Below are 144,179 nucleotides of genomic sequence, written 5' to 3' on the forward strand. Positions count from 1 at the left end.
CCCTCTTACCCCCTAAAACTCTCAGCCTGACTCCACGCTGAGTTTCCACACAGGAACGAGCTCATTTTCTTCCCTGGATGAAGCTCTCATTTCACTCCACAGGCAATTGGGAAGAACCATGACGGAGCCCTTTTTTTTTTCCTAAGCACTGGCATGCCAGTGTTTAGACAAGATAACTATACTTCTGGTCATGGTTTTCATTTCCTGGATTAAGACAGGCAAAAAAAAATGTGGTTGGCCAGTATAAATGAGTTTTGTCCTTGTTCTGTGTTAAAAGGTAAGCAAATTCAAAACATCAGCCAACCTTCTGTGCTAGAATTTAACGAATCAGCACCAGCTCCTTGCCATTCCATCCAGCCCTCGCTCCAACCCCAGGAAAACCTAATCCTTCTCCCATTGGCTAGGCTGGTCTTGAGGGCCATTGACCCAACAGAGCATCATTTGTGCTGTAAGGCCCTTGGGGTTATGAATTGCCTGAATTTACTTTCCCATGAGCCTCCATACCCCCAGGAGTGGCAGCTGAGACCAGAAACAGCAGCTACAGGAAAGCCACGTAAAAAGCCAGGGAGGCACTTCAGCTGTGAGCACAGCTGTGCGAGGTCTTCCCATGTCCCTTGCTGCTGCCTCAGGCCATGTGGTGTCTTCTCCATGGCACAAGGTCTTCTCATGTCCCTTGCTGCTGCCTCAGGCCATGTGGTGGCTTCTCCATGGCATTTAAGACTTCTGTACTCAGGTTATATATGATGCAGGTTCCGCAGCAGGGCCATAACCGTCAACAAGCAAGAAGAGGAGGCAGAGCATGTCAACAAAAGCTGTTGGAAAATAAGTTGGTGAGGAGCTATAAGAATAAACTCTGGAAAGACCCTGGGGCCTGGCTGTGGACCCTTTTTTGGTAATTCCTCTGAGCCCTACAAAATGTTCATTGTGTTTCCAAAAAAATCACTCTAACTGTAGTACTTTAAAAAACTGGCTGTAATGTGGCCCTTGAACTACGCAAAGAGCATAGCAGAAGAGTTTTATATTGAGAGAATCATAGCATGGATTTTTGCAAGCAAGGCTGTTGAAAAATCTATTGGTTCTCAAATCTGGAAACGCACCTTCTGCTTCTAGCTTTTCTACCTGCTGTCTGCTCCCTGCAAGGAGCTTGCAGATTAAGCTGAATGCTCTGGGTGCTTTGCTTGATACCATGCTCTGAATTGCACACTCATGAATCTTCATCTTCTGAACTGCAAAATGCGTCCTATATTTTAAAGTTAATAAAGCAAATATCTGTTGACAGGGAACGAGAGTTTCGTGTCAGGTGGAGCCAGTAAGAGAGACAAATGTAGAGATGTGCAGACAGAAAACATTCAGGCAGTCACCAAGCACTGCTCCATTGACTCTGGTGATGGGTTTGCTCATGGCATTCAGCAACACTAGTACCCAGCCCAGCTCTCCCCGCCAAAGAGCTCCCAGTCGTCTGGGCTGGACTTGCTGTCTGGGCTGGACTTGCCAAATATCAGGCTCTTCTCAGTATCTTCCTCCTGGCAGAGGGGCCATGATTAATAGCCTGACCAGGCTGGACTGGGGGCCTCTTGATGAATTCAGTGCTTTAGAACAAAGCCATCATTCTCCAGAGCAGCTGAATGTGCCATAATGAACTGAAATAAGGCAGAATGTAAAGGCAGGGAGATAAGGCACTCTGCTGGAAAGCAAAGTCATTAAAAATAATGAGCAGTCTTTCACTTCCTTCTTTTTATTAACTTTCTGTGGAGGTTAACCTGGCACTTTATTTTTAACACAGCCTCTACTAATATCCGCTGGACAGATGGCTAAAATTTTTCCACAACATGTCCCATAATATTTCAAAAAACAGTAAAAAAACCCAAAACTGAGCTCCCCCTGTCCCCAATTCTTCTTTTCTATATTCCTCAGCCAATTATTTTGTAATAACCTCTCTAAAATCAGCAACTCCTGCCACACTGTGGTGATCACATGAGAAGCAGCACACAAAGGTGCCATGCCCAGCAGAGTTAGAAACGTGCATATTAACTATCAGCAACAATTAGTGAAAATTTGAATAATTGCAGTTTCGCAAGCTCTTCCTTGGGATGGAAGCATGTCTGAAGCCACTCATAGAGCCTCAATATCTCAATTCGGGCTGGATAAATTAGTTCTGCCCTGTGGAACAGGGCAACAAGGGTGACAGGACCCACCGGGCACTGCACAGCTTGGGCTGCTTTTGAAATGGCTGTTCAGGCATGTCTCCCCAGCCTGCTCACCAGAAACCAGGCTGCTAATTGCTCTAGCAGCTCTGTCTTCCCCTATAACCACAGAAACCTTCAGCCCATGCTCAGAACCAGAAGACCTGATCCTGCTCCCGTTCCCTGGACCAATGCTGCCTCAGGCTCCTCTGCACACACCAGCTGCCCGCGCTCATAATGCAGAGATTGCTCTCTGTAGACTATGAGGTACTGAGTACAGTGGAGATTAAGCTTAGTTACAAGCAGTGTTAAAATATGTCATTACTATAATCAGACATGTGGCTCAAATCATTGCCCTAGATCTTAAGAGCTGTCAAGTCGGATTTAGGCTTCTAATTTACACTCATAACTTGTCTTCATTGCAGATTTAAACAGAATTTTTTATTTATTACTGGGATTCTACCACCTGGGTTGAGACCTCCAGGACTCCTAAAACCCAAAGCAGCTCCTCAGCCCGCCTTGTGTGAGATGGGTCCCTGCTGTCCCCCAAGCCAGGCTCTCAATTTCTGCCACTGCCTTCCCTGTACCTACACACAGCACCTCTGCACTTGGACTGCAAAAATCTGCAACAAAACCAGTAACGAAAATTTGAAAAAAAGTATGAGATAAAACAAATGTAACATCAAAATAAATAAGAGATGCATTTGCATCAGGCTTGAGAAAGGGGTGGATGGGGAGGGGGAGGGAACTGTCTGGAGATGGAGAGCAATATTGGACAGCCCTGCCCTACCTGCTGGCTGCAGCCTGAAGTGCCAGCAAAGCCCGGGAGGTATGGGTATGGTGGGCAAATGGAACTATGAGTGGCACAGTAGTGCTCTCCTGGTCTGCTTAGTCATGTACAGCCCCAGCTGAATTTAGCATCAGCAGATTGCACCAGACCTGCAGCCATAGGGGGTCCAAAGACACCCAAAGAGCATCTTTTAAAAGCAGCTTCTTAGTGGTTTCTGGGTGATTTGGGGACTATGGTAAAATGGTCTAAAAAGTCTGTATCACTTGCAGTCTCTGTGATTTCTCTGGTGCAAGCGTTCAGAGAAGTTATTGAAATACTGCTCTGCCCTCTGATTTTGACCCAAAAGCTGAAGCACAGTAATTGATGGTAGCACTTACCCAGAGGATTTAAGCTACTTTTTATGTCGTTTTGACGTGTCAGTTCCTCTGTACCTTACAAACCCTGGGCTGTGTCTCACATCAGTTAAGCCATGGCAAATCACTGGTTATGTTTAGTCTCCCTCTTCTGACACATTTGTGAGCAGGCTGTGATTTCTGCTCACTCAAAGCTCTTGCTGGAGCATAGCAGAAGCAGTAAGCCATAACACAGGAGGAAACTATTTTAAAACTGTGGAGGCTGAGGATGCATCTGCCATGCGCCTTTCTCTGAGGTGTGTTTGCAACTGGGGCTGCTTGGATGTCCCTGTCGGTGGCAGATCTGGTCTAAGCATCTCCCTGCCTAGGTCACATCCATGATCCTCCTGGATCCTCCTCCCCTCACACGCCTCCACTGAAACCACTAAGAGGTGATGCCAGCCGGGACCACGTGCTGCTGCCTCCCAGTAGGGCAGCACACAAGGGATGCTGAGACACACATGCCCCCTAACCAGACCTCATAGCACTTCTCAGCCTGCCCCTGTGGACCTGGGGCCTCTATTAAGTATTTGTAGTCCTTTTGATCTGTCCTTGCCAGAGGAGGCTTTGGAGCCTGCTGGGAGCCTGAGGAATGGGGCTTTTATAGTCATGGCTTAGCTCTTAACAAACCCAAAGCCTGTGCCAGATGAGAACAGCTCTCAAGTCATTGCTTTTCAGCTCAGCTTATTTTCAATCCTTCTCCAACATTAAAAGTGTGTATTCCTGCAGAAAAAAAAAAAAAAAAGAAAAAAGAAAAAAGAAATCTGAGAAATCCCACTACTTGTCCCAGGTTTTGTATAGCTAAATCAAGTCAACACAGCATTTTCCTACACAACCACAGCACAGTTCCCCGCTGCTCACGTTATCCATGTTAGTCTGGATTTACATGCCTGTCACTATGATCCCCTGATAACAGAACAAATATTTAAGTCTGGGTTGGTTACAAATATTTGCACTTGAGCAGTGTTTCCCTGTTGTGACTGATAAAATTAATGTTGTTTCTTTCAAGGAAGGCCTGGTGACTTTTCTAGCTTGCCTTCCAGTGGGATTTCTCTCTGAGTTTACTATCCATGCTCTGTCTACATTTAACGCCACTTCCAACAGTAGCAGAATTGACAAGACCATACACTATCAGTAGGGTTGCATTTTGTATTGGAGATTCAATTTTCCAAGTTAAATAATTTTAGAATTTCCTATTTGCATCTGCATTTATGCACACAACTGTGGCTAAGGATTAGGTCTGTCCTGGTTGGGACTGAGTCAAATTCCAAAAATTCATGAACAGCATGAAACAGCAGAGCCTTTGTTTCAGTCAGTTCGCTACAGAAAGCCAGAGGAAATTCAATTAAGAGAAAAATATTCATTGTGCTTACGTATCACCATATATAAGTCTTCTTCCTCCTGTTCTACAAATTGCTCTGAGCTATACTGGTATACAAGGTACACAGCAGCTGAGGATTTGGTTTTGTAAATCCCTTTTGGGGTTGCACTCCAGCAGGGCCCGTGCCAGTGACTATCTCTGACAGCCCAGAACAGATAGGAACTGTAATTGATTGTGCCCCTGAGAGCTTTTCTTCCTGTTTGTCTATGTGTGCATGTATGAGGGAGAGAGAGAGACTGTCTTTTATCTCTTGCCAAAAGTGGCTTTAATCCAGCAACTGAGCTTTTCTTCTTCACGCATGTTTCCAAATGCTGCAACATTTTGTGTTTTCAGGGTGGGATCAGCAAAAGGCAGCTTTCAGACAACAACTTGCTTCAGAAATTCCAGGAAGCAGCCTTTTTTCTTCAGAAGAGAGGTGAGGGAGGCGGCAGAAGTGATGACAGAGCTTGGTTTTGAAGACAAGGAGGGAATGGCCGTGCCACATCTCATCAGGCCCTCTGCCCTGCTGAAGGGCTACGGCAGCAGAGCTCTGCCACATCCTGCTGAGGCATTTCGAGGGGTCACAGCTTCCCCCCTCTCTGTCCTCGAACGTCCCTTCCCCTGCCAGCAGTCCCCATTCCTGTATATGGGATACTGCAAAGCGCAGCGGGCCGCATTTCACACCCTGCCTGCCAGCCGGTGAGGAGGAGTCTGGTCTTTTCACCAGCTGCGAAGCACAGTGGAGGGATGTGAACCACTTTCCCCACTGACACATCTCCCCAAGAGGCCATGGTGTCTGGAGAGATGTGCTGATCCTCAGCCCATGCCGGCTCCCCTCACTGTCACTCCCCAGGGCTTGGGGACTGCAGTTACCTGTTGGCTTGCAAAAGTGGCTCATACCCACCTCAGACTCTAGTTGTCCTCTGCTTCTGCTATAACGAGCTATTTCCAGCCCGAGCAGACCTGTGCTGACAGAAACTGTTACCAGGAATAACATCCACTGGAAATGAGCAGGCTTTGTGTCATGTTGTTCAAAGGCAAAACAGAGTAAGTCCCAAAAAATATTTGGCCACATTTTTAGATGAAGTGGTGACACAGAACACAGGACATTTGTGTCTTTTCCACATTCTGGTCTAGTTTTACTCTGTAGTTATCTTAAAAATCTTATAAATTGAATAATCACGAATCACATGCTCTCTTAGTGCCTGTAGATAAGAATCACAGAATCTAGGACAGTCCAGGTTGGAAGGGACCTTGAAAGATCACCTATTCTGGCCTTTTGTGGGAAAGGGAGATTAAATGAGATTATCTGGCACCCTGACCGATTGCATCTTGAAAATCTCCAGTGATCAGGACTCTACCACAGCCCTGAGGAAGCTGTTCCAGTGAATTATTCTTACCATAAAAAATGTCTTCCTTATATCAAGATGAAACCTCTGCTGGTGCAACTTGTACCTGTTGTCACTTGTCTTCTCTGTCTGGCTCCTTGTGAAGACAGAGCCTCCCTCCTCTTTGTAGCTGCCCTTTAAGTACTGGAATGCTGTGATGAGGTGCCCTGGAGCCTCCTCTTCTCCAGAGAGAAGAGACCTAACTCCTTCAGTCTTTCCTGATAGCACAGGTTCTCCAGTGCTTTGGTCATCTTCATGGTCCTCCTTCGAGTCCTCTTCAGTCTATCTGCATGTCCGGACAAGGGGAGGGCAGGACATACTATTTACTTTGACTTTAGCAAGGCTTTCTATAATATACTTATAGCCAATCTGTTGAGACATGAGCAAGAGGCTTGGACTACAGGATAGGTGGAAACTGGCTAGATGGATGGTGACCAGCAAGACTAAGGCTGGTGAGCAGTAGAGCAAAGGCCATCTGGTGTCTGGTTAATAGTGGCATCCTCAGGAATGAACACTGATGACAATACATTTCAACAACTTTATGAAAAAGCTGGACAACAGGATGAGGCACACTCTCGGTGGTTTTACAGATAGATACCAAGTTTGAGTAAACAGTTGCTTTGCTAGAGGTCAGAGCTGGTATTCAGAGGAATCAGGTAGGCTGGAGGAACAGGTTGCCAGGAGGTGTCCTAGCTCAACAAAGGCAAGTGTGAAGTCCTGCATAGGAGATAACCCTGTGTACCAGCACAGTCTGGGAGGGGGTCAACTGACTGAAGAGCAGCTTTGCAGAAAGAGCCTGACGTCCCAGGGGACCACAAGCAGGAGATGGGTCAGTGGTGTGTCCTCAGTGGCCAGCCTCATACTGAGTTGTATCAGCAACAGTTCAGGCAGAAAGTCAAGGGAAGTGATTTGATCCTTTATATTTAGCACTTGTGAAACGAGGTTTGGAGTACTTTGGCCAGTTTTGGTCCTCTGCAGCACAAGAAAGACACAGATAAAGTGGAGCAAGTGCAGCAGTGGGCCACCAAGCTCATCAGGGACTGAAGCACAAGGCATATGAGGAGAGGCTGGGAAACCTGAGCTTTTTCAGTGCAGAGAAGAGATGGCTTTGGAGGGACCGTATTACTGTCTACAAAAATTTAATGAGTGTACAGAGAAGAAGAAAACATACTCTTTTTGGAAGTGCTGGGCAGCAGACACAAATTGCAACACAGAAAGTTCCAATTGAATAGTAGGATACAATTTTTTCCCATGATGAGGGTAATCAAACACTGAGAGAACATGCCCAGAGACTGTGGGATCTCCATTGCTGGAAATGTTCAAAAGCCAACTATACAAGGAGATCCTGAGAAACCTGATCTAGTTGGCCTTCTAGCTGGAAAACCAAGTAAGAAGAGAGAATCTGTGCTCTGCTTTTGTTGTGGCATTTTTCATTCTCAGCTTAATGTTTTTTGTCCCTCACTCCTGTATAGAGCCAAGAACTGCTCTTTGGAGGGGCTGAATAGAAAAAGAGTCATCTGAGGATTTTTTTTTTTCCTACAGTTGCATTTTGGTTGTTTCCACTAATGAAAAAATCACAATGATTGTGTTAAATGCCCTGCAGAAGTCTAAATAAATTTTGTCAGTGTTAAAACCTTTATCAACCAACCTTATTTCATTAAAACATCTGGGAAACAGCTTGAAAAAATGAAACTAGGTGAATCTGATGAGCTGTTTTCCATAAAACCATAACAACTGGAATGGCTGAGAGCATTCTGCTGCAAAGAGAACTCTTTATCAGTAATTCTGATGTTTTGCCCTGGACTGATAGAACTCTTTATCAGTAATTTTGATGTTTTGCCCAGGACTGATGGTAAGCCCAGAAGCCTGCTCTCATATCACTGTATTTATGCCTTTAAAATAATGGCACAGAAATGAGCTTTCTTGGAGGCCTCTGGAAACACAAGACAAAACTTTCCCAGTTGGGTACCAAAGACTGCACATTTAAATAATGTCTGCAAAGGCCATGGGAATGGCAGATGCTTAAAATTAGCTCATGTTTATTCATATGTTGAACACGGGTTTAGGCACTGAGCTTCTTATTTGAAACTTATGACAGTGTGAATAGTCTGTTTCTAGACAAGCATGGTTATGCTTGTGATAGTTCGCTTTGCATATATGTAAAAACCTGCTGAAAGTGGGTGTAGGCAGCAGGAACTCCTTCAGCGTGGCTGTGCCAGCAGGGATGGGCAGGGTTTCCTCCACTGCCAGGTGCGAGATGCAGCATCAGACAGTAGCGGAGGTGTGGAACAGTGAACAACATGAAGACGCATTTGCATGGGAATTTGTCATGGAACAAATCTGGGAAGAAGATTACATGACGTTTGAGAAGAGAGAGAGAGGGAGGGAGAATAACCCTTAGAATTAAAGTGAGAAAATGATGAGTCCTGACAAATCCTCCTGACCTACTGTGCCGAGGACAGGACTGTCCCCGAGTCCAAACCATCTTTCTGCTGCTGCTTACGCTGCCATCAAAGTGTGCTTTTCTAACTGGGTGCATCCTGTCTCCCAGGGTAGGAACTAAATGATACCACAATAAATCCAACTGAATCTCACACGTAGTATTTTAAATTAAAATTGCATCACCATCGGCCTGTGTTAGTCCTGACCAAAATCTATAGGAGAGAAATTCACAGCAAATGCCTTTGCAGTGCGCAGGGTGGGCGGTGAGATTTGGAAGATGATCTAAGTACATGCCTCGGCAGGGATGATTTTCTTGGGCAGGCTGTCGTGCTCACGTGGGTGCAACACGTCTGATAGCCAAACAACTTGTTCAGAACAAGCTGGGTGTCTCTGCACAGCCTTGCTTTATCATACAAGCTTTGTGTTTAACATGGCTCTTGAATGCATAAATCATTTTAAAGTGATACTTCTGGCCAGAAATGGCATATATTTAGACTCCAAATTCATATTTAAATGACTGGGAATTAGATGTTTAAACACCTTTGAAAATCTGGTCCTATGGCTTTCAAGTCACTTGAATGCATCTGTAACTCCTAGCTAGAGGGCTAGTCTGATCTTGCCATCTATTGATAGAAACCTACGGCTACAGCTGGGAATGTATTTTCTTTACCATCTTTTCCAGGTACCTGAAGGGTCAGAGCCATTCAGTCTGTGAAAATCAGATACTGCCTTCACCGAAATGAAGAACTAGCATTTACAGAGCTTGACAGACTAAAAAAAGTGCTTTGCTTCATTTATAATTTCTAAATCAATACGACCCATGGAGGCAACTGTTTCTAATATTAGATAATATACATTTACCCCCAAGAGACAAGCAGTTTGAAATGCAGGATACCTGCTCCGTCTCCAGAGCCCAGTTGGAGGGCATCATTTCCAAGAGTTGTGCAGCTCTGGCCCCTTTCAAGTTTCTCAGCTTGGTTGCCCAATAAAGTAAATAGCCAGAACTGATCATAGTTTAAATAAATTTAAAAAAAAGAAAATCTAATAAACTATTTGGGGGCTAAGGGTAGGGGCGATTAATTTCAAACATCCTGTGCTTCTGGAACCCCAGTTCTTCCCCACAGAGTTTGTTTCCCCTCCCCTTACCTCTGGAGAGTACGTACCTGTTCTGCAGTGGCCACCTTTCTTAAGCCTCATTTACCAAGCTGTTTTTTTCATGCTTAATTCATAAAGGAAAGAGTTTATGGACCATAAGACCTCACAGAAAAAGTATCACAGGGTGAGGGAGGGAGGGGAAACAGTTTGGCAAAGGGGTGAATCAAAAGCAATAAAAGTGCTTTTCCTTCTCCGCTTTCTAGGGAACTTGTGACTCCTAGTGTTAGAAGACTAGAACTTGTTAGGTAGTCCTGAAGTTAATTTAAAATAAAATCAACAAAGTACTTAAAAGAACAAACCTCTGCCAAATGAATAAGCCATTAAAATATGCCCGAAGTATGTTATATAAGCAGAGTTCAATGCCACTGCATGCTATGTACCACAAATCAAATTCTTGTGTAATTAGAATTATTTTGTCACCATCTTGTGGGGCGTTAGAGTAACATCTGGTGTGCTCCTGATTTCAGCTTGTGGGTTCAATATGTGCTGAAGAAAACGATGAGGAAGTATATAGTTTTAACTATCATACTGGTGTCAGTGCACACGATACTGTAAAATGAGCATTTTAGAGCTCCTGTAGTTTTACTGTGCTGCTGAGCAAACTTTCCTGTTTGCAGGCCAATTATTTCTCCCGAAGGCTGTAGGCAGATTCTTACAAAAATTGGCACAATAAAGGGTGAAGAGAAGTCAGATTGCTAGCATAATGTCTTCTCAGATAATGTCTCTGCTTCAGCCATCAGATTTCAAATGTCTTCCTTAAGCCCTAATTTATTACTTCAACTTCAGGAACTGTGCCTAGTCTGAAGATGCTTGAGAAATACACCCCCTCTCCCCATCAGCCTGAGCAGTTGCTGTCTGATGCAAACTCTTCTGGGTAAATGTGAACCAGATGTTCCCTAGTCCTGACTCGTGAACTTCTGTCCCGAGTTTCTGCCCTGAGCCAGCGCGAGTCAGTCGGAGATCTGCAAAGCTGCGAGGGGCTGTCTTGGTCAGTGCGCTGCTCCACAGCCCTGTTTGCAGAACAAACCTCGCTGCCGCTGCCCATGCCCACCAAAATACAACACACGCTCTCTGCAGGGCCATGGTACAGCACCCAGCACAGCAGAACATTCGTAGCGAAAAAACACTGCACAGTGCGTTTCTAAGGAGATGCCAGTCCTGCATGGGCTCATTGCAGCAATCCCTCTGTGCCAGCTCTGCCCATGGAGGGCGTGCAGCCAGCTCGCCCGCTGCTGCTGCCTTAGGCAAGGACGTCCTATCGGAGTGGTCTGTGACAGAGAAATCTGGAGTCAGATTGTATTTCCAAACTGTTAATAAAATTTCCCCTGGAATAAAAGTAGAGGAGCTGGCGCCGCTTCATGTTATTCAAAACCACAAATTTCCTCTCCTTCACAATCTGCCAGAGTTACAGACTCTGTTGCAACTTCTTAAAAATTCAAGATGTTTTGCTAAAGTGAGCATCCTCCTCCTCCGAAACGCACCCAGGGAAAATTAGTGATCCAATTTAGCATTGCTGTTAATCAGCAGAGGGAAGGGTGACAGTAAATCAGCACGACAGCCCCATGCACGGGAATACATTAGCCAGTGTTGCATCCCTGTCTCTCCCCGACCTGGGGATGTTAAAGGTTTTTACAGCAAACATTGATAGGAAAGATGCTCTGCAGCTGAGGTCAAATGTGTAAGCTCAGTGCAAAGGTGACGAGGAGCATGTCTTCACTCAGCTTCAGGGTTGCTCTAGGATCAGTACATTAACCAGGTCTTGGTCGTGGGATGACCTCTGCCTCGCTGGGTGTGGCATTAAATTGTCACCACGTTTCTTGATGCTGTTTTGGACTGTGTGACTTTTCAGATGGTGTGCGGGCATGTTTTGGAGCAGCACACACCAGAGGATCCCTGCAGCAATACCCCTTGCCTCGGAGGGGGGATTTCTACCTATAGACATATGGAGATGAACCGTTTTGTGTCATTACTTAGTAGGCTAAATGTAGCCATGAAGACAAGATTTAATTCGAGGCCTGGCAATACCTGTTTAATATTTCTTGTCTGGATTGATAGTCACATTTTCTTGTTAAGAGGGACCTTTGACTCTGATGCAGATATGTAGGGAGCTGGATGGGAAATCATCAAACAGATTATTTCCCAAATTTTAATAGCATTGGCCACCCTATAATTTTCATTGTTCGCCATGTTACAGTTCTCCTACCCTGAGGCCTCTGGTTATATAGAACATTATAAAATAAACAACTGATGCCACCTGAAGCCTCTTGTTATTATGATAATGAATTTGTGAAATCTGTTGCAGCTAATAAATGATAAGAACAGTCAAGAACCCTAAACCAGTCAACTGGAGATTTGAAGAAGTCATCTTTCATACTTTATTTGTCTTACTGTTTCTGATAGGCTGAAAGATAGGTGGCTCCTGAACTGCAGCAGGGCAGAAGGAGCTCTGTCCTGAGCAGGACACAGCAGACACCCCAGTGCCGAGCCTCAGAGGTGCCTTGCAATGTCATGTGAGCCACAGGACACCCAGGCTCCTTAATGGTGCCTGTGGAAAAAATGAGATTGACAGAAGGCACTTCTAGGAAACCAGCTGCCCACACTGCCTCCAGGAGATGCTGAGGCATAAGCTCTACACTGACTGTTGAAATCCATCCTGGAGGGAAGCAGCTCCCTCCTTCCTGGCTCAAAAACGAGCCCATTCCTGACGACAATGGATGAGTGTGCTATTACTGGAGCAAGGACTGGGTCAGCCAGGTGAGTGAAGAAAACTAAACTTCCCAGGCAAACAAGCAGGGGTTTTATGTATTCTTTGATATGCTCTATAATTCATCAATTCATCAGTCTTTTTAGGAAGACGATCTAGGTTTAAGACTATCATCTGCGAGTTGCATTTATGTAAGGATGACAGCCCATCTCCTGCATGCCAAGAGATCATTTTAATGTCCTCATATCTAATATTCTGATATGTTTTAGCTCACACTTGGTGTGGCACTGATGAAATCATCTAGCTTTGGCTCATATGGAAAGGCAGTGTGAATTAGCAGCACAGTATACAACTCCATAGACCTTTAAAGCAAAATATGCCCTCAGAAGTGCATGAAATTTTTGCTTTCAGAGTAAGTGATTCTTGTGTAGCTATGAGGAATTTAACTGGCAACATTTCTGATAAGACAGAAATTTTGATAGCAACTCCTCATTAAAAAAAAAAAAAAAAAAAAAACCACAAAAAAACCCCCACCAAAAAACAAAAAACAAACCACAAGATTTACTGTGTTAAACTATTTATCCTGTATTTCTATTAGTGATAGTGTATTTTGAGAAATAACTGCATGCCTTGTCCCGGATAAAATGCCAGAGGAAGACACATGGCCAGGAACAAACATCTCGAAAACCCCACAGCGTGATGTCTCAAGCATGGGGAAGTGAACCCCCACACGAGATGCATGCACCAGCACAGAATTACATGCTTATTACTGGGATTTGGTGAAGGGCAAGAAATACACCCTGGTAGGGTGACTGGTGGGATCAGACCCAGAAGTCTTTTATTGTACTGAACAGTGATTTTTTTCACAATGTATGTTACAAAAACAAACAACAAAACAACAAACCACAACAATAATTAAACCCCCAAACAAACAACAAATCCCACAACTTTGCCAAGTTGCTTCTTATGCTTGTGCCAGCTTGTGACTTCTGACATGGAAAACACCATTGGCTTGATGAGAAGTGTGTATGTAAGGGGCGGGTAGACATATTTAAATACACAGCTGTTTGAGTGTGTGTTTCTAGGGCAATAATGTTAGTGAGTAACGCAGAAAGAAAATAATTTGAAGAACTAATTTCTCCAGAAGAAGGCTGGTTTTGGTTAGAAAAGTCAGGCTTATCCCAAAGGTATGAAACAATGTTTGTGGTGCAAGGGACAAAAACACAGAGAGAGAAAATGACACTGCACAGCACGGAATTGCCTGTGGATATATTTTTTATGAAAATTGTACTATTCTTACAGCTTATATATAATTTATTACGGCAGTAACAGTATTCTGCTGATAACAATGGTGGGGGTTTTGCTTGATTATGGGCTGGGTAAGCTTTTCAGGTAGCCAGAAGCCTGTTTCCATTTTAGAGATAAAGCCTTCCCTGTCCCTCTGCTTAGACAGGGGTGTGAGTTACTGTTGCGAACAGTGCTCCAGAGTTCACTTCCTCTGCTGCTTTGCAAATATTCTGAATGTCGAATTTCATATGAAGCAATGCTGTCGACAGCTGGCCAGGCAAACACATTGCAAGAGGGTGTACTTCCAACCCAAAGAAAATCTCCCTCTCTGTTTGTCTGCGTTTGCCGTAGATCTACCTCAAAATAATCCCTCTGAGTAAATATTTGGCAGCATAACACCAAAAATATACGCAGCCACATAAGAGCGAGCAGCGATGAATCTCTAATCCTAGCACTGAAGAAAGGACTCTAGAAGTAAAATAATCTTTATTTACTGTGCACTTTCTATTATAGTACTGCCTTTATGTTAGCACACAGGTTGTGTGTTTTCTCTTTGAGGTAACAACTACAAATTTACTCCTGTTTTTCCCTCCTCTCTCAAAAGTCACTAGCTGGAATTTAGTTGAGGAAATGGAGACCGTGTTACTTTTCCAGCAGAAGTAACGATAAACTTAAGGCAGAAAACAATAATTGCAGAGCAAAGGATTCTTAGCTAAATAACCTCATAAGGCCTGATGAAAGGGGCCACTGGTGGCAGCTTTCCTCGCCCTGAGTTCAGACCTAGGTACACAAACCATAGCAGGGCTGCTGGCTTTTTTTACTGTGGTGTTAAATAAATGTTTTTACAACAAGCCCTTTCCGCAAGACGTTTTAAATACAAATCACTAAAAAGAAACTTTCTGCTCCCCGATTTTACAGGAGCAACTTTCAATTTGTTTTCTGTGCAACTACATTTTTAATTAATCCAGCTTCCAGAGGAACATCAAAAAACTCATGGAGAATGATAAACTGACCCTGAATGTCATTACTATGATCAACGAATAGCTGCCAGAGACAACTGAAATGCAAAAAAGGATTTCATCCCACCAGGCATAAATACATGCTGCTGCTATGAATCACTCTAGCCTTTTGCACATAGAAAATTCATGAGCTCTCCTTGAATGTTCCTTGCTTCTGCAAATTGGACTGTAAAATAAGACCATACAGTGATTTCAAAAAGAGTCTTTCAGTATTCATAAATGCAGGGTTTTGCTTTCCAAAACAAAATAGTAATGGTGTGTAAGACAGAAATAGCTTGTTTTATTTCAGCTGCTTGGAGAGAGAGTAGTTCTCTACCATTTACAATGTGGGCTCTCCCTGTTGCATGCTTTGTTTAATTATACAAATGAGATTTGAAAAACATATGTGGACAAGAAAATTGTGTTGCAGCAACAGAGATAAAACACACACACACAGATTAAAGAAGGAAACATTTGTTTATTAAAAGGAAAAGGTTCTGGATGGCAGCACAGAGTCAGACATGAGACAGATGAATGTATGCACAGCTGTTCATGTTTAAAGACAGAATATAGACATAAATACGGTTAGATCTTTGCTCTGCTGCTATAGTATTTTTGTACAGTCGATTCAAAGGAGTATCTGTCATAACTGAACACAAAGAGAAATTTATCAGAAACAAAGCACAGATTGCTTCTCTAAAGCCAGGATAAACAAAGCCCAGAAAAGCCTCTCAAGCTATGGTATTGCAAAATAAACTTAATTGTGTAAAACAAAACCACCTTCTATGGATAAGAAGATTACATGTCAGATTCAACTCCAACCCAGACAGCTTGTTCTTCTCTTTGGATAAAATGGAGGTGATTTTCCCCTTCTGTCATCACAGTTACTGTGCTATCTGAAGAAGAGCCAGTATTGTGAAGAAAGAATGCATTTTAAAAGCAATACCTTATTTTTTCTGTGATCTACTCAGCCTGTTTCCAAAGTACACCAGAGAGAGGCTGATGAGACCCCCCACAAAGGTTTTTTTAATGCATAGATATACTGTGACCATCTTGAAAAATCATAAAGGCTCAGGAAAAGAAGGCCAAGTACTACAGGAGAGCATAGCAGGCCTTACAAGAGAGACCATGAACTGGTCCATAGGGTACAAACACTTCTCCAGGGTTGCATCTCTCTGGCCTGGAGGACATGATATCATACGTGGATATATGTCATATTGTGGACAGATGATGGCAAAGCAGTGGATGTGGTCTGTCTTGATTTCAGTAAAGCATTTGACACAGTCTCCCACAGCTAAACTGAGGGAGTGTGGTTTGGACGATTGAGTAGTGAAGTGGACTATGAACTGGCTGTAGGAAAGAAGCCAGAGAGTTGTGGTCAATGGGGCGGAGTCCAGTTGGAGGCCTGTATCTACTGGAGCCCCTCAAGGGTCGGTGCTGGGATGAGTACTATTCAATATCTTCATCAGCGACTTGGATGAGGGAATAGAGTGCACTGTCAGCAAGTTTGCCAATGACACCAAGCTGGGAGGAGTGGCTGACGCCAGAAGGCTGTGCTGACATCCAGAGAGACCTGGACAGGCTGGAGAGCTGGGCAGGGAAAAATTTAACTGCTTGAGAGAGTTCAGTGCAGAGCAACAAAGATGATTAAGGGAGTGGAGAATCTCCCTTATGAGGAAAGACTGAGGGAGCTGGGTCTCTTTAGCTTGGAGAAGAGAAGACTGAGGGGTGACCTCATTAGTGTTTATCAATATGTTAAGGGTGACCGTCAAAAGGATGGAGCCAGGCTCTTCTTGGTGACAACCAATGATAGGACAAGGGGCAATGGGTACAAATTGGAACATAGGAGGTTCCACTTAAATATGAGAAGAAACTTCTCAGTGAGGGTGACAAAGCACTGGAACAGGCTGCCCAGGGGGGTTGTGGAGTCTCCTTCTCTGGAGACATTCAAAACCCGCCTGGACACATTCCTGTGTAACCTCATCTAGGTGTTCCTGCTCCAGCAGGGAGATTGGACAAGATGATCTTTTGAGGTCCCTTCCAATCCCTGACATTCTGTGATTCTGTAATATGGATTCTGCTATGCTGGCCTCCAGTCCTACTTTTACCTGCACTGAGTGAGATACCATGTAACTGTTCAACATACGAGTAAGTATGAAGGCAGTCAAGTGTAGTCTTTGGCAATTTCATAGTTCAAAGTAGAAATATGGAAGTCTACTGTATCATGAAAGTTAATTTTTGGAAAAGGTTCCGATGGGCTTCTTTGGAAGGCAGTTGGAAATTTTTTCAATTTACAAATTAAGCCAACATGGATTACTATGAAATCTCAACTGGAATGTTCATATTTGATGCTCATTTTAATATTCCTTCCCTATTTAAGTATTCAGTTACCATGCTTCAAAGTAATTTTTGTATATAGTTTTCCCTGTTATCTATATTTTAATTAAGAATAAAATATTACAGCACATTTCCATTGCATGTCTAATTTAAGTTCAGTTTTGATAGCCACAGAACATCAATTCTAACAAATCTGTTTCTTTATGGAAACAATAAAAATCAACCCCCTCCCATTCCTCACTAATCTTATTGAAAGCCCTGCAAGATACAGAAAGCACTTGCAAGATAGTAATATTTTATTCAGATACTGAATATCTCAGGGATCTCATGTGTTACCATAATAAAACTGCAAAGACATAAACCCCCGGTAGATGTATGTAATTTTTATTTCAAATAGTGAACAAAACTAAGGATTTATGCTAAACATATTCCAAGTCATAGGATTGGAAGAAAAACCCAAATGCTTTCCTTTCACCTTTTCAAGTATGTCTCAGGTATTATAGCCTTTCAGCTAGGTAAGAAATATACCTGACCATCCTTGAAAAACCTGCATAGACATATACATGTGCTGAAATCACAACTCTTCCCTTGGCTGATGGAACAACACTTATATGTGCATCCTGGATCAAATATTCTGGTTCTCTCTGTGGGTAGAAATGCACAACAGTCCCAGCAAGGGTGAATTCAGCTGGGATGGAAACCTGTTCATGGACCCAGAGCCAGGGTTTCCAGCTCCTCTGCTATCTCCCTGGTGTCACATTAGGGGAAATACAGGTAAAAGACATCTAGGCAATGTCTTCATCAAGGGATGCCACAGGTACTGACACATGGCAGCACACCATTTCATAGCACATTGAGTAACATTTGGTTAGATAAATGTAAGAAATAAGGCTTTTTACATCTAGTCAATCTTCGGCATTCAGTGCTCAGATAACTATGTGTATGTGTGTGGGGGTGCATATATATAAACAAGTAAGTGCTGTTGTGTCACCTAATATTTGATGCTATTGTTGATGGGATTGAAAATGTCCTAGAAAACATCTAACGGAAAGTATTGATACAATCATCTTTAACTATTAGCATTCCTTAATTCTTTTCTTCTGTAAAGAACAGTGACAGGACAGTTGAGAGCTTCATTTCCTAAGCATCAACCAAAGCTGGAGAGCTATGTGACTGTGACCAGTCATGGGCAGTTTGGCACACACAGACCCACGAGTTGGAACTCACAGCACTCTGATGGAACAGCCCGCTACCCTAGTACGTGTCAGCTGCCCGGTGCAACAGAATTCCATAACAATGACAATTAAGGGAGATGGAAACATCATACTGCAAGTACAACCCATGATTCTCACTTCATTGCATGATCTTTCTAATACGTCAGCATCATCACATTTCCAAATTCATTAGAGCTTATTATCAGGCTCACGTTTGCCTTAAATTGCCCTCAGGATGAAAAGTTAGTAAGTTGAAATAGGGTAATTGATTAAGCCCTTTTTCTCAAAAAAATCAAAATCCTAACACAAGGAAATCACAAGATGCCAGAACAAACAAGTACTTTCTCACTACACCGGAGCTGAAACTCCAAAGGATAAAAGAAAGAAAAGATGTAAAAAACTACAATTCAATACAGTGGTGTTTCATGCAGAAGTTGACTTTGGGCCACAGGGTTTACTCTAATTATAGAAAACATACATTTTTACTCAAAAATCACTACTATTACCCAACAAAAACATACTGTGTTGAATATTGGGTTAAAAATCACATTGGTAGTGGATTTACAGAGTGAGTTTGTGGCAGCAGAGCTGAGAGCACTTCCTCGCCCTTAAGTGGAGTTTCAGGGCTGACAAAAAATGGTTCTCCTGGGTATGGAGACAGACCGCAGTTCCCCTTCTGCCAAAGCAGGTGTCAAGGGATCACGGTCTAAATGAACTGATCGGTGTTTAGCACAGAGAGAAGGAAGATTATTTCAGATTTCTACGTTATTTCAGTGAACAATTTACAGGGCAACATGCCAAGAAAGGTAGAGGTGAACATGGGAGGATGACGGGAAGGAGGATGCAGACATGGAGTGTGTACCTCCAAAGCAGGATTTGCTTCCATGGGTGACATCTGTATGACTATAACCTCCTTGTGCAGCAGTTATTCCAGTATAAGTCTATGTATATTACTGTGAAGAGCTATTAACAATGTAGTTATACTGTGCATACACTAATTTTTTTTGGTAATGTTTTGTACTAAGCATTTGATTAAAAAAAAAAGTACATACTCTGATACCATTCAGACAAGCATATTTATTATATAAATATTTTATAAATTACAAGATTTTAATTATAAATGTAAACATTTCTAGGAAAATAATGCTTTGTATTCTTATTAATGTTTACAACTAATGTAAGGCACATAGTGCAAAAATACATTTCTGATGCAGAGATCACAAAATGATTACCTACATGTGTTATCTAAAAAGTAGCTGCTTACATTTCTGTGGTACAGTATTGTTTTTAATTAATACATATTGCTAATTCATGGATAACTCTTTGTGGGTAATAATGTGATATAGCTGCCATTTGATCTACGAATTTCAGTGGCATGCAAAACAGATATTTGGTTTACAGAACACATATTGTCAGAAAAAGTATGTATAGCTATCTGGTATGTAACGTATGCTATTCTGCATGTAGAAAAATTTATTCTGAATACCTGAGAGTTGGCCCTGAAATGCATTATCTTTATATGCATGTATTTCTACAGTTGTGGACTATAAAGTAATACAAAACAACAAATCAAAGAGCTAGATTGTTTTAAACCTTGTAACTCTTCCATACATTTACTCCTCTTGAATAAATAATTTTAAGTAGAAGATGTTAGAAATGTATTTACAACCACTGAAAAATTCAATTGAATCAAAGATGGACACCAAATACGCTGTAGGGCTTGATGCTGCCTCTGCCCCGAGTTTTCCCTAAGGTTACTGAAAATTAGGCTGAATTGGAATATAAGAGGAACAAACACTACAACCTTTACTAATATGCCATTGGCCAATATAAGGAGTAAGGTGTATATGGAAAGTGTTTAAGTAAATACATATTCATACAATCACATACAAGATGCTACAGTAAACAAAATGCACTGCTTTTACAGTATACTTGGATGAGAATCAGGGATTTAAAAATCAGATTTCCAAGCAAATTGTTTCCTTATTTTCTTTTCCTGTAACCACGACAAAACTAAACCTAGATGTTTAATGTACTACAGAGACTACAGGGGTTAAACCACACTTCACAGGATTACTGCTAGTATTTGAGCACCACAAAGAATATAATGAAAGGGATGGGGAAAAATGCTTTTACTGACAGAGACACACAGCTCTATAGAAACTATCTGAAGTGTGTTGGTTATACACTCTTCTTCTGGAAATTATTGTCAGATAATTCCTAAGAGGTTTCAGAAAATTAGAAGCATTTTCATATATTACCTGTCTTCTCTATAAAGGAATAACTCCTTTTTATGGTTTACTGCAGTTGATCAAAAAAATCAGTAGAGTACCATTTTACCGAATTCTGAGTAAAGAATTGCACTGATCAGTTGCAGGTAAAGTGTTACAATCATGAAACAATTTAGGCTGTTACCCATAGTAGAAACCTCAGTGCAAGTTACTTGCTAATATATACTGTACATTGAATGAATGCCTCTCCATTAAAACCTGAAGGTTTATGATTGTGATTTAGGCACTTATAAGCCCACAAATAGATAATACATCCCTGAACAAACACTGAAGAAAACAGGAATTCTTAGTAGTGAGCAGTACAGTAATGAGCATTACAGAGATGAAAGAATTAATGTATATATATATATGTATTCACAGCACCTACAATTTGCACCTAAAAGGCAGATGTCCCTGCTTTGATGTTCTTACCACATCAGAGTTCTCACTGTATTTGAAGTTGGAGACCAATAATTGTGTTAGGAATACATTTTCCACAAAATCCTCCACATCTTCCATATATTTTAGTACCATCCTGGGAAAGAGACAAAGAGAACAGTCAATCAAGAAAAGCGACTGAAATCACAGTTGTACAAAAATCTCCTTGAGGTTTGCACACAATAGACTCTTTGACAAATCATACTGACAAATACTAAATCAAGAGAGAGCATCAAATTAGCAAAATGGGCACAAAGATAATTTATCGGTATCGCCCTGTACCTTCTTTCCTGTCTCACTGTACAATGTTGTCTTAAACTGGGCATGTTTGCAGTTCTTCTTTAACTGGTCTTTTGGTTTCCCATACAAATCAAGTTGGAGGTCAGCAATCTGTAAAGATCCTCTGTAGTAGGGCTTCTTTAATAAAAATGGGGTTTTTGGTGTTGTTTTTTTTTTTAAGCATTATAAAGTATTTTAGTAAACCTGATTAATATACGAATAGGCTCTTAAAACTAGCAAGAGGAGGATAGGCAGGCGGTGTTGATCTGGATTATATTCTATGTGATTAAACATGCTATGAGATATTTAAGAGTAAATTATCAGGCCTAGTTTTCACATTACATCTGGAAGAAGATTTAGAAGGGTCAGATACCTTGTGCACTATTTTTGATTTCCAACTAGCTTTCAGCAAATAGTCATCAGTTGCACCCCTGGAGGTGTAATATTCCAAGTCATAAGAGCAGGTAAAGGAAAAAAACATCAACTTACGTGGGATTTGTGTATGTCAGCAGTTGCATAGTTGCCCTGAGTAATCCACCTAACTGTACTGGATAATCTCAGACCTGTACCAGCCAAATTAATGCTGAACTGTCCCTAACAACAAAAGAAAAAAAAAAAAAAAAGGCAAAATGTAAAATACAGAGCTGATAAACAGAGTTTAAAACACTAAAACACTTTGTATGTCTGCACATTTCACTTAGGGAATATCTAGACAGTAAGGACTCAAAGGTGTGTAATTAACCTGTACTTAACTGTACACCGCATTGTACCCTGATTTTTTGGACACTTAGGACACAGAAACATGAACAGGTTATTCTGCAGTAAGCAGCACCCGTCTGCAGAGTCTGAATACAGAACTAACAGACAATTCACATTATTTTAGCTTCCTGGCTACATACTAAATTTTAATTTATTAAAAGTAGAGACTTTCAACATGCAAGAATAAGGCTGGATTTCTTGAAAGACTTTGTTATTTAAAGCGCCTGAATTTCTTTTAAGTAATGTGGTTAGAACCTACTGCTATCATGAAATTACAGACATATCACTTCCTAGCCATCTAACTCTCAATTTTTTGCAAGCATGCTGTTCAAGTGTCATTATCTTATAATCTTCCATTTCTTTTTCAGTATACCAAATAACACAATTGAACGTGAACATAAGTGGAGGTTAAGATATATAAATTTATTGCTAAATGAAATGTTTTGCAATACAAACCATTCACAACAGTTCATTGATTCTAAAATATTTGCCTACACAAAAACATACTCTGAAAACTAGTTTTAAAACAGATCGAGTCCATAGGAGAATAAGAAATATATTAGAAGATACAAACTGCACTTGATAAAGAAACTGTGGTAGAGAAACATATTAAATTGCATTCACAGAGTAGTACAATATGTTGGAAAGAAGTATTAACTCTATAGGGAGCCTAATGGTCAGTTCGGGCAGCACTATAATCACAAAACTCCTCCACATCTCCATATAATTCACTGAAGGCCTGAATTTCTGTATTCAAATCTAGTTAAAATTGCCTAAATCCTGAAAACAAAGCTTTAGCAAATACTACATTTTTATTAGATGTTAGCTTCTGTATTTTATTGCTTAATATCATCATAGTCAAATATCATGTGATTCTGTGATCATAGTCAGATTTATATTTTTCTATATATAGAAATATCTGTGTTGGTATATGCATGCATGTATGTATAAAAATACATCAGTCTTTATTCTTGTGATTCACTGAAATTCCTTTATAAAAACTCAGTCTTATATTGTCCAGTAGGGCAGATTTGTTTTGAGAGCCCTTCTGTGTCAAGTTGCTGTGCTTATAGCACTGATACACTCAGAATGAGCTAACATAAGCTCATATGGATAGGGTAGGTTGTTCTTCAAGTACCCAAAAAGTGGAAGATTTCCATTTAATAAATAGAGCATCTGGAGGAAATTCACACAAACAGACTGGAATGCTTTCCACAATTAACCGGCCCAAAGTAACTTCATTCACAGTGATACCATTTTGCAAAAATAAATGAGAAGTGCTATGTACAATTATAACGACAGCTTAACAGCTGTCTGACGCCATGCTCAAGGTCAGGAACAGATTTCAAGGGCTCAGAGTGCAGAAATTGAGGCCTTTTTACTGTATTTAAATTGTCTCAGCTGCCCTTGAATGTGTCCACCCACACAGCCTGTCATAAGTTTAAGCTCCTTGGATGGATGGCCAACAGGGGTTCGCCTCAGAGCAAGTCTGAGCTGGTCTGTCTTAACTTCATAATCAGTGAAAAGAAATGTGCGCTTCCAGAGGACGGTTGACATCAGCCTAAGGTGTCTCACAGAGTAATATTAGCTGAACTGTTTTCTAGGGAATACCACATCTGCCAGTGGACTCCAAAAGCAGCCTAGATGGACTATTTCAGACTAGGGCTCTATCTGCATCAGCAAGGAGGACATTGTGATATGAGCAGATCCATGGAGTGAAAATGTTGGGCCAGAGAGCTCAATGTCCGTATACAGTACACAGATCAGGGTTTTGTTTTGGACTAACTCTCATCTAGTCCCAGAAACTGAATCCTCATCAGCAGTTGGAGTGCATTAAGGCCCATCTGGAGCTCATTATTTTCATCCAGAAGGCATCCATTTCATGTCTTTCAAGACTGCTCCATGATGCGAACCATCACACAGTAAAGTGGGACAATTCAGAGATTCACTTAAAAAGCACCATCCAATCCAATCTAACACACTAATGTAGACACATCAATGATTGTATAAATTCTAAATTATGCTGCTAAATGGGATTGATTTCCTCTGGTAGTCTTTAAAAATATGAAGAATCAGGAGAGAAACAGACAAAAGATAAGAAAAAATCCGCAGGATTATAGAGAAGGAAAGTCACTGGAGGAGAACAAAGACTGAGACTGGAATAGGGGAAAAGAAAGGGTACATCACATCCAGGGGAACGATATATGAAATACATAGAAAGCTGATTATACATACATGGAGCCTAGAGGGAAAGTGTGGAATAAATAGATTAAAAAAAAAAAAAAAAGGCAGAATGGGAGAGAAAGGAGAAAGAAAAACTCTGTATTAATGTAGTCCACAGAGTAGACAGCGTAGGATATTGGTTTAGAGACTTAGAGTTCTAAAGCAGATTTTTTACTTTTTTCCTCTTAAGTGCACATTTCAAGGTCATAAGGAATCGTAAATACCTGTGGACATCTGGCAGCACTGTAGCAATCTCCAGCTGTAGCAAAAGGAACTGGTCTCCCAAGTATAGTCTGAGCAAAAAGAAAATCTGTGGCTAGAAAAGAGAAAATTACTCAACACTGAAACTGCTACGTGAGGAGGTCAGGTGAAAACTGACCTGCTAACTGACCTTTTTCTTTTTTTGGTTGGTTGGTTGATTGTGGGCTGGCTTGTTTGGTTTTCCTCCAAACCATTTTAAATAGTCCATTTCAGTTAATGCAAAATCAGTCCAACCTACAAGCCCAGTTTCCTTTATGAGAGAGGAAGGGGTTGGGAGACCATGGATGTGCACTTGGGTGCAGCTCCCAGTGAGCTGGTTGTGGGCCACCTTGTCATCTTCAGGCAGAGGCCTGAAAGTGCTGCAAGATTTCCTGTCCATTTAGTATGTCTGCCAACTAACTACAGTATAGGAAGGCTTTCCCAAGAAAAATATGCCAGGAGCTAAAGGAAAATGGAATAATGGGAACAAAACCTTAGAAACTGAAGCTAGTTCACACATAAAATATGAATCGGCAAGACACATGCCACTTGACCACTTGGAACAAACTAATACGGGAAGTAGTGTTGGTTTCTCCATTTTTTTTTAAATTTGAAATTCTCACTGAATTCCTAAAGGAATTGCCCCAAAATGGTACAATTGAGTCCATAAGTGGGGTCAGAAATTGTAATTTGGTAATCACAACCATGTGCAATTTCAATAGAATACTCACATAGGCTAAAACTGCCAAAATGCTTACTTTTGATTTGCATGGAGGCTACATCAAATCTTATTTTGCTAAAAACCGTGAAGCCAGCTGCGAGGTAATCATTTTGACAGGCACAGTCTTGCCTTCTGCTTCCATTGAAAGGACATTCATATGGATTCTTCAGCCTGGAGAATAGTAAAGGTTTAGATTTCCTTTTGATATTTTCCATAACATTGTAGTGAAAATTAATTGCATTGCATCATGCTGCATAAAAAATATTAAACAGCAGTTAGTGAACAAGAAACTCAGCTGTTAATCTTGGCTCAGTGAAACACTATTTTCTACACCATTTCTACTAAGGTCAAGATTAAAAAAAATTATAATAATTTAGTGTAATTAACACAATTTCATCCCTGAAGTATCCACATTTCTGTCTGTGTTCTTATGTCTGGATCTTCAAAACAGAAAACCAAGGAGAAAAAATTCTACTCATCTGTCCTCACAAAAGCTAAGTATTATTTTATTTTGGAAGAAATATATACACTTCATAAAGTTACAAACCCACTTTTGTACCTGAATCCATATACTTCAGAAAAGTTGTCTGCTTCACCTTTTACCAAAGTCAGATATTCTTTGGGATTCTCTAAGTGCATGCCTGAACAATAAATCTGCAAGAGGAAATACAACCCTTCAGCAAAATCTTTATTAGAAAAGTATTATTACATAAAAATATGTGCTCATAAAAGCTCAAATATTGAAAGTACCTTTATCATCCTTCCCTTAACGTTTAGTAGGTATTCACCATCATTTCTAATCCCCTTTTTAATCTGGATATCTCTGCAGGTCGTAAGAATTTCACCTTCAAAATGAATTATTAAATCATATTAATATTTCATGAATAGAGCCTAGCTTTAGGACTTACTTTTGCAAGATTGTACTCCAAATAGATATATAAATTTTATATAAATAACCTGGAATATTAACTTCAGCTGAAAATTACAGCTGTTACTTACATTCTTCCTCACGGCAGATCTTTCTGGCGTCTGGTTTTAAACGTGGCAGGCACAAGTCACTGGATAAGCCGTTTTCAGTCATACATTCTACAGTTCTCTCCTTTACCCCCACTCCACAAGACACTGAGCACTAGACATGGATAGCCATCCAGAGTTAGTTCAGAAGGCAGCAAATCATTAACAAAGTTACATCAGCAAATTAGTCTTGGCAATCATTTGTGTTTGAGGCAGCTATGAAAAAAAACCAGCTTGCACATCTATACTCACCTTGGTCCACTTCCCCACTCTCCAGGTAGCTGCTTGTGAACATCCTTTGATATTGCATTTATAAATGTATGGGGATGGCTCTACTGGGCATTCTCGGTACGCTACAGTTTGAAGGCCGTGGGCATGCAGATCTTGAACAGAATGGATTCCAACACAGTACGTGATCCTCTGCTGGTAACCAAACCCACAGCTGGTTGGGCACTGAAATAAAATCCCCGACACGGGCGTTATTTCTAAGAAACAACCTTTGGGCAGCATTGCAATTACAGAAAAGTCAGCTGTGACCCTCACGTTGGTAAAGCCTGTAATTCCACATGTGCCACATTAGCGTGCAGAAGTGAAGGTCTGCGGTAGTTGTGCATGCAAGGAAGGGGGATGTCCCACGCTGCCTTTTTCTCAGATGTGCAAGGGGAGCAAGCACTGATCTACCACTTCTCTGAAATCAATCAAAAGATTTTTGTTTACTTCAGTGAGATCAGCTCGCAAGAGAGTTTCCTGCGAAGCAGCAAAGGAATCCTGTGGTGGGGGCAGCTGTCCTCTAGCTGCTGTTGAGGGGACTAACAGAAGACTGATAACACAGTCACTAGAACAAAACATGGCTGATTTGAAGGTGTAATGTGCAGAAAGTTTAGGCACCCTTATTCAGATGATAATACACATTTTTTGCTCTGCAGGCATAATGCACGTTACGGCAATATAACACTCTTTAGTGCAAAGCTATATCAAAAAAGCACAAGCAGTATAATTAGTCTACCTGTGACAGTTCTCGTGTCAGCACCACATATTCAGAGGGAGCTGCCCCGCAGTTTTTGGTTGATGTAGGCTTTGTAGCAGGATCACAGAAGCTTTCATCCACTTGGAGCTGGTTTTCACCTACACACTTCACTTTTCGATATATTTCCTTTCCTCTTCTATATGTTGTCGAGCACTAAAAGTGAGAAAAACAGCTATAGGCTTTGTACTTAAAACTAGCCCATTACAGAACAAAGTTATTTGCCAACTGCTACACACACCAGTAAAACCCAGACAGCAACAACTTCTATGACATCTGTTATTAGTGTTGGACTGAATTACTCACTGGATCAAAACCCTTTACTTTGTTTCCAAAGTTCAGGTACCTCCAATCAGCTGAGAATACAATTGTGTATAATGACATGACACTAACTGTGGGGTGAGATGGAGGAGAAAATTAAAATGTCAGGCCAGAATGACAGGCTGAGTGAAAAAGCTCTTCTGTGTGAAAAGAGCCAAAAAAGGATTTCAGTGTAATAAGAAAGGAATAAGTTGGTCAAGAAGAGAAAAGAGGGAAAAAAGGGGAGAAAAGGAAACAAAACTGCCTGTTAATGAAGACAGTGGCAGCCTTGGGCAGCCGTATCCCTTGAGCCTGTGCCTTTGCTCTCTCTGTGTCCTCAGATCTCTCCCATGGCAAGTTGGTGGGATGAAGAATTGTTGCAGTTCTATCAGGACAGATGAGAACCCTGCTGCCACCAGAATCCAGAAAAGTGGAGGTGCAGGCTGAGTAATACATGTCAACAGCACATCCCCAGCTATGGGTGCCTCAACTTACATGCTTGAACTTGCTGTGATAAAGGAAGGCTCAAATACACAAACTCCAGTCTCTGCAAAGGCAATAATCAATAACACCACCTAATACAGTCAGACCCAAACCTAACTTAGTATTATTTTGGACCCAACAACAGTCAATTAGAAAACTCATCAAATCTGACACATAATAAAGCCTATTGTTCAAATTTTATTATTATTGACTCAAAGAGGCATTTTGAAGTACTAAAACAAGACACCATAGAGTAAAACAGCTCTGACTTAGGAAACCTACAACTTTAACACGTTAGGTCTTGAAAACCTTGAAGGATGTATACTGCACAAATTCCCTGCGCAGCCCATTAAACTGCCTGGGTTTTCTTCATGAAGAAGATGCTTTTCGTAACGTCCAGTTTGAACCCCTCTGGCTTCACCTTACTCCTGTTGCCTCTTGCCCTCCCACCGTGAGACACTGTGCAGAGCCGGGCTCCCTCCTCTTGGTAACTTGGTTGCTTTGGACTTGTAGAGGGCATGGAGCGTGGAGACAGTTGGCTGGTTTATCTTACAGAAACACCTGATCTTTTAACGGCATGGGGCAGTTCAGAATATCAGGCACATAGGGAATAGCTCAGTCATGAGGTAATGGGGACAGGCAGAAGAATCCTTTTCATTATGCTCTATACATTAGTCTTGTAGCTATTCTTTTCTTTAGTATGAAAATGCCTATTTGGTAGGAGAAAGGTGGCTGCTGCTCTCGGCCTCCCAGCTGCAAGCTGGAGAAACGCTACATCAGGAAATGTTCCTGTGACGCTGTGACTGGTGAGGCAAGGAGATGACACAGGAGCACTAAGAGCTGAGACAGCTGGGCAAAATACCACCAGTTGGGTGGAGGACGTACTGCACCGGGAGCAGAATACAGGTGGATAAACACTTGAACTTGTAGCTTAATACTAGATGTACAGGGCTATATATGAGGCTGGTAAGAGAAGGGAATTGAACACAGGAATTTCAAGGAAACAGCAATATCCACGTGGAAGAAGTTACAAACCAGCCAGAAGAGGTAGTGAAATACAATGCATTTGTGGTGGAGAGCTTGAACACCCAGCTGGAATATTGCAGATGTTTGACAGGAAAGGAAATTTCACCTTCATTGTCTGAAAGCGTATATGGTAAGTACATATGCTAAAAGCACATTCTGAGACACTTCCATTAATTCCTCATTTTAACAGTTCTACGTGAAAAGAGAAAACATGGAAGAAACATATAGTGCCATCTTTCCCTCAGTGTAGCTTAACAGAGAATATATATGTCCAAACTGGAGGAGTATTGCCCAGGTTTTACAGAGCATCAATAAATGATGTATATATTAGCAGTATTCACTTCTACAGCATTGTGTTCCTGAGAGTTTTGAGCCTTCATATTCAAAGTTTCAGGGGCTTTGCCCTAGAAAACTTAATAATGCATATTATTAAGATGCCACAACTGCATAAACTGAGTTTTTATTTAATCTTATGGTAAAAGACAGACCCTTCTGTATACTATTTTAAGTATTATACATAATTTCTGGGTTTCCATCTCTTTGTATATGTTTGTATACATGGATACAAAAGTTATTATATTTTTAGCATGTAGAAAACAGTTATCACACCTTTAAAAATGACAGTTCTCTCCTGAGGGTATCTTTATATTTTCTTCAATATGAAAATGCATATTTGGTAGGAAAATCATAGAATCATAGAATAATTGCAGTTGGAAGACACCCTTAGGATCATAGAGTCCAACCATAACCTAACTCTAGCACTAAACCGTGTTCCTACAAACCTTGTCTAAATGCCTTCTAAGCACCTCCAGGGATGGTGAGTCCACTACCTCCCTGGGCAGCCTGTTCTAACGCTTTCTGTGAATAATTTTTTCCTAATATCTAATCTGAACCCTATCTGGCGCAACTTGAGCCTAATTCCTAATGCTGATCTTTATTTTGCCTATGTTTCCTGATTAAGAAAAAAAAAAAAAGGAAAAAGATGTCATGACATGACTCAGTCAGTTACTTCATACAAGTTGGAAGCTTTACTTACGTCTTCCCACTCATCTGCCAGCCACCGGTACTGCACGCAGGCAGGCAGCCAGCAATGCCTCTTGCCAGCGGGCCGGGCACCATGGGGACACATCGCTTCACTCACTTGGCCCAGGCCCTTCAGCTGGCAGTAGACGTCCCTTTGCTGAATCCCCACTCCACAGGTTACAGAACACTAAAAAGAGATCAAAACCAGCCATTGCCAGTGTGAAATGAGACTGTCCCCTGAAGGTGGTACAGTTGCCATTATTACATGCTCTTAGTATATACTATATTATTTAAAATATACCTCACAGCTCCTACCATACTAATATTTCATTGTATCAGAAAAAAAAAATTATGACAAAAACATAAAACTGCAATTAAAATCAAATTTTTTAAGAAATACAGAAAATAAATGCATCTGAGGTACGTAGACCAATCTTTCTCCTTATCTTAATTTACAGTAGGAACAATCGCTATAGGAATATGCAAAGCAAAAGTCTACATTTTTGCAAGGTTAAACAGTTTACTTTCTGAGTTTAAATAATTCCTTTATTCAATACTGACAGTCTTGACTTGTTTTAAAATGGAAATATTAAAATTAAAGAAAAAAAAAATCAGTATTTCAGGTTAGAGAAATCTTGAATACGGGGCAGTATGTTGAGGATACTTCTTTCTTTTGCAGGTACTACTAAGGATTTTGAATTCTGAGCAGCTTAAAAAGTTTCAAATCCTTCCTGTCATGTGCCTCCTTTCCCCCTTCTTGGCTGAATGTATTTCACTACAACACCAGGGCTTGCTGTGACAGACAGCCCCCTTTCACCCCAGTCAGCAGCCCGATTACAGGTCCCAAAGTCTACCAAAAGACTCAAGCCCAACCATAGAGCAGATATTACTCTAACAAGTGTGGCCAAATTATGGAGAGTGGTAACATGTCTTTGTCAATGTGGGGAATTACATTTTGAAAGAGTGAGTGAAATGCAAAATATTGCCACGTGCTCAGTTATGCATAATTTCACAACAAGATGAGAGATCTTTCATAAGATGAAACCAGGGAAAAGGCTCACAACTCCTTTTCATTGTTCTTTCCCAACAAACCTGGCTTTGCTTCAATATTCAGACTATGACAGAAATTACAGTGGTACTACTGAATTCATTGCTGAGGGTAAGTAAAGTATAAAAATGTACAGTTACCTTGAATTTACAAGGTACCTACCCAATACAAGTTTCAGATTACCAAGTAGTTTCAGTTTTCACAGATATTTGCTCTTAATTACTTTTAAAAGAAAGAAAAAGAAAACATAATGAACTGCTTACTATTTTGTAGATTTACTTGTGATGTGCATACAAAAAAATCTTCCTGAGAACTGCTGCCATTGAAGCTGTGTGTCACCAATACGATCTTGTCTTGTATTCTCACAGAGAACATCATTATAGCAGATTTTACATACCTCTTTCCATCTGCTGGCCTTCCAAACAGGACATCTTCCAGCTCTACATATTTTGTATGTCCGTGGTTTTTTCAAATGTCTGCAGTTTCCTTCCTCTATTTTAGCTTGGAAGCTATTAAAACAATGTACATCACGAAACTTCAAACCTTTTCCACAGGAAACAGAACACTGAAAAGAGAAATGTATTTCATTACTTTATTAAAAATCTCAAACTATAAGAAAACCAGAAGAAGCTGTGGCCTTTGTGATTATAGGAATAAATTTCTATGTTACGACATAACATTTACACATCTAAAATTTCTTCGTAAGCTCTTTCATACTGAGCATTACCAATCAGATGTCAAACATCTTGTGTCTTGTCCATTCATTCATGTTGTCATTGACAACTACCCAAGCTCAGCCATCTACATCATGCAGGAGACAGCTTGATATACTGATCTCATAAGAAGATGCTCTATCAGCCTTCTGTTTCCAGTACATTCATTGCTATTTTTGTGTAAGCATTATGCTTATCATCAGCATTAAAGGAAGAAAAATGGAAAATTGTGGGTATGCATGTTTCCAGCTATTGGGCTATGAAAGCACGTTTGTCCTGGCACCTCCCTTCTGTCAGCTTTGTATATCTTGCTGTATGTGACACAGGGGCAAGAGAAGAGGTATAGATGCTATAGGTCATGGTGCAGTCCCTGGAGGCATGGCCTTGCCCTGCCACCCCAGGATTTGTTACTTATACACACCACTGGCTCCAGGACCTCCCTCCCTCTGGTGTAAAACCAATGGAGCTGCAGATACACTTTGAGAAACCCACCGTGGCAGGAGCACTGGCCATGACTGTGGCACACCTGACAGATCAGTCTCTTCTGGAGAAAGGGCCGTTCTTCCGCTATATTTTCACCCTGCCACAAGACTTTAGTGAGGTTTGAATTTAATTCTTCAAACCAGGGCCGTCCTATTCCCCCCGCAGAGCAGAGCTGCAGGTCCCAGGGAACTTTTGGTCAGACAAGGAACATCTGAAGCACTTCCACATTGGGTGGCTGCTCAGCTGACTTCTCTTGGATCGTGAGAATTCTGAATGTCAGCACTAAAGTGTCATTATTATTTTTATGCTTTCATTAATCTTTTTTATGCCATCCTATGAAGAAATTTTGATCAATTGAATTAATTCCTTTTCTGTCTGGAAAGCAAACATTCTTAATTTGTTCTAGGATTTCCTCTGTACTTTATTTTACACTTAGACAAGGATTTCTTACACAATCAAGTACAGAATTAATACTCAAAGAAAAATTTCATTTCTAAGTGGGTGTGAAAAGGAGCTAAACATAAACTTTCTTCCAAAGTACCTAAGATATTTCTGTTCCTTTTATCTTACATTGTCATCTATGTCACTAGAATTACATATAAACTTAATCAAGCACTTTTTTTTAAAGTAAATTTTCTGTCTTCAAGAAAAGAAGTTGTCCTGGTTTTGTTAAAAAACAAGTTTCTCTTTTAGTGAATTTTGCCTGTCAGTTAAAGCCTTCATATTAGCCACATTTTCCTGGAGAACCAGATACATGTTTTGGTAAACCTAGCAATGGAATGTTAACTTATTGATAAGCACGGATGGACATCTCGCAAGAGGGGCGACGAGAAACTGATGACCATGAAACTGACCAACTGTGTATAACATTCCATTCACGTGAATACTTCATATAAAAGTGAGAGATCACGAGGATCTTGTCCTTTTTTCCTTATGGCCGACATTAGGAGAGGACTTTTCTAGTTGTCCCTGTGAACTGAGGCCTAGTGACGGACTGAATCCAGCTCCGGTTGGCTGCAGAGTCCAGTCCAGGACTTCGGGTGCCGGCTCTGCAGTTGCTGGGACTTTCAAGATTGGTTTTGTATATTTTGTATTATTTTCTCTATTCTTATTAGTAGCATTAGTAAAACATTTTTGATTTTTTCCCACTCTCTTCTCTCCGTCCTTCTTTCCCTCCCAGTCATCTGTCCTGAGTGGGAAGGGGGGAGAGGGAGGGGCAAATGGGGCAAGTGGGGGGGAAAGGAGGTTAACAATACACCTGCCAGGGTTTTATTGTCACTCCGCAATCTAAACCCTTGACAGAAGTTCAGATCATTCAGCCTTCAATACCAAGCCTGGCAAACGTTTGTCTGAGAACAACACCTGGAGAAAAGTTCTTAAAATATATAACAAGCAACTATATTAAATTAACCTGCTAGGAAAGAAACATTTTTCACAATAACTGTACTTCGTTGAGCAGAATCTCAGCTGACTCATTTGTCTTCAAATACAACCAGGATTCCTATGTGTCCTTAAACATTAATATGTGTCACCTTAAAGGTTTAACTGAAACTGTCAATATATTTTAAATTAAATATTTGCAAAATAAAGGAATAAATTTAATTTATCACAATACAATGAACAGCATGTTTCTCTTAAGCAACTGTGTTTGCAAAAAGATAAGAGTACTCATTTAGTCACAACTTCCTTTTTATATGTCTGCTGTACTATTCCAGCAAAAAAGTGTATTTTTTTCTAAATTAAATCTTGCTCTCAGAAAAATCTTTCAGTTTATCATTTTTAAATACTGTTAATGTAGTTTTGCAATTTATGTTCAATTAATTTAGAGACTACTTCAAGACAGGAAAATACTTCCCAGAACAGAAATTACCTGAAACTAAATTCTTTCATTCTTTTTATCTATGACTAATGTAGGTCAGAAAACTTAAAACTTTGCAAATCATATAATTATAAAGGGCTTTCAGAGAACTCAGCTCTGAATTCAGAGGGTTTAATTATCAAAGCAGACAAGATAACGTGTATGCATGAAAACTAAGCTACTGATGTGATCTTGATAATTGATTTTACTCTCCCCTGAAGCTTTTTTCTCCCCAGGAATTTCAATCATAAAATGTAGACCTAAAAGACCCTTAAATTCTGAAGATTCTTCCTTTTCATTCTTCAATCGTATGTAAGTGAAGTGCAGCACAGAGTTACTTAACCTTCTCCTACGATGTGTTAGGAAAATAGGGCATGTCCCTCCTTCCTCAATGGCTCCCAAGAAGCCTCCACGTCAGGAGATGAGGCTGCCACAGCACAGAATTATCTCGCTCTTTAATTTCTCATTGCCCTCAACATTAATATTAAGGCAACACTTTCCAGTATATATACATATTTGTCTATACAGCCTGTGCAGGTATCTTTTATCCAACAAAAATGAAATTTATTGTACAGGGCTAATGGCTGCTATTAGCAATAGAATATGCAAAGAAGTCTCGTAGCTGTATCTCAGTCTTCCTCACACCTTCAATAACATCTCTGCCCACTAGTTATGACATTACATATTTCCTTCTACATGGGTTAGAATTGGATCTGTTTTGGTGGTTTGGGTTTTTTTCCTTTCTGTTTTGGGTTCTTTTCTTTCTGTTTTGGGTTTTTTTTGCTTGGTTTTTTTAATTCATGAGTCCAAACTCAACTGTACATCTCTCATATATTTAAATACTGTAATATTTATAATTTGTGCTATTCTTTCTTCTGAAGAAAAAAAGAAATCAAAGATTTGTGTGTTAAATTAGCTTATTATAAGATATTTTTAGTAGTTACAGAACAACATCTGTATAAAGAGATTCTTTTCAGTCCTCTTTCATAAGGATGTTCTACTGAATTTTCTAACTACAGTACAATTATACAAGAATTAAGAAAATCCACATTTGTTTTCTGTCATATTAGATGGGAAGCTGAGTTCAGAAAGGAAAATACCAGTCTGGATATTAAGGATAACAGAGGCTTTACAAACAGTTATTTCAAATGGTACTTAAAATTTCTTTCACTCAAATACTGTTTAGCTTGGACGACTCGAGATACCTGGAACCCATTCTGTTCTTAATGTTACATGCAGAAACACAAATGAAAGATAATTAAAATCTGTAGGTAGATATTATTTTCAATTATTTTGAAAACATTTTTGTATTTGCAAACAATTAATTTAATTATAAGAAATATAATTGAACATTCAAGTAATGTAACTTTTGATAAGTAATCTGTTTTGCTTTGTTTTTCTTGCTGAGACAATAAGTTACAGAATGTTGCCAACTCATGTGAAGAAAATATCCACATTTAAATAACTTTTTTCCAGGGAGTTTTTTTACTCTGTGTTAATCTAATGTTATCTTAAACAACTTTAAAAAACATGTTCAACAGCTCGTGATTATGTTGGAAAATCTTAAATGCATTAAATCCTTACAAAGTGTAAGCTTTACGAAAATAGAGAGATAGCATTTCTGTATATAGATTTGCTATCTTACTCTTTCACGTAATCATCAAGTCACAGATCTCATCCTGTGTTTCCGTGTGTCCAAAGCTCTGTTGAATAGATCTTACACTGAAAAATAAACTTAATTGTGCAAAAGGTAATTTGCCAGTGTCCTAACACTGCAGGTTTCAACTGATGAGCTTTCAAAGTTGTTGGGTTTTTTGTGTGTTTTTTGTTTTGCTTTTGTTTAATTTAAGGCATGAAAAAACACTGAAGTGTAGTTCATTAGGTTAATGTGTGCTTGTTGTTTCACTGAAGGAAAGATCCTGGTATTTTTAAAAACTAACCCCCCCTAGACATTAAGCTGCTGTAAACTTCTGCTTAAATATGATTGCTCAAATTGAAAACCAAGTAAATCGCCAGACTAAGAAATGCCTCCAAGCAGCTTTGCTTGAATGAGGTTCTTGGCGTACTGGATGTCCCCGAATTCCATGGAGCAGCTCCTGCCCAGTTCAGCGCAGTTCCATGGGCTGGATTCCCCTTCCCACCAACATCAGCACATTGCCTAAATACCTCTAAGGATCAGACCCTTTGCAATTTCAATGGGATCTTGATATAATTAGGGCAACTAATTCCAGGATTGTTATTCTTGAAGTCTCACATGTACATCAGCTACAGAAGCCCCTAGGCTGCCCTGAGCCACAGTTGCACTTCAGAAAGTTCCATTGGTGCTGAACAGTCCAATTCTACAAACACGCACAATCCTTTCAACAGACTGACCAGCTCAGCACTTTGTATCCCATAAGGACAATCAGCATCCTGAAAACAGGTTTTCCTCTGTTTCCACTGACAAGTTAATAAAAATAAAGCAATTTCTCTAAGAGTGCACTGAGTGCACAGGAGGTGAATGAGGCACGTTACAAAGTACAATGATAGATATTTAGTACAAGAAAAGAGAAATGCTCTTAAGTTTTTATTCTTTAACATATGAAAAAGCTAATGCACTCATCCTGGATGTAGATGATCCAGGATCAGAAATGGAAAGTTCAAGAGGGTGTATTACTCTGTATGTACAGTATCCTCCTGGAACTGGACATATTCTGGATTAATTCCTTAGATAATACATAAAAATAGTTCTTAAAGGGACTGTTTCCTCCCAGAATGCCTTGGCATCAGATGCAAGCAGCTCAACTGTGTTCTTTACTGGATGGTGACACACCTTTAGCAAGAAAAATGAAGACTACTTCTGTCCAGCTTCTTATTGGAGACTCCTGACAAGCAGATAAGGGTTCTCTGTCCTTCAGCACAGAGAATGAATACCAAGAAAGGAAAGCCAGTCTCCCAAATGCTGAATTAAAAGCTTTAATCAATATAAAGTGGGCATGCATCTTAACTTTTCTGTAAGGGCAGAACACAGCTCCTGCTCGGTTCTTGGGATGAAAAATAGAGATTCCAAAGAAGATACCTGAGTGGGACTCCCAGCTGGCTAACGACATCTAAATACAGCTTACAGAGAGGTGTCTTGCATTGAGCTACATCCCCACCAGTGTTTTCCTTAGAGAGCTGCATATTGCACACATGGACCTAAGATACCTGTCTAACAAGTTTCCTTTCATTAAGAAGCATCAAATTCTCACTTGCACGGGAGTGAGCCCTTGTTCTGTACTCTGGTAGGCACTTGCGTCTTTTTGGAGCCTCTAGCCTGTAGTCCATTTCTTACAAGACTGAATTTTGCCCTTCATAAGCCTGTGTTCCTTCTTGGAGTTTCTCATGCATTATCACACACTATCTCTGAAATATGGTCCTCTCACTGCTTGGTGCCTACTCTGTTCTGTGAGATGCTCTGGTGGTGATCTCCCCAAGGCTTAATTCCCCTGAGCAAGGGAAGTACAGCTGCACATAACTCTCCTGCTGCTTGACCTCCTTCCATTTAAACTTGAACATGGTCAAGAACAATGCAGTCCTCATGGCACAACACTTCCCTGATGTGGCTTCACTTGTACGACATTCCACGCAATTGGAGGCTTATGCAGAGTACATTTTCCACACATTTTCTGCAGATTGAATGTGTAGAAAAAAAACCAAAAAACATAAGAACTTTAAAGTTCAAAAGAAACATGAACATTTATTTTTAAAAAAAGGTAAGTTGAAAAAAAATCCTGTAACCACTTTACACAGAAATTCTAGCACTTGTCTCAACATTGGCTAAAGTAATATTTCCCATATGTCAGCTTCTTTCAAAAACATAAAACTACAGTAAGAAGCTGGACTTGATTACTATTGTTCAAAGTCATTCCATAATGCTAGCAACTAGGACTCATTTGCTTGGGTTTTTTCATAGTAATGAAGTTCTGTGAGGATCAGTCTGTCAGAACTCCTGGTGCTCTCTGTGGCACAGGCAGCCCCTCAGACAGGCGTGCCAGCATCACTTCCTACCAAATTAAGGCTCTTTCTGCAGCTGACACGCAGAGTTTCACTGAAAGCTTTTTGATTCTTTCGCTATTATTATTTCATTGAAAAGATGAAGACCTTGGATTATTTAGTGGATTTTGTTCTAAATTTTCTTAACCTTTTCTTTCAAGGGAGTGTTTTGTATAGCTTAGCTGGTAGGTCAGTGGGCTTCTAGATACTGAAAAACAGACCAGTAAATGCAAAGCACCGAGCAATTTCTTGTTGCATTCATATTCGCTATAAAGGGACCTAAAGTGACTGTCACTAGTAGTACTGTAACTGTACTAGTTTTAGCTGGGATAAAGTTAATTAGTATGGTGCAGGGTTTTGCATTTGTGACTAAAATGTTGCTGATAGCATATGGACATTTTATTTATTTTTGAAAAGTGATTATACAGCATCAAGGCCCTTTCTGCCCCCCATGCTGCCCCACCAGCCAGTAGGCTGGGGCTGCACAAGAGGTTTGGAGGTGACACAGCCAGGACAGCTGACCCCAAATGACCAAAGGGATATTCCACACCATATGACAACATGCTCAGCAATAAAAGCTGCAGGGAAGGAGGAGGAAGGGGGTTGTTGTTTGTCTTCCCAGGCAACTGTTACACGTGACGGAGCTCTGCTTTCCTGGAGATGGATAAACAGCTGCCTGTTGATGGGGAATAATGAATAAATTCCTTAGTTGGCTTTCCTTGTTGGCACAGCTTTTGCTTTACCTGTTAAAATGACTTTATCTTAACTCACAATTCTTCTCACTTGTATCCTCTCAATTCTTTGTCCCATCCCACACCAGGGTGGGCAGGAGAGTGAGAGAGCAGCTGTGTGGGGATTAACTGCCTACCAGGGTTAAGCCGCAACAGCACTGAAAAAGGATAAAACATATTACAAAAGGTATTTTCTTCCTCTTTTTGTCAGGCACTTCTGTGACTGGGCAGAAAGATTAAAAAGATATGACATTTATATAATGAGTCAGAATAATTACAAACCTACAGGGTTAAACACAGTAGTTACTTGACTTGTCTGACAAACTGCATTTTGATGATCTCTGGTTGGCCCAAAAGTCTGTTTGGGCTATTTAACAACTTAGCTAGAAGTAAACTGGGACCACTACTGCACAGAAGATACTAGTAAAATGTTACTTTGAGCATTACTTAGTTGAGAGTTACTTCAAATTTTTGTTTGCCATATTAGAACTAGCTCCTCTTCTGCCTCCTTCCTCCCTGTTCGCTGCATCTCCCCAGGGCTCCTTGCAGGGCTCGAACATGAAATAGGTATTTTCAGCTAAAAGTATTCCAAAAGTTGTTTTTTTCCTTTAAATACATAGACTGCTGTCCAGAAGCAACACAGACTCTGTAATTAGGTTCTACTGAATTATTTGATTCAGAATCAGTAATTCTTCACTAAAACAAGCATAAACACTTGTGCCATTAGCTCTATCACTCAGAAAGAACCATGGTTATAAAAGACCAACCATTCCATCACTCCTGAGAAAGAGCAAATTGAACTCTGGGAGGTATGTACGTGATTTACTGTTACATCTAAGTTACACCTATTTTAACTACAGAAGTTAAACTGAAGATATTTTTGAGTCACTTCATTGAGTATGGCTTCATTTCAAAAGTTCAGTGATATATCACATTGCTCTGGTGGTCAAAAAATGTCTTGATTTGATTTGGTCCTCCTTGCAGCTGCAATCTGCAAATCTTTGCCATATTTCTAAACGTGCTCTTGCAACTTTACCAATGGAAGGGAGGAAGACCAGGCTAAGAAGGACCCAAAGACTTCATCCAATCTATCATGCTGCTCAAAGCTACACCTGGACCATTTCTAACAGTAGTTTGTCACTCTTGTCTCCAATGACACGGATGCTACAGCCTCCTTTGCATGCCTTTTTCCACTGTCTAGCCATCCTTACAGTTAAAAAAAAATGTCTTAGGATTTAACAATAGTCTCTCTTACTGTTAGATTAGATGGTTACTTCTCATTCTATGCTTAGCAGACTGAGAAACACTCACCTCTTTGTAAACACTGATTACAGGTTGAAAGAATATCTCATTCAGTCTACTCTTCTGTAGACTTGGTCTTGAAAAATGCAGCTACCTCAGCCTTTCCTTATTCATCACTTAGTCCAAGTCTCTTACCATTCACGCTGCTGTCCTATGAACACACCCGGCTGTCTGCATGTTTTTTACAAGGATGTATCCAAGACTGTATGCTGTGTATCAGCTGAAGCTTCAGAGTTAAAATGTACCATGACAAGAAGCCCATACCCAACAAGCATATACCAAATATTACTTTTTTTTTTGTTCAAGTTCTTTGTGGCCTTCCCACTTCACAGAGTTCTATATGACATTTGAAAGATAAGATCTAGAGTGAAAACTACTTCCTGCATTAATATTTGCAATCATACTTCAAACCTCATGTGATCTTTGATGTAAATTAGTAATAAATTCACTTCCTTCCTGTAAGTGCTGCCCTCTGATCCAAACACTACGTAGATGGCATTCCTACCACACAAATTGACTGGGTCTCCAAGTTCAATAACTTCTTTTTTTTTTAATTCAAACAAGACTGTATTTCTAATGACCAAATGCACAGCCAACTGAGCTCAGTGAATTCCAACAGGTCCCTTTCTCTCAAGCTGGTGAACTACTGCTGAGTGATGTCTATTTGTAGAATGCTCCAAATGGCCTCCACAGCTACTGCAAATTCTTCCCTGTCCATTGCCTCTGCATGTGGAAACAGAGCACCCCGGAATATGTTTGACTCTCGTATATCAAAATGTGAAAGATGAGAAGCTAGCACTGCCCATGTTTCAGTGAGCTGCAACACAAGCATCATCTCAAAAACACTTTGCAAAGTTCAGTCCCCAGCACAGCTTCGGCTTGCATGACACTGACAGATGATCCCCTGAGGTCAGTGACACAGGGCAAGTCTCCACGTTCCTCCTGTTGGACTTGTCAAAACCATTTGCAAAGTGTATCATGAGGTACTGTAGCCCATCTGGAAACAAAAACAAGCATAGACAATCCAGCAATGAATGTTCGAATCACACCTCTCTGAGCCAAACAGGTAATCATGATGTTTAATTGTTCTTTTCCAGGTTTTTGGCAGAGAGAGGTCAATAATATGGATATTCTTCTGTTCAGACTGTACAGTGAGATTTCACAGTACTGGTTTTCAGTTCTATGCCCTGAAAAAACCCACAATTTTTAGTAGTTGCAACTACTACCACCTACAAAAATACAAATTTGGATTAGCTATCCAAGACTGAATCTTTCACGACAATGTTAGAGCTGCCTGAAGTCCTTCCTGATTCCTTGCTAAGCCAGGATGGCCCACAGTTCCACAACCACCTTCCCTCACCTAAATTAAAGAGAAAATTTATCACAGCCTCTGAAATGAAGTATTATCTCAAAATCCTTCTCCATCCAATGTAAGCAACAGTACTGCTGTGACTTGTGGAGTATTTTTATGACTAGACAAGTATGTAGGCTCACGAGTCTGAGTCTCTTCATTCTAACTCATGAAGAAAGCCATCCTCCTTCCTCTGTGACAGGATCCTCCAAAAATACCTGAGTATTGCGATTGCTACACTTAACACCCGAGTTATTTATAGCTAGATTCTGCAAATAACAAGCATGTTTTTTCTAGTTAACATTGAGCTCAACTTCATCCAGAAAGTACTTATCAGATCATCTCTTTTGTGTTCAGACAGCTTTGAAGTGAAAGTACTGTTCTGACTGAAACCTATTTAGTGTTATTTCAAAATCTTAAATTTGAAGATCAGTTTTCCTCCCCAACAATTTCACATTCATTCCTTGAAATTAATAAAAACCCTGGAAAATTTGGAGTAGAATACATCTTAGATTTTTATAAACAAATGTAGTGTTAAAGGTCAGTTCTCTTATTATTCTCATGAGGGAAATTTACGAATTTCCCTCTCAGAAGACATTCTCTTCAGCATGGAAGCTAAGGAAGGACGGCCCTCACACAAAGTGACTGCCATTACTTGTAGCTCTCATGGCATGAAAACCAGAGAACAATTTGCTCCAAGTATCATCACCTGCAGCCACTATCACAATCTAATATGGAAGCTTCATAACTTCACCCCTCTCAAGAACAAAAGGGAGCAATGATAATTTTCTCTGAGGTCTGCCTAAGAAGCACTTCCACATTTTTGGTCTGGCTACATACTCTGGCTGCATAACAGGGTGAGAAATAATACACATGCCAAGTTTCCACCATCCATATGTTGGTTTCCAGGGCTTTCAGATACATATCATGGATATGAAGACCAGTGAGTTCCAAACCAAAGCCAGTGTGGGTGTGCTGGAGCGTGCTGTGGTACAAGCTCACAGCCAGTGTGCCTGTGGCAGCTGAGACCAGCGAGAGACAGCAGACTCTTTTGAGGTCATCTAACCTGTCCACTGCCCATAGCCAGTCCTCTTCTGACAGGATTGAGCACTGTGTGCTCCATAAAAAGGCAGCATTTGTCTGATTCTTTTTGAGAGAATAATTTTGTTTCAACTTCCATCTGAAGGATAACAGAAAACTCCTGAATAGTTATTTTCCAAGCACGCTGAAGCACATCTACTGAATAGGTGGACAGAAATGAGAAACTACCTACATATACATACATAGAAAAAGCAGGAATAAAAAAAAGAACAAAGAGGATTAAAGACAGATTTTAGGATTGATGTGGGTAACAGGAAGGTAAAACTGCTAGGAGAGGATATATATGGCATCTAATAGGAAAGTGTTAATATATTCCTCTTGAAGATAAAGGCATCCTAATTCAAACAAGCACACCCCAAACAAACCCTTCCACTGTATTAAAGTCAGAACCATCAGTACAGATCTTGAAAGTAAGATGATTTCATGTCTGCAGAAGCCCAACTCTACTGATGATACTACAGAGGAATTTTAGACAATATTTAAAGTTGTCACCACATGGTCTGATTTTGTTTGTCCTGCCAGCTGGTGGTGGCCTTAATGAGACAGATCCCTCAGCAAAACAGCAGTCTGCCTGGATGGCAGATCAACAACCAAACACACTCTTTGCAGCTGTTGGAAAAATAAAAATCAGAACTCTTGAACTCCCACTTCATGATCATTCACAGAATTTCTTCATTCTACTCAGAATTGTGAATAAGTCTTTTAATTTGGCCTGTCTTTCTGATATCTCAAAGCGCTATCTATTAACTCAAGTTTAGCACAACTACAGCAGATGACCACATCCTCCTTTGAAAGCCCTTTCATGTCTTTCCCTCTCATGATGAACACCACCATTCTGCTCATCACTGCCTTAGGCCCAGCATCCTTTTTGATGCCAGCTACGGATCACTTGAAAAACAGGCTGTTACCATGCACAGCTGCCCACCTACCATGATAGTCAGCCAGGCTTCTCTGTGCCATGTATTGCCATTGCATCTGCATACATCTCATAATAATACATAATCTGTAAGCTTTTCCAGTCAGCAAACTTCTCTTTGTTTTACCTACACAGCATAATTAGATCTTCAAACAAACTTTTAGCTATTGCAGTAACACAAGAACAACAGAACTGCCAAAAAAGCTGCAACATTATTTTAGCAATTGTAGGATTTGGCTTTTACACTACCTATATCTTTAGATACTGGTGGATACTCAGTGATATCCAAGTCCTTTCCAAGGGCATGCTCATATAATAATCCACTGCCCAAAGAACTGTATTTCACAGGTGCTACTTCAGGTGTCATCATTAAAGAAATTTTCAGAAACATTTTTTCTGTAAATGGCTGACCCTGCTTTCTGTATTATATAACTACTCTTCCTGTATTTTCTGTTTTTTTCCCTAAAAATGTAACAATCTAAATTCTCTTCATTTTAAGAAATAAATTAATTTACAACTTACAAGAGATAAGATTTTATTTTTAGACAAAGTTCTATCACTTTTCTTTCAAAAGAGAAGAGTTGTCTTCCTTGTTTGGAGGTGATTCCACTACTCTGCTGCTATAAAGAGTGCAAATTCCTGATGCCAGGTAAAAATCTCAAGCTTTAGTGGGACTGAGAACTGGTAAGTAAAACAAAAGCCTTTTATGAGAGTTCACTGTAAAGCCTAAAATTACCATCACACAATTCAGAAAGGAAAATTTGGGCTCAAGCAATATTCAAGTCTAAGTTTCACAACAAGGAACCAAATTTGACTCAAATTTTTGACAAGTTAATAAGTCAATATGGCATACAGGAAGGAGACTACCAGCTTCCCATTTTCTGTAAGAGAGTAATCCAAGGCATCAGAGAACCCAAATTATGGAGATATTAGTGTGAGTGTAGATGGAAGTTTGTATGGCACAGAGGAAGAGGAGAAAAATAAAGCAAGATGAACAGTTCGGCGTCAAAAATACAGGAAACGCTAGAAAGAGAGGGAAATTCTTCACGGAAATTGAATATCATACTTTATTGGACTCAAACATGAATAGTTGAGTCAAAGTCCAAAATCAGACTCAGTTGTCGTGACCCATCCCCACAATATTATTTTCCTTCAGGCTTCAGCTTCCCTGGCAGAAGAGCTCACTAGTACATGCAACAGTAACCTAACAGAGAAGTGGCAGAGATGCTAACACTGCTGATGTGATGGCATCAGTGAGATGCAAAAACAAGCCTTGTGCTAATTAAAGGTATTTTATGTTTCTGTTAATGTTTACTTGATAATTTTGAAAATTTAAAAATAATCACAGCTTCATGAGTTGATGATCAATATGTTCTCCGTCAACAGTAATGATATATCACATGTGCTACCTCATTTAACACTCCTTTATAGGTTCCATTTAATCTATCAATTACAGTAAAAATTTAATTGCATAGTTAGCTTTCCTGCCTTACTTGCTCTTGATTTGAATCTGCTGCATCGGATTACCACCTGAGAATCAGAAAAACAATAGGTATTTCTGCCTCCTTTCAGCACCCATTTGGCAGGCTCTGCTACCTCATGTGCAGGTCTTAAGTGTCACTACGGAGTCTGCACGTACCACTGCTAAGAACTGCACCATCAGCCCTCAAGCAACATCATCACTGTAATTAATGACAGTATATATTACAATGATGAGAAGTAAGATCAGCTTATTAATTGCTGGGAGGGAACAGATAAACTACATTGCTCAGCTGGTATGTGTACCAAACTTGTATCATCTTTCAGTTGAATGACTTAAACAACAGATGGCTGAGGCAAATCACAATTAAAAATACAGGAACAATGGTAAGTTGTTAAAAACAAAACATAAAAACTCACAACACTACCACAAAGAAAACCCACAAACAAACAAAAAAACCCACAAAACCAAAACCAATGCAAACAGCAGCACCACCACAAAAATCCAGAAAATTCTGCCTTACCTCTCCTTGTAAAATCAGTGGCAAAGACGAACAGAGGTAGACCCTCACTAACTCTTTCTGAAAATCTTAATCCACAGGTATAAATTTGTGTCGAATTTACAAGACTGAATAGTAATCCTGCTCTTTGCCTTTAGTACCTCCTAGAAAGTATTCGGTACAGACACCTTTACCATTACACCATTGGAGATGTGAAATTGCTGACTTGTCCAGACTTCAGCAAGTCTCATCTTTCTTTATTCCACAGTTATGCAACACTAATAATACCTTTAAGCAAATACATGAAGGCAGCAGCATTGGAGACAAACAGTGAAGTGCAAGCATTGATAAAAAAGGGTGGCAAAAAAGGAGATAGTGTAAACAAAAGAAATGGCAGAGATTTTTTTTTTCCTGTTTCAAATAAATGGATAAATTCCCAGACACATTTTCCAAATGGAGAACAACGGATGTATCCACATCCATCCAGCAGGTGTGTTCACAGACCTCCATGAAAAACAAACAGCAAACCAAAGTGAATCCATTTTTGCTTTCACTGACCAGACAATTTCACAGACTGCACCACAGGGAGGATCTTGTTATGCTTGGGAAAACTGAACAAATGCATGGGAATGACATAATCTGCATTCTCACTGGAAAGTAATGTTCACCTCTTGAGAGCGACATTTTAGTCATAGGTGTTCACAATAAAAGTTGGACCATGATGGAGCATCTCTGGTGTGGAAGCTATGTTTGCATGATCAAAAGTGTTGCACAGAAAAAACCCATTTGTTTATATACTTTTCACAATTTAAAACTTCATTTTATGGATTCTTCTTTTTTATCTTCAGAGATATGGTACTTTCAATAAACCAATTACTAAATTAGTCAGAGATGATACAGTCTTACAATGCTAGACCTATTAGTTTTAGCTAAGTTTGCAAAAACCTAAAGATGAGCAGAAGAAACACTGGATGCCAGCAACTGCAATCTCTGATTTATCATTTTTAATCATCTTAGCAGCAGCAAAACAGTAGCTCAGAAATAAAAGGAATAACAAATACATGAGCTCTGTATGTCTGTCTGCTCTATAAAAAGTATCGCTTCACTTCTTCATTTGATTAAAAACTAATGTTTTGTATTTGAACTTTAAAGACAACAGAAAATACAAAGCAATATATACTGAAATAGTACAGTACTGTCAGAAATTTTTCAAACGTTTTAGAACCATGCAAAAGTATAACTCTATAGTACTTAACGCGATATCAGGTAAAGAATTAAGAAAAATAACTCAAATTACTTTAAACATTAATTGGACATGAATATATGCTTATATTTCAGCCAATAAGAAATACAACATTTTACCTACCTTCACATGTTGAATTCCAGTTTGTTTCCAACCTAAGCCACTCTCCTGTGTATTTTCAATTTCCTTACAGATCAGTCTTTCCAGCATTGCAGTCATGTGCATAAATGTGAGCACACATGCAAGCTTCTGAAAGACTGATTCTGCAAGAAACCTGTGTGCCTGAGCCTGCTCTCAAAGGGAAAGGGCCACAGATACATTAATACATATGTTAATATATGTACTGACCAACAGAACTGTCTGTCTTGTGGAGTCACCAGTCTCCTAGTTACCAGTTTTCAAAGAAAGAACTGGGAACTCCTGTAACAGAGAACTACGGAACATTTTGTTCATTTCCTAACCCATGCCTGGAAACCAAAATATTTATGTATTAACCCTCATAAATGTCAGAAAATGCTAATACTTTAAAATAAGCTTAATAACTTTTAGACTTGGGTCTCCAAAACACTTTGAACCAACATTTGTGACTGGGGTTTTGGTGTTCAAAACTGCCACATATATACAGGCAGCTCAGAGATCTGACCACCGAGAACCCTTAAGCTTTTCTTAAAGTTGTAACTCTGCAAAAAATACATGAATACATCAGTAGCTTCACATTCCTTTCATTTCTATTAAATGCCTGTATATATATTTATCAATGGTACTAAGGACCACCTGCTTTTTTCCCCCTTCCATGATATTGTTTTGTTTGTTCTTCTTTGACTATGTTCCCTGCTTACTTGTCCTCTTTCTAAATGGAGGGTCTGAAAGTTCTGCAAACCTTCTCATGCAAAAGTGTTCTAGGAATGTAAAAAATTACGTTATGCCTTCAAGATTAAGACTTGAGCATTATGTTATGATCCTCACTATTCTATGCCTTTTGTCACTAAGTGGGAGCAGAACTGGGCCATTAAATCATAACTCCAGAAAAAGGTTCAACAGCTGGTATCTTTAAGCTTATCTTCAAAGATCATGTGCCAACTACCTATTCCAGTCCGGTTGTTCAACGGCATCAATTGCTGCTTTGATCAGTAACACTGTTTGGGGTTTTTTTTTCTGTTCACAGTATCACAGTATCACAGTATGTTCTGGATTGGAAGGGACCTTAAAAGATCATCTAGTCCAATCCCCCTGCTGGAGCAGGAACGCCTAAGTGAGGTTGCACAGGAACATGTCCAGGTGGCACAGGAACATGTCCAGGTTCAAGTATATATGAGCTTCCCCCACGAAAACAATGTCACTACAATATCATACGAAGTTCATTGCAACACAAAGATTACTCAATTGTAAAAAAGCCTCAGTTTTAGTAAAAGTGATTAGTTGCCATTTCCCACCCTCCGCCCCCTTTTTTTAATATATATACATGTATTCTTTTTAGGACCTTAAACATTAGCGTTTCTTAATAAAGGACACGTTAAATATAAACACAAAGCCACACAACATGCGTAAAAAAGAAGGGTTAAAATGCAATTGTATTTCACAGACACAAGTCACAATCATTAAATTAAATTATCACACATACATTATAACTTATTTATTATTTAAGCTATACAGGCAACATAGCACCAAAATGGAGAAATTTCCTCTAAACTTGATGAACAGTACACAAATAATTGCTTTTGAATTTTGGAAACAAGTATTTTCTTCCATTTTTATAAGAATTAGCCTAAATGAAATCCACTATCTCAAGTCTGTTTTATTACACGATTTGGGTAGTGACATATGTTATCAGTTATCTCTGAAAAGGCACCCCCATTTCCAAAGTTTAAAAAAATGAATAGCATATGTTAACATTAAGACTTCAGCCAGTGGGATATTAAATAAACGTGCCGCATTGGTAATGAGGTATTCTGAAGTTTGACATTAGGCAGCAGCAGTAGAGGTAAAAGCCTGAAGCTGGTTTTGAAAACCAGGTTCACTGATTCTGAATTCCCTTTTAATATAAAAGATTATCTTCGAAAATATAAATACTTTTTACACATTAGAGTGAATGAAGGTATTTATCATACATAGCAAGATTTTTTTTTTTTTTGCATTAAAATGAAAAGAAATATTTCACTTGGGCAATTCTGGGCTCCTTCTGCTCCTGCAGAAGTCAATGGCATGCCTGGGAGTAACAACACTGGAAGAAGACTGAAATGTCAACGTCTAAAAACATGAATTTATATTCATTGAAAGCAATAATAGATTTCTTCCACTAGTGCAAAGACAGAATTACACTGAAATTGCTCTGGAGCAACTAAAAAGAAAACTGAAGAACTAGAAAAACAGCCACATTAAAGACCACATGATGTGTCCGAAGGGCAGTAAGTAATAACAGCAATATATTTCTGACACTTAAATGTAACTTAGAAGATGAGCTGATCCAATCTTTTTATGCTTATTTTCTAGGAAATCACAAGGAATACTTAAGAAATTACATGAAAATCCTAAGAGTGAGAAAAGAAAAAAAAAAAACAACACTTCATCAACATTTACAGAATCACAGAATGGCTGGGCTTGGAAGGGACCTCTGCAGATCATCTAATCCAACACACCTGCTAAAGCAGGTTCACCTAGAACAGATCACACAGGAATGTGTCCAGGCTGGTCTTGAATGTCTTCAGAGAAGGAGACTCCACAGCCTCTCAAACAAAATATGATTATCTTCTGTAAGACTAAAATCTTGCCTGTATCACTGACATAAAGACACCTCAGCACAATTGGATTTAGACTGTTCCCAGTGAATTCTGAAAAACTAACGTTCTTAAACTGCAGATTTGTGAGGTTTTTTTTTTTCAGTATAATTTGAACAGGTAGTGAAACACTCATTTGTGATACTCAATTTATTGACTAACAAAGTACAACTGACATGACTAGTTTGTTGCCAGTGTTTGATTCTTTTAATAGTCTCAGAACAATGTAAAAACACTTTGCACATGTACTTGTTCTTGAGAAAGTTTTGCTTGTCAACTTTTAATCTTAGGTCGCTTTAATTCCATTATGTTTTAAAACTTCAAAGTAATTAAGAATTCCACACTTATCATCTGACTTCACAATCAGTATATGGTTAAATTTTATGACAAACTCTTAATAAGTCTTGAATTTGAAAATAATTGGATGTATCACAGCTCAACTCACTATATAAATGTGAAGTAAAAGAACATGAATCCAAACATGTTAAGAAAACAAATAGAAGAAAATGTGCTAATGACTACATTAAAATTAACTCACACTAGAGAGTATAAATCCTCTTCCGTTAGTATTCAAATAAAATTCCAAATATAGATGTTTTTATGAGAATCTAACAGAAAACAATAACCTCAAGATGGACCTTAACTTTGCTGTACTCTGTACTGTAACTGGTAGTGCTTGGCAACCAAGCTGCATAAAGACCCTACGTGAAACTGTTCAGATGAGGAAACTGGAACACCTCAAAAAGACTGATTGAGGTAAAACTGAGGATGGTACAGAGCAAAGGCATAACTGTCTTATTTTAAGGCAAGACTTGTTACCTTCAAGTTACAGCAGCTTCCCATGACACATCTGCTAAGAAAAGCACACAGTAAGGTATCTGCTTTCAAATGTGCTGTGAAGATTTACTGATAATGGAGTACCAAAGCGACCTTTAGGTAACACACAGTTACAATCTGGTTTCAGTAATCCAGCTGTATTCTTTCTAAAGAATGAGAAAGGATGAGAAGCAAACATATATTTCAAGTTGTGACATACCTGGTAAAAACTCCTCTGATAAAATTTAGGTTGCTATCCACACTCATCCAAGAACGAAAGCCCAAATGAAATATAAAGTGTCTAAAGTAACATCAACTGCAGGAACCTTGCTGTTTGGCTACCTAGCTCTACAAGGGTTTTGGTAAGCACTGAAAAACTATGCGGGAACCAAACCCATATTTTAACTCCTAAATATATCAAAATTCCTGTCATCCAAAAATGTGAACACACTTTCCTCACTATGAGAAGCTGGAAGGTATTGTCTTCCCGTATGAATAGCCTATTTTATTCCTTCAGGGTAATGCCTACTCACACTTCATAAAACTTTAAAGAAAATATATAAAACAAAAGGTACACAGCACAGTAAAACGTATACGTATCAGGAATCTTGAGAAGCCTACAATTGTTTTCTATTGTGCAACAACAACCCAGAAGGCAGAGAAAAAGACTAGAATGGAAGATATGACCATTTAAGAAAGGGAGGCTTCCCTTAGTAGTCAGGTACAATCCTTGAAGTGAAGGAAACCTCCATTAAGAAAAGCAGACTAGATGATTAGATGAGTTGAACAGCAGAAGGAAGAGTAACACAAGAACTATGTTCACGTTACATGCTTTGCCCAGGTACCAGGCCAGGGCTTTGGCACTGGAAATCTCCTAACTTGCTACTGTGTGTCAAATTAATTCCCAGGCAAGTACTGCCAAAAATAATATTTTATTCTCTAGTTCAGGTACTTTACTTTGGTGCTACACATGAAAGCTTTGCCAGATTGTATAGGTATCTGCATGATATATCTGAAGATTTGTTGTACCTAAACATAACCACTGATGCAACCAGAAGTTGATTTGATTATATGCCCATGTAACTTTTTGGCAGGTAACAGATAATTGTTTGGCTATGAATACTAAAGCATGTGGATATGAGAAATGCTGTTCAAAGGAAAAAACAAAAATACAGTATTGAGAGTACTAAAACAGCATTCTTGAACTGAATTAAGATGGATTATTCTAGAACTCTTCTAGCACAAAATTGTTAATTCTAGTCATTATGGTTCAGTTTTAAAATCTTATGGTATCTTTGCAAATTTGTAATATTCTCTCTTTTTATGCTTTAAATAAAAAACAACTTCTTGTCAAGAGGGTCAGAAAACCTGAATCTCTCTGAAAATTAATACAATACACCAGAAGTCTTACTGTATGAACTAAACACAATAACACAATAATGCACTGAGGCAAAAAGGGATACAATAAAAATCTATACTAGAACAAAGTACTCTCAGCCAGCTGTCAGAATGCTATGGAATTTTTCTAGACATTATTTAATGTGACATATGGTTTCCATATTTTTTTAGCTTGTAATTTATTCATTCTTTCACGAAATTTTGGATCATTGCCTAATCTCTTCACCAATGAAACTAGAGTAGTCTAAAAGAAAAATCTCCAAGATATATAGGCCAAATTTACTGGTGGTGCAACTCCATTAAAATAAGCAGCTATATTTACTTCAAGTATTAACTTATAAAATATAAATATGTATATATCAAAATATATACATCTGTATTGTAATTTTTGTATATCAAAGAAGAGGTAGTGTACCTAGACACATGCCAATTAGGCAATTAAATCTTGAAATCAAATGTTTCAAATTTTGAAACACTTTAATTTAGGAATGCTTGTATAATATTTATCAACCTCAGTTACTTTAAAATTGACACCAATATTATCTGAAAACAAGGCAGAGTCCCTCAAGATGCATGGACTGGGTGTAAACCCACTCTATTTCCTTTGGCTTTTGTTAAAAAGGCAGAAAAAAAAAATATTAGCCTCATTCAGTTCTTACTACAGAAAATTCCTTTAGAAACTTGTACAAAACTAAGAGGGCAGAAGATCATTGTCAGAGTCTCTCAATGACCTTCAGATCAAATGAATTCACATTACAGGCAAAAGGATGTGTTTCCAGTCATCCTCCCTGTAAAACTTCAGATATCCATGATATCCTTCTGGAGTGGATATCATGATATGAAAATTTTGGACTGAATTAAAGTTTCAAAGAATCGAAGTTTCTGAATATGCATGTTATTTCCAAGAATATGTCCTAAAGTGGTAAGAGCCTTTAGAATTTGAGATTTACTTGCCTCACAACCCTTTGGACGACTGCAGAACATGGCAGGAGAGGAGCACACAGTGTTGGCGCTTTGTGCTGGTCAGCTCTGGCAGCCACAGACAGACACTACAAAATGTAACAGCCCATAGCTGCTGAACTGCAGTAACATTAACAGAATTCTGGCTTCAAATCACAAGCAGAGCTTTCCGTGCAACCACCCTACTGTGCTTTTCCAAAATATGTTTTATTTTAATTACATTATGGAAAATGAATCCAAACCTGAAAGAAATGTACTTACAAGACATATTGCCAAGTGTCTTCTGTCCTCAAATATATAGTGATAGCTAGTGGAAGAAGTCAGAATGCCCCCATATGGAAGAGAACATAAAAAACGCTGACAACTGATAAACTAGAACAATCCTTCTACATGTTGGATCAGGTTCTTGACTCAGGATTCTGAATTAACCTTAAATAATTTGACTTTTTTTGAACCTATTTCTGCTGGGATCTAAAATCCAAGAGGAAACTATCCAGCTATGTAAAAGCTGCAATAATCTGTGAGTGAAGCTTTTAGTTCAGACATGGTTTAGACAAAGCTACACCAGAATAAGGAAAAGGTTTTTTAAGCAGTTTTGATACCTGTCTCTCACTGGGTCAGAGACAGGGTAAATATTCAAGGATGTCAAGTAGTTGTTCCAGGTAAAGCAATTGCTCAGAAACTCCCTTCTGTCTACTTAACCCCTCCACATATCACATTAATCCCATGCATGGCAGAAGTAAAAGATGGCAGAATCTATTATGGCAAATAACACTACATGTGGGAAATCTTGCATTTCAGTTGCTACTTAATTTTTGACATTGGAATCTCACTAATAGATAGAAAAGTGTAATCCATTGCTGCCCAGACACAAATATTACTGCATACTTTTATCAAAAATGCAAACTATTTTATCTGTCTCTTGCAGTCTTTATAGAAAAGGGAATGTGTCAATGTGACATACTTGATGACTCCAGCCTCCAGAGAGTGTCCAGTCCTTAACAGTCCCCTGTATTAGAGGATATTGTATGCCAGAAAGGCATAAGATTGGCAGAGCCGTGACCTATTGCCAAACTACCACATCACTCGCCAACCACCTATAGGTAAAGGCTAAACAAAGCCATTTCTTTTAGGCTACAGTGTTTCTGTGACTAACAGCTTTTACTGCTCATTCATAATAGACATCCTCAATTAATTATTTTTGCTCTGTTTAAACAGCAACAAAAATTAAATGAAGTTTGTGTGTTGGCAGCATTCAAACTAGCTAAATTACTAAAAAGTTACAGCATATTTAATATGTGAGTCTGCTTTTATTTCTTGAGTACATTTTTTTCTGCACAACACCACATGACAGTGTGATGAAATTAAAACTGAATAACCATAGAGCTTGCAATCCAATAACGCATTAAACAGAGGCCGCAAACTCTCTCTCTGATAACTAGATTCCATTCCATTTTGAAGGATTAAAATGGCTTTTTATGTCAATTGAAACATAAACCAATACGAAAATCTTTGCAAAACTAAGCCACGTTTAACATCTCCATTAGCCTGGAGAAGACAAGCTTGAGAGGGGATCTTATTTACAAGTATCTCAAGGGTGGGTGTCAAGAGGATGGGACCAGACTCTTTTCAGTAGTGCCTAATGATAGGATGAGGGGCAATGGGCACAGACTGAAGCATGGGAGGTTCCATCTGAATATGAGGAGAAACTTCTTTACAGAACACGCTGCCCAGGGAGGCTGTGGAGTCTCCTTCTCTGGAGACATTCAAGACCAGCCTGGACATATTCCTGTATGATCTGTTCTAGGTGAACCTGATCTAGCAGGTGTGTTGGACTAGATGATCTCCAGAGGTCAATTCCAACCCCAGCCATTCTGTGATTCTGTGATTTATAATATATTACAATAGCTTACAGGTAACTTATTTAGGCAGAACAAACAACATCACTCAGGGAAGAAACAGGCCATGAATAACTCTCAATCTAAAAAGAAAACAAACATTGAGTCCAAAGGCAACGGTGTGCTGAATGCCCTGCTCTTCTTATCAGCATCCAAAGTACCTACATTAATTAAGCAATAGCAAGTCACCACTGATTATTTGGCTAACAGCTAAATAAGATACTCTGGTGTCTGTTAAGCACAAACCTAAAGTCTGTTTTGCACAGTGGAAGAAAGAGATAACTGTGGTAAATTATTAATTCGAACTTCCATTTTGAAGTCTATTTGCAATAAATTAGAATAGATTATATAAACAGTAATAAACTATTTACAGCTGAAACTGGATAAGATTTTTTAAAAGGTTTCCATTTTAAAAATGTATCCATGTTAATTAAAAAAACAAATTACAAAATTTTATTAACTAAAAAAAGAAAGAAAAATAGAACTGTTGTCCTAGCCCATCTTCCAGGGATGTCAATGAGAGGTTTTTAGCAGATTTGTGTGGAACCAGAACTGGATCCAACCTCCTTTGATTGCCATTACTCTCCTTAGAAATGAGCATAATAATAAATATTGTTGCCGAATTCACAGTTTGGGAAATATGACGTACTCTATATTGTAGAGCTTGCTCCAATTGGCTTCAGTATGTTAATAATCTGCTAGTGGCAATTTTAGAGATTAATAGTGATTACTGTAGGCAGTTTTACACATTAATAGACAGTGACATGTAGACAATAACATATTATAGTTACATACATAATTATACATAGACAGCTTTAATTAGTCACTGTTTTAAAACCACAAATATAAACTTTTATACACAAATGTACACATAATAGGAAGTAAAATGCTTGATGACAGAGCATAATATAAACGTGTGAGTTGTACTTAAATATAGTATTAGAAAAAATTATGCACTAAAAAGCTTTTTTTTTTTTTACAAATATAAATATGTAGATAATACTACAGTATAAATTACAGCATACACTTTTAAATACTTTAAACACAGATCAAATCATAACCCTTCGAAACATAACAACCTATTAGGTATTACTATTGGCTATGATGATTTCTGGTAATTTTCAAAATATTGTCTATGATGTTTTACCGAGCATAACACTGTTCCCACTGAAGTAAATGGCTGCTTCCCATTTAATTCAATGACTGCAGGAATGATCGCTTAATAAAACTACATAGACTATATTTCACATGCATTATTATTTCACTGTTACCAAATAAAGTAATATAATTTCTAACAAGCAAGGGGAAATAGAGTGATAGAAAGAATAAGAAAGCAAAAGATATTAGTGAATGCTATCGTACCGATTTCCATGGTCCCCGATGCCATGAAACATCACCAGGGCAAGAATGCACATTACATTGTGCCATATTAGGCGGCTTGTCTAGAATTTCACAGTTTTGATCACCCAACATTTGGCCAGTAGGAAGCTGACAAATCACGAGTCTTGTCTTTATTCCATCTCCACAGGTTTGAGTACACTGAAATACAGAATTTTATATGCAATGTTTTTGTTGAGACAGTCATTACGTGCCATTCAAATAAAGAGATACAGCAATCATCAGTACATGTTATTATTTACTATGTCTGTTTTCCTATTCCCTGGACACTTAATTCAAGAATAAGGACTTACAGTCTAACTTCATATAATGAAAAAACAATTCTGTCATCAGAATGTTTACCAAATTAGACTTCTATAGTTTATCAAGTGATTTTCTACAATAAGTCTCAGTTACAGAGAATCTACTTTGTCAAGGAGCAGTAACCATTTGTGAGAATGTGCATATATACATACTTCTTTAGCAGGCAGAAAAGATGGAAATTGGTCCTACAAATATGCCTCACTGCCAGAAAAACCTCAAACAATGGGCACACTTTCTCATAGTCTAATTTATACAAAGTGTAAAGTACATATAGGATGTGTTTTCTGGGTTTTCGTTTTCCTGTAATTCTTTGATTCCAGGCAAAATTACTAATTTTCATTTCTAATGAGCTATTAAAAACAGTCTGATCAAAAGTGAGCACGTTCCAATAGCTTGTAGCTTTTTACTGTGTTTCAGAGGATTTTAAATGAGACAAAAACTGCAGCATCTGCATTAACTGGATGCCAAGTCTGCAGCTATGGACAAAAGAACAAGACACTCAGGCCTTGAGAACTAAATGGCCAAAATAAGGGGAAAAAAAGAAATTAAAAAGTCACTAGATTTTTCTTCTTTTCCCAGCTCTAGAGATTGATTTACCAAGAACAAGAGGACAGGAATCAGAAGGGGCTGAATTAGAATGAATGCCAAACCAGGTTTAACTCTTTTTGTTGTGTTTGAGCAAGAATGCGTGGTCAGGATAAGACATCACACTGCATGGAGAAACTGTTCTTCGCAATAATGTATAGTGTTTCATCAAAATATTGTAACACAGGAACACCTTTTAAATGAATGATCCTATCTTTATACTTCTAATTTGTAACTTCAGCCTAGCAGATACTACTACTACTTGCAGTTATGCTAATGAGTACCTTTGAAATTTGATGCAAAAAAGTGTCTTTACAGCTTCTTGTACTCATTTTTTTTTCTTAGACTAGCTACTACACTGAGGTTTTTCTGCATGCAATTAAGGTTTTTGTAACAGAAAGTAATTTTGTATGTCTCATAATTGAGTGTTGCAGTGGTGACTTATGTTGTACATCCTTAGCCTCACACAGTACTTACTTCTTTTGGATGTATATTTACTCATAATTACAGTACAATTCTGGATTTGATTAAAGAACAGGTTTAGGTAAACAGGCTGAAACTCATTCTTTTTAAATAAGTAAAAAAAAAAAAAATGGTGTTCAGTTCCATTCACAGTCAAACAATTATGTTACGATTCCTAAGTGTATGTGGTAAATCATGTTTCCCTTTGAAAGTGAAATGATCTTACTTCTCCCCAGTTCCCATAGTTCCATCGTGGGCAGGGTCCAGAATCACAGTGTCTTGACTCTGGGGGTTTTGTTGCCTCATCACAATAACTGGCACTTCTTCCTTCTTCATCTTGACATACTACAACTCGACGGTGAAATCCACCTGCACAAGTACTAGAGCACTACCAAAACATGTGAACATATGTATTACCATTGCATAATCAGAAAAATGTAAAATATGTTGGTTAAAACAACCTAAAACTAGTGGTTTTAATGTTAACTTTCAAAACTGAAATTTGCAAATAAAAATTACTACTATGCAGAAGTATTTTAAAGTTGAAATAACAGAAAAGTTACATGTTGAATTTAATATAATAACAACAATAATAATAATTTTTTAAATATATGTGCTTCTCTTGTGACCAAATCAGTACTGCAATAGTATGTCTAAAAATGTTAACAGACACAAAAAGAACAAATTAATATATTAAAAAAAAAATTTCTTACTGCTCCCCAGGGTCCAGTTCTCCATTGATATCCTCCCACAGAGGGACGGTTCCACTGGTTTATGTTGTCTTGTGGATGGTGTACTGGAAGATAACCCATTTCTGGAAAATAGCTTGGATGGTCATGTATTTTCGGAATATGATGATAAACTGGTGGACATGGTGGCATGTTACATTCTTGTTCTTTGGAAGGTCGGCCTTCAGGATCACAGTAATTCTCGTTGATTTCTTGATGACGGTTGACACAGATAACTTGTCTTGTTACTATTCCACTATCACACGTAACTGTGCACTGACCAAAAATTAACCCAACATTTGTGACAGAACATTGATAATTAATAACCAAAGATATTTATATTTACTTTTGACAGTAAGAAATATATACTTTGTTTTTTTCAAGGAATGCAGTTTCAATCACACTTGTGCAGATTATGAAATCTCAATTTCTAACCAGAGACTTTGGCCAATAATCTAAATAGACATATTAAAAAAAATAAATTACAATTAATACTTACAGGGGACCAATTTCCAACTTGCCACTCTCCACATGGGCTGAAGCAGCTTGAAATTTCAGCTGGTCGTGGTAAATGAGCACAGAGAGATTCATCTGCTATTCCTCCATGAGCATCTCTACAACTTACATAGCGAGCACGATCACCTTTCCCACAGGATGCAGAACACTGTCAGAGAACAATCCAAGCTCATCGCAATTTGGGAGACCAAAACAAGATCATGCAAGCATCTCAAATACTAAAATAGCTTAGTATCAGCTTGACTTCAGAATTAAACACTAAGAGCCAGATTTCCATTTCACACTGATAGAGCCATGAGTTCAGGAAGGAAAGTGAAATATTGCTGAATGGTTTAGGCCTTCAGAATTCCCTTTGGCTTGGAACTGAATTGCATGACCTTGATTCTTAGGAAGCAATTCAGTATATCTGGACAGGCAGTACTCCAACTATAACATGGAATCATTATACAATTGCAAAACCAACTTTTTCATTTATTCATAATAAAAATATTAGAGAATAACTTCCTGAACATTTTAGTTATTACACAGTGATGCAATATTTACATCAACTGATTTAATAAAAACTGATATTTACAATCTATTTGCCATCGCAGTTCACATCAGAATACTGCATTGAGCCCCTTGTGATGCCTTTACAGATGAGAAGTTCAAGGTGTATTTAGTTAATGTAGTTGTGCAAAGATATAATTGTGTTATATGCTCTGTTAAGAACCTCAAGGGATTAACAGACACACCTACATTTTCATAGATAATTTTAAATTTTCACATGGCTGTCAAATAAAACAATTTTCAACACTATCAACGTCAAAAACTCTTCCACTTAAAGTTTGTGTAGAAACCATATTTATAATATTTATTTTACAAATTATGTAAAATTAGATCTTTAAATCGCAAAACTGTTTAATATTGCTATTCACACAAAATATTTAAATCATACCTTAGAATGAAAGATGTTCTTCATACTCAGAAACTGATTATTAAAAACCAAAACAAAACAACAAAAACAAATAACAACAAAACAAAACCAAAAACAAAAAAAATCCCAAACCAATAAAACAAACAAAACCCCACAACACTTCTTTGCACACTCTGAGTCATAGGAAAGCTATTTTGCTCAGAACCCAGCCCCTAGCATCATTTTGCTCCCCACCACCCCCAGCAAGATTCGAAGCATACAGAATTTGCTGGGAACATCTATCTCCTCCTTAAGAAACAAGTTCTTAAAAATTTTTTTTAAAAATTGAATTCCTTTAGAATTTATCACCAGCAGATTTCAGTCTGAAAAATATATGAGAGCTTTACAGAAAAATAGGTGAAGGAATGGAGGACTGCTCTGTAAGATGTGACCAATATTACTTTACATACTGGGGTCCATGATCCATATCTCCATTGGGTCACCTTCCCTACAGGAACCAGAGGAAGCACTGTAGTCCATAAATTTATATTTTCTGGACAAGAGGGCAATTCACATTCCTGTGGGGGCAAGCAAAAAAAGCTTTCAAAATATGCATTTTGGAAAAGCCAAAGATAAAGCAAATGGCTGCCACAGAGACAGATCCTACCATTATGATAAGCCAGCATTAACAAGTAAATACTTTCTTCTAAATTTCCCTGGCCTTAAACAAAGGCTTTTCATTGAATTGTTTTGTTTCAAACTGCAAGTCAAAGAAAATTTATTTGATGTTAAAACTGTATTTGTAACAACTAATAATGTTTGCACTGTGAACAAGAGCTGTATTGGGCAACTTTCTGGAGAGAAGGGGCAGAGCCGTTACTGTGTCCTGGTTAACAGCCACATGCAGCACAGAAGAACCGAGTGAGGGCAGTGGCTGTGCTGTGCTGTCTTTTATATGTTCAGCTACTGAGAACACAAAATTGCCCAGTTTCAGCCAACAGCTGAACAGATACCACAATCCAAAATACAAAGCATACCCAAACCAAACATTTTCGCATGGAAAAGGAAATTAGTATCAGTTACTCAGCTTTTATATTTTGAAATCTTATTCAAGAAGCCATCAGAGTGCTGGTAACTTGTGTCTGGTTTACTCTGGACCATAGAATCCTTTTCCCCACCCCGACTTTTCTCCTTGAGACAAGAAACACAGTATATGTTTACAAGCTTAGCTGGATATAAATGAGATGTATCAACATCTTGGCCAAATCAATGTATTAATACATAGCACTTAAGACACCAATTGCTGTTTATCTGACTCTATTAAAAACATTTCTTCTGAGAAATGATAGATTTATATTAAGGGAAGTGATGAAGGAAGTAAACTGAGACAAGAAGAAAGGGTAGAGAACCATATGAATACCATATTGAATCATAATTCGTGTCTACACAGTTTTGAAATAATATTACTCCAACAACTGAAGCTTTCTTCAAGTAACCATAGTATTCCTTTAAGAAGTATATACAAGCAGAATTTTAGAGAATACCAAGCCAGTTAGGTACTGTTATTAAGCATCATGGCAAGCAGTCTCCTTGTAATATTCTACATGTTGGAGCTTCGCCCCCCACCCCCCCTTCAAATAATCAAAGGTCTTTGCACCACTTCAATCATGTACCGTATTTTCAGGTCTCTGATCTCCAAATTACTCTTCTTTTACCTAATTCCCTAGGCCAAATTTAATGTTCAGGAAAGAAGCAGATAGTTTCAGTCTTTTTTTCTCATTTTAGAACTTGTTTCTGCAAGTTCCTTCAAAGAGTCAGTAGACAACAATTGTATTTAGATGTTTTTAACTAAAAAGTGCAATCAGCAGAAAAGGTATATTTTTTAACTTACTTGGTTATCTCTAGGACGAGTAGCAGCATTACATTCCCTGTCATCATCCAAAATAACTCTGTAAGTCCCAGTAACACATTTGACTGCACGCATCTGGTATCCGCGTCCACACGTCACACTACACTGTCAAAGTCAATAATTTCACACACTTGAAATGACACTATTTATAATCAAATTTAATTTTGAATTACAGATTCTATTTTAAATCTCTGAAATGACTATGGTGTTAACTTTCTTCATGGCAGACCATATGGTGCTTAAATAGTGACCACAACATGCCAATATTTTGTGTTCATGCAGGAAAACGGCTGTCTCTTTTTTTCTCCCATCTAGCCCCTACAGTCATTCGGCTGGAGACTGGGAGGGAACACAGCCAGGACAGCTGATCCAAACCGATCCAAGGGACAATCCATGCCACAGAATGTCATACTTAGCAACAAAACTGAGGTAGAGGAAGTGGGGAGGGAAGGGAGCAAGAGGTGGCTACCAAATGAGTCACTGGCTGCAGCTGTTAAATATCTTTCCCTTCACTATAGGGTTTGACAAGAGCATATTCAAAGGCGGCACCTAAAATGTTAGATGTCTGAAAACAATGTGACATAAATCCCATCCTACAAATATTGTGGTTCAAGCACAAGTACTAGTAAAAACCCAGGTCCTGAATAGCTATTACCAGATGGTAGGATGGAAAAACCACAATCAAAAGGTCTGGTCCAGTGACATGGATTGGCAAATTGCTTGTACAAGCTATTCCAGCAAGGCCATACACAGTGATTTTCCATTCAGAAGAATTATATCATAGGACTGAAGTAGTTTATTATTTATTTTGGCATTTACTTTGTAGAAATAGAAAGCCATCAACTTCTGATAAAAAATTACTCACAAGGAACTCAGTATTATGTTAGACAACCATGTGGTTATCTCTAACATGAAAAAATATTGCATGAGAAAAGTTCTACACAAAATAAAGGTTTAAGTTAAAAAAATACTTAATTTCCAAAGGCATATTTATTCTGTATTTTACTAACAGGCTATATGTAAAAAAAAAATAAAAAATATCAGCTACATCTTTTATATCAAGGCTTGGGGTCAATGACTATTTTAGGCATTTAACTTATATGTGGATGTTCCTAAATTACATGTTAGATAGCTGCTAGGAGAAAAACAAACAAACAAACAAAAACATGTAAATCAATTCAACCAAAGTAACTTTTTAAGATCCAATTAAAATGTTTAAAAGGTATTGATTTGTGATCCCTCATAATCTGAACAAGAAACCAAGAAGCCAGGAATCGTTATGTACTCACTGATCCCCAAGGCCCTGCTTGCCAAGATGCACACTCATGAAGCTCACACGCTGTTACTGATTCTGGTCTCTCATTTGGATTACAGAAATCGTCTCTCAGTTGTTCATCATTAAGTTGGCACCATACTTGACGATGCTTCATTCCTTTTCCACATGTCACGGGACACTGTAAAATTATTAGAGTCATCGGTTTGTAAAGACATAAATCTGCATTAGCGCCTTCACTTTATTTTACAGTAATCTGTTGGATTTTAAAGATAACAAATAACGGAAGTATTCCATGAATATTAGTCCAACAAAAGTATTTCTTTTATGAACTCTCCATTTCCTGTAAACATCAAGCCAATAACACAAAGGAATCAGTATTAAGTTTCTAAAGCTACAAAAATATGAGAACAATGTACACATCACTTATTTCCATTAGAATAAAGAATACTTGCTTAAAATATGAGTGCACATATCACAGCTTTTACATGAAAAATGTTTAAGCCATCCACACTTCTTTCATACTCATTTCCTCTATAATAAAATGGATATAATTCTGTGCTTCGGTTGGCTGGATGGTTGCTATTGCTACACAAGAAAGGAAGGTACATATATTACTCTACATAGGCTTAAGTAGCTTCACTATCTCATTTTAATGTAACAAAATTTCAGAGAAAAATAAATTCTAGGTGTGTTTTTCAGAAATTCTCATGCCATCTGTACATCCGGGACATATATCAGCCAAGTCCTAGGACTTCAGAATTTTTACTTTCATGTGCCCCAAAATAGCCAGAACAAGAAAAACAAACACTTAAAGCAGCTTATTTTAATATAGATGACCAGGATCAAAGGTGTGTTAAGTTTTACATCATTCATTACCTCACTCCACTCACTAGCAGACCAGCTTGGACATAAGAATTCATTGCAACTCTGTGTTACAACTCTGGGAAGTTCCCGGCATTCTCTGTCAGGAAGATGACGACCCAAATTGTTCATACAAAAAGCCTCTCTAGTTCTGACACCTCTTTCGCAGCTCCTGGAACACTGCAGTGTACAGAAAACATTATGAAACATGAAACACAACATGGTAAAACCACATCAAAATACATTATCAGCTCTATAGGTGAAAGACATTAATGATTGCATTAGACAAATGTATAATACATTTAATCCACAGATTGCTAATACGTTTGTGTAAGTTAAATTTGGCACCTTGTTCAGGAGTTCCAACATAAAAGTCTTCAATTAAGATTAAAACTGAAATAGTTCTTAGTCCTTTTCTCCAAAATACCTGCAGAATTATTAAGACTGTAAACAAAATATACACCTTTAACCACCAGTCTCTGCTTACTTCCAAAACCAAGCTGCAAACAATTTGACTACAGCGTCTTACAAAAATATGAGGAAGTTGCTGAAATATAAAGGTTGGTATTAGCTACTCCTACAACTCTGCATTTGTCAAACATTATTTTCCTTAACTTACTTAAACTAAAAAATCAACTACATAGAAATAAAAATTTGATATGAATGCTAACCAGAACTATAATGGTACAATTATAAGGTTTTGAATTTGTACCTCTGACCATTCTGTGTAGTGCCAACTTGTTAACATACAGTCACCATGGCAGGGCTCTCTGGTTGGTGGTTTCTGCTGATCAGCACAGTACTTATCATCCACTGGAGCAATGAGTCCTTTTGAAACCGAGTACTTCATGCAGTGGATCTCTACAGACCGATACCCTGGGCCACACTTCGATGTGCAGTCACTTTTGCCAACACTGTGCCACCTACAAGGACAGACTGTTATAGAAACCTAACTATGTTTTAAAAAATAAGACCATGGTAAATAAAGGACTCCAAGAACATACCAGGAATTGTCATGTAAATATAGATAGGCATTTTAGGGAACAGATAAAACTGTAAAATGTATCTCATGACTAGAATTTTCAAAGCAATATAAAAGAATTTGACTCATAGGCTTAAAAACATCTTTTTAAATTTAAAGGATCTTTTGTTTTAATCTCCTAGGTGACTTTGAAAAAAAGTAAGCTATAATTCTAGCTGTTCATCCTTTGAACACTTCAGCGTGATCTTTCTTGGAGTGCAAAAACACAAGTCTGTTTCAAATTAGTTCCAGTTGTGGGTACAGTTCTGGTGAAAAATGTATGCTACCCAGCAATTCAAGTTTTTGCACCACGATAGATAGAGTAGATTCACAATCATAACAAAAGACTTTGCACTTCACCAATACAAGTCATAAAAGTACACTAGTTCTACTCATAATCAGAAGTGCAAACATAATATATAAACCCATTATAACAGTAGATTTGAGGAAAGGAGAGAGAGATGGGAGCAATGAGGCGGGTAGAGAGGGGTGAAGAGGATAAAGCAATCTGAATTATTTTGTTTCAATCTCTATCAACAAAAATATGTAAGACCACAATAATTCCTCTTTTTACCTTAATTCACACTCCGTATTACACTCCTCAAAGACATCTGGTACAGTGGGTATAAGTTCACATCTTTGATCAGACACTACCACATGATCACTTTTACGTATGCATGTCATTCTTCTTCTTCGAATACCTTGCAAAGGAAACAAAAAAAGTGAGTAGAAGGCTGAAAACAGGGGTGCCTTTTTACACCAATGGATTCCATTAATCTTTTAGGAATTTAACTGTGATACCCCATTAACACTAATCATTGTATAGAGCAGGCTCTGCACGAACATTCTGCTTTGTGCAGCTGACTACATGCCAGGTGGAGAACAACCTTGTTGCAGGCATCCCTGCCACCTCCCAGCGATAGTACAGGGGTCTCATGAGGATATCAGCTTCCAGAAAACAGCGAAACTGCAACAGTCCATTCACCCATAAGGCTAGGTATTCCAAATGCATCACGTCTGTCCTTCGCTAAATTGCTAAATTTTCAACCCATCATGGTAACTTAGAGTTTGTGATCTTCCTCTTTAAGGAAGCAGAAAATTTGATCACAGAATACCTCAAGATCTGGAGTGTCAGAAAAACTACCACAGCTGACAGACACTCTGCTTCTCTCACACGAGTGTATACAGCCTGATTCAAAACCAGAAGAAACTCACCATCACATAACTACAGGCATTTCTAGCACCTGTTAATAGGAGTATCTATCAAAAAACTCTGTAGGTACACTTTATGTATACCCTTCATACATATTGCAGTTTTATTTTTACACTGGAATGGCCTATAAAGTAACAGTTAAAAATTGTAAAATATAGCTTTACTCCACCTAGCAGATAACCAAAAAAGACAAATAAATATGACAAATCAGTGACCATCTGGAAAAAGGATAAGAGAGGCCTGGTACACATTAGTACATAGACAATACCACTTTCTAAGGATACATTAGATTTGATTTGATGATTTTTTTTTTTTTAATAAACCGCCCCTATGGTTACAAAATAAAAGAACACAAATGTAGTTGTGAATATAGCATTGCATTCCATAAGTACTGAAAACAGCAAAACAAAATCCGAAGCCATTCTGCCCTTAAAGGCTCTGTGCACCTAAAGTTTACTGAGAGTGCTGAGTCTCTTCCTTAGGACCAGGGGCAAAAAATTTGAGTATTTAAGACCAGTCCCTTCCTAAATGCCATCAGGTCTTTGGTTCTGGTGACAAAAGGACTCACAGTACCTTGGCACATCCTGCTGCAGTCTTGCCAGGGTCCATAAGGATCCCATGCAAACGCATCACTTCTGTCTTCTATTGGGATATTGAATGAGTAGCGCACATCAGGGTTGTATAAATTCCCTACACACAAAACCTTAATTGAGATAAAATGATATCTGGTTTTCAGTGAATTTGAAAATAAAATTATGAAAATAATGATTATGTAGCAAATTTTCAAGCTTAAGAAAAAAGAAAACATGCACCTGTAAGGTTAGCTCTTCTTCGACTCTATCAGTGCTGTTAATTCGTTCTATCGTATTGTTTGAACCACTGTACTCAAAAATGGCTCCTTGTATATTGATTTCTCTTTTTGACATGCTTACAACAAAATTTCCATTCAAGATAAAATTTCCATGAATATCAGATAAAGCTAAAAATAAAATAAAATATTGGAAATAAAGCATCTATTTAATTAAAAGGTTGTATCAATAACAACTCCTAATATTATATCTTCCCACCAACACAGCTTTATTTTAGTCCATCTGTAATACTTTAAAGTTGTATCAAACAGTTTCTCAAGCATGAATTCAGTCCTAACCATCAGCAACTCTCACCAAGCAGTTGTCATGGATTTTCTCTGTGTTAGTAAGACAACACTAAAAATATTTGTTCAGCTGAAGGGTTCACTGCAGTCATCACTTTTAAATTCAGTTAGGTTCTGCTACTATAGAAAGAAACAATTATCTGTATTTCTGGCTTATTCTACAGCCCACATTCTCGTATTTGCTAGCGTGCTTTTAAAAGTAAATTTCAAAGTAAAAATAAATTATTAAGCACTTACAAAAATAATTAAATATCACAACCAATTTATAATAATAAAGATTAAAACCAAGTTAAAAATTAAATTTTAAAAGAAAGTAAAATTTTTAGTAGAGGTGTGCTATTCAGGCATTACTACATTTGAAATGGTAGCTAGTGTCAAGAGGGTGAAGGTTGTTTCTGTGTCCTCTGAGATGTAACAACAGGGCAACAGGTGACAAGGAAAACATTTTGAAGATTCTGAAGTTTGTTGAGTAAGATGGTAACGGAAGAAGGGACAGAAGGAAATTTTGCAGCAATATTCTCTCAGGCACTTCAGATATAACTATAAGTACTGTGAAATAGAACAACCAAGATTTTTGCTAAAACATGCTTATGAATTCTTTGTTCCTCTCACACACTTTTACAAATGATCAACACATGATCTTTAGATAGATATGATAGAAAAAGAGAAGTGTGAGACAACTGGCGTTTGCTGAAGGTCAGAATGCTTCATTCATAAACAAAGTGTATGTTTCCAACATTTAAAACCACACGTACCTGCATTATTCCTGAGTTTACTTGTGGAGTTTTAATTAACATTGCCACAAAAAAGTAAAAAAATTGACTAATTGATGCAATGTGCTATAATCCCTGTTCTCTGACAAATGAACACATGCGTTTAAGAAGTAGAAACCTAACAATATCTCACTCATTTTTCTGAAAACTAAGATCTACTGAGAGACTCAGGCAAATGATGATACAATGTAATTAGATATTTGGTCTAAAGACTTTTTCAGACTCCTGATAATGTGCATCTAGAGCAGACCTCTGGTAAGAGCACAAAAACTAGCTTTTACCAAGGTAGTTGTCATCTTCTGGCTTCCCTGAGTAGCTGTACTGCCGAATATCAATGTTTGTTGCTCCTTTGGGAATATTTACCACAATATTGTAACCTGCAATGTAATTATTCACAAATTAATTGTATATTAAAGCAGTCAAATGCTAGTAAATATGTATATACATTTAACTAGTTTTATTCACAAAACCCTACAGTGTACCGGAGACAACCACTGCTGATTCTGTGATTCTGTGAATGCCTTCATGTTTTAGGAAGGAAATGTGAATATCTTCATAGATATTAAATTTCTTGGTTGGTGGTTGGGTTTTTTGTTGTTATTATTTGATAGGTTGGGGGTTTTTTGGTAAGTTGAATTGAACGTTTATCTTCATAACTCATTAAAATTCATTCCGGTATTCAGAAAAGTGAATTCAATTCTTTACCAGCAACATGAGTTCAACCTGCTCTAAAACATCTCTAGGGAGCAGCACTACTCTAGAAAGCAGTCAAGTATATCAAGTGGGACTCAGAAAACACTGTGGCTCCTCACAATTTAACCAAAAAACTTTTACACAAGTCTGGATAAGTTACTTAACACGAAGTAACTCCACTCCCTGTTTATACAATTGGGTTGGCTTCTGTCTCATCAGAGCTGTGCATGACAGCACTGAAGAATGAGTCCTAAGTAGCCAAATATTGCACTATTTCAGGCTATGCACTTAGGTAGATATATCAGATAAACTAGCCATGCTTGCTCCACATTCTGCTACTTAAAATGTTATCATAGTGTGCTCCCTTCATATACAAATGCTTCACAAATGAGTTCTCATTTCCTGTAATACCTACAAATACTATTACAGTGGCCTTGTCATAAGGTAGCAAGATAAGGTGCAGCAAGACCCACTTGAACTGTCACTCTGCACATTAAGCATAACTTATATAGATAAAAAAAAAGCAGCTGTTTCTCATAGAGGTTAATCACAAATTCAAAAGGATTACTATGTCTAAGAAAAACCGAGTATGGCAAACATTGGAAACAAATAATAAACACAAACATTCAGTCTGAAACATTGATATTATCGTTGCTAAATTTTGCACTTATTTTGCTATATTTAAGTCTTGCCATAATTTAACTTTACTTAGTTGACTCACCTCTGCGGGTAAAAATTTAGATGGCAATATCATTTTCAATTTAACAGTTCATTAACTCCCCAGTGCTTTTAATCAATTAAAACTCTGCCATGCATTTAAATAAACATTTAATTTAATAACAAGTCCATCACATTTACCAGCTGGGGGCAGCACTGCAATTGCAAAGTGAGAGACTGTGTGCTGTGGATAAACACACACCCTTTGGTCACCCTGCCAACATTCAGGAAAGAAAACCACACACACTGAAAAAAGTCCCTCATCTCACATGCTGAAGACCTTGTGGTAATAGAACAACAAAAGACAAAATATGGGAGGAAACTACACACAAAATTGCATAGCATATTGTCAAGAATACACAGGAAAATAGATCACATACTAAGGTACCGAGAATAACAACTTTCCAGGAAATCTGCAGATATTATAATGTGATACTATAATAATAGCCAACATAAAAATTATGTGTACATAATTAGATTACAATTTCCTAAACTGGGAACTAACTACATTAGCATTTCACTGTAATTAATTTCTGATTATTGTTTCACTACTGTTTAAACACTTAATGACACCATTGTAACTGCATGAACACAAGCATGTACCACAGGCTGCTATTGTCTAATTCCAAATTCCAGCTCAGTAAAAATGACTCACATCAGTATGGAAGGGGACCAGGTGAAGTTAAAAGAAGAAGTTCAAGTGCACAGACTTTATCATTCTTATCTTGTGATCCTAACTCGGAATGTTTTGGAAAAGAATGTTTCCTCAGACTACCTTTTCAGTCACTATCCTGAGGATGTCACAGGCCTCCCATGGACACTGAAGTGTTAGTGATCTGCTAAGCTCTTGTTTGCGCTGTGGCACTACTACTTGTGATAATCCCCAATGTTTAGCATACTGCCCAGTAGTATGACTCAGCATCATCTTCTATATGCTCTAAGAACTCAAACATAATTGAAAACATTCAATTAAAATAATAAACCAAGATTTTCCTCATCCCAATTTTTTTTTTCTTCTTCCAACTTTAGTTAGAAGCAAATAAATCTGTGACAATATAAAGCTGATAAACAGCAGAGCATGACAGTCTCAACCATAGTTGTATAAATAGCAGTTTCAGTGTAATGGTCGCTAGTATCAAACATATTTGTGATAGAATTCACGTTCTATCTATAAGCAAAATGATCATTTGTAGTGGTGGAAAACACAAACCACTATCAGACCTTCACTCACAATTACCAAACTAATATGTTTTTTACTTCAGCATTTTGACCACATGTTCAGAAACTCAGTCTAATAGGTGGCTGTGCCTTCTTCCAACTTCTCAGGACAGTCACAAGAAAACACATACAGCTGCCCTTCCCATACAAATACACATATCCACCTTTATGTTTTTTGGTACTTTTTGCTTGGCGCAAGCCCTCTGTAGAACGAAAAAAAAAAAAAAGATACTGGGCATATTTTCCTCTTCAACCAGCAATTCCTCTGTCCTATGAAGATTCTATTTGGTAGCTCTTCAGACATCATTTTCACTTCGCCTGTGGTCTCTTTCAACCAGGGAAGTGGTATGAAACAGCCTTTGGGAATTTGATATTAACCTGGAGACTTCTGTCCTTACAGTCCATGCTCTAACTACTTAATTGTAGTGCTACACACACGCAAATCTCTCCAGGCTTCCCAGAAAGGACTACACATAGAAGAACTATCAGTAGCTCTATTAGAGAAACTAAATCAAAGAAACAGGAATTACCAGGGTTATTCAAAAGAGTTTCTCATTCACTACATGCCAATGAAGAGGGAAGAACATAAATGTTGCTGCTCCTGTTCTCTGAAAAGAAAAGGCTCACATTTCACTGGCTTTTTCCCTACAGGACAAAAGGAACCTCATCAGCTGCTCACACCACAGACTTCTCGCTATCTCTACACAACCATAAGGAGACATTGGAATAAGTCCTTCAGCTGTATAGCTTCAGATGAGAGAATGCAAAGTGCAAAGTAGGATGCATTCTTCCTTTTAAAGTACTTTTACCCTCATCCATCTCTATTTGTGTCTTTTGGTTTGACCTTACAGGTGATTTTTTTTTTTTTCACACCTTGAATATGTAAGTGTGTCACAGCATTTGCTTCTGCATCCTAGAGAGGGAATGTGACTGAAAATTAGGGGGTTGTTTTTGTTGGCAGAGGTCCTAAAGGTCATACACTGAAATCGCAATTTCTCAAATGTAAAACAATTTCTAAGCCATACTAAAATGTGGATTAAGTTTTTAAAAAAATAAACAACATACCATAATGAGCACTGTTGAAAGTACCTGCAAGAGTCTTACATGAAGAATTATCACCACCACAGATTCCACATTTGTCTCTCCTTGCCTTGGAATTCAAAATGTGATCACAGCCTGCTTGCTACAAAAAAAAAAGTGCAATAACCCTGTGTCACCGAGCCCAACGGACAACAATGAAAACAAACAATGTCAGCTTCCCACTCCCCAAAAATATTCTTATTCACTATATATATATATATATATGTATATAGTCTTCCTTGGAAATTCATGAAAAGCCTTTTATGTTTTTAAGGGCTGTGATGCAAGGGCAAAACACAATAGTGCTGTTGTACTAACAATGTACAATCCAAATAATAGGCCAAAAACTGTATAAGAATACATAAGAGTATGTAAAGTTTTTTTAATTAAAAAGGCCAACATAGTGTATAAATTTTAACTTATATTTACATTAACAAGTCTTGGAATCCTAAAAGCAGTTTGTATGTGTCATGAATTCTTTTAAAGTCTGTCTTTACTGCAAAATAAGCAAAGGAATACATGCAGACTATGCTGGTTGAACTAGCATAAGCACAATTTTTGTTTATGTATCTTTACCTAAGCTTCCTTTTTTTAAAAAATATGATAAACAAGACAATTCTCTGGCATTTCCACCTTCCTCTTGATTCAACACTACATTTTCTCCTCAACCTGAATATACTCAGTTTCACTACAATCAGCAAAAAACGTCCAGGCTTGACAAAACGTCTTGAGATATTATAACATATCAGCTTGCTTCTCCCAACAAAATCTTGTGGCACTTCCATAACTGCTATTAAGCAAAGAATGCTGAAATGATCCCTTTCCTGATTTTGCAATGAAATAATAAATACATAATCTATCTACCCTTGGATTTTATACTTTTTTTTATTCCTCTATGATGACAAGAAACACACAGCATGCTTCTTTCATCTCTTTATGCCAATTTTGGATCAGCTTCACTCTGCTCACTTGGACAATATTAACTCTCTCACATATGAGGCTTAATGAGGAAAGATTGTGGGTCTTCAGATTCAACTCTCTGTTCTTCACTTAATTGCCTCCATTTCCAGATCTTTAATTTGGTAGGGATTAAAATTAACTGAAGTAAATTCGAAACATCTTGCTTTACATATTTTCAAAAATGGTTATTTGGATGAATATTTAATATCCATTTTACCATCTAATAAAATTCATTTTAATAATTAATAAGTTTAAATACCCTGCATAAGCCTTGAACACAAAGGTCATTGGTTTCTGCTCCACAGGGAGTACCATCAGCAACTCTGTCCTTCAGCTGATAGTAGGAAGTTGTTCCAGAAACTCGGCAAAAAAGTTTACAGCGATCTTTCATAGAAACTGGAAAGAAAATCCAACAGGTTTCTTGTCTGTTTTAAAACTTTAATTAAAGTAACATTTTTATTTCATTAATTGAAAAAAATAATTACTTACTACCACTGTATTTTGGAAGCCAGCGAACAGCAGATGTAAGACCGTTGATATTAAAGTGTTTGCCATCAAATTCAGAGCACTGTTGCTCCCGGAAATCTTTTTTGCCTTTTGGACAATTATCAGTATTACATGATCGAAATTTCATCCTACGGCCAACACAGTACTTTCCTCCGTTTCTTGGTCTAACAAAAATAGGTAAATGTAAAATACGGTCAGTTTCTAAAATTGCTGTTTTCCACGAAATGTGGCTTGAGCCATGGATCTAAAGGGGAAAGTCTCACACAGCATTCTGCCATGTTTTATTGGCTTTCCTCCACACACTCATCTTCTATTGCACTGTGTATACGTTTATAAGGATGTGAAGAAAAGTTCATGTAAAATACTACTGCTGAGGAAGGTGGTAATCAATTTACTGATGTTTATTAATGTATATTACATTTTTATTTCTCTTAAAATTATAATTATTTTCCCTGGGAAAAACATTATTTACCTTAATGCTTTCATCAGCTTAGCTGGGTTACAACCCTATTTTTACAGAAGCAACATTTCCCTCCACAATTGGAAATTATTATTGTACAGAGTGACAAAGACAGAAGACAGGAGCTAACACACTTTTCTGTAGCCCTAATATAGGTTTCATTTTGGAGATAAAAGGAACTAAGAAGGGAAAACTGCGGAAAACACTTCATTTACTGTAAAGTCTAAAATACATTTCCTAACTGTTATAAACCCTGCTACACAATAATTCAGTATTTGTAGGCTCTTGGGGAGAAAAAAATAATACATCTTTATCAATAGCAATCATATCAATACTATCAGTTACTACAGACTGACAGAGGCATATCTAATGGGAATCTAGTTTACTGCCTCTTACTCAGAGAAAATAAAGTAGCCTGGAGTTATTTGACTGAGGTTCATTTATCCCACTGATAATATCAAAACATGTAATTTCCTAAACAAACCCTGGAACTACCCAGGCTGCAGATATGGTTCTGCTTCTGAAGAAGTTAAGGCTAAAGTTCTCATTGAATTTTATTATAGAGGATGAAACCCACACTTAATTATGCAGTCAAAACAAGTTTCTTATCATAAAGGTAAACTGTAAATGACTCTGCTGTAACCAGTGCTTCTGGTGGGTGTTACTGGTGATGATGCTGTGAAAAAGCCTTAAATCAAAGCAAATTAAGTGTTTCACTAAAAAGATTACCAGGGAATGCATCCACTTCTTTTTGCAGCTTTTACTCCAAATGTTTTAAGAAATCCTCAGCATTTAGAGTATAATAATAATAATAATAAAAAAAGACCCTGCCATACTTGAAATTTCTGTAAATATGAATGATATTGAGACAGGAGTAATGTAACAGTTCTCTGCATATTACAGTTTGTAGACCTTTCTCTCTTTTGAAATACAGCTGAAACAAGTTTTTGGTTTGGTTTTGTTTTTTTTTTTTCTTTTTTGGCACATCAAACTGATTTGCAGAACCCACAATACCTTCTTTTTGTTTTGAATCAATCCATTATGTCATATCTTCATTATGCACTAATGTAAAACACAAAAAACATACTCTGGTCTATTACACAGCCTGGTGGTGCTCTTGATTCCACCTCCACAAGTTCTTGAACATGAGCTATAAGGTCCCCATGGTCCCCATTCTCCATCTACAGGATGCGTCTCCATTTCTCTGCTCACACAAACTCCATGGCGGCAGTGCTGCACAGTTGACAAACAAGATAAAATTTCTAAGTCAAGCAAAAGGTTACTGTATATTTTAGGTACAGAAATAACAAAATTTAAGATTTCTCTGCTCTTAATCTGGGTCTGGACATTTTCTAAATTGTTCAAAGTCCTATATGATATCTTATCCATGAGTCATATTTTCAAAAATGCTGTCTAGAGTTCTTTGCTCTCTATGAAATCTACTGGATGCTGAATGTATCTTTAGCTCTTGTGACTTTATTTAAATGCCTATACAAGAATCTCAAAATCCTAATCCTGAATTCTTGGCAAGCTTTCCTGCACAAACTTCAAAAATAGATTTACAGACGTCTTGTATCTATGAGATTCTCCCAGTTTAATTTGGAAATTCTTGCTAATGCAAAAACAGTGAAAAGGTGTGATAACAAATCACCAAGAAATTCAGGGTGTTTTTAGCATTCCAAAAACTAAAACATCTAGTGGGATATTTTTGGAAAAGCACACAAATTTTCAAGCATTTATGACCTTGTTTATGCTAAAGCAAGATGACATAAGAGATTTATGCTTAAACTCAAGACTTTCTCACCTATAACAACAGGTGTAAAATATGTTCTATTTTTACTCATTTATATTTTACAGTATGCTTATATTTAATAATAATTTAATAAATATTGCCATTAAAATGAATATTTAAAGAAGTAATAATTATTCGAGTAAGATACTACAGTGTAATGTCTATTGTGTTACTACAAATTTTATTTCTGCTGAAGAACTACCTATTTTCAACTGAAAACTTACATAAAGGTGCAATTTCCCTTTAATTTGATGGGGTTTACATTATTCAGATGACAAAGTTTGTTGTGGTCATGTCAGTTATGAGACTTCACCACCCTATATTTGTAAACTGTTATTATTTATAGAAAGTTGTAATTACTAGCTATTTTTTTCTGGAAGAATCAAGTGATCAGTCTCTTGCTTTTAAGTTTTTACTTTCTAAGGCCCTGACTCTGAAAATATTTATCCACTTCAGTGGTTACTCAAAAAGTACACGACTAAAAAGTCTAAATAAAAATATTATGATTGGTGCGTGTAGTGACTTTTTCCAAAGAACCTGCAGGAATTACCAGTACTAATCTTATTGATGACTTATGGCAGTTGGAATTCTAATTTATTTCTATGGTTTAGAAAATCCCAAGTGGTATATTTGGTCATAACATAGCAGAACAGTTTACACACTAAAATGGAACATTTACAAGGCACAATAATATCAGCACTGTGTCCCCCACTGACTTCTATGTGGATAACATTTCCTCAGCTTTGCCCTTGACTCCAAACACCCTCTGAAGCATCAAAGGCTCCCCACAACTGGACACAAGACACTGGGCAAGATGGACTACATGGGATCAGTGCTCATACACAACAGAGATAATTCTTTATTTTAGATGACTGTTTGCAGACTCAGGATTATACTGACCATTAGGTTTGTTATCAGGAGGGATTCTCCTAGCCATACTGACTGGCAGTGGCTTACTCCATCTTTCCCTGCAGTACAGACATGGATCGGTCACTAGAATCATCAGAACAAGATTACATCGACTCAACTACTTGTTATTTCTGAAGCTTGGGCTTTGTGTCTCCACTGCCTGTGACACAGAACAGCTTCAAATTATCTTAGAGTCTAGAAGGGTTTTGGTAACTAAAGCCTCTGCCACACAAAACAATTTAAGAACCTCTAATACAGAGCAGATAAAATAATTCCATAATTCCATCCCCTTTTAAAACTAATTTAAATGTTGCATAGAATTTCTCAAGAGTTATTATGATGTTACAAATTTGTTATAGGAACTATCAATTAACATAAATTTTGCTGACCACATAGCAATGATGTGTACCTGAATGACACAAAACTCAAATGTTGTTCAGTGGCTTTATCACATCATAAAATAATTCCTAAAAGCAATTTTTTCCTAATTAGTATATGCATTTCTTATATTGGTACTTATGCTCATAGGTTAACAATAATTTTGCTTTCAAAACAGGAATTTGTCACAGAATCAGATTCTCCTTTTTGAGTTCTGCCTGAGCTCTTAATCCAACTTGGCAATAAAATTGTCTGCCTGTATAATTCGTCATGCCGACTCTTGCATTTGGGACATATCTTTGAAGCTCTGAATGCCTTCCTCTAAGAATATGGCCATTCAAGTTGATTTTCAAACCCAGAGCAAACACAGAACTCAAGCGACATCTATCTTGTCATAAAATCACTTAAATGATGCAGCAAACTGGCCAGATCATCACTCGATTGATGCTAACACTAATGCTTTCAGACCAAGAAAACACCACTATTTCACTGCATATCTGCATATGATTTTCTCTACTGCAGTGCTTACTGTTCGATTTTATTACATTTTCCAAAATGCCCTTACGGTACCTTTGTACCCAAACCTAGAAATAAGAGATATGGCTGTACAATATAAAAGTCTAAGGTAAATATGAGGAAACATTAAGACCCTGCCTTTCCAAAAATTACAATTAGCGTTTTAAGAAATAGTATTTACTACTATAGGCTGAAGATACTAAATCCCACTTCACAAAATGAATACTGCATCTAAATACAAGACAGCGACCTAGAGGTTGGGTTCTTCCTCCATCCACAAAAACATTTACAATTACTTGAATGGAGATTTCTGGAAAAGACAAAGTTGAAAAAAAGACATTTTATACCCACAACAGCATTATTTTGATCCATAAAAATGCGAAGCACTTGTTCACATCTGGGATTTTAATAGCTTTTTCAACAAACGTGTCTCAGCCATTATTCTACTGCATTCCTACAGAAGCAGTATGATGAAGTCACAGTAGAAAACGCCAGCACTAGACACATTCCAGATGTTTCTCTGTGCTTGCTTGAATCATTCCTTCAGTGAGAATACTATGATACATAGAACTTTCATAAACTTGAATATAATTGCTACATTTGTTATGGCAACTATAATGGATGCATCATGTAAAGTGGGTATCACTTGTAATTCCAAACATACTGATTACAGCAAGTAGCAACTGTGTCACTTGGTCAACAGTTGGTTTTCTGTCAAAAAGGCAGAAATTCTGACTCAAATTCACATACACTTATTATATCCAAAGAGATAAGAGAGAGGATTAATGGTCCAAATTTGGGATCAATGAACCTACAGGTACCCAGATTTGTATTTATTAATCAATTATTTATAATAAGCAGTTTGAATCTTGCCTATGGATTAAATTATTATTTGATAAATTGGTTTCAGGTGTTTCCCACTTTTCATAGTTTATTGAACTTGCTAAATTGCCAGGAAAGTGATTTTGAAAGAAATTATTAAAGTATTAATTGTCAGGCTATGCTTGATTTCAGCTGAATCAAAGAGAGTGATAGATGCATACAGAACAGGACTAGAGCTCTTCTGAAATCAAGTACTTCATACACAGCCTAGTATGACTCACAGCAGCCCAAGGACTCCAAGCTCACTCTTATAGCCTATATTTTCCAGACTAGTCCTAGAGATACACATAGGTTTTGAAGATCTGGGGGCAAAGACTGAAGCAATGATGCTCAGTGTCTGGGGACATAATTTCACATGTTAGAGCCCTATGAAGCCTTGGGGAAAATGAGGCTCAGGAAAAGCTATTAACTGAGTTCCAGACACCAGCATGTTTCCACAGATGTTGCTGGTAGCTGCTGGTCCTTCTAAAAGGAAAGAAGATTATTGAACACTGAAGACAGTATGAGGAGAAAATTAAAAGAGCAAAGAATTGCAGAAGTGGACATGATGGTCTGTATCTTGCCTTCCAAATATCCAGTTTTATCGTTCTGATTTCTTTTGCCTTATAAACATGATTTCTTCACTCCTGATATCCAGACATGGCCCTGAAAATGACTGTGAGCCAGTGAATAGCACAGGAAGAGAAAGTTGTAATGGACTAAATGCAGGAAAGAAAAATAGGCATAGCCGGTACCACAAAACAGATAAACTCTAAAACCAGTGCTGTAGCACAGGACCAGTTTACTACAAAGTATCTGGCCTGTAGCTGAGATCCGAGCATAAACTGTCTCAAAGTAGATTCCAATCACCCGGAGCTGGAAAAGCAGCATGAATCTTAGAAGTTACTTACATTCAGCACACAACTCCATGAGTGGGGAAGGAAGATAAGAACACACACGCAGATGAATGCTAAAGTCCACAAACCTCAGAACTTTTGTTTCTGGCTGTATTTATCTCTATGGGATTTTCCCATTCATTCCCTTGAATGAATGTGCTGCTAAAGACCTCTCTGCCTTGTCTGCTGCAACGGGATGAAAGGAAACATTTTGCTGCACATTAGACCTATGTCTGTTCTCCAGCTTCTTCCTATAATATACATACTTTAAGAAAGCCCATTGCTCAAAGAAACAAAACCAATATGAAAAGTGGGGCCTAGAGCATATAAAAACAGTGAAAATAGAGCAGTTAGTAAACATTAGAGCTTGCAAAAGTTTCTAACTGAAGTTGTAATTATGGCATCTCAGGCCCCTCTGTAGCTTGGATTCTCAGATGAGCCTACATTTATTACTCAGATGACATCAATTACCAACAAAATCCACAATATTTTAATAATTTTTTCAACCTTTTCATTTTTTTCTTGCAAAAATCTACACAGTTAATTATGCCCTTGATATATTACCAGAGAAAACTGATTTTTTCTGAAATCACATCTCATCAGAAAAGTATTTTACAAAAATCCCAGTTTATAACAAAAGCTCTTGGTTTGAGCCCTTAAATACACTTTAGTCTGTACTTACAGTTCAAAAGATCTGCTGCTGCTTCCCAGATGGTTAACATATTCCCCTACACCCAACTTTGTTAAAATCCATCCAATCTTTTTATACTTACTTGACATATACATAAAAACACATAATGAATGATTTTTTCAGATTAACTACCTTCATATATTACATTCATGAGGTATTCAAGCAATGCAATGATTTTAAAATAAATCAATACATGGGTAGTAACCTACACCTGAAGAACAACAGCAAACATACCTCAGAATCAGACTGCTACTTCTTTTAGTGATCAAGGCAATCCTTTCTTGGTCTGCATCCACATTCTCAATTGTCTCTGCATCCTCGTCCTTATGTGGCTATAAAGGGACTAGGATGAAATCTTAATTCACTTGATAGCTATTCTAGCTATTTTTAGAGACACTAGCTCAATCTATAAAATATGCCTACAGTGAATAGAAGCAATGAACATTTCTCTCATACATACACAAGGCACATGCTTTCCAATCAAACTGATTTTTGTATCATGTGCTGTTAAACAGCTTTTTCCAGACTTCTCTGACACTTGTTTTTTTCAGTGTTTATGTAGCAAACCACCATTATGGGGAAAAAAAAAAAAAAAAGTTTGGGTCAGAATCACATTGCTACCCCTTCCAAAGTACAAGGAATCAATAGAATATGGGCATATTTGTATACAGCTCCAGAATCCATTAAAGATCAGATTGCAACCCTTTCAGGTGTCTCAAAAAATAATTATAAAAAGAGAAACTTTATTGGGTATCTTTGCTGTTATTTTCACAGCAAAGACGACTTGTTCTGAGAATGCCGCTCCTAGAAGATAGATGGTTTCACCAAGTATTCTTCTTCGGAGGTGGGTTTTTTGGCTCAGATGTGTATCACAAACTCCATCAGATGAGTTACAATTATTGGAGTATCATGTAAACTACACTGCTAAAAACTGCATCACTTTGTTATACAGAAACCATGATTCTGAGTCAGGAGTAAGTTGGAGATAGGTATGTGTAAAGAGTTTCTATATCAGTTGGCTTGTAAGCAGTTTGGTTACACATACTAGTGTAGATATTTCTTTTCCATGATACTACTAGCTTACTACTCCTTTTAATCACACTCCTCCATAAAATCACATTAAATATTTTCTGTGAATGACATTTACTGAACTCTGAAAACTGGTGCCCTGTAGATTTAGAATTATGAACAAATCCAGTGAATCTAGGGATTCTACCTGTTAGCACTATGTTGTGTCTTGTTTTGGTGGGTTTTTTTTTGTTTCACAGAATCACAGAATGTCAGGGATTGGAAAGGACCTCGAAAAATCATCTAGTCCAATCCCCCTGCTGGAGCAGGAACACCTAGATGAGGTTACACAGGAATGTGTCCAGGCGGGTTAATATAGTCTTTATGGTGTGTAGAAATTCACCACTGTAGAACTAGCAAATATTTACATATGGCATGTCTAGATATGTTCACTATCATTTTGTCTCTGAAGAACCACTTAGGCCAAAGAATTTAAAGGCTGCATTCTCTGCTTCAGTGAAGGTCTGTGTAATGTTATTAACAGAAGAGCTGATAGAAACTTAGACTTCCTATGGATCTTTTTGAAGCCAAACAAGCAAACAAAAAAGCACCTGAAGTGGTGAGATACAATGTGAATATCAATGGAGTGAGGAACTGTTCTCATACATGGCGGAATTGCTACCTATGGGCTACTGTCAGACCTAAACACTCAGAACGTATAAAAAGAGGATGCGGAGAGAAATTTTCATATACTTCAGCAGAAGTCCAACAAGCAAATATAATTCATTTTTGCAGGTAACTCTAGGATGAACAAAGTACAGTTTGTGATCAGACCAAATAAATTTGACTAGAGAGTAAAGTGCCGTAAAAGTGAAAGTTTTCCATTTTAGTAATATTAATTCTAGATAGTAATATTAACTGTACAGAATTAATATACAGGGAATGGTCAAAGTCCCAAAAAATATTTTCTTTATTCTCTAAGACATAGAAATGCTAGGCTATTATATATTCCCTTTAATGTTATAGGAAAATGCCACTCACACTTAGCAGTAATATTACACATATTAAAAAGTCACTGAACTCTCCAGGTGTGTGCACTATTAAACATACAAAATACAATTATCTTTCAAAATGCATGCATGCTGATGGATTGCATGTGGCAAGATACTCCATTAGGAAGCACAGGCACTCAGAAAAAAAGCTATTTGTTCATTCGCTTGCGAGTCTACAATATTATTAGATTTTTATCTTCTCATATTTTGAGGAAGAACAGATACAAGGACTGCTAGAGCAACCCATAGAGCAAGATCCACTAATTGGACACACAGCCTGAAATAAAACTAAAGATTACCATGAAAATAAACTTGTGTCAAATCTAAGCTTAAAATGTTGATACTAAAATTGCAAGTGTATTCATCACAGCAAAAATGCTTAAAATTCCAAATATAAATGTATTTAGCATGCTGGTAAATATTAATTACAATAACTAGTCACCATGTCTTAATTCCATTAACATCATCACAAACTCTCTCACTGAGCTTGAAAGGAGCTGTCCTTTAGACAGAAACAGCTGACAATTTGTCTGCTTAATTGCTGTTCTTTCTTACATCTTTCAAAGGTAATGACTGTAATTAGCTTTTCACTTCTTAGAGAAAACTGGTATCACTGCAGTAATTGCATAAAATAAGTTCTTATATTCTTTTATATAAGAAATGCTCTGATGTTGGCAAATAAGAGTCAAGTCAATTGACTTAAAGTTTAGACATAAACTTTATATAAAAGATGAATTTCCTTTCTGATCAGTGACTGACTGAAAAAACAGGTTAAACCTTATAACTCCAGCTGCATGCATAGCATTTAATCAAGCAAAGCTTCCACTGCAACCTTTGAATAACTTTTCCTAATCTTGCAAGACAGAAAGAAAACAATTTAGTTTACCCACTAAACTGGTGTTGATTAAGAGAGTATTTTCAAATTCCTCACTACTACTGTCTTACCAAATACAGAAAATGAAAAAAGCCTTATATAAAGATTAAAAGCTACCAGAGGAAATCTAGCAGCCTGTTAAACATAGAAACTAGAGCTGATATTTTTTAATCATCTTTGAACCTTTAAAACTATCAAAAGATAAAAAATTAATATTGCTCCTGAAGCTCTCAAAGTACACTACTATTAAAGTGGCTCAACAAAATAAACCTGCCATACTTGAGACAATAATTGTCATATCAGAGCATGGCAAAAAAATCTCTGAAATATTTATTCTCACAATGCCCTAACAGAGAAAAAAAAATACTTACATCTGCTGATGGTGAACTGAGATGTAAGAAGCCAAAGATGAGATGAGCAAAGAACTCAAGCACCTAATTTCTGTTCATTTCCCAAACTGCATACAAATCCAAAACTAAACCCCTCAAATCCTCACTAATAATTCTGGATTCAACTAGCCTCTACCACTTCTGTTTCTATCAAGGTTCTGTAAGTGCCTTGACTATACCTACTAATTAGATACTAATGACTTTTATGAACAGCCAAAGACTGGTTGTATCCAGATCAAGATCTGCATTCAAAAACAACCTGCCAGATGAGGAAGAAGTCAGCTCATCCCCCACACACTCTTTACCAAACAAATCCATGAGCAGGGTGTAGGAAGTTCAGCTTCCATTTCTTCTTTTTTTATGTGTCAAAGCATTCAATCTATACTTCAAACACCCAAGTAGAATCCTACACATTAGGGTATAAGTGAGAAAAGAGCTCCTGGCTTTCAGCACTGAACAGATCCAAGTATCCAATTATGTTAAAATAGGCAAGACAGAACATCAGTGCTAGTTATGTGTGGTTAAGACACTTACTGGAGTAGATTAAGAGATCCCAATAGATGCTTTCATACTTCATCTAAAACAGATACAATGCACAAATATCTACTGGAACCAGGTTTCTAATCCAGAGTCCCTCTTTCCAAAGAAGTATATTCCTGTATCCAAATCCAGTCATCCTTAAAATACATACAATTCATTTTGGTTCAGTGAAAGAGTCTCAGTAGGACAAACTGGGAGAAACACACTTTTAGGATGTCTTGTTTCCAGGAAATTAATCTTTGGAACACTACTAATGAGGCAAAAAAGAACTTGTTATGAATGATCTGAAGTTTTCAAACAAAAGGGAAGATGGAAACTTTCCCTTGAGACCTTCCACCTATTTTTAACCAGCTTGTCATCTGTAAACTTCCATCAGTACTCTGAACAGACAACCTATGTTATTTACGTCACAACATTACAAGACTAAGAGAAACTGACGGCAAAGTCAGTAGATACTGTTCACACAGCAAGCACTGATCTTTCTTATCTACATCAATGATTTTGCTGTGTGCAAGTACTGAGAAACACATGAAGGCTTACCATTCCCACACCACAAACTGTTCCATCCGCCAAAGGCATGTGCTGAGTACGGCAACCCTTGTGAACACCTTCTGTGCTTGTGCACCATAAGCGTTTGCACTGTTTCTAGAAAGAAAATAAGATTACCTTTGTTGTACCTGTAACACCATTTTTTACATTAGTTGGTAGATTTGTATTGTTTTCTCATACTATGCACTATGCAAGTGCAATGTTTGCTATTAGTAGTACAATTTTTCACAGATAAAACCCAACAAAAAAAAAATTTGCATGAGGCCAGGCAGGAATATGGAATATTTGCAGCTGATCTCATTAGAAGCAACAGGTAACTTCACTTTCTAATTCAGTAGACAGTCTAATAAAAAAGCACGGAAGAGATTATGGCTGATACTATGTAGCACAGTTTGAGTACAAACCCCAGATAAAGACACTAACTGGAATTATTTAAAAAAAAAAATACAGTGACTAGAAAATTAAGAAGAAAGCCTCTTTTTCAAATTGTTACAAGACTCTTAATGGACAAATAACCTTTGTGGATTACAAAATTTATGAAACAGTCTTCAGTAACACCATCTTCAGGTCTTTGCATCCCTCTTTACTTTTCTATAATATTCCCATAAATTCTGACTCTTCCTAAACTACACTTTACCTCACCAACAGCTCCACCTAATTCAGTCTCAATATGATCTTAAATCCTCTCCTTTAAACAGCTCCAACAAGCAGTGCAATGCTAGCAGAGGTATTTGAGAAGCTGGTCCAAAATTTAACTGTGTGACATCCCAACAGTAATGAATGAAGGCATAATGTCATATTTCTATTTATTTTACATTGCACTGTCCACATTAAGCTTTCAACATATAAGTTTATTAATCTACTCAAGTTGTCTTTCCAGATCTTAATTTTGCTTTAAAGAAGTTTGGGGGTTAGTATACAAAATGTACTCTCTAACAGGTATGAAAATATTTTCTGACTCTGACAAAGTAAAGAGAATCTACACTTTGGACTTCATTATATTAGAGTTATAGATTTTTAAAAAGTACTACAACAAGCAGGTAAGAAAGACCTGTTAATGTCAGATAGGGGCTATAATGTTAAAACATTTGCAAAAAGTGCTGAAATAATTCCTTTCCAGTAGTTGTAGAAAGCCTTAATTTATGCAGCTTTAGATCTTTTAAAGAAATTATAATGACATTTAGAGATGTGCAAATCAAAACAAATTAATCTTACTTTCTAGTTCTATTTTTCTAGCATATGGAGCTGCAATGCGCTCCACTGAACTCTTTCCCCTTCAACAAAACAAAACCTGAATTTTGACATGTTTCAGGATAAAATTCTTCAGAAACCAGAAGTCTTGAGATTTCATTTCTAACCTATGTTATAGTAAGTTTTTAGTACAGATTGAGCATGACTCCATGTGATGTTCACTCACCAGGTACGGGCACACTTGTGACCCAAGACCAAACATAAGTTCACACTGCTTGTTCACATCATACATCGACCCAGGCAGCTGAGAGGAGAGATCATATATTCTTCCACTAGGTTTGTCTAGGAGACATTCACCATAACCAGTACTGTTGTAAGAACAGGAACAAAATGTGAATAAATTGCTCCTAATTAATTCATTGGGAGCCTACTCACACAACACTTCCACATGTATATCTCAGCAGAGTTCAAGGTTTGCATGCCTACCTGCCTATATAATGACTTTAACTGAAAATAAAATAAACCAGGTCACTTGATTTTTCTTTATTGGATTTTGCATTTTATATAACAAAGAAAGCTTAAGGGGTTCTTTTGCTTTCACATTCTTACAGGAAAAAAAATATGGTATTTTCTAAAATATACCTACCACTTATGTTTTATATAAAAACTTCCTAAAATAAAGTGTGCCTATTCTGACCTACTAAAATCATACTAAAGAGTTTTTCAATAAACTCCACCACTATATTAAAAAAAAAATAAAATAAAAAAATCTTAGCTTTATATATTGAGTGCAACTTTAACAAAGCCATGAATCATCCTAAGAATTAAATATGTGTGTTTTCCTGGAGGACTGAGGCCCTACAAGTCAGTGGTTAAACCTAACAACAACACAAAACTGGTATTTAAGCAATACTTCTTCTCAGAAAGACATGAAATAGAAAAAAAATACATAGCATTTTATTGATACTTACTCAAGAAATTCAGTGATATATTTTTGGCTGCATTTTGACCAGGTCCATGGACTTGTGTGATAATTTAAAGTTGGAGCCATCACATGATACTGATGTTTAATTCCAGCTTCTTTACATTTAAAACTGTCATCATGAGGCACATTAAATCTAAAAGGCAAAACAGACAAACTCCAAAACAAATTCAGCAATAATTCATTGACACTTTCTTTTTTGTAGCAGCAAATGCTTGAGTTTGGAGTTTTAAAATGTCTTTAAATTTAATAGGACTCACGTAATATGACTACGTGACATTATGGCAATGGATATCTCAAAAAATGCCTTATCTCTGCTTATCCAAAATGCACCTAATTATATAATGTTGGGCACAGTAAGAATTTTACAGTTATGTAGTTCTTTAGCTTACCAGAAAAATTCCAGTTTGGGGGACTATGACGCTTTAAATGAACAACCCCTCTCCTCAACTGAATATACTGGCTACCCCGAGACTGTCCATAACACATCACCCCAATATTCACATCACAACTCTTTCTATTCAGTAACAAAAAAAAACTACAGAGCACACCAACATCATATTCACGCAACTAGCATATTGTCTTATTTTATATCCAGGTATAAGTACCATGAAAAATGGTATATATCTAAATGAACTTCCAGCCACATCAAAATCAACAAGCTAACTACTGAGCTCTGTAACGTCATCGTTACCTACGCTGTGACATGCCTCATGGAGCTAGAGTATAGCACCTTTCTGCCATCACTGATGAGGTATGCTTCATAAAATAAAATGCTGTCATCTCCTCTTATTTTTCTGTGTAAAGTATTGCTCTTTGTGTTACTCTATTGTGTTCTGAAATGATCAAACAAAAGGAAGAATATTTCTGCGTTATATTAACAGTTGTATTTTCTTAAAGGTACATTTCTATCAGGACTAGAATGCAGTTGGAGTTAATGGGACTACGTTGCACACCTAAGGTATCTGTCCCAGAGTCCCAACCAGTTCATATGACAAAAGGACAGAATACAACTGTATGGCCAGTATTTCCCATCATTAAGGATACCAACCAGGTTGTAAAATTCACAATTTCTCTCACTCTAGGTGGTGGGCAAAGCTGGCTTACTGCAAGGGGCAAAAATCATGACTCTTCTATAAGGACATAGCAGACCACTTAGAAATGTGGAGCAAATCACTGGAAATTGGTCATATTCAAAGGAAAATAAAAAATATTTACCTTCTGGGAAATAGGTACTTACACATGTCCAAGCTCATGGGCTATCGTAAACGCAGCACTCAATCCATTTTCTTCGCTTATAGAACAGCTGCGTAGTGGGTCACACATTGTACCTAGCTCTGCTAAACCTGCAAAATTAAATCCTTATATAAAAGCATAACAGCATAAATCTTCCTGTAGAAGGGGTGACTCAATAAACTAATACTATGGCACTTGAGTTGAAAGTCATGCCTCAACTATGCAGCAAATTTCCACAAAACGAACAACCACCTGGCACTGCAATATGTGCCATGGCAGAACAGCATTGAGAAGCTCATTTTTTTTGTCTATGTGACTTAAATTTTGCACCTGTTTTCTGATTTATTCCTAATCAATTTTTCTCCCTACAGTGAAATTCTCTTACACATCTTCTACCATAAAAATCATACTCATTAAAAAAGTATAACTCACCAAGAGTATCACACTTCTCTCTAGCTCTGCAGATATCTTCCCTTGAAGGAAAAGATTTATTCAAAATTATTACAATAACTAAAAAGAACTATTTTAAAGTATTTCATTGTTACTATATTAATTACAGCAATTGAAAATCTGATTCTCAGTTTTTAATCTTACAGCCCATTCAAACAATTTGCATTCCAGTGAAAGAAGTAATTTAAATTCAACACACTAAGTTCACAGTATTGCTTTCTATATAGCTTGCAAAAAATGAAATTCAAATGCTATGTTATTTCTCTACAATATAGAAGGTAGATCAAGCATGAAATGCTGCTGAAAAACTTGCAGATCACAATATATCATAAGGTACTTGAAACGACCTTATGTAGTAGATGATGTGCCAAAACAACATAAAATTCAGGAATTTATATCAAACAGTTTGAATTGTTGGAGTGTGTCCAACTTGAGCACAAAGGGAAAAAAAAAAATAATGAAAGGGAACCCCAAAAGAGACAATATATTTCAGTGAATTAACATTAGAACCTTCAGTGAGGCAACAGGTGTACAGGAAAAATATATGCTAGTATTTAAACATTTTCTACATGTAGGCTTTTGGAAGTTCTAATTATATCTGCACTATCAGGAGCAGACCTTCACTGCATACTTCAGCTTATTCCCTTATGTATAACACCCCATCCCTGGCATGTATATGTACAACAGTTAAGACTTTGCTTACTTGTAACTGTTTCAGGTCTAAGTAATTTCCATTATCTCTAGTGAAAGGTTTAGCAGATGGTTAGTTACTGACACAAAATGATATAAAAGAAAAAAAAAGAAACTGAAGCATTTGTCTCACCTAGCTGAGTAATTACAGCTATTTCAGATACTCTACCTAGTGATAAGAACAGCAGTATCATGATGAGAAGGATGAGCATCATCCAAAGTGTTTTGTCCTTGCTGCCATAAGCAAAAATTACGAAGAGTGGTAGCTGCGTTAAAAGTGATAGCTGGTCCTTCCTAAGCAAGAAACGAGGGGGGTGAAAAAAAAGAAAAGTTTAATATTCATGCACTTGCACTTATTACTTTGGGATTTGTGCCCCTAATCTGCAAAACAATGACTGTGCATAGAAAGGAAGTCAGCAGGACTCCTCACTCATAAGAGTTCACTCACACAGATTTGTTTGTAGGATCGAATCTTATTCAGCTACAAGTCAGCAGTCATGAGAATCCATTATTTTAATCATTGTATATGAACACGAGCCACATATTAAGTTTGTAAAAAAATAGAGTGACAAGACATTATGATAAACACATGTATTTGAAAAGTGTATATTCTTACAATCTTAAAATATGACAGCTGTTAGGGCTGAAAACCCTCCATACAAGCTGTCAGTTCCCTGTCATGTTTCCATTACTATAACCACGCTTTAGGTGCCATAAGCTTTCATATAGTCCACTTAGGTCAACAGGAAGGGCTGACAGAGAGATGGGGAAATACAGGCATTAAATAAAGGTTCTGCAGTTAACCTGACATTTGTCATTTAGTGTCCTATTAAAATATATATATATATAGTTCAAGAAAACACCTTTTATTTAAAACTAAAATATTTTAAACTTTGGGATTACAAGGCAAATTTATGTATTTTGTTTCTTCTATTAGAAATAAATTTTTAATATTTATTTTTCCTACCTGTTCATTGTGAATTACAATTAATTTTACAATAACTATATTTATAAGATTTCCAATACTTGAATCTTTATAGATTGCTGCAACCTAAAGAGAAAAAAGACAGAAGATCAGAATATTAAATTCATCTGATAAACTGTATCTCTTTTTGTCATGCAAGCAAGTTAAAGAAAAACAAGTTGCTACACAAGAGATGTGTCATGCATCCATCTGTACATCTCTACACAAGGACAGGGTGACAAACCCAAAATAGTTGCCCAGTTTTTAAACTAAATTGCTACCTCAAAGTAGCTCATGTTTACTAGACACAAAAAGATCAGAACATGTACACACTCTGTTTTCCAATACTAATCTCCACATAAAAAGGTAACTATCCTAAAATAGACTTCTTAAATGCAAAAAAATGCATTTTTTTAATATCCAAATAGCTATACTTTTATATTCATTTCCAAATGCTTAGACACGATGTTGAAGTGTTAGAGTAAAAAGTATACTTCTACACTGTAAAACCTGTAGTTTATTGACAAAATATTGAAGAAAGAATGAAAGTAATATTACTGTGACTGTCATAGACATAAGCTGATTTATGCAGAAAACTTGTAGAATCAATACCTAAAATATTAAAGGGTTTTCAATTTTGTACCAATAAGTTTTTGCCTTTGCTTTTAATGGAAGCTGAACCGAATTGTAAACCTATATGGCCCCTGGCATATAAAAAGGTTTCTTTCCTCATTCATAAAATTTGTATTTACATACCCAACAGGCATTTTTATATATTAATATAGTCTTGCAGCCAGATCATAAAAACTATGAGTCAATTCCATATACCAAAGTGAACCATTTTGAAAATTTATTCTTCATAAAAGCATTTTAAAAGTTTATTCCTTCTCAATATTGGCTTCAGATGTCCTATCCATATAGATTCTACATTTGGCTTAAAGCAAGTGTTGAATGACAGCTTTATCTATAATACACAAGAGTTTCCACCAAACACGGTACTGGTTTTCCTTCCTCCTGGCTTGTGCTTAGGATTTAAGGCTACAAAAGTAACAGACAGGATCAAGGAACTGATCCAGCTGCAAAACAATGTATCTTTTTTTTCTTTTTTTAAAATCATGTCATCTTGATCAATGTGATCTCATTCCTGGTGCAACCTCTCTGACACAGGTGTTGACAGGGGAAAAGGTGCAAAGAACAGACTTCTTTCCTAAGTAGCCTATGCATGAACTGGCTGAAGTTGCTTGTGGAAAGTAGAGCCTTGCTGTGTGTGAACCCTGTGTACCTGAGGCTGAGTAATTCTACCAAAAGCTGGAACTGACAGAGCACTGACTCCCACTGACTCATACCCTGCCTTTCCCTCAGCTGGAGAGAGCACAATGCACAGCATTGTCCTTCATTCTTTTGATGATACAGAAGCTGGAAATAGAGGATTTGATAAGGGCAGAGAAGGAGCCTGAGTTTTGAAATTCATGTGGAGAACACATTTGAGAGCAACACAGCTATTATCTGCTTTCTTCCATACGGAATCCCTTCTTTCTTACTAACCAGCAAGTGTCCAATTATTCCAAGGTGGCAACAGGCAGCATCTCTCAAGCACTCACTGAAGACTTCTATTAGGCATAGACACTTTCGGAATACCTTTATCAAAGATCAGGTGCCTCTAAAGGCTAAAGTGCTATATAGGCAGAAGGGGTTATCCAAATTTGAATGGAATAAACTACCACTTTACTACTATCAAAACTATTTTTAGACTACCAGAAATTATCAAGCTCAAAATGTGTTCTTATAGTTTGAGATCCACTTTGATAATCCTAGAGAGGATATTTGTAGATATTTATCTTCCCCATGAAATATCAAATAATCAAGTTTCACTCTTGAAGGAACTGTCTTCTTAGAGTAATGTGACACAATTATCACATTCATCTCAGCTCATGTAACTAACAGTAAGCGAGCTGTCTAAAATCCTTCAGCAGTCAACGGAGAAGAAGAAAAGATGGAACTGTTGCATAGACACACCTATCTGAAGATACATATTTAGTTATATGTACTTTCATATAAGACATTAAGAAGTTATTTCATTTCTTCATCCCTTTACTATGGAAGGAGACAAGATGTCTAATTTTCAGATGTAGGAGGCTAGGGTAGACCAATTCCAACCTAATTATTTCAAGTTTTATTTCTCTTTAGCAAAGAAGAAATAAAAGACAGGTTCATACGGCATTTCAAAATCATGTCAGAGAGGAATCCAAAATTATATCTGTGAGGATCTTTGGCTTACAAAGTAGTCTAGCTAATGTCTTCTTTTGGAACAGAAAGCTACATTTCACTGGTTGTCAAGTAAAGTGCATGTAGGTCATCAGAGATGGTGATACTTGATGCAGTGGACAAAAACCATACAGGATTTGTCTGGTTCTACAAGGGTGGAATAGGCAAAGGGATTGAGAACTGGATAGGGGGCTTAACTAGGTTCAGCTAACACCAAATAATACCACCAGTGCCTAAACTCCACGTATCAGCCTCCAGGGCAACATTACCCTCAATTTCTTAAAGGCCACCTGTACCATAGTATGCGACAGCAAGATTCATTTCTGATCCTGGGCGATTAGAATGATCTGGGCAAAGAGTCCAACCTGAAGCCTTCCTGGGAATAAACTTGGCTTTTCTTGTTCTTGTTTATGGGTATTACTGTAGTTCATGGATGTTCCATCATGTACATTAACAGTCCCTTGGAAAAAAAATCTGTTACTGTAGTGCAAGTGCTGTCTATTGAGGTTATCTGCTAACAAAATCTGCAAACATATAGGAGGCAAAAAAACCATCACAAGACCCAGAGTCAGATATCCTCCTTCCTGCCTGTCAACACAATGACCATTTAAAATATTTGAGTAAAGGTATTTTTTTCAAAACCTGATACTGGTTACTCATACCTCAGAAGAGGTGCATTAGACTGAGTAAGTATAAAAACGAGAAGAATCCTCACACACCGGAAAAGAACCTGCTACAGGTCCTTCAGCACCATATCTATGCACCATCTGAATTATCTACTGGCTACCTCTGTCTGGAGAACAGCTGAGACCTGAAATCATGCCACTTAGATGCCCAAGGCCAGCAGTTCTTGACAGAATCTGAAGCATACTTTCTCTCATGCTGGAGACAGGTAAGCTCCTGCTAAACATAAAAGTAACACTGCTCTCATTAATCCTACATTTGAGTCAAAGTATGGATCCTTTGACTCATGGGCACTTTCATGACTTCCAAACATTCAGTTATTTCCATTGCTTTCAAAAGATTAAAGAGCAATATTCTGTGCTAATAATGAGATGCCCTTACCAGTGAAACAAGGTGTATTCTGCAGTCTGGCTGAACACATGGGAAAAGATAAATCCTGAAAGCTGAAAACCACACACCATACTTGAAGATTTAACTAGGGAATTGTACATGCTGAAACAATCAACTGAGACTTGAAATGATAGATCAATGCAGGGAAGTACAAAAGATCTGGAACATGAGATTCTTATTTTTAGTGAAAAAAGGGGTAAGTACTTCTTCCTCCTGTATTCCAAGGATACCTCTTTCAATGCTCTCCTATTAGAAGCATTCATGAAAAAGAATGATGAAATGGGATAGGAATTTGATAGAATACACCATTTCTTTACAATTTCCAGATCTACTTGCTTTACAGTGATCTAAATCCAGGCTTCACAAAAGTAGGAGGTAATAGGCAAGACAAAGGGAAATTAGTTTCAAGAGATTTCTCAGACTCTTGAAACCAGCATCCACACAGCAGAACAGTTCAGACTACACAACAACAAAGAAAGGAGAAAAAAAAGTATATAGAATTGAAGCTAGTTACCCTTCAGTGAAAGGATCATAGTTTTCATTTTCAAGAACTTCTCAAAGATTAAGTCAGATCTTGTCATCACCACAGCTGTGGCTGCCAGGTGACTGGAAACAACTTCATTAGAACGAAGTTTAGTTTCTCTTGATATCCCTGTTGTACCTATTAAACAGGGACTGTGAATTGTGGTAAAATGCCCTATTTAGAAAAGGGGCTAGTAAACAAGCAAGTGTATCTAGAGGCTGGAAGATAAGTAAACAATATATTCAAATTGAGTTGGACTTCTTCAGCTCTTTTTTTCTTAAATATTTTAACACAAGACCTCTTTACTTTTCCTCTTGTCTGTTACATGCAACCATGATACCAAGACAATACAAACATTCATATCCCTTGAAAGAAACATGATATCACTTCTTAGCTCACATATCTTTTGCAGGCTCCAATAATCTCTTATTTATTACTGTACTATTGAAAGGATGTAAGATATCCAGGATCTGGGCTATTTCTCCTTCATCTCTTCCATTGTCATATCCTGATTCTGGCATGTATTTCCTAAGACTCCAGAATTGTCTGAAGTCATGAGATAAAGTAGTCATCACAGCAGTTGTTATGTCACTGAGAGAATGAGAAAGAGCTGTGCTATTTCTTCTGGTGTTACTCTTGTTCTGCTCCATCATATTTCTGCACAAACTGTGCTTGCACCTGTGGAACATAATGCCAGCAGAGACTTCTCATGCAAGCTTGCCCAAATACACCTACACACCTCAGAGTTACGTGGTTTTTTTTTCTTATGAGTTTTAGGTCATCTCCCGTCCCCTCATCCAAGTCCTCTTCAATTTACCTACCATCCCTCAAGTTAACAAAGTAGAGGTTTCAAATGACCCACTATTGTGCTCTAGAAGATGCAAAAAGAAAGAATACATTTCATTTAAAGGCTGAGCCATCCTGCCAGGAATGCCTGGCTTTTTCTTATCTATAACCTGGGACTGAGACGGATGCAATGACATCCCTTTAATATTGCAATAACTCAGTAAATGGTGACTTAGTCATCATTGTCTGCACCCTTTTGATGAAAATATGCACCAAGGCTATAATTGGATCATCAAATGCCATCATGTACAGCTCAGATGTCAAATCATCCTTCCTTTCAGTATCTGAAAGAAACTACCTGAAAAGATCATTTCACAAGGCACAGCCAGGCTTCTCCAGCCATTAGAAGCTACTCAAGAAAGATATGAGCATTGCTTGGCAAAATGTTTCCTTCTTATATATGAGATGAGTCCCAGGTAGCTTAGAGCAAGGCCTTCATCATAATTAAACAGTGCTAAGACTTCATTGTAGGGACAGACCTTGAACCCTCTACTACTAACGATAAAGTCATAAGGTCATGTACTAGCCTAATCATCAAATATCTAATTAACAACAACCAGCACCAACACCTAAGTAACAATACTAGTAAATAGCACTAAAAGCAGTGAAGCGTAAAGATAGGCAAGTATGTGCCTGCCTACACACTGCAAAATTTCATAGAATTACAGAATCACTTAGGTTGGAAAAGACCCTTAAAATCACAGAGTCCAACCATCACCCTAACACTGCCAAGTCCACCACTAAGCCAGGTCCCAAAGTGTCACATCTACACATCTTTTAAACACCTCCAGAGATAGTGACTCAACCACTTCCCTGGGCAGCCTGTTGCAATGCCTGGCCACCCACTTCTACGAAGGAATTTTTCCTAATATCCAATCTAAACCTCCTCCCACACAACTTGAGGCCATTTCCTCTTGTCCTATCACTTGTTACTTGCGAGAAGAGACCAACTCCCCACCTTGCTACAACCTCCTTTCAGGTAGCTGTAGGGAGCAATAAGGTCTCACCCTGGCAGACCTTTTCCTCTCTCCTTTTCTCCAGGCTAAACCCCAGTTCCCTCAGCTGCCCTTCACAAGACTTTTTCTCTAGACCCTTCACTTTTTTTGTCGCCTTTTTTTGGATGTGCTCAAGCACTTCAATGTCTTTCTTGTACTGAGAGGCCTAAAACTGAACACAGCATTCAAGGCCCAGCCTCACCAGCACTGAGTACAGGACAATCACTGCCCTGGTTCTGCTGGCCACACTATGCCTGATACAAGCCAGGATGCTGTTGGCCTTCTTTGCCACTTGAGCACACTGCTAGCTCTAGTATCTCTGTATTAGCTTGGGGACTTCAAGATGTAGTAAGGTATGAGGCACCAATATACAAGCACCCTGGACCTAAAATACAATGACAGTCACAATTTAAAAACAGAGTAGGGTTTGGTGTTTTTTTTTTTTAATACCCATATAGATACCCTTATGTCAAGATAAGCAACAAGTCTAGCTCAGAGAATTCTGTATGAATGATACTTTGAAAATAATTGTTTCCAGCTATGTATATTCATCAGTGTATAATCAAATACCCATTTTCATTTTAACCATGTCAAAGAGCACAAGATCGTGTGGTTTTATATATAAAGAAGAAACATGATAAAGTATAGTACTAAAGTAAGAAACAAATGTCTTTATGCTGGATCTCTAGCACTGAGCATTGCTGCAGCATTAGAAGTAATACAATGATCTGAGTGAAATAAGGGGTAAAATACAAGCTTAGTAGTTAAGTAGCAGATGCAAGGAGCAACATACTCATCACTGAATTTTGAATTTAAAAATATGTATTGCCTTTCATACAAATGAAATTAACCTAGAAATTATTTAAGTCTACTGCCTATTTTTAGATGACTATATAGCAGAATCACTAATGTCAAATATTCTTAAATGCTCGTGTGCATCTGTGTTTTCCCAGAGTGTTACAGAAAGATGAATTGTTAACAGTTGTTATTATGAACTGCAAAGAAAGTATGAAAACTTTCTTTAAATTCATCCCATATACATTAGGGCAAAAATCATTTGGCTGCTTTTTAATGATGGAGGCAGTACACTGGTATGTGAGATTGTATAATATATTCTATGTGAAAAGATAAGTGCTGATGATTAGCTGTCCAACTGGAAAAATGTGTAGACAAGGCTACAACTAAAAAGCTTTTTTGCCGTTAAGACCTGTTAATCACTGCCTTACAGTTTACATTGGTAAATTATGGTAGCCACAACACATTCCTAAAAGAAAAGTAACTATTTCAAGGTACTTTGATGGCAGCTTGATTTGCACATATCAGAAAGACTACACAAAGAACAAAACAATAGAGACTCCAAGCCATTTATGTGCAGTCCAAGTTAGGAACTCATTTTGATTAATATTAAAAATAACAGCTTTGAATACTATTTTATAATGGTACTATTTTAATATTATAAAATGCCATTTTAGGATTCCACAGTCTCACTGCAAGCTGAGTGATATAAATTGATGCTGTCTCAATCCTCTTCTTGAATGCACAGCTACTCCCCTCCTGTGATCCAACTCCAGCACACACATGACCAGGCAGTCAGCCAAGTTCATGAGCTGAGCTGGACAACGTAGTCCTACCACAGGTGGTTTTACATGTCAAGTTTTCTTTTCGGAAAGGCAAGATTAAAAAGTTCTTACTGTAACCAAACTAAGGACAGACCAAGAAGTTTCTTATTGCCAAAGTATATAAGCAGTACATTTCTTGAAAAGATGTCAGTAATCAGATATCCGCTTCAGAGAATGAGTGCAGTACCTCAAAATCTAGCATGGAACCAGATTTGGTGAGGTTTTGGTGCTTTTGTAGCAAACTCCAGTGTCTTAATGAATTATTTCAGTTGCTAAGATCAACTTCTTCAACTAAGATCCCTTCTTGTTAGGGACTTTGAATTGGCACAACATAATGTGTCCAAGACAGGGTCCTCCGGCTACTGGATCTATTAAGGCACTACCTATTGCCTGCTCTGCTGATGCAGTAATTGGAGGAGCAAGAAAGAACACTGCAAGTCAAACAATCACAGATTTCTTTATTATTTCATTTATCATTTCACATTAAATAATGCCACTCTATTGTATTTTATATTAAAAGTTTTGATGAAGTCCTATGGCAAAGGTATTCCTTGTACTTTAAAATACATATTATAATCAGAACAAGCAAGTATTTCCAAGACATGGTGTAAATACTGTGAATACTCATCTTGCCAATATTTATGGAATTTTAAAGAAATGAGAAAATGCATTCCAGTTCCAGTTCAATAGGATTACTTGCATGCTGAGAGTTAAGCCTTTTCAGGATGAATTGGATGAGTGACAAGACAGTTAAAACCCTTAAAATATTTAGCAGTATATTTCAGTTCTTTTTTTTCCACTCATAAAACAGTACCCTAAACCAGCAAGTTTACTTTGGTGGCTTTGTTAATGCTAAAAAAAAAAAAATAGGCCAGGATTTCAAAGCTTATTCTGGCAGCTAGATGTCTAAGTTTCATTAAAATTTAATGGGATTTATATACTTAGACTTTTTAGGTTTCTTTAAAATCCAAGCCAAAACTGAATATCCTTAAAAGTCTCAGAATTATTATAAGAGTAGACCATAATGCTTGCTTCATCTAAAATGCCAGCAACTTGACAATTTCCTGTAACAGAAGAAGTTGCTTGACCAGACACAAGTGCCAGTTAAATTTAACAGTCAAAGCTATCTCTATTATAGCAGAAAATATAAAGTTTAATAGTTTCATTTCTTCCCTTTATGAGTAATGAAATAAGACTAATAACAATTCTATTTCAAACACTACTAGGATATGGGTCAAAAAATGACCCACCTTCATACTGATGAATTCTAATACAGATTACATAGCAAAGAGTGGTAGTCATTTGTTTTCTTCTTCATGTTTATGACTAGCTTACTGAAAAATAACTTATGGGGAAGGAGAAGGAAGAGAATGAAGGCTATACCTTCATATGCATTCTTTTATTTGTTTGACAAAGCAATATATACGTGCATAGAGAGTTTTCCAGATGACAAAGGTCCCTTACAACTTTAATCAGTGATTCTATGACATTGCTGAAATGCTTCAAGGAGGAGGGATAAAAGCTGGGATATATATTCTTGAGGGGTGGGGAGGAAATTAACTGGACTGTGAAGAAAATGTTCAAGAATTAAGATCTGATTTTATTATTTTTTTTAACCTGCATTTATATAAGCTAAACTTTTCTAGAAACGAAGCGTTGAACTTTTGTTTCACGATTACCTTCAGAAGAAGCAGATGTACACATGCAATAAGAGCTGCCAGATGATGCCAGCTATAGATCTTACTGAACACCACAGTAGATCGAGATATTAAATTCATATTAAAGATTTATTATTAAAGGTTTATTATTATTATTAAAGGTTTATTGTATGCCATTACCTCAAAACCAGCCATAACTGCCTTAAGCCCTAGTTTTACAGTGTAGCTAGGTAAGAGCAATAATGAAATCACCAGTTTTTAGCAAAGAACTGGTATTCTTTCACTTTTTCACAATGCCTTTTAACCTTTGACTGCTGTAATTTATCCATGTATTTAACTTACTGAAGCTTAAGAATTCTTCTAATGTAACAGCAAATTCGTAAGTCACAGCATTTCACCTACGCACCTTACTGTATTACACTGAGAAGATCCATAATCTGAAGTTTCAGCCCTACTTTTTAAAAAATGTTTATGGAATATCTTTATTTTAATACAGAATTCAATCAAACCAGAAGAGAGAAAAGCTGCAGAAGAGAAAGCAACAGAACAGAAATAACTGAAAATGCTCATACTTATGAACTTAAGTTTACTTACTATTGACATCAGTGTTAGTACGTAGTGCTGTAAGTTCTGCCCATGGTGACGAACCATTTTGGTGTCAGCTGTAACCATCACTTCTACATATCTTGGATAGGAAAGAAAGCGTTTTTTCCTGGAATGTGGATTGCCACCATCTTCCACAGATAAGTTATTTAAAGCATACTGTAGACTGAGAGACTTCTGTAAAACATTGCTCTCTCTATTTAAACTGCTCAAGGTTGGATGTAGTAAAGTGCTCTTCTTCAATTCTTTTTCTGTGAAGTAAAAGAAAGTTTACCGTTGAATGCAGTTTCTAAATTTAAAAAGAGAAACGGGCAAAAGGCTGCCCAAAATAGACAAAGCAAACTTATATTTATGGTCTTATTTCCAAGAGAACTAGTGCAAGAATTAAAAAAAAAAAAAATTAAACATTGAAGGCTGTAATATGAACAACAGTTAGATGTCTTGCACAGTATCATATAGCTTTATCATATTTGGATTCATTGTTAAAAATTACTTGAGAGATAGCAGTATTCTACAGTTCCTAGAATGTAGTATAATGCCAACATGCAGGCTGGATGGAGATAAACACTGCAGTTTAAGCAGTGCGACAAAGGAAACTAGTTACTTTTTATTTTTTTAAACACACAAACCTTTGACATCACCAGAACCAATCAAAACCAACCACAAAGACTAAACTTCAGTCCTGAATTCAAGTCCCTATTGATTTTTTTCATTTATATAACATTATATTTATATGAAGTTTATTTCACAAGCAAGTACACATCGAAAGCCTCCAGTGACTTCCTTGACAGTTTTGTTAATATTCATTATGTAGGATTAGATTCTAAAGGAAATATAGAACCTCCTCAGATAACTCCAAACTAAGTACTGTAGTACATCCAATTATGCTGTAGAGTCCAGCCACCAGAGGCTTTTGATGCCTGATATCTAAAATCCATGCATTGACCAGGGATTCACCTTAGCAATAAGCCACACAAAAATACTTCATCGAGAAACATATCAGAATTCTCACTGGTCTCCAGAAGTTAAAAACCAAAGTTGACACTTCAGCCCCCTCAAAGCAAACATACCCTGTCCTTCTGGAAGTTGTAATAGCTACTTTTTGAGAGGAAAAAAATTAACCAAAGGATGTATCCTAATCTTTTCATTCTAATGGCTTAGTGACTACAGCACTGACTGAAGAATTCAGAGAACCCAACACTGTCTTCCTCAGTTTGAGAGGATTCAAACCTATGCATTCCATATTTCCGTGGAAGAGGTCTCATCAATAAACTTCAAGCTACTTTTGTCAGGTCAATACTCTGCCCTCTTTAAAATTAAGGTGCAATACAGAGAGAAAACAACAGTAGAGGGACAACAGCAAGCACCTTAAATTTTGCTGAGTAAAAGTCAGTCACAAAATGTAGCTATAATAATTGCAAAAACTATTAGCACTAACAATAACAAGGGGAGAATTTGTTGACTGGCTTTGAAAACGAACTTGTTTGTGAGTACCTATGTATATTAGATGAGTTCAGACTGAGTGTGAAGCACTGAAGTGGCTGAAGCAATCTCATATGCACATTAGGTGCCTGAGATTTCAGGGTACTGGCAAAACGTAAAACAGCATCTATATATTAAAGTATACTTAAAGACTACATAAGTTTATGAACCAGACAAGACAAATTCAATACCCTAACAAATCAAATTAATTTTGTTGATGAACATCAGAAATCAACAAGTGGATGAGTAATAGCTCTAATATTTATCAAAAGCATATTATGACAAACTCAGATGAGCTTCCATGTATTAAGGAAACAGGATTCATGGATAGAGGAAATGCAACAGATGTCCCATCCTGACTTCACTAAGGCTTGTACAAGGGTTTCCCATTAATTTATCATCAGTCAAGTTAGTTTAGATGAAACCAATGCAAAGTGAGGAAGAGATTAGTTTGACAATTTTAGAAGTAATTATCACGGTCCAATTTCAAATGAAGAAGTTGTACCAAATGCTTTGCTTCTCCATATCTTCAGTCAAGATTCATTTACTAGAGTTCACATGTATTGCTGTCATAGATACACTCTTGTCCCTTCTTGAAGCAAGGACATTAATAACCAGGCAAGACTAGCATTAAAGAAGACAAATCTCTTCTTCAGAAGGACAGAAATATACAACATGAGGATTTTCTCCATGAACATTTCTGAAGCCTCACTCCTTCAAAAACTTGATCTTTTGTTGTTGCTCCAATAAACAAAAAGGAGGAAAATCACAATATTCTTAATGCTTGGAAACTTTTTCTCACACTAGGTTGCTTATATTAATAGAATTCTTACATACAATATAGAAAAAAACACCCCACACAACAGCCTGAAAGACCACTACTTTAGTTCAGTACCTATTATTTATAATTAAAAAAAAAAAATCAGGAATAACAATACTTGCTTGATTTTCAAAGTACTAACTCCTTGTCCTGCAATGACCATCAATGAACAGATAGTATCAGCTTCCTAAGAAACAGCTAAAGAAATAACTTTCACTAGAATTTGTTTCATGCAAGATTATCATAATGGTTGCTTTCTAGCCTTAGTATATATGGAAAAGCAGAATTCTCAATATATTGTTTGAGAATAAAATATGCTTTAAGATTTTTTTCAAAATTAAAGACACTAGCCACCCAAGCTGCACCATTATTTTGCAATTTATGTTTTCAAACATCTGGACAGATATTCCATAAAGTTGAAATATTGTTTTCATTTCCTTCAGCTAGTTATATTTATGCACTCAGCCTTCCTTAAACATTCCTGAAGTGCAAATCCATTCAAAAATGTATAAATGCAGATTTCAATGCCATGAGAGGTGTAGAATTTTAATTATACAGGATGTTTTTAAATGCCAAGCTGAACCAAATATAAGCCACTTACTCCTACTGTGAACTTCCACCCATTTGTGCTTTCTTTGAAGCCAAATAAATGACACCTGTATGCTTCTATCAAAAGCAAGAGAAAAGTATTTATTGTGGCACTAGGCTTAAGAGAAAAATTAGAATGAAAAATATTTTTAATGGCACTAACAAAATAGTGAAGATTAAGAACTACATTGCTTAGGCAAGATCTTCAAAAGCTTCCATATCATTATATTCCAAAAGCAGATGGTATATCAGTGTCTAGAATGAGTCTATGGACAGCTACAATTTCAAATAAATCCTTTCTAATCCCACTCTTTTATCTAGTTTCTGTACTTTGATAGTAGTAGCAGGTGCCTTTCTCCCATCATACTATTTTCTGACTATGATGATGCATGCAAAACTATGAAAAACTACTGAAAGTTCTCTCCCTCACTAAAAATGTATTAAAGTCCAGTATTTTCTACTCAGTTTTTCATGGTATTAATAAAGCCTGTTCTGTCTTTCATAGTCACTTTCACCATGTACCTTCTCACTCTTAAGTTACTTTGCTTAATGATTAACCTATATACTGTGAAGCCATGAAAGTACAGCTATCCACTTGTCACATATCTTAATAGTACGCTTTTAAATTACTTCATTTTATTTTAAATAAAACTAAATATTATGAATATGTAGTATTAATGTATTATTGAAATATAAGGAGAATTATCTACATTTAAGGGTTACATTAGATACTCCCATTATTAAGAAAGACATATGTCCTGTATTATCTGTTAGACCTGCAATAAGTTCATTATCTTTTGTGAATATAAGCTGCAACAGCTCCTGTGGATTTACTCTTTAAATGTTTACATATGGGACAATGTAGGTGTAAAAGTAAACCCACAGAGAAGTTCTTGCAATATCATGGTTATTTTTTTTTCCATGCACATTTTGTCCTTCATTTGAATTAGCCACTGGCAAGGAAAAAAGGAAAAAAAGAAAAAAAAAAACAAAACAAAAACAATCCCTGCCAAGGCTATGTGAAAGAAATGTGTAGGTTGTAAGGAAACAACCTAGAGATAAATATTATTTACAAAAATTAAATATTGCCTTTCTTTTTCAAATGTCAGATGTTTACAAAAAGTCACATTGAAATTTAAAGTATGACTATACCTGAAACTTCACAAGGTTTATGGGATTTCTGATACTTTTTAAGCTCTTCATGCCTGTATATAAGATGTGGTTTGTTATGCTCATCTTCATATTCACCTCCATCCGCTTTCATCAAAGGTTCTAAAAAATATTCACCATCATGTGCTTTAAAGGTGCCCATCTGAAAGTAAAAGTAGTAATTGATTTAGTTTCCACTAAAAATACTGGTATAAAAATAATTTTCATTGAAATAAACTATTTATGATAGTATTTTTAAATTAATAGAGTAAATTTACACGAGACAGGAAACTTCAGTGGAAGCTGGAGATGGAAGCTTGAAGGTAAGACAAAGAGAAGTTTGCATTCAGAGATGTGTCCCACCAAAATAACTCATAACAGACTACCTTGTGTATTAACAATGTATCATAGGTAATCACTATACAGAATCAATGAAACAAAGGAGATCACAAAAATTAAGAGAATCTATGTATAACTAAGCAGGATACTAAGCGGCATCACCCAGGAACTGTGCAAAGGAGAACAGTGGCCATCAAAAATTCAGGATTTGAGTCCAAATTCTAGACTGATTTCTTACCTTCTGTCTTTTACATAATTAATACAATTCTTTTATTCTGAAATGGCATTTTGCCCATAGATTAGAAACAGTGTTAACCTGATATGCTTTTTAAAGACTTTGAAATGAGTTCCAGGAATTCAAAGTTGACCATTCCATTCATGTGTTTGTCTCCTTGATTTCTCTCCCCCATATATAGCAGACACACATGGGTTAACTATGTGATGGGAACCAAAGGAATTTTGTTACTAATGAAAGCACTGGCATATAGCACATATACAAAGAGAAAAAAAGAAGATACTTTCCCCCACCTACCCCTACCCCATAATCCATTCAATTATGAAATCCTAAAACAGAATCTCTTCTGCATTTCTAATCAAAATCATAGCTTCCTATGTCTTAAGTATCTTATTTCAGGAGACTATGAGGAGGAAAAACCACACAAGAATTTCATCAAATTATTTTCAGGCTTTTTGGCAGCTTCCTCACTTTAGCCAATTGAGCACCTCAAGTGCACAGGTGCACTGCATCCTCTTAGCTGTTTTGCCCTATTAGTGAGGCATGTTGATCAGTAAGAGAATAGCGATAATACACACAATGTGGTTTAAGAGATTAAGTGTCCATGTCAACCTTGAAACTCAAGGTTATTGAGAATAGCAGAGCAAGATACATGAGAAAAGAAGTAGGAATAGGTTTATTTTCAAGCAACCTATAGTCTTTTGAAATCTGCTGTAGACTACCTTACTGTCGAGAGAATTATACTGGAATTATAATATCCCTTTGAATTTGAGTTCTTTTCATCAGTTCTCAGTTTTCTATGTTTAAGTCTGTTAGGCTTCAGGCATATGTCAGACTACCTGTAACATTGCCTGATACATAGCATACATACCATCCAAAATTACAGTTATTGTAAACGCACTGTTGTTGTGTCCTCCGCATCAACCTTGTCACAGAATGAAAAAAGACCCAGCTAAATAGTATTTTCCTTTTAGGACTGTTTAAATCTAACTCACAGAAACACTTTTTCCCCTCAGTTTCACTTAAATTCTTTGCAAGTAGTCTTCATGCTGGATCCCTCACACGTTCGGTTCAGCCTTCTCACATCCAGTGTTTCCAGGGGATGTGGTTTCTAGAGGACAACAGATGATGTGTCCTGAGAACGTTATGTGCCTCCCTGGGAAGGGCTTCATGGAAACAGATATGCCACAGCTTGTCCATAAGTCCTAAGTAGGTGCAGCCTTCTGGGCAAAATAACAGGGACAGACAAGAAGAGCCTGTCACTCAGGACAAAGCAGTAAGAACTGATGCTAAGATTTATGTTGATTTTTATATAAACTATTAGGTCCCAGAAACAAAAATATGATAAATTAGATCCTGTGCTGTTTGTGAACACTAACATGCTAATTAATTCTTTTCTCTTAACATACCATAAACCCTATTTCTAGATGAGAGGCATTTAAAATATCTTATTTCAGATTTGAGCAAAATCTTTACTGCTATTGCTTTTTTCCACACATTTTACTTCTCTCCTATTCCTTCCGATAGCTAGAGCAGATAATCTCTATTCATTTATTCAATGACTTTTGCAACTAACAGGCTTCAAATTTTGCAAAGAAGTGGTTTCAGCTACAACAAACATAACAATTATGAGAATAATAGCGTAGAACTAGTAGGGAAAGACCTTGTGCTACATTTTAAACTCATCTTCTGGAATATCAGACTTACACTGGAAGGTATGAACTGCAACAACAAGGCTATATTTTTCTAGTATTTCACACCTGGAGGGAAAAAAAAATACTAAGGTATACATTTTTGAGTAATTTTGATCACTTGGAAAATTCCGCTCAGACTCCTGACCCCATACTTACACAACCATGTGCAACCAGAAGAAAAATCCTGTCTAGGATTTCAAAACCATATTCATGCACCATTATCCTATGCAGTGGATTGGAAAGAGTCAGTAGCTGATCTAAATCAATCTAGGATTGCTGATACTCCAAAATAGGTATTCCTGCCTTGCCCCTATTCTAGATGTGCACTCCCACACTTCTTTGTTCATGCACTAGCAATGAAAATCATGTACACTATATAGCAACTCCCCTGGGCAGTTAAACATCTGTGCCTCCTACCAAAGAAAGATATTCCAAAGATATTTTTCAACTGAAATAGCAAGGGTCACCTGGAACAGAGAACCATTTTCCTGGCAAAGAATCAACTTCGGATCAGCAAGAGTTATTGTAAAACCAGACCATCAAGCAACTCAGAATGGTGCTTCAAAGCCTGCATATCCAGCTGAGCCTGACAATGAATACACAGTATAAAATGCCTGGCAACATCTGTGGCTCAACTTTTCTTACTCTGTAGTCTCTCAGTCAGAACTGACACACATCTCTTAACTGAAATCCAGAATCTTGTGCTGACAAAGACACTCAGGTAATCTGGAACAGGGGAGAAGCAAGCAATTGTCTCTCTTTTAAAAGACACACAAAAGTAACATTAACTGTGCTCATCTTCACAGTAAATTATTAGAAAAATTCTCTAGAAAGCAAAATAATAAAATCTCCTTCATTATACCCAAGAAAATACAAAACACACCACGAACTTACAGCCCAAAACGTTAGGACAGACAGATGGAAGGGAAGAATCCTATGTTTCATGACATCAGAATTATTTTTTGTTTTAAATCAAAAGATTCATACAAGAAGGCACAATAGTGTCCTTAAGACTGGAGATTCCACCTTTCCAGATACTTGAGCTAACTATTTTTAAAAAAACAGAGCTAGGCTCCCTCTCACTTGGTGACTCTTTGGCCCACTGATTCTTGTATCCCAGGATCAACTGTCTGTTTAGATATGGATATCATGCAGCAAACTTTAATTCTTTCCTCGATGAATTCTCTCCTCTTCAACAATATATAGATAAACAAGTTACTACCACTGACTAGTTAGGAATAGCTCCCGCCAGTAGTCTACAATAAATTTTTTGCACCTCCCCATCCAAGTTGAGAAGAACTCATCGTCTTGTATGCAAGAAAAAACAAAGGAGATCAAAACAGTGCTCTGTCTTAAGAAGAGTATATGGTATTTGTCATTTAAAACACAAGCAGATATTGAAGCCACCAGCTCTAATCCTTCAAATTCTCTATGAAGACTAAAGCTGGATTTCCATTAGCTACACATGGTTATCTCCTCATTTTCCTAACACACAGGTCTACAAAAATTCAGTCACCAGCTACACTACATGTTTTGCAGTCCTTCATTCGTGAAAGCAATACTTTATCTGGTGAGAGACTTTGCCAATAAAAATTGAGCTATTACTGCAAGTCAGGCACACAAGGAAGACGGCTGTAAGATACAAATGAAAAATACTTCTGGTAAAACCAAATAAACCAAAGTCACTTAGATGTACAGAGGCAGGTTGCCGAAACAGGAGCCCAAGCATATACAGGAAATGAAATCAGAAATGAACTGGATTTATTTATCATCTACAGATGCCTCTCAAATCATATAACAAGAAATCTGCCTGAAACATTCTATTTCTGTTCTCAGATAAAGAGGTAAAAGTACATTAAAAATATCTCTTCAGTAGAAGTGGAGTAAAAAAAATTGAAAACAGTCTCTTGCACATCATAAATAAGTGGTCCAAAGAGGGAGTGCTACCCAGGACTATGGATATGCATAGATTTGAGGAAATTTATGAGAAAACCCACATGAGAAAGATAATTTATTTCTTGGATTTAAAATACCCTGGATGAGTTAGATACTTTATATTAAATCAAGGTTCAATGGATCAACATAGCTACTCACTATATATGGCACGACTTAGTGGTTTAAAGTGGCTTAAAACAGTATAGTCTTAATCAATGTATTTGCTCTACTCCAAAAGCAGTAGAAATAAACACTGCAAAATTTATGGTTAAAGTATGTACCATGCCCATATACAAATCACATCCTTGTGCATAATGGCAACTTCATAAAACACATGGAAAACATAAAGGATATATAGCAGGTTTCAGAAATGTGGAATTAATCTTGATATGTCCAACAGCAAAACTGGAAAAGTTTCAGAAAAATGCTAAAAGAACAACTGAAGTACTGGAAAACATTACTCTAAACTGGCAGACTCTCGCCTAGATAAGCTCCACTTCTGTACTTGAGTATTTTTCATGCCCTCATGGTATGGCTTCTTCACTCAAATGTAAAAACCTGCAAGTAGTTTACAGCAAGAGCACTTTAATCGTCAAAGTAAATTACAAAATCCCTTCCTTTTATACAATTCACTTCCTTCCGTCCCTCCCCCTTGTATTAATTCAAAGCTTTCTGAAGCATGTGAGAAGCCCTTCACCCTTTTCTTCCTGCTCCACTGTTACAATGTTTTCTAATGAAAGATTTCAGTACAGCTTAATTAGTTCATTGAATAAAAAACTATGAGAGGTTATCTGATCACGGTATACTTCCAATATCTAGAAAAAAAATATTCCTACTAGTAGCTAATTCAGCTGGAAACACAACAAGAGGTAGTGGTTGCAAGCTAATGTATTAAAACTAAGCTAACATAATTAAGAAAACTAATAAAATAATACATCAGCTAAGCAACAGGGAAGAAATATCTAGCAATGAATAAGTGTTTTCTGGTGGAACACCTTTTTAGAAGTGACTGAATGCAACACTATATTTGAAGTTCTTAGAGAAATAGAATAAAATGCTAAAAGCTTATTGTGGGAGAAAAATCTTGCATTTAACTATGATCCAACTACATCTCCTTACAAATTCTGTGATGTTAAGTTTTCATGAGCAGATAGTAACCACACCTTAAGCACACTTAATCACATCTTGAACAGAAGTAAGGAGTCAACCACATACACTCAGAAGTACCCTGGTCTGGAAAGGCAGCTCATCACTGGTTAAATGCAATTCCATAATTCCAGATTGGAATTTAAATTCCACATAAACTCCTAAAGGGATCTTAGTGACTTCCACCCAGAAACACACGCACACACACAAAAGTATTTCCATTTTGCATGACATGTAGAGGAAAGAATATTCTTGCAGGAAGAGTAAATCCTGGCTTTAGGTACCCTGTATGGTTATTCTAGGCAAGAAAGTGTGGCAGAAGCCTGGTAAAAATGGTATTCCAGGAGTTTCTAAATACAATTTGGAACAACAGACTAGCTAAATAGCATAGAATTTAAGAGAATGTTACAATAACAATCTCAAAGACAGCTGGAAAGAGCAGGGATCATGGCAATTAACAAAATTCATTGAAGTGGAAGGGAGGGGTGATCTATTAAATTTTATCTTCATATACAATTCACATTGAACAAGCTAGACAAGTCAAACATTATGCATAACATCTGTTGTCATAGATACATACATGGAGATTTCATTATGGAAAAGCAGCTACTCTTTAACACCTGTTGAAGCCAGTTAAATGAAACGTATATATACATGAAGGGTTTTTTTTGTTTGGTTGGGTTTTTTTGGGGGAGGCGTTAGCTTCGATATTTGTTTTTTAGGGGTTTTGTTTAACAAATAATTACGAGGCCAAGTACTCCCATAGAAAACAGACTTAGGGGATCCATATGCTTAATATTGGAGGAAACTCCATCATATAATCTTGTCTGTCTCAGTAAATGTCAAGCAAATGTACATTCGCAACCTATCTCTGTTTAAAGAGAAGTTCCTAGCTTTGATATTTTTAAGTACATACAGAACCACCTTTTTTCTCTCACTAGGAGATTAATAGCTCCAAAAAGTCCTTTCAACCTCATACATACTATCAGTCAGTTATTACTTAAGTACATACAATGTATGGCTAGATTTACACCTGTTTTAGTCAACCACAGAGTAAGTTACTCTGAGTACTTTTGTCAGCATGTATATACCCAGAAGGTATGCCCTGTGCTCAGTCTCTGACTTCACTGTGATAATCTTGTCATTTTCTACATGAAAGTACATCTGAAACAGAATGACAACTGAGATTATTTCAGATACAGTATCTCATGTGAGAAGCCAATCTACTCCCCAGGAGTACAAAGTTTCCTGAGATCCATGACAGCTGTTGACTGCCACCTGGAGCTGGAAACATTAATTTAAGAACATTAATTTAAGATCCATGTCCTTCCCCTGCCCTGCCCGCGTACCCCCCCCCCCCCCCCCAAAAAAAAAAAAACCCAAACAAAACACACCAACCACCACACACACACAAAAAAAAAAAAAAACCCAAAAAACAAACAAACCACACCACAACCACAAAAAAAACAACAACTGCAGCGAGACAGCGAAGAGTTGTATTTTGAGCCCTCTCCCTTCCCCTGGCATCCCTATCACTTATGTTCATGCACAGTGCCTTCTTGGTACTTCCTGGCAGTCTCATGAACACATGCATTTTTTTATATGCAAGTAAGTAAATTCAATCTCCTGTGGCTGCCCACAGCTCTCCAGCAAATTCACCTAAGTTCACCTGTGTTACATAAACCCAAAACGCTGAGAGATTGTGGATCTCCTATAAAGGCAGCAGTTAAGAACAGGTTGCAACCATCAGAACAATTTATCTGACAAACAGAATGTGCTCAGGCAAGTGCCAAGGAAGAAGGCTACAGACAGAGTGTGGGCAAAAGGCAGGCGAAGGCTGGCTGAGCACCCTTGGCATAAAACATTGAACAGACTGGGACACACCTACATAGAAGACAACTCATGCAGAATTGCTGGTGAAAAGGTAGAGACATACTCAGATCCTACTGCTTCCAATGGACATTTTCTGTGACAGACCATCACCTGCACAATTCACAACCTCATGAGTTTTCTCAGTTTACAACTGCAGTTACCACCTTTATTTGCTGATCTGTGCTGGTCCATGTGTAAAAGTATAGCATCTGTGGAAATATTTTCAGAAAAAGTAGAGATGTAAAGAGCTCAGGGAAAACGTGACATGGATGTTTCAGTTTTTCTTGTAACAGCTGCAGTGGGAACATATGCTATAATATCTTACTCTTTTATAACAAATACTGTAATGAATAGAGATTTTGCCAAGGCAGGCAGGCAGAAATTGACTCTGGGATACAGGATCATCAAGTAAATTCAAGTTTTATGATCCACTCTCAGATGTATGTGAAAAAGATATCTAGTGTCTACAATGCTAAAAAGAGACGAGATAGCAATAGTAAAAGATCTGTACCATTCACGCTGTGGCCAGCAGAGCAAGACCAGGAAGACTTCAGGCAACTGCTGTCATTAAAATAGACTGTTGACGAAAAAATGCTAGATCAAGTGTCACGGAAGTGAAAATATTTTAAAATTGGTCCTGCTTCTGAGAATAGATAAGAGAAAAGCTAATAGAAAAACAAACCAAAGTAAATGAAATAAAAAATGTAAATGAAATGAAGTCAAGAGCAAAAGAATAAATAATCACAGAAGAAAGCAGGAAAAAAAATCAGATGTAAAATTCAAAAGAAGAAATGTTTAGTTATAATAGCAATCAAAAAAATAACATTTTTCTCTTATATTTTCAAGGTCAATCCTTGTATTTGAAACTATTTTGTGCTAGTGAGTGACAGAAGAAATGTACAAGGTGACAATGGAAGCACTGTCATTTTTGATTGTTGTATTACAGAGATTCAGGGCTGGAGATTCACCTTGTATACCTAAGTGACAACTGATACCAGAACTACTCAGTGGAAGCCACCACATCAGCCAGGCAGCAGCAATAAGACTTAGTTTATCCAAACAAGAACTGGTTGTCTTGTGTTGACATTTCAATGTGACTTTTTCCCAGCTTACGATAGAATCTCTACATTAAGATAAAAATTTATAAAAACGAGTATGTGGCTTAAGGATGCTCACAGGTTTATAAATGCGACCTTAATGTTGAAAACTAATGTGCCTTTCATATTTAAAAAGTAATTTTTCTGAAGTGACAGCCCATATGTTAAAGCATTAAGTTATGTCAAGGTAAGCATTTCTTCCAGTTACAAGTGTTATACTACATTGCTTTTCCAAAGCAAGCTTTAAGTCATTAAAACTAGTACTAAGCAGCACAAAACTGGGGAGGAAACATCCAGCACCTATTATCTTCACTAGATCTCCACAAGAAACTGGATGCTGGCTATGCTAACATTAGCTTCTAGCAAGTTTGGGGTTTTGATTTGGATTTTGTTTTGTGGTTGTTTTTTTTTTTCTTTTGTTGTAGTTTTGTTTGGTTTTAGTTGTTGTTTTGTTGGTTTGGGTTTTTGTGTGTGTGCATGGTTTTGTTTTATTTGTATGTTTGGGGTTTTTTTGTCAAACAATTAAATATTACATTTCATTAAAATCAATTCTAAGGCTGCCTACTTCTGAAAAGAAACCACTGCACTCATCCATAGTAGCAGACAGAATTGTTTTCAAGATCTCAGAAAGGTGATCTGCTGACCCATATTAGTAAAAAAATAAACACAACCTCTTCTACTGAAGGAATTCTGAAGATCCACATTTAAGTTCATATTCCTGCCATGCTCCAGACAAAAGTTCACATGCGGTAAATGACTGTTGCCAAGGGGTTTCCTTGAGCTCCCAGGGAAGGAATTTGTCACACAGACCTTGTTACATTCTGGAAGCTACATTAGAACAAAGCAGTCCTGCCTTCCTAGACTGAGGAAAGCTGATAGCAAATGCATGCAAGAAGAGATTCACATACACTTTCCTCCCTAACTTTTGCCAGTTAGTAAGCATGTGAAGCTGCTCTATACATCGCAGACTGTACCTCCAAAGAGATGTATGTTTCCTCCTTTCTTACCTTTCCCTCTCTCACAGTAGCGTCACATAAAACACCTTTGGCACTTACACATTCTCCCAGCTCAAAAAAACTGATTTTAACTATCCTCAGCATCAGTCAACACATTTCTGAGCTGTAAAGAAAAATATCAAGCTTCTCAAAGGACTAAAACTGGTTTTATAGCATTCATTCAGGATTAAAAAAAATAAAAAATAAAGCTCCTTTCTTCAGACAGGGGGCTGCTAGGAACTGAAGGATTGTTCTAGCTATAAATGGTGATAGCACCCTCATTTTAAAATATTTCATTCACTGGTATTTTCTTGTATTTGTCAATAAACTTGTAAACCATATGCTCTTGAAAGTTAAATTATTTTTTATTTTTTACCTCTTTGATTTTCCTGTCTGGATAATGTTTGAGCAGTGTCTTTAGTCTACAAGCATCCAGGGACACCCTCAGCAAAACTTGTTTACCATGTTTGTGGGAAGCTGTAATTGACCAATGCAAAAAAACCCCAAACATATGGAACTCAGGAAAATAAAGTGAAATAAAGTGTGAAATTTCAAAAATTACTCTAAAGAGGTAATAAATATGCCTGTATGTGATCAGATGTTCAACTAAGCACTCAGGCCATCACTCCAAATGACCTTCTGCCTTTGACAGCATCCCAAACTTCCCTAATTACATACTCCCTCCTTGCAATTACAACATACTCCCCACTGACCTTCTAACCTCCCTTTGCCATTTGCATCCCTGAACCCAGGGCACACTCTGAAATGTAAGACAACAAAACCGCATACAGGGTGTCAGGAGCCATTAAGCAATGCTCCACGGGTACTCTGCGTTGTACATGCTCTTGGCACACTCAGAAAAAGGCTTAACTGAGGGCGAAAAGGAAAAGCAGAGCTTGGAGGGTGAGAATACACTCAATTTGAGAATGCAAAAAAAAAAAAAAAAAAAGGAAAGAATGAACTTGGAAACCAGGAGTGAAGCTGTGAACACAAACAGCACAGAGTTTGAGGATAGATGCCTACAGGATAAAGTGAACTTAAGTACCTGGTTTAACTTTAGATGACACAGGCACACCTTCAGAGCAAGTCTCAAGTTCCATTGTTAAATTTCCTGTACTTTTTAAACTAAGTCCACAGCCTTTTTTCCTCCCTAACTTTAACAGCACTGGTCTACAGCAATTTCTTTACATATGCAAAGCTGGAAGATAAAATTATACCTAATGGTTCAAAGCAATCTCTTCTTTTCATTTCCATACACTGAGGTCAAGTTCAGCATTGAAGAAAATGCATACACTGAGGTCAAGTTCAGCATTGAAGAAAATGCATCCTACTAGGAGAAGGGATTTTACTTAAAACAAATATAATAACAGGACTACTAAGCCACTAGTCTAGTTTCTACTGTCTCACAATAAATAGCATCTTCCCTCAGCGCAGTCGCACTTAAATCTTCACATATATTCGTGAAGTATGGTACTGTTCAATGAAAAGCAATAACTGATTAACTTACTTTTGCAGGTACATTTGTTGAATGCACAAATCTATGAATTTTTTAAAACCTTGAGAAAAAAAATAAATAAATCTTTTTACTAACTTTTGAGGGTAGTCACACCTGGGACTGGGGAATCCATTCAGGGAGGACAAGATTTCACAGCAAAATTACACCTGGCCTCTATCTCCCTTCTTTCACATAAAGTCTTCTCTCCACTCCAAAAGACTTCTCTCCTCTGGCAGTCACATGAAAAGTATAATATCTACTTTGAATCCATTAGGATGAGGAAGAACATTAGGCTGAAGGCTCCAAGTCAGACTGGAGCATACTCTGTGCAGATATAGGCTACCAGCTGGTTATGACCACCTCTTCATCCCCACACAATCCCTCCCTGGAGAACTATAGGCACGTTCCACAAGAAGTGCACCAGCACCCATGCCAGGCTCCACTTCCTCTTCTGAAAACCTCAATAGCCTCATTAGTGAGGGGAAAACAGCCACAGTGCTGGGTATGCTGTGTACCCTCTTCCTGGGCAGAGGGTGGAATGAGTAGTGAAAGAAGATTCTGAGAGCACCAGGACAGCAAGGCCTTTGCTGGTGGGTCACCCTAGGCACTTTGTCAGCCAGGCAATGACAGAGGACACAAAATCCATCTGGAAACTGCAGTGAAATTTCACAAGGCTCATCTAGAAGAGGCAAAGGCTCAGTTTAAAGGCACTCAAGGATTTCTGAGTGGAAGTACACATGATGCAGACTGTAGTGTACCAGCCAAATAGGAAGAAAGAGACAAAAGAATCACAGAATCACAGAATGTTAGGGATTGGAAGGGACCTTGAAAGATCATCTAGTCCAATCCCCCTGCCAGAGCAGGAACACCTAGATGAGGTTACACAGGAAGGCGTTCAGGCAGGTCTTGAATGCCTCCTGAGTGGGAGACTCCACAACCTCCCTGGGCTGCCTGTTCCAGTGCTCTGTCACCCTCACTGAGAAGTTTCTTCTCAAATTTAAGTGGAAGCTTTTGTGTTCCAGTTTGTACCCATTACCCCTTGTCCTATCATTGGTTGTCACTGAGAAGAGCCTGGCTCCATCCTCATGATACTCACCCTTTATATATTTGTAAACATTAATGAGGTCACCCCTCAGTCTCCTCTTCTCCAAGCTAAAGAGAGGCAACTCTCCCAGCCTTTCCTCATAAGAGAGATGCTCCACTCCCTTAATCATCTTTGTTGCCCTGTGCTGGACTCTCTCCAGCAGTTCCCTGTCCTTCTGGAACTGAGGGGCCCAGAACTGGACACAATATTCCAGGTGTGGTCTCACCAGGGCAGAGTAGAGGGGAAGGAGAACCTCTCTCGACCTACTAACCACCCCCCTTCCAATACACCCCAGGATGCCATTTGCCTTCCTGGCCACAAGGGCACAGTGCTGGCTCATGGTCATCCTGCAATCCACCAGGACCCCCAGGTCCCTTTCCCCTATACTGCTCTCTAATAGGCCATTCCCCAACTTATGCTGGAACCTGGGGTTGTTCCTACCCAGATGTAAGACTCTACGCTTTCCCTTGTTATATTTAATTAAATTTTTCCCTGCCCAACTCTCCAGCCTGTCCAGGTCTCGCTGGATGGCAGCACAGCCTTCCAGCGTATCAGCCACTCCTCCCAGCTTCATGTCATCAGCAAACTTGCTGACAGTACACTCTATTCCCTCATTCAAATCATTGATGAATATATTGAATAAGAATTGAGACATTCAAACTATTACGGAGAAGAACAGGGTCTTGTCCTGAAGAGTTCAAGAACTGCTAAATAATAGGTAGTTCAGACAACTTTTAAATGCAGTAGGTAGATGTTTTTGAGAAAAGTTATTTGCAGTGCATGTGGTCCCTTCAAGTAATGAAAAGTGATGGTTTGCTGGGAAGGAATTAATACAGGCAACAAAAGTTACAAGAACATAAAATTTTAAAACTTCTTATATTTATTCCATATCAAGTATGACACTATTCTCAGTGCCATGGTAAAGGAGCATCTACTAAAACACGAAACATCATCAAAAAACCCAGATATTTCTAATTCTTCCTCCCTCTATGAGACAGGAGTGGAACATATCAGGGGAGTTGGTGTAGGTTTCAACTGGGTTTTACACAACGCAGATAAGAACCAATGACAGCTGTTTGTAAAGCAAGATATATAGGCACAGCTTTGATGAAAACAGAATTACTTCTGCAGTAATTTCCAAGGACTAGCCCAAGCCTGCAAGCCTCAACCCAAAGATAAGGTGGCATATAACCACATATCGAACAATAAGCACTAGACAGAGGCGTCTCTCTCAAGTAACAGTTACCTCTGATCCCCTTTTCCATCATGTGCATCCGCTTCCTTTAAAATGCATCCACCCTTCTGCATGCATCCAGCCAACTCCAATTTATTTTCTACAGGCTACTATCAAGAGACTACAACATGAAGCTGGATTTTTTCAGTTCTCAAAAATAAAAGCCTTGCACCTTTACTTTCCTGGGTGACTGCAAAAAACACGGAACAAGCTCAACTTAAATTCACAGTATTATTTAAAACGTCATATTTTTACAGTGTGCATGTCACACGTACTTGTCCTCAGCAATTCAATAAACAGTGATGTGGTAAAGCAATAGGCATCAGTCTTCTTGTTTCTAGGCACAAAACTATAAAATTTAGCAACACAGTACAACTGTTTTGATAGACAGTTGTGCGATAGTGTTTCTTCATTATCAGTTCAGAAAACGTAAGGAATGTTATCACGGGATAAGTGAAGAGTGTATATCAATGAGTTTTGATTTGTTTGCTCAATTCAGTTCTTAAGAAGCATTTTACAGACATACTTGCCATTGAAGTTAGTAGGAAGCTTGCCATTCACTTTTAACAGAAATGTGACTAGAGAGCACTGCTGTACATCTGTTAGAACACGACACACCCCTACAGCATTGGAGGAAGCAGAGGAACAAAAACATGAATGCCATCTTCTCAAGTATCATTGTTCCTCACTCATAACTACACAATATCTATAAAGCTACAAACACATAACTGATGCCAACTAACAGCATCATTTTACCAAAACAATAGCTTACTGTGTTTCTGAGGCATGTTTTTTTCCTCTGTTGTAACGCTCTTGGTGACAGCAGTTACATCAACCAATTCTATTACAGCCCAGCAATAGATCCTTTGAAAGCAGCATTTGTATATCCCGCCAAAAAAGTATCATAATGACTGCAAACTGCCGGATGCCAAGACATTTCATGGCCAGCTACTTGGAATGATGCCTGAGAATTCTCAGCTCAGCTCTGCAGCAAAGCCATCCAACTACGTTTCTTTCAGGGAGAAGAAGAACATGAATGGAGACAGGAGGCAGTAACCAATATGCTTACCAAGCCACCACAGATGCTGAAGACAGCCATGTGAGTCTCCTGGGCATTGACATGCCCACGGTAGAAACAGTGGCGCAGATCAGGGGAGGGCTGCTTCTCCGGGGCCCCTGCGTGCACCACGGTGTATTGAGCAGCAATGAAGCCTGCATCGGCACTCAGGTTGAGCTGGAAGACCTGCCCGTATGCACTGAGCTGGTAATGCGTTCGGAAAGCAGTGGGTTCCAATGGTGCCTCCAAGCTCCTTTTCCTCCTGCTGAAGTGATGCGTGCGGGGGAAAACTTCTCCGAATTCATTCACTCGGACAGGTGTGATAATTTCATAGGAGGAGAGCCTCTTCACAAAGGTCTCTGCAACAGAAAGCAAGAGACCCAGCCTGACGCAGCAGCACAGAAGCTGCTTCACCGGCACCCACACGGCTCCGGACACGGCACCCGCCGAACCCGCCGGGGCTGCGGGGACAGGCGGGGCGGGGACCGGCCGAGCGCCCCGCGCCCCCGGCCCGCGCAGCAGCCGTTGGGCTCCCGAACGGCCGCGCCCCCCAACGGCCGCCCCGCTGCTCCCCCCGCGGCCCGGGGAGCGGCAGTGCCACCCAAGGCAGGGCGCCCACCGCACGGCCGGGACCCGCTAGGCAGCCGCCGCCTTTGTTGCCGCTTGTTTACCTTGTCCCGGGTGGAAGCGGACTCCGCACGACTCGGTGACAAGCAGGGAGATGGGGCACAGCAAACCCGCCAGCCACCTCGCCACCCGCATGGCTCGCTCCGCGGCGGGCGTGCCCTCAGCGCCCCCGGGCCGCTGCCTCAGCAGCTGCCGGCCGCCCGGGCCGAGCCCGCACCGCGCGGCTCCTCCATGCTCCCCGCGCCCCTCCGCGCTGCCCCCGCGCTCCCCTCACACCCGCTGCCGCGGGAAGCCGCCCCGCGATCGCGCTCTCCCTCCTCCCAGCCCCTCGCCTCCGCTCCCAGCCCGCTCTCCGCCGCCGGGGTGGGCGAGGGCGGCCCTTCCCGTCCCTTCCTCCGCCTCCCTTGCCCCTGCCCCCGCCGCCGGCGGAGAGGCGAGGCGATGCCCGGCTGCCTTCAGGCGGGGGCTATCCCCGGACCCGCACTTCAAAGCGGCCCCGGCCCCGGCCCGCCCCCGGGGCAGGAGCTGACCAATGGCGGGGGCAGCCCTCGCGCGCGGCCGCCGCGCGGCACCTCCCCCTCGCGCACCGCCCGCGCGGGCCGGGCCCTCAGCGCCCCCGGGGCGGGCAGGGGTGGCCCGGGGGTCCCGCTGGGGGCCGGCGGAACCCGGCGCCCCGTCCCGCCGCCTGTCACCCCGCTCCCCGCGTCGCCTGGTGCAGCTGGCATTGCACTCCAAGAAATATGTCATTTAAGGAAAAAAGGAATAAAAAAGGGAAGCCTGGCAGTGCCGAATTTAGCCCGAGAAGGGCAAAGGCAGCACTGTGAAGGTCGGGGGTGTCCCCGCAGTGTTGCCCACAGACCCCGCTGATCGCCGTCCTCTGCACATCAGCTCCGGGTGGAGACGTTTCCACACGCAGCTTCGAAGGATATAAACTAGAACACAGGAGGTTCCATTTAAATTTGAGAAGAAACTTCTTCTCAGTGAGGGTAACAGACACGGGAACAGGCTGCCCAGGGGGGTTGTGGAGTCTCCTTCTCTGGAGACATTCAAAACCCGCCTGGACACATTCCTGTGTAACCTCATCTAGGTGTTCCTGCTCCGGCAGGGGGATTGGATTTAGATGATCTTTTGAGGTCACTTCCAATCCCTAACATTCTGTGATTTTGTGGTTCTGTGAAGGAGATCTTAAAGGAGAATCTCACACCATGGTGTTGACAGACTGGACTTGTTTTCTTTAAACACTGGATCCCCAGCTCAGGTTGTTCTGTCTGGGCAAAGTCTTCATAAAACTGCTTGTACCAGCATTCAGGGAGCCCTGCATCCCTTACAGGGAGCCTGTGGATTATCAGCCTTGCTGCAAAGAGATTGTTAGGAGGCTTTACTCTGGCAATTGCTACATAAATACAATGGTTCCTGCTCAGGAAAAGCAGGCAGTCCTGGGATTCATTTTAATGAAATGTAATTTGTAATTGTTTGGTCCTCAAATCTACTTTTCATGGCAGTGATTGAACCCACGTCTGGATGGCAGGGGTGGGAATCTATGCTTGAACTAAAAAATCCCCAAGATGGAGAATACATTTAGCTGATGACTAATCACTGTTAAAGATGAGAGAATCATTTTCAGTGTCATCCGGCTATGTGGAGATATCTACAATGCAGATGCCTATGGCAAGCCAGATTTGTAAGCTGGGTGGAGGTCTATTCAATACAGATAGTGAGATCTGTCTGTTCAGCCACCAACGCTCTACAGAAAACATGCAATGTACATACAACTTTTCTTCAAATATGCCTTTTCTTTCCTCTTTATTAAGCGCTTTGTCTTGATGTTTGCTTGTCTGCTTCAACAAAAAGTCAGATACAGGGTTTTAACAGAGTTGTGTGTAAGCTCAGCAAATATTGTGTTCAGTGCGTTTGTTCATCAGTGTGCTGGTGGCCAAGATACCATGAACAACTTCAGAAGTGATAACCTCCTTATTGTGTGCCCAGAGGTTCAGTGCACAGGTGGAATTGAGCTCACCTAGCCTGTTCCCCTGTTTTTACTGGGGTACAAGACGCATCAACAATTACTCTGCCAACGGCAAAATGGCATCAAAAATGTTTGTTGAGCTTCAAGTGCCTTATATGTCCTAAGGTTGTTTTGTGGTCTGACTCACCTTTCTTTTAGGAATCTTGTAAGGTAGAAATGGAGCTGGGGGACATGCTTTCTTGTCCTGAAGCGAGGGAATGACCTGATCAGGCTCTCAGTGAAGGTGAGTAGTAATGGAAGAACCTTCAGCAATGAAGTCAGATTTCTCCTGTCAAAGTCCAGGACTGAAGAAGAGATGTCTGGATTGTTCTAAAGTGTATTGGTATATTTATTCAGCATAATCTTGAAAATATTGAGTCTTGTTGGGAAGACTGTGTTGTCTTTTTGAATACTCTGAAGACAGCAGCTCTCAGATTCATATTAAACTGCTTTCTCTGTGTTGGTCACTGATAAACACTGCCATATAACAAGAAACAAGTATTTGAAATCTGAAGACTTCTGCAAAGTGAGAACAAACAGAAATCTATGTCTCCAAATACCATGAATATCAAAGTAGTCCAGCAACAAAGCAAGACTTCCAAAATATTTCTTTTGAACTGCTAACCCTTGAGAAGACTGATAGTGAGATGCAAACACAACTCCAGTTCTGAGCATTGGGTGGTGAGAAAGAGTAGGAGACGGATGGAAAGAGCTCCGTCCTCACCATCACAGAGGCATGAAGATACAAGGCTTATTTTAGTACGTTGAGATGTTCTGTTGCAGAAAGCTAACACATAGGGTGCTCACTTAGTAGTAGAGCACAGCTTAAAACTGAGTGCTTTGATTTTACTGAGTGTTGTGAAAAGCATGAATAATAGGAAAAAGTTAAATTCAGAGAAGTAATTGTTGCACATGCTTTTACACATCTCCAGCAAATGAGAATTTGCCACATTTTTTAATCTTACTTATTGAAATAATAGAGCGCAGAAAGATCACTTTGCTTAGTCAACTTAAACAGTCATTAGTGATTAAGGGGCTTTATTTCATTAAGAATAATCAAACACCCACTGATTAAGATGTGATGCTTCACTTGTTTATGGTTTGCAAAATTATTGTTTCTAAAAATGAACAGAAAAATTAAGCACCAGGGAAGACAAAGTTCAGTGTTCTCACTTTAAGAACAAAGCTTCATTGTAGCCCACTTCAAAGCAAGTATAAGCAGATGATTCATTTTTTTAACAATTTATGTATGCATTTATGTATGTATTTCCAGTGTTTTAGAAAAGGCAATGTTTACTTCAAAATGTTTACTTCAAAATATTTTAAAAATAATATTACCTTTCTTAAATCCCATTCTGATGTGCTTCACTTTCGTTGTATTTCCATTAGAATGGAACACCAGCTCTTCTATAGTGAACACTGAAGGTCCATCTCTGTCTAAAGATTGATTGTTTAAAGCGATTTAGAATTGACAACGTTTATTTAGATTGCCAGCGTTGCTCAAAATCCAGTGCCAACTGAGCCAATTTTTTCTTTTTTTTTTTTTCATTTTTTCATCCTAAACAAAAAGTAACCTTCCAAATGTGAATCTGGTGATTCAAGCACTGTCAGGCGTTTAATCAAATACCTTCTTATACTTAGCAGCCACTATGCTTTCAGAAACCACTGAAGCTCTACCGGTATTAGGCACAAGTCTGATTTTCAAAGGCAAGATGGGGACCAAAGGAGAATAAGAAGCGGGTTTAGGCAGTTCTTGTGGTATTCACATCACCCAAATGGCTTTGGGCAATAAGCTATGGTCATTTAACCTGACCTCTACCCATATGGCATCAGTTTGAATCTTGTGAGGAGTAAATATAGCCCATATATCAAAGGAAAGGGTATATTTCTATGAAGAAATATAAGTACAACAGAAAATTCAGAAAGCAAGGAAATAGTGTGTTTGCTATGGCTCTAAGAGGTAGAAGGGTGGAGACAGGCACAGGGATGAAATGAAGTTGGAAAACTGTGGAAGATGATTGAATGAGCAAAACTGAAAAAAAAAAAAAAAAAGAAATATTAAAAATAAAAATTCAGACAATGGATTGAGCACTGGAACAAGGACACAGAGAGGCCGTGCCATCTCCATCCTTGTAGGTACTCAAAACTCAACTGGACAAGCAACCTGAACTAACTTTGAAATTTGCCCTGCTTTGAGCAGGAGGATGACCTCCAGAGGTTCCTTCCAGCCCAGATTGTTCTATGATATTATGAAAGAAAGAAAAGAGGTTCCTGGAGAAAGCAGAAGACACCAAAGTAGAGAGGAAGAAGAGAATAATTAGACCTACCAAAAGAACAGAGTTGTACAGGAAAAAAAAAAAGTCAAGAGAAAATAGCCTGAGGCTACAAAGAAACAGAAGAGGAACAAAGGAGAGAAGCAACTGAGAATGTCTGCTGTGATTTTTCAAGGCTAGAAGTTACAGACTGGTAAAGCTTCAGCTAAGGCAGTGGAACTATGTTGGCTTACATCTGCAAATGCAGTCCTCAGCGATGTAATGTATTCTGACTTCATTAAATCTGCATTGACATTATAGCTTGCTTTTGAACAGTTGCCTTTAAAATTCCTCCTACATTAATGAAATAAATCCATCTATTTATACTGTTTATTCTTTTCACTTATCTCTTTCAGCAGATATGTTTGGAATGAAGTATGTTGTGCCAATTACTTTGCAAGTGAATGAAATACGAGGATATTCTGTGCTCACTGAAACCACTTGCTTTTCTTGGGGTTTCGCTAGGATTGCATGAAAGATTGAATTGCAATTATGTCATGAGTATTCAAATATTTGTACTGTACACTTAACATGCTGCAGTAGATAAGGCTCTCCAGATAAAAGAGTAGGATTTGTAAAAATGGACATGGAGTAGTTAATGAGTTTCTTCCTTAGGTCCTGTACAACCTACCACAGATTAGCTATTAAATCCTTGAACTCATTTTTGCCCCCATTTTAAAAAGTGGATTTTGTAAGTGCATTTTACTGAAAATCACAAAGCAGAAAATGATAGCAATATAAAAGGCAGTTGTTCAGAAAAGGCAAAGACAATGTTTAATTGAAATCATTATAAAAAGTAAGACTTATGAATGAATTTTATTTTAAAAAGAGACTATCTGAAGTATACATATTTCTTTCTATTATTACATCTCAGCATTTTTCTCTTGTGGAATACAATTTAAATCAATCCTTTGGACTCTTTATTTACTGTTCTTGTCAGGACACTAAACCCACTGCACATATCTGCCCAGTTTGCAGTCATTTCTCTTATTCATCACCTTGTCTGACGCTTATCCTGAGAAGTCCCAGAGGTTATATTTATATTTTTTATATATATATATATATATATATATATACACCATGGAGCCACCTGAGCCCTGGCACCAGGTCAGAGTGGCTTGAGTCCCCATTGATCAAGGCTGGTGTTGTCTGGAGGGGGTTAGCCTTGCCCAGACGCTGAGCCTTGGGGCGAGCCTGGTGGGTACCTGTCCCATGGCCCTCGCCACCTGCACCCCACCGTGCCTCCTGCACAAATCCATCTGCCGCCGGCTGCTGGAGCTGGGGCTGCAGGAGCAGGACGGCTGACTGGAGTGCAAGTGAATCGGTGCTCTGTGGGCTGTTCCTGTATGCTCAGCCACTGCCACTGCCGGCAGCTTTGGCTTTTCTCGTGAGACTCAAGGCCAGCAGTTATCATCCATCAAAACACTATCAGAGACTGCCTTTCAGCAAGGTCTCTGAGCATACTCCAAATCACTTAAAGCCCACATAGGTCCAATGCTGTTTGCCCCATCCTCCCCCCTGCTCTCTCCTCCCTAGCCTTGCCCCACACCATCCTGCCCCATCTTCAGCTTCCCTCCCAAAGTGTCTGCCCACTCGCCAGCCCAGCTGTGGGTCCAGCAGCTGGTCAGGAAAGGGAAGATCTAGTTATGAAACCTCCACAGTCCACAAGGACAGCATATAAGTTGCAATGAAATATGAATGTATTGTCACTGACACAAGTAAAATAGAGGCTAAATGATCATAGGGTCCAAATAAAAGGCAATTAAAATAAAATCATTACTCGTCAAGTATGACGTGAAAATTAAACAACCCACATTGGATAGCACATCACTAAGGCTATCTCTAGTCTTGAGAGCAGGATGGGAAGGTCTGCAAGCATTGGAGCAGTGTGGCGAAGGTGTGAGGACAGTAGGGATGCTGCCGGTGGTGCTCTGGGGTGAGCTGACAAGCTAACCCTGGCATGGTTTTATCCTTTCTTGCTGAGTGGAGCTGGAGTAGACTGTCCCTTCAGCCAGCCTGGTACTGCATATTATACCATGTAATTGGAACTTGCTTCCTTTGGTTTTTATTGAGATCCTGAATTATTTTAGATATTAATAATTTTGCAGTATTGTGTATGAAATACTAAATTATTGGCAAAAATATTATTTACAAATAAATATATGACAGGAAGACATAACTACTAATTTAAGAAGCTTATCATTTATCGGAATGATTTATTTGTGTTATAAGTGAAGACAGGCACTTTGATATCATTACAAATCCCATGGGAAGGAAAGCAAAGAAGCATATTGGTGTTACATCCAGCATTGCGCAAGCACCATGGATGTACCGGGGCTCAGTGTCCCAGGACAGAAGCTGGCAGACTGCTCTTTGCTTTCTGCTAACCCTGGGGCAGAAATCCCACTCTGAACTTCACCCTTTTTTCATGCCCCATCAGCACCGTGCACTTGTTGTATCAACTGAGGGAATTTCAGCTTTCAAGAGGAGGCAAGTGTAGGTCACCACATACTCTTCAAGTACAGAAGAGAAAAACACTCTAACCTGAGATGTACAAGTGATCCCATACAAATCATTCAGAAAAATAAGAATTACTGTACTGTGAAGACAAAGGCATGTTCACTCACTCTGCCAAAAAAGCAAGCTGTTTTTTTTTTTTCTTTTAAGTCACGAGCACGCTGCAGCTGTTACTTTGGCTCGAGAGAAAGTATTCCCTACAGTAAAGAGACATAGGGCCCAATTCATCTCTCATATCAACCCTGTTAGTTATGCCAGAGATAATTTGGCTCACATAGCACTCTCCTAGCTACCAGCCTTTTCCAGAGTCCCACTCTGGGTAGTACTCTAAAATTACTCCACAAGAGAATATAACATTCCAAGACACAAACAGCAGTCATAAAATGTGAGCATTGAATTGTTAATAGCAAGTGAAATGGCTCCTAATTGTGCTAACTCAAATCTGTGTTTACCCAGTAGATATCCTGTGCCCGTTAGAAGTGCCAGCTTTAGGAGGAATTAAGGTCCTTAAACCTAGAAGCTCTTATTAAAGTGTATGCCCATTCAAGTGAACTTCACAAAGGCTAGAAGGATCCAGAAGCATCTGAACCTCATTCATTGTGCTAGGGGTGGCTCTATAGTCTGATAAAAAAGATTTATTAGAGCACAACACGACTATCATGAGACATCTTCATATCACAGTGGTGTGTTTCAGAGGAAGAGTGAGCTCGTTTTGTACTAACTTAACTATTCTGACATTATAATCACATCATACGAATGTAGCATCTTTGTAGTATCTCACTGAGCAAGTTATTCTCATTCATTAATACCATCTGTATATCAGAATTCTTAACTCTGGCTATGCAATTGCTGAAGACAAAAGGAGAGTGGAATTGTGTATAGAATTAACAGGCTGTTCCTGGAGAGAAGACATGCTTCATGTCTTGCAAGAAGCTTCTAGGAAAAGAGTTGTCAGCTCTCTGACAGGTGATAGTCACTGAGTTATCACACCAGAAGTTACCATCTTTATTCTGTTTTTTTCAAATACTTGATTTTTAAATCTTCCTTCATTCATTACTTTTCCCATCTGGGAAACTCACAAGAAAAACATCAAACTGACCACCAAGACTAAGGATGGATGATGGCTTCCACAGCAAAGCAGTACAAAGCTGTATGTAAAGAACTATGTTTACTGTACATAAAAGCTCAACATTCAAATTTATGGTTGGAAGAACCTTGAGCTTCTTTTTTTCAGTCTTTTTTACTTTGATAAATCATATGTTATTTTGACACTTCTGTGGGACCCAGTTTATATCGTTGTAAGTAACTTAACAAAATGAATTAATTTCAGTTATATTTTCAACCTGCTTTGGAATCCATCATTCTGTAAGGGCTGGAAATGTTATACCTCTGTCTTTATTAAATCTCAGATATTATCTCCTGATAGCCAGATTGTACATGCTAACTTTGCAGAAAGTAGCAATGCCCTAAGTGCACTAATGGATTACATCTTCAAAGAGTTTACAGCAAAATTTTTATTTTGATGAATAAATCCAAATTCACTAGAAATTAGTTTTAGATTTACAAAACCAATGAAGGAGGAGAGTTTTTTTTATCCCAGCCAGCAGTTACAAAATTCATCCAGGAGAAAACAAGACTTGATCTTGTGTTTCCACTAGCTGTTCAGTAGAGTAAGCTGGGCATGCTTGTTACCCATTTTCTTGGTGATGATGTTCCACTATATATTACATACTTTCCATTTCTCTAGTGGAAAATCTGTTACAGTATAGCACTTAGATCGGCTTTCTGTTGCATGGTTTCATATCTCATTAAGGCAGCCCCAGAAAATAAATTCAAGGATCTCACATCATTCCTGTTGGTGTCTCTAAGCTGGGGTTACTAGGCAGAACTTCTTTCCATAACATTGGAGTAGTCTCTTCTGCTTTACTTTTGGCAGCTTGAAAGAAATGGCATCAAAGTTGAAGCTTTTCCAGTTTTGCCTTTTATACTCTCTAACCAGGAATTTTGGGGAAAAATTTACATTAGGTCTGAACAAAGGAATTAAAATAAAATGTGGGGTTAGCCACTGAACAAACAGGTAATGACTTTATATAGCGCCAAGCAGGACCCAAAACATTTGCTGTGAATATTTATGTTCCTGAACGGATTTGAAGATAAGACTACTAAAGGGACAGGTCACCAAGTATTCTAAATTTCTAAGATGTGAGAGTTTGGTGTAGAAGCACAAGGATACTTCCTTCAGTGTTTCAAAAACTGATTTAATGAAAGCTTACAATATTTTCCTGAGATGCCACCGTTCCACTTCATATAGCACTTATAAAATCACTTCTAGCAAGTGAGAGGCACAAAACCAAGGCTTTTGGCTAAAACCAGTATTCAGAGAAACTGTTTGTGCTTTCTACAACCTCAGACACAAACTTTAATGTTACTAGAAAAATCCAAAAAACTATTATTGACAATCCTAAGACTTTCCTGCCAAGCAATGGGGGTTGTGTTGTAGACCCTATTTGCTAAGCCCTGAAGTAAAATCGTTTGGTCATTTGATTTAAGAGCTTAGAGAGTCACAAAATAGACAATACTTGAATAACAGTATTTTCAATAAGAGTACTTAGAATTTGAGCTAAGAAGACACTCTTTTTCCTTCTTTTTTCTTGCTAAGGCTAGTTCTCTCTTCTTTTAAACATTTTCATTTCCAAAACCAGAGAAATATTAAGCTTCCGTACTCAATAATGCATTTGTTACCAAAGGATGAGAAACCCTAAGTAGTTCCACTGTAATTTTAACATTACTCTCCCACACATGCATAACGATAAGTTCTTCCTTACACTTTGAGCTAATAATGACCACTTTTATTCAACACTTAATAAAGTTGTAAGATGGTTCCCTACTCACAGAAGTACCTAGAGGCCTGAAAGGGACCTCAGTGGCATGTGGTCTACTTACAGGGAAATGTACTCTGCTCACGTGCCCACTTGCTCCTGAAAACTGCTGTTGCAAAGCATGGAACTACAGATAAATGTACATAGTGAGTTACCTAGAAATCAGACATACTTCAAGGCTGGCCATATCAGTGCTCACAGGGAGAAATTACATGTGGCTCATGTTTGAATTCCTCTGAAACTGTTCAGGCAAAAAGAGTAGTTACAGTAATTTCTGAATGGCTGCCTGTTTCTAGAATACATGGACAGTCTACATCCTCATTTATACATAGTGAAATTTTATTATTACATGTATGATGCCACTCTCCATGGCTTGGCATCTTATTGCCAATTAACCCTATACAAAACAAGGACAAATTGAGTTTTAAAAAGTAAATAAATAAAGTAAAATATCTAAAGTAAATTCAGTATTTGGATTTGGTAGGGAACCAAACTAAATGATGAGTAAGGAAAGTGTAACTCTGAAAACTGAAGTAATCAGATTCTGAATTTTTTAATTCATAATCGCAGCATTTTGAACCAGCTAAAATTAGCAGAATATTCCCAGGAAAACCCCTACATTAAAATACAGGTTACAAAAACAGTTACAATTTTGTCACCAGTATGTAAAAACATCAGCTGAATTCCAGCTCTATTCTGTACAGCAGGTGGTAGAAGGAAATAATCTGATACAATGATCCCAAGTTAGCAGGTGGTGGCATCAGTCAGGCTTTTCAAAAAAGCAAATCAGCCTCATCAGAAAGATTAACACTAAACAGAGAAAAACACCATTCCTCTGTAACATGCATTTTAGTGCATCATTTCACAAATAATTTAGCTAGTTACGATGACTCAACAATATATAAGTGAGGGAGACATCGTAATTAATAAGGGTAAGTCACTATACATATCAGTGATGTTCACTTTCCTTAAGGTTTTTTCTATTAATACTTAGTCTATAATTTGCTCTTTAAAATGAGCGTAAAGATGCTGTCAAATGTCCACTACCCCCTGATCCTTCTGTCATTAGACTTAGTGGATCTGTGTGTGCACGCTGTCTGTGCCTGCAAATTTCTGTGCTCTCAGGGTTGCCACAAATGGCCATGCTGGTTACTCTCCCCTCCCTGCATGCATTACTTTCCATGCCAGCAATAAGAAAATGTTACTTTAAAATATGCAATCATATTTCTTTGATGAAGAACTGTCATGTTCTCTGTTATTCTCCCTTTCTAAACAATACTTTCATTTACAGAGTGCATGATTTTTTCTCCTTTCTTACAGTTCATTTGCTAAGGCACATACTCAGTACATATTCTTACAAAGAAAGAGATATTTAAAATGCAGCAGGTATATCTGTAAGAGTTCTTTGTGTCTAATGCATTTTCTAAACAATAGAAATCTGTTTTCAATAAGTAAGTTCCTTTAAATGTCTGTTTCTAAAGGCTTTTACTGATAAATGTACTCTTTTTAAACAAACATACACACACACTTTGTTCTTACAGCTGACTCAAGGCTGTAAACTATGTTTAGCATATTTTTTTTTATACTCCCAAATTCTGCCCATTAGATACAGTCTTTCTGATTTTGAAACACTTTGCATCTAATTTTCTCAAAAGCATGCTAGGGACAATTATGTTCTCTAGTTGCTAAAAGATAATTTTTGATAATACATGGAAGCTTTTCCTACAGATTTTACCAGTCTACTTGGACACACATAGCTTGCATTAGTGAATGCCCTAACAATATGCTCTTGTCTGCACTCAGTAATGCTTTATGTAGTACATCAGGCATAGTAAAAGACTCATTTAGAATATGGCAAGCGCGTTATCTCTCTGCAAGTAGAAACTAACCTGTGTTGCTTACATAATAGTACTATTATTACTGTATCTTATTCCTCTTTGGAAAATAATTATCTCCTTCCACATTTAGAGAACACCCAGGACCAAACTTTTCTGTGAATTACACCATATGTACCTAGTGAACTCGTCTGATGTCTCTTCATTGTCATCTGCAGGCAGTCACCTAACACCTGGCAGAGGGACACTTAAATATAATTATCTGTAACTTTAGTACAGATGAAAACTATTAGCTGCAAAGACTGAGGGTGACAGACTGCTAGACAAGCAGAAGCCTACCTTATTCAGGTCATTTCTTCAAATAAATGATAAAAATACCTACAACTTAATCTCTGTAACCACAGGAAAAAGCCTACAGGGCAACAGATACATTTCTTGCTTAATGTACTAAATCTGAATATATTAGGAAGACCTCTTGTAAGTCTAGTAATTAGCAATAAGAACTCTTCATCACACGTATAGAAGATATTCTTATCGGTATAGGTTTCTAGATCATGTTGCTTCAGATTTGCTCAGCTTATTCTCTCCAGTTTTCCATTTTCTGTTACAAGATCTTCCAGTTCCTGAAAACTTGCAAGTTACATTCACCACAGACAGTATATCCATTTTTGTATCATAATGGTTTTAGATTGTGTTATGCATCAAAATATAAAAGAAAACACAAAACTTTTATGAAATAATTAAATTATGTTTGGCTTCTTTTTAAACTAGATTATCTGCTAGGCAAAATTATTGTGTTAGATACTCTGGACTTCAGTTTATTTTCTTGTCATGTATGTCAATGCCATAAAAACTGAGGTAGCAGCAGAAACCTTTGAATTTAGATGAAACAGAAAAGTCCTAAAGTTAAAGGAGCAGAAAATGGTGTCCTCTTACCAGAGGTTTAAAATTAAAATTAAAATTAAATGTCATGTATCCAATGTGGTCAGTTCTTGCCAAGAAAGCATCCTGGCAGGAGATGAGAGGGAAGATCACCTTCTCTGGCAGTTACCCCAGTGACCTGACAGAGCCCAGTAGGGTGGACGGGCATCAGGGTGGAAGTGAAAACCAGAGACACTGGCCACCCACATCTGAATCAAGAGGGCAGGAGGCCAGGCAGGACCACAGGATACTTCTCTTGCCCTTATTAAAAAGCAGAATGAGTTAATGCAGCAACCATTTCTTTCCAAACTCTCAGGTACTTGAAACCAATGCATGCACTTTCTTCTTATTTGGAACTTTTTCGATTTTCTGCTGGCAAATATGCAGAAAGGGAAGCTTCTCCTGGTGCAACCCTTTGTGCGAAGTGAAGGAGCTATGAGCACTCATGTAAGAAAATGCTCAGAGGTATTTTTGCCCTGAAAAACCCGTGCTGGCATTTTGAAAGCTCACTGTCATTAAAGATCGTGATAGAGGAGTGACATGCAACTGTACTGGGAGCAGCTGATTCCAACAGGCACACCAAACACAGGGACTCGCTGTTCTCCTCTCATATGTTCTGCTGTATGTTCAGAGAGGGAGAGGGCAAGCACTCATGTTGGGGGACCTACAGGCTGGTGTCACCAAAGAGAGCAGCAACCAGAAGGAAGGTGGTGTGGCATATTCCCCTCAGTGGAGGGAAAGGCACTGTAGGGCCAACTAAAAGGAGTGACAGTGAGCAACAGCTTTGGGATCCAGCCAGAAGGGGATATGTTGTTTAATCGAGCCTATTTTAGGTGGTGCGTAAGAGTCATGACTCACAGCACGATTAAAGAACATGCCTTACATTTCCCTCAAATACTCTGCAGGACTTGTACAGCAATGACGTCAGACTCTTCAGCATCCTAGAGGAGAAACATTGACATGATGATTTTCACGTGATGTGAATAAATATTAATATATCATCATATATGAGTTCTTGGTTTTTTAAATTGTAAACTCTCAATCTCTAAAGATGGCTGCATCATAAAAACCAGAAATGCAGAGGAAATAGTTCATTATTGCTGAATGTTGAGATTAAGCAGATGCTTTATTACTATCTGCTTTTATCTAGCCTTTTTTAGTGCAGGGAGAGATATTACCTCAATTGCTATAGCTTTGGTAGTGTCTTGGCTGTATCAGAATCTGACCTGCAGTTTGTGTCTGGTCTGGTTTGGATATGACATAATGTACTTTAATAAGAGGAGATGAACGATAAATGTTAAGAATTGAACATTTTAGCAAAAAACTGCCATATAGTAAACAATCCAAAAGCAAGAATGATTAAATGTGAAACTGCTAGTGACTCCCATGAGAGTGGGCAGTGTGGGAGGACTGCAACAAACCTCCGTCTCTCTTTGGGTGGCCTGCTAAAGACTCAGGCAATATTGCATCCCTCTCTTGACAGCGGAGGTGCTGCTTCCTTTTTGTCTCCTCTAAGGGCTCCCGAGTACCTAACTGGACAGATCTATCCCATTTCACTCTCTGCTTGTGATCCTCAGAGCAAGCAGGAGCTATAAATAAGTGTTACTGGAAGCCTCTCGTGTTGTTCTGGGCTTTCAGTAGTGGGATGGATCCAGTCACACAAGAAGAAACTTTGCGGGCTCAGTGCTGCTCCTGGTGACATCGACGGCAGTTCTGCAACTAACATCAAGGACAACGGGATTGAATTAGGTGTGAAATAATCCTAAAAGCATTCACATATTTTTCAGACTAATAATGGATTTTCACTTGAACACAAATAGTATCAAATCTACCAGTCAACATAAGTATAGCTTCACCCAAGCAGTACATTTTGATCATTGTCTAAAAATTATCTCTGTCCTTGATAACTACCTTACATCTACTTCTACTATAAATTCTAAAAATGAAAGTGCTTCAGGCTCTTACAAATATGTTATATTGGTTATTAGTAAGTAAAAGTAGTTCTTAAAAAAACTACATCAAGAACTCTCTATAAACATTCTCCTGGTTTAAATATTAAATACAGAGGACAAGTTTTACTACTTGGAGATTTTTTGAAGGAGTAGAAATTGATACCAATTTCCAAAAATCGGCATTTTAAAAATAATGTATTGTAATTAATTTTAAACTACTTTGAAATAGATCACATTAAACTGACTACAAAGTTAAAAATATTACTGATTAATATAGTTAATTTCAGTCTTAGTTATCTGTGTTGTACGAAATGTAAATTACTTGGTACATATGACAACATATAAACATTAAAACATATTTTAGCTGTGATTATGTGTATGTCATTCTCAGTAACAGAGTTTATCTCTTTTGAATTAAAAATCCCTCCTGAAGAGGAATATCTGTGATACAGCACATGTTGGGGTAATGGAGAATGTGTGTTTGGGAACGAAGGCCTACACAATTATGGTTTTCTGTTTTCTTGATCTCAAATATCATTGAAGTATCAGCCAAGTATTTGTGCACTGTGACCCAAAATTCCTAGCACAGTGAAGCGCATGAGAGATTGGCCACAGAATTCTGAGTTCCCAGATATTCCCAGTTCAGCAAAGCACTAACCATGTTTTCAGTGATGCCGCACACCTCGAAACCCACCAGTCTCAGCAGGATTTGGGGATGCAACTTGTACCCATGAAAGCCACAAGACCTTGCACTACCAGGTTCAAAGTGTGAACATTTGTGATGGTACTTATACGTATCAAAGTCATATAAGAGCTTAAGCCACTTTTCAAATCTAATTAAACTTTTCGAGAAGGAGAGCTACCACTATACCTATTTGTTAAAACCGTGTTACAGATGTTGTACAGGGCTTGTACAAACCTGTGCCTATGAACAAATTAAAAGCTTTTAGGATCACAGAGGAGTTTTTGAAGTTTAAAATTAGCCATGATTACACAGACAATAACCTGTCACTTCTGTAAAATAAAACACTGTCAAGAAGAAATAAAGTGTCCTGAAGCAATGGCAGAACATAACTTTACACTTGCTTCAAACGTGCTTCTAAAGCTGCTAGAAGTTGATTATTGAAGTAATCTCTTATTTTGAAAGATCTATTTGTTGTCATGTTGATCGACTATAAAAGCTTATATAAGACACAAAATTATTTGCAGTGCTGTAGGAAATATAAAATTATACAACCTATTTTCTGTGACCACCATGCATACTAAAGATAGTTTTCATGAACATTTAGCAGTGTTAAAATATATTAAGAAAAATCCACAACATCATTCATTATAAGTGTTCTTTTTAAAGTGCAACTAAATATTTAATTAGCGGAACGCGTTTTATTCTGATCTACTTGCTTTATTTGTTTATTTTCCTGGTACTTCTGGCACAAAGTCAAAGACAGCTCAAAGCTACTTAACACTGAGAAGCAAAATTGAATTTTGCTGCCTGAAAACTCAGGAGAAAGTTCACTTGTGTCTCGGGAAAGGGTAAAGGAGGGAAGGGAAAAGAGGAAGAATTTCGGAGGAGATCCAGGGGAAGAGCTCCAGAACCCAGGGCTCCTGCACCAAGCTTTGCCAGCGGTGAAGAGGGGACCACACTGCCATGGCGGGGACAGTGCTCCTTTGCTCCTCATAGCTGCTGTCCCCTGTGCTCCAATGCTTGGTTTCTGACCCCTTAACACAGGCAGGGTGTATATGGTTGTTTCTGTCGTCCCTGGCAGTGTGTGGCCTTAGGCACCTTTGATGGCATATTCAGCTGGAGCTGCAGGAGGTCTGCTCTGGATGCTGAGGTTGAGGAATGGCTGTAAAAGACTGCTGTTGACTTGTGGGGCCTTTGAATCATAAGAGGGAGATGGTGGAAACAGGGATCAACCAGCATTCCCCATCCTTGTGCAAGGGCAAGAGGTCCATATGCAAGAGAGAGGTTGCTGATCTCTGTGGCAGAGGATGCACCTATTTAACTTGAATGCACCCAGTTTGCAGGATGGATACTGAGCCAGTTGCTGCTTGCTGCAAGGAGCAGACCCAAACAGCATCACCCCACAACAGCACGAGTGGAGCAGAAACCAGGACTGGGAGAAAAATCCCCCCCACAGTGAGGAGAGAATCCCTCACAGACATTCCAGTTTAAAAAGTCAATTTTTCAAATTTCTTTATTATTTTGCACTGTAATAAATCAAGTACCAGAAAGAGTAATCTGCTGTCCTTTAAGGAAAAGTGAGGATGGTGTATATGCAATCTGATCAACACAGAAGCTGTGAGGGAATAAAGCAAATTCCATCTGGAGAAAACCTATAGAGGATCTAGCTCGTAAATTGTGGAAGTCTGTAGTGCAGTCTGAATTTTGAGAGGTTTATGATTTGCTAAAATCTGGGAGAACGCAAGGGCAAATCCACTATCATATTTACTATGTCTTTGCTCCAAAAATCTCTCTTTTAGGGGAGCAGCACTTTTTCAGCAAGTACAAAACAACTTACTTTTTGTATAAACTAATTACCAGAGATGGCCACAGTGTTTTATCTGAAATTTTTCAAGTTTCATCACCCAAAGTCTGGTAAAGTTATGAACAGAATCCTGCAAAGGTTGCCTTGTACAATCTCAATTCTAAGCAAACATAAAAGTCCAACTACCATAGCTACTTACCTTACTGGAAAGTAGGTATAGAAATATTTGATACCTTGGAAGTTTATACTAATATATGCTTTAGGTAAAGGAAGGAAAAAAAAATAAAAAGACATGTCTGTCTGTATTATTTCCTTAAAGGTGTGTTAGCTAGCTTTTTCCCACTTCTTACGAGAGAACATAAAAGCCAGACCTGTCTCTTTTTCATCTCCATAAACCAAGAAACTGACATGATCTGTCAAGATCAAGACATTGAAAAGCTGCATACATCAGTGTCAGTACTTAATCTGACTGCTGAGGTAGACTTTCCCCTGCCAAGGCCTTACCAAAGCAACAGAGCAGACATAGGATGTATGAACAAAAGACCATGCTAGCGAGCAAACTTATATTGTTATAGGTTGTGATATGGGAACAACTTGTGAATGTAAGTCCCCACAACATTTTTTTTCATGGTAAAAGTAACCTTATTTGAAAATATCCAGACATCAAAACAAGCAAGCTATAGGAGGCTGAGTTGTGGAACTGAGAAGTTGTCAGTGCTGGCAAAGGCAGCATTTAAGGATGCCAATTTGCAGCCCTGCTCTAACCATGCTTCCTTTCCACTTCTAGAAAGTTGGAGCAAAAATAGCGGTGTCAAAACACTGATGGACTGAGAGATACTCACCGTCTAAGGAAAATCCTAAGGGAAGCAAACCCTATGGATGGGCTGGGGCAAAGCAGCCCATTTAGGACTGCAGGCTCTCACAACAGCTGTAGTTGGAATCTATGGTATAAAAGGTTTAGCATGTCTTGTTTGCACCTTATTCATTTCACTGTTACTCTTGAGTTTTTAATATATTCCCGTAGCAGATGCCCATATATTTTTAGGTATCCAAATGTATGTCTATGTGTGTTATATTTTCCATCCCCTTAGGTAAGGAGAACATCCTTCTTCTTTATGAAATAGATAACTGAATTTGGATCTTAAACTATTTTTAACAAAGCAGCAGTTCATGGTGGCGATTACTGCACATGCATACTAGAATCCAAATGCCAAATACTCCTGCTCAATTTCTCTAACAGCTGAACGAAATCATTTTTTAAAAAACATTCTGATAACAGCTGAATGGCTTTCCTTCAGATTTCTGGGTTAAGGTAGATATGTAAGTTTGCAGCCCAGGATAATCAAGAAAAGCCACTGCAAAGAAAGACTTAAGATATAAAGTGGTATCTAAACTACAACCATATAATCCCTGAGACTAAATAAATTACGCAGTTACAACAGTAATAATACTGCATATTTATATAGTAAATTCCATCCAGAGATTTTAAAGTGTTTCACTGAAATATTAATCATCAAAACTTTCCTGATGAACAGTTGCCATTATCCTCATTTTAGAGATCAAAACACTGTAGCACATCATGATTTAAATTACTTGCTAGCTTCGCTCAAGAAATCCATTGCAGATCCATGAAACATGTCCAAATATGAGGACTTCGCATTTTAAATTGTCAGTCTGAAGTCTTACACTTTAAATGCAATGTGCTTTTGTATTTGATCTTTGTCCAGAACTTCAAACCTAATTTAAACTCTCAGTTTAAAGTCTTACCATTTGTATGCTATGTGGCCCACAAGAAAATGCTGTTAACATAGTTGGAGACTTTGTCTGAACATAAGATGAACATACTTTTCCCACAAATGTCTTTGGCTAAATCATCAACACCTTGTTATTATATCACTTACCACAGTATACATGGATCTCAGAAATGGTGTTAAAGTGAAGAGAGAGTGAAGCATGTGGCTTTGCATTCTTTAGAGAGCTATATTAGTTTGTACTTCCAATCTGAGCAAGAACACTTTCGCACCCCTCTTTGAATGCGCCAGAGGTTATGTGAGGCATGTACTATGAGGAAGAATGTGCTTCAGCGAAATCCAAAACTGTGATTTTAACGGTTGTAATTCTGTGCTCCAGTATGACGGGTACAAAGTGAGTTATGTCGTCCTTTTCCCTTCCAAATGTGTATGATAAAAACTGTAGCAAGACAGCTCTTTTAACCCTGAAGTGTTTCTGTTGAAAAATACCCAAGACTAGTCTAATTGCCAAGCTTGCTAGACACATGGAGGAATTATGCTCTGCTACTTCATTTCTTTCCTGAGTAACAGTGCACTTCTGTTTGTCTAGAAATAGGCACACGTAAAAGAAGTATTCTGGAGTTATCACAAAGTCAAGAGAGAGAAGAAATGAAGGGTCACCTAGCAGTAATTCTAAGCAGAAGACAGGTCTAGTTCTAGGCACTATTTGAAGCAAATGTGAGGTTTCTCCAAGTTGTTCTCTTTGGATTAACTCAGACTCTCCAAGAAGGTCTCACATGGTTCTGGATAGAAACAGCTTCATCATCAAAATCGAGACAGATCCCAAAGTGCCTTTGGGATCACGACACTGTGCAGCACAGTGCATGCGTGGATGGCTGATGCCATCAGATAATGACTCACTGACAGCAACTGACTCATCCTTCCTTTCGGAACAAAGGTTTGCTGTTAGAGATTTATAACGTAGACGTATAAGATGCTTGCCCACTGCAGCAATCTCTTCAAGTGCACAACAAGTTTGGGGGGATCCCTGAGAGAGCCCTTGGGGAGGCCTTTAGGCAACGCCTCTTGAGGGTATCTCTGAAGATGCTGCACACATCACTCTTTATAGGCTCAACATAACAGCTCTGCCAGTCTCTGGGGGTCTCCTTGGTTGCATGTTAATGTTCAACAATCACTGAACTTCTTTCTTTGTCCTAAATGCAAGGAAGGGGAAATCCCAACATCCTGCAGCTGAAAGAAAAGAGCAAACTAATTCAGATATGCTCATGAGCACCAAAAGGCCCCCTGTCCGCCTGACCCACAGTTCTTGTTATCACCCTTTATGTGATGAAACTATGGGCCCTCTGTTGGCCCTACTATTTTGAATGAAATTTGTCTACAAGGGCATAACACTTTACTGTTACGTACAGAAAATATTACTATGGCTGTACAGAACAGCAAGCTGTAACGTGGCGTGCCCTTTCTGCCTGGCAGTTGTTGGCAGAACAAAACTATTTGCAATCTTTTCCACAGCTGCAAAGTAGCTTTTGTGTATTCATTTCTCCGGGATCTAATGCTATTCAAAATGAAGTATTCATTTTTAATTTAACTATTGTATCTTTTGGACCATTAACTTGACTGTTGAAATACCTCACCAATTACCTATAAGATATAGCAAGTATATGCAGCTTTTCAGGGGCAAATTTTCAGATCGTTTCAATTTATTCTGTATGTGTACTGCTCTAGAAAGCATGCATGACATTTTAATTATTTCAAATGGCATTATATTATTTGGCCATAACCTGCAGAATTGTGTGCAAGCCAGAAAGTTTGTGATTTATTGAGAGAAAACTGCAGTCACAAATGTTTCTTGAAGACTGGAACGCTTCAGTTTGAGATTAAGATTCCCTGCCTTCATGTTGTCCTGGAACTGTAGTGTTAGGGAACTCAAAGTGCTTGACATAGAGCACAACACAGTGTAACATACAAATATCCCATGTGAAAAAATCCCTTTCACATCAATATGTTTACTGCCATCCAGAGGCAGCATAGAACAAATATTAATAATAATTACTTGTGAACACCACCCTAGGGACAGAAAAAGTTTGAAGAATGAAATGAGCCAAAAACTTTCAGCTGATCAGTAAAGCAAACAGAATTGATGGAAGGTGGTACTTGTATAGAATTTGCATTCCAAAAGTAAATGACTGAAATGGCAATAGTAAATTGAAATAAGAGGAAAGGTTATGTGATTACTATGATTTTACCACCATGAATTTGGGATTTATACCAGCTCACATGACTGAAGCAAAAAACAATTTTGAAAGGTGTTTCAAACAGGTGCCAATAAGAGCTTCAGGTCATACCACATGGATCATTTTATTCCTTTACCTTTAAGTATTGCCATCAGTAATGTCTGCATACCATCCTGCAATATAGTGTGTGTTGTTCAGTGTCCCCTCCAAAATCCAACGAGTAGAATTTCTGCCAAAACAGAAGTTTTATGAAGTAGTAAGACAGTGAAAATACAGTTTTGCCTTGGGCATATGCTGGAAGCCCATGCATTTGCAAGAAACTCAGTTACCACTGCTCGATACGCTCCACAGCAGCTGAGCCCCAGAGGAGTCCACAACAAAAGAGGTGTTGCACAGTGCCAGGCTCAGATTCGGCTATTGAGATGAATCTCTGTTGAAGCTGAACTGCTACCAGCCCCTAGGACCACAAATTTCAGACCATCCTCTTCTGTCTAAACATGTTTCTCCTTCAAGTGGTGAGCAGATGTCTGTTATGTTGTGTAAGGAGCTATTTAGATTGGTTAAGTTACATGCACACTTATATGCTTGTGGGATTGTAGTCCCTGACAGTATCTCACTTTTAAATATGTTGGCATAAGGCGTAAGAGTCAGTTATAAAATAGTTTGCAAATAAATGGGTAAAGAAAATCACATGTACAAGATAAGTATGTAACAACCTGTTCTTCAAAGCTTGTATGAACATTAGTTTTCTCACAGGTTAATGAAAAGGTGATGGGCAAATTGAGAGTTCAGAATTTAAATGATTGACGTATGATGTTCAATGCATATAGTAATGCTCTATTTGGAACTACTGATGGTAAAAGTGTGAGGGGAAGAGTATTTTTATTTTACCTATTTGCTTTTTCCATATTCCTTGTAGTAACATACAGGTATAGGACATACATATAGCTATGATAATGCTATGGTGTAAACCTGTGAAAACAAAGAAACTAATGTTACTGAAAATCTTTTTCAACACACTTCATTGAGCCTTAATAGTGGCAGCAAAGACTCCTCCTAAACAAGGTTAATCTTTCTTGTCTGATTACAACAATGCTTAGTTATAAGGAGATGAGTTATGGAGTCTTTTGTAGTGTTAGCTTTCATAATATCTACCTCTCCAGGGTTGAATAAAACCTTTCAGATTTTCCAAAGACAGTTTTGATGCCTTAATTGCTATCTTTTTTTTTTTTTTTCTGGGCTAATTAACATCAGTTTGCAAAAATCTCCTGCAAGACATTGTAAAACATCACTTGTTAAAGAGATTGTGGGGCTCGCTCTTGACAAATGTGAAGTGACATTCCGCCTGTGTCTTTTGTAAGATCATATAAAGGAGCTGGTTCATCTACCAGAAAAAGAAAAAAATCCCACCAGGAACCAGTGAAAAGACAATACTCATCATACAGAGTCGCAGGGCTAAGTAAATGGTTCACACGTCTTGCTTGCATGAGATGAAAGGAAATGAATCTGAATTCATTTTACATTTGATCACGGACAAGAAATGCTCCAGATCAAAGTGTGCCATAATAATGGAGACTAACTAAATGCAACTAGATCCAAAAACATCTGTCAGGGGTTTGATGTCTAAAAATGGAAATCCTTTCTATTAATGTATTATTACATAACCACATGAGAACTGAAAGACTCTTGAAGTCTTATTTTGTTTTTGTGTATTGTGGTTGAGAAAATTCAATTAACATAACCCCCCTCAAATAAATCTAACACATTGGGAGAAAAGAGAGTGAGATATAATGATGAGTCTTCAACCTCTGTTGTCTTCGTGTATGATCAGACACTAATTTTAAAGAGGCTAACTGCAAAAGTGCTGGTGACCTGAATAAAATATATCAGCGGCACAGGAAATGAATTTGATGGTTGTAATCCAATTTTCAGTGGACAAGGGTGAACATCACAAAAACCTCCTCTACAATTAGCACTAATTGGCAACTTTTTTGGCAGTCTCTGTACAGAGGCCAAAAATTGAATGGACAAGGAGATTAAACTCTCCTTTTGCTCCTACAAGTAATCTGTTTGAGCAACAGCTAAGATTTATTTGTACCACAATGTGGAGAAAAAATGCAGCATTTTTGACTGTGATTTATCTGCACTGGGGATGAGCAGACTTCGTTCTTCAGGGTTATCAAGACAACATTTATGTGCTGATTAAGTTACAGCAGGAAAGTGAAAACATTTTTTAAACTCTTTAGCTGTACGTGCTTAAAAGGTAAGAAATATTTGAAGGTAGAGTGAAAAAAGTGCAGAAACTTGAGCTCTGCAGAAGTTAACAAAAATGGGTTTGTCTTTTTTAATGGAAGAGGCACGTGTGTGCAGAAGTCAACACTGTTTCCTTCCTTTTTCCTCTGGGATCACTCCATCACTAATGCAATATTTTAGTGTATTAGAGATGCATCTTTTTGAGCAGTCTGGATGCTTAGAAAAACTGATATCCTTTCTAAACTCTCTTTAGGTTACTGAATTTCAAACTGAGCTCAAGGATAGTTGGACTCACCTTGTTTCACAGAGGAGGAGGCATACTTTCCTGCAGCCAGCCTTGCTCCTGATAATCTTTTGGAAGTTGTCAGGCTTTAGGACAGCTTTTGGCTCTGCAGTAGTTGGGACTTGTAGTGGCATAGAAGTGACCCTCCTGTTTCTGGTTGAGTGAAGCTACAGTGCAGCAGAGCCTTTGATCCATTACGCTGTAATACGGTTTGCAAAAAAAATCAGGGGGCAGAGCAGAGTCCCATTTCTGATAGGTTACAAAATCTACCCACTCTTGGCTGTAGCGCTGTTTATTGTTACCATTTCCAAGAAACTGTCTGTCTTATCCCCAGGCCTCACGGATCGTCTCTGCAGTTTCAAAGAAGTGCATGCAGCTCTGCTTCTGTTGACAACACTTTCTGTTCTTCTAACATTATTTTGATTTATTCTAGAGTCTGGTCTCTGTTTATTGCTGACCTTAAAGGAGCTTAGATCGCTGTTCCACCAGTGTAGTCTAACAGTAGTAATTTCTGGAAACAGCACTTAGTACTTCCTGAGAACTCTTTATTTTTCACAACTTCTGTGTCATTCAGTTTTGAAAGCTCAATCTTTCAGCCCCCTGACAGATTAAAATTCCCTTCTGTTCTTGTCTGAAATTATTAAGCACTAACAGTATATTCAGAGAAGGCCCCTAGCACTGTATGTGCTTCTCCTGCAAAAGTTTATTGTCTTCAGAAGACACAGAATAGGTGAGTTGAGAGGATATCACTAGAATGTTGGTGTCTTGCTGACAACTGTCAATGTTAACATTGCATTTCTGTGGAAGAAACAACCCTCCTGGAATGGATTTAAAAGCATGGGAGGTGATGGCTTGCCAGAAGTGATTGGTTGTCTCTTGCAAGTCAGGCATGCAGCTCTTCTTGAGGTGTTCACTCTTTTCAGTGATTTGATATTCTCTTCTATATTGCAAAGAAATATATGTAAGTATTGTTATAGGCTAGAATCAATGAGATAGCAAGATAGCAAGGGCTATTAATAGTGAGACATTACATAATATTAATCCTTGCCAACAGTGTCCTGAGAATTTGGTTATTAACCAAAGCCGGCATGAGCAATAGGATAACAGGGGGCTGTAACTTGAGAGACAGTAGCTCTCACTGAAGAGGCTACAGATCTTTCACATCAATCAAGATGCAAAGATGTTTGATCTACCCTGACAAAACTTAACTTTCAACTATTTTACACTCTCAGGTTTCTTTTAATTATTTTTTTTTCAATGTCTTGTTATTTTAATGGAAGATAGACAAGAAAGGATTTTTCCGTATTGTTTCTTTGTGTTTTTACCAAATTTTTCAAGGTGAGAAAAGGATATACAGCTGCCTACAATGAAAAGGTAAAATATGCTACTTGCAGGAATAAGGTTTCCATCTTTTTACTGTAGTCTGTTTTCAAACACCGATCAGATTCTGCTGATGCCATTCAAATTCAGTACTCCCTTCCTTCATGTATACTGTAGGTAACAAAAATCAGTGGCCATCAGTTCTTCACTCTGAGCAGATCTGCTAAAGTAAACCACAGCTGAACTATTAGTGAAGAATAGCATTGCAGATAAAGATGTCTGGAACAGTTTCCAACCTTTAAACTCCAAGTATGACCCAAGTGCCAGTTTCTGGCAGTGAATGCTTGTATTTCTTTGAATGACCAATTTTTATATGCACATTGTTTCAATTTAACAAAAGTTGTTAACTAAATTCTTTATTGTTCCATGGATGAGTATTATATATGCTTGGACTCCAGGCAAATATAAAAAAATATTTTAATGAACACATCTTTGTATGCAAACAACAGTTTCCAGACTTCTGGAGCTTTGGGTCAATCTATTTGACAGTGTTTGCAGTGTATTTTTAGTGTCTTCCACCAGTGAATTACACCATTTATTGTTAAAAAATCAGACGAGCTGTTATTTAGAACAGATTTTTTTCTGAAATAAAAATGAGCTGGTTTATTAAATTGCCAGATCTGTTAAAAATTTAAGGAAGATTTCCTATCCCTGTCATTTATTAATATTAATTCTAACTTGTATCACACTAAGGCTTGCTCTGGTCTCTGTGGTAGTAAATTAAATCTCCTTATGCAGTGCTCCCGAAAGAGAACACAAGGATGAAAAATTTTGGCTCCATGAATTCACCAGGGATTTTGTCATTTCAGCAAAGCCAGGATTTGACCTAAGATGTGTCCTGTACATAAATTATCCTCTTTTGTCAGGTACTGACAAACTGAGCTACACCAAGGGATGATGTAGTTTTGCATATGTCATGCTTTATGTGCATTTGGTCACCATACTCCATGAGTTCTCCCCTCCTAGAAGGGCAATTGGGGCTAAGCTTGTGGGGAAGGGTGCGATGGACCTGAGGAAGCAGCTCTGATACGATCGCAAACAGAAACATCCCCTTTTAGAGAGCTCTGTGTCCAACAGTGTCTGAGGAAAGGAAACAGACCTGAAGCAATTGATGTTCTCACCCTGTGTCTTCAAAACCCAAAGGCAAAAATGTTCCAATGATTTCAAAGGGATCAGACTGGATTTTAACAAAAAATTAAACAGAAAGAACCATGCTGAAAGCATCACTGTGGAACAGTCCTGTAACCTACCAGGCACCTTCCAGGTCAACAGTTTGGGGGAGATTTGGTTTGGCTGGAAATCCTGGGCCTACCTTGTGGTGACCTTAGGAGGGCTTTCATTGGGACCATCTTGTTGTGGAAGGGCTGACTGGAGAATGATGCCAAGTCTCCCAATCATTTCCTACTATCGTGAACATCTTCCTTTGGCCTTGCTCTGAGAAATTTCTTCTCTCATCCTTCTGTCTCTCCTCCATCTCTTTCATTTAATCCTCAGCTGCTGTTTCTGTCTCCCACAGGTTGTTCCCAAACTCCTGTTCTCCAGCACACGACACTCTAGACTCTTCCTTCTGCCATTCAGGTTCAGAAAATTCTGCTTCCAATTAAT

At 38.1% G+C, this 144,179-nt stretch overlaps 1 protein-coding gene across 1 annotated transcript; it reads right to left on the reverse strand.

Annotated features, from left to right (window-relative positions):
- Nucleotides 1-20,965: 20,965 nt before the first annotated feature.
- On the reverse strand, nucleotides 20,966-117,898 carry ADAMTS20 (ADAM metallopeptidase with thrombospondin type 1 motif 20; the record flags this gene model as incomplete). The annotated part of the gene is made up of 39 exons (XM_080349818.1): nucleotides 20,966-21,055; nucleotides 21,727-21,831; nucleotides 24,444-24,535; nucleotides 25,218-25,351; nucleotides 25,740-25,834; nucleotides 25,931-26,025; nucleotides 26,180-26,309; nucleotides 26,447-26,647; nucleotides 27,201-27,374; nucleotides 30,064-30,237; nucleotides 31,496-31,663; nucleotides 55,998-56,174; nucleotides 57,610-57,771; nucleotides 58,097-58,387; nucleotides 58,611-58,775; nucleotides 59,993-60,100; nucleotides 61,414-61,536; nucleotides 62,721-62,885; nucleotides 63,584-63,748; nucleotides 64,281-64,491; nucleotides 65,164-65,290; nucleotides 66,376-66,505; nucleotides 66,615-66,781; nucleotides 68,010-68,105; nucleotides 71,422-71,539; nucleotides 72,656-72,792; nucleotides 72,886-73,067; nucleotides 74,451-74,596; nucleotides 83,810-83,914; nucleotides 85,236-85,377; nucleotides 85,981-86,127; nucleotides 87,232-87,337; nucleotides 87,660-87,700; nucleotides 88,537-88,661; nucleotides 89,335-89,418; nucleotides 98,906-99,165; nucleotides 102,957-103,116; nucleotides 117,149-117,495; nucleotides 117,808-117,898. The coding sequence occupies 39 exons, from the start codon at nucleotides 117,896-117,898 to the stop codon at nucleotides 20,966-20,968; spliced, it is 5,736 nt and encodes a 1,911-aa protein (XP_080205944.1).
- Nucleotides 117,899-144,179: the final 26,281 nt, after the last annotated feature.

The sequence above is a fragment of the Nesoenas mayeri genome (genome assembly GCF_963082525.1).
Source record: "Nesoenas mayeri genome assembly, chromosome: 1".
NCBI lineage: Eukaryota > Metazoa > Chordata > Aves > Columbiformes > Columbidae > Nesoenas > Nesoenas mayeri.